General features: G+C 47.3%; 5 protein-coding genes across 6 annotated transcripts in view; 1 reads left to right on the forward strand and 4 right to left on the reverse strand.

Moving 5' to 3' along the window:
- Positions 1–9489, reverse strand: part of LOC105452957 — a 40324-nt gene extending 30835 nt beyond the window's left edge. Inside the window, exons 1-2 of the mRNA XM_011694522.1 lie at positions 9391–9489; positions 1994–2221 (exon numbers count right to left, since the gene is read on the reverse strand). Coding sequence (XP_011692824.1) covers positions 1994–2221; positions 9391–9466 — 304 coding nt within the window. The 5' untranslated portion in view covers positions 9467–9489. The remainder of the gene's footprint in view (positions 1–1993; positions 2222–9390) is intronic.
- A 7245-nt stretch (positions 9490–16734) lies between these two features.
- Positions 16735–18342, reverse strand: LOC105452958 (cytochrome b-c1 complex subunit Rieske, mitochondrial). 2 transcript variants are annotated; one of them, XM_011694524.1, is made up of 4 exons: positions 18160–18342; positions 17595–17747; positions 17337–17514; positions 16735–17239 (listed from the first exon to the last, which is right to left on the reverse strand). In XM_011694524.1, the coding sequence occupies exons 1-4, from the start codon at positions 18251–18253 to the stop codon at positions 16951–16953; spliced, it is 714 nt and encodes a 237-aa protein (XP_011692826.1). In that variant the 5' UTR covers positions 18254–18342; the 3' UTR covers positions 16735–16950. The 2 variants fall into 2 exon arrangements, with proteins under 2 accessions (XP_011692826.1, XP_011692825.1); XM_011694523.1 differs by having other exon boundaries at positions 18046–18342.
- A 765-nt stretch (positions 18343–19107) lies between these two features.
- On the forward strand, positions 19108–21219 carry LOC105452959 (coiled-coil domain-containing protein 43). Its single transcript, XM_011694526.1, has 3 exons — positions 19108–19662; positions 20093–20478; positions 20565–21219. Exons 1-3 carry the CDS (start codon positions 19498–19500, stop codon positions 20635–20637), a joined length of 624 nt encoding a protein of 207 aa, XP_011692828.1. The 5' UTR covers positions 19108–19497; the 3' UTR covers positions 20638–21219.
- A 92-nt stretch (positions 21220–21311) lies between these two features.
- LOC105452961 lies at positions 21312–115405 on the reverse strand. The gene is made up of 10 exons (XM_011694528.1): positions 113768–115405; positions 47965–48120; positions 29284–29428; positions 28579–28795; positions 28027–28125; positions 27636–27794; positions 27413–27551; positions 26989–27304; positions 26717–26846; positions 21312–26487 (listed from the first exon to the last, which is right to left on the reverse strand). The coding sequence occupies exons 1-10, from the start codon at positions 115403–115405 to the stop codon at positions 26004–26006; spliced, it is 3483 nt and encodes a 1160-aa protein (XP_011692830.1). The 3' UTR covers positions 21312–26003.
- LOC105452960 lies at positions 88704–100898 on the reverse strand. Its single transcript, XM_011694527.1, has 2 exons — positions 100102–100898; positions 88704–89441 (listed from the first exon to the last, which is right to left on the reverse strand). The coding sequence occupies exon 2, from the start codon at positions 89022–89024 to the stop codon at positions 88713–88715; it is 312 nt and encodes a 103-aa protein (XP_011692829.1). The 5' UTR covers positions 89025–89441; positions 100102–100898; the 3' UTR covers positions 88704–88712.
- Positions 115406–144179: the final 28774 nt, after the last annotated feature.

The raw sequence follows: 144179 nt of genomic DNA on the forward strand, positions 1-144179 counted from the left end.
ATTCAGCGCGAACGATAAACGAGCGAATATCTAGCTTCACACATGCCGGCGTGTAGCGCCGTTATCGCGCACTTCCACTGATAAGTTCCGAATTTTATTGACGTCGCGCAACATTGATTCGCGCGCCCGTATTCGTCGTAAATAATTGCGCGCGTGCACGCTTACATCAGACGTAAATTGCAATAGCGCGCGCTTACGTCATTGCGAGTTGACAAAAAGTTCCCCGATGATTTCTGCGATCTGTTTACACTTTTAAAAGCATCTCGGCTACGCATCTCGTTTTATCGTACTCCACGCGACAGTAGACCTACGTTATGATTCCCGCGAAAAAGATTCCGACACAAATTGCTTTTCAAAAGCGCCGATCGCGATCGCACGGCATTTGCGAAAATCCGTGCGATCGCAATCCTAAAAGGAGCGCGTTGCACCGCTGCTCCGTGCGAACTGCGGTTTCGCGCGGATGGGTCGCAAGAGTGCCCGCTGCACTCGCTGCGTCGGTGGGGAAGGCGCGCACACGGTGAAAATTCGCGTGTGCATGTGCATGTATACATGCTGCACTCGGACGGCTCGCCACTCTGTGCAACAACCGAGACTCGCGCGTCCGACCGACTCGGCGCGCCCGCCGATTGGGTTTGGTCGTCGAGGGTAGGGAGCCGGCCCAACCGTTTACCCCCTGCACTTCCTATGCAGTCGCGAACTTGTACCACTTGCCGGCGAAGTGGAAACGTGTGAATGCAACGCGCCGCCAGCCGCCCTCTTTCGCGCAAGGAGTCGCGACTCGCGTTTGGTCGGACGCGACTTACTAAAACGTGCAAATAAAGAGCGGAGCGGAACTTTTGATCAATTTTCTATTATGCTGTACAAATTCTTTAAATTATCATCCTGATATTATGCCGGTCAAATAATTTTTCTCCCAATTACCTTCCTTTCGTGAATATTTTTTTTCAGCAAACTTTCACATAAATCACGAGGATTTACATCTCTTCTCTCGTATTATTTTTAGCAACAGATGCTGCATCAGATGTTAATCATTTACTACGTGTTTGTTGATCATCCACTATGTCAATCCTTAAATAAGACGTTCCGTGAATTTATAGAACTTCTAATTAAAATTCCGTTAGCCGTAAAAAAAAGAGAAAGAGAGCGCATTCAATCGTTGCGGCAGCCCGTTAGAAAATAAGTTAAAAATGTGCTGGCTTGACCCGTTTCCTTTAACTTGCTGCACATATGAGACAATTTGCAGTGCTATGACGCAAGAGCTCATGCACCGTGTTTGATTACATCGTTTGTGTAACGCGTGACATTTACATTGGGAAATAATTGAATAATATCGAATTAATTTGCATCACGCGTTAAATTGATGACCACCGATTACACGCTCCGTGCTGCATTAATTGCATCGTACGTCAACACGTTGTGATCACGCGTGTGAACACAGAGAACGAGCGTTCTATCGGGCAAATAACGGGTGAAACCTTCAGCTGCTCCTCGAGCGTTTAAGAGTGATGTCGAAAAAGTGAAAGCCCGAAATTGTCCTATCGCTTGGCGCGAGAAGGCGACGAATTAACTTTCTCGTCGTGCTTAGATCCTACTCGACGTATCGGTAAATGCAGCACGCGCATGCGGCGCCAAAAATATCACGAGCGAATATGCAACGGAGAAGTTTTTTGCGCATCTTTTTGCGTGTTGTCAAGTGTCGACCTTCTCCGCCTGCATAAGTGAGACCGAGAAGTCAAGGTCTTGGAATAGCCCGCCGAATTCTTCAATCTAGCACTTATTCCGATTATCACGTTACGTCTAATAACTCCTGGAAATATTCAACGATTGTTTTACGTCTAATAATTCTGTTCTAATAATTCTATTATCGAGTCGTATTGAAGAATTATTTCGGATTTCGAAGAAATTCATTCGGGTTCGCGTCGCAAAAAGAATTGCGCGTTATAGATTGTAAGAAGGAAGGATAACGTTATTTTTCACGTGTGAAGAAACTTACCCTCGCAGAACAGGGTGACATCGGTGAGACTCTCGCTTTTGAATAAATTCGAGAACGTCGTTGCTAGATTGCTGCCGAAACTGTTCCACTTGAGGCAGAACTGCTGCTGATGAGAGTCCATGATGCCACCCTTAGGCTCAACTCCGTGACCTTCACCGCCCCTCTCGCAGCCACTTTCCAATGGGTATTTACCTTCTTGATCGCGCTCGTGCCCAATTGCTCGTCCAGCTGCGCAGAAAATAATCTCGATTATCGACCGATGTCTTTTCTCTTTTTCTCTCTCTCTCTTTCTCGCCAAAGCATCAGAGATTACATCCGCGGATGTTAAAAAGCAAACTAAATTTCGCAAAAGACATTCAGTTCGAGAAGTTTAATAAGTTTCGTAAATAGACGAGCATGAAGAGAACATTTCGTATTAAAAAATTCATTTTTACGTGAACCACCTTCCTCAATAATTTACTTGTCACTGCACTGTCAAGTCAGTGTACGCTAAATCTCGATCCGTGAATGAACGCGCGATCTGTGAAAGAATATAACAGCTCGCACTACTGTTACGGCCAACGTCATCTGCTTTGAATGTTGGAAGCTGATAACTTCGAAATATGAGATACCTCACAAACGCGACGTACCTCTTACTGGCTCCGTGCGTAATATGTTTATGACAGAGAAACTGTCGAACATGCGCGGGGTCCAGCGACTGCAGTTTCGCGCGCGCGTCTCGGAACGTCGCAATTGCGGAACGTCGGAAACAGTACGAAGCAATTCCAGTTCTCCAGAGTCGCGGTTGCGCGCGCGGAGTGCTTTGCCTCACGAATCGCGATCGCACGATGCCGGCCGCGCCATGTCAAAATTCCACCGCATTTCCGCGACGCCCGCGATAAAAAAAACGTCAAGAGAAGAGATTTTACTGATAGCAGGGGCGTGTCAACGAGTATAAGCGGAACAGCCGCTCCGACTTCATTCGTGAATCTCGAACGGCGTAACGTCAACAACAACGACAACCGGCGACGCTACTCCGAAATGCACTTTAGTCTCTGTTTCGCGTCGCGGATGGGGACATGCCGTCACTACCGGAGGAAGAAAAAAAAAAGAGGAAAGTTACAGAGTTCGGCACCGTGCGCACGTGTCCTCAGTGCAACGCATGATGCGCGCGTGTATCACCGACTGGATGTATCACCAAGGGTGCAGCGTGAAATGCGCGCGAAAGTAGAATTCTCGAATATGTCCCGCCCGAGAGTGTGTCCGGGGACCAATGACGCAGACCCGGTTGCGCGAGCACCAAATAGACGACTGACTATACGCACTCGCCGCCGGCCGAAATCGAGTCACCGGCTTGCATCGCGCATCGGCACATGAACGAATCGCGCGTGACTGTCGTCGTTCGCGGTGCGGCCGGGCCCGGGGTACGCGCGGTCGCCGTGCGGGAGGGTCCACCGCCGCGCGGGAGCCGAAAAATCGCGGGCGCGAGCGAGAGGGAACCAGAGGAGGCGGTAGCGCGAGACGACAGGGGAACGGGAACGGGTCGTTTCGAGAGGGAGCTAGGCAAGAGAGAGAGAGAGAGAGAGAGAGAGAGAGAAAGAGAGAGACAGGGCAGGACGTAACACACTGAGAGGGACCGCTGTCGTTGCTGGTGAATCGCTGAGAAGAGTGTGAATATGGGTCATCGGTGGCGATGCAAATGCGGTTACACGGACGAAGCGTATATGTGGGGGGATTTTCGGTGCTCTCTTCGGGCACCCGGCAAAACACGGAACCACCGGGGGAAACGGGGGGTCACCACCGGGTGGGTGGGCAGGGACGGGGGATTGACGATTTGGCGGCTTCCTCGGAGAGGTAGGGATCGCTGGAACAGCGAGGCGATTGCTTAAGGCTAGAAGTTTCGACTCTCGCGGTTCTCCGCAGTGCTCCCCTCCTGCTTCTTTCTCTCTCTCTTTCTCGCCTTCTGCACCGAAGAACTTTTTTATTCTTTCGCTCTCGCGCGCGCTGCGACGTTCTATCTTGTTCCGTCTCATTTTCGAACATTATCCACTCCCTCCCCGTTCCCTAACGCTTCTAAGGTATCACACATCCCCACTGCGTTCTCATCCGACGTACACCAGGGCCGCATCGCGGGAGTAAAACGTCACATACGGGAATCACGAAGTAGAAAAAGAATCTTCGTACGTGCAGCGACAGCCTTGATAAGCGCATGTGCGCGCAGATGTCCGAGGGTAATTTGCATATTCCGAGTGAGGTTCAACGTGTCTATCTCGGCTGTCTCGAAATTACTTTAGTGCTTTTTAGGTGCTTTCGGCTGACGAAAGCACTAAACTTGATACAGTCATATAGCGTGTTCGAATTCGAATCAAAAATTGGCGGAGCAGCGCGATCGATGCCCATCGCTAGGAACCACCAGCGGCACGAAAAGCGAAGGCAGAGGGGAAATTTAGGCGTTGGAGGCGCCTCGAGAGTTGCGTGGCTCCGGAACCGCGCGAAAGGAGGAGCGCGGGAAGAGACGCAGGAGGAGATGGATGAGGAGGAGGAAGAGGAGGAGGAGGAGAAGGTGGCCGAAAAAAAAGGAGGGGAATGTACGCATCGCGGCAAAATTGGTGGGGCTCGCGGCATTGCGTGGTGGCAAAACGCACGCTATAGAGAGGGATAGAGGGAGTCCCCGAGAGGGAGGCTCAAGGTCGCTGCGGGGCCGCACGCGCGCCTCAGCCACGCACACACGCACGCATGTCCCCGCGTTTGCGCACGCATGCGGTATACATACATCACTGCAACACGGGCGTGTGCACGGATATGCGCGCGCGCGCACGCGCGCGCTGCAGCGTAGGTCGCGGGCGGGTGTGCGTGCGTGTGCGTGTGGGCAATGTGTGTGCGCGCGCGCGTTCGCCAGCGTCGTAATTCGGCGCTCTTATGGCGGCGGTATTATGTCATCGCATTCGTGCGTTGGAAAAACAGAGCTCTGGTCCTCTCGATGCGGTTCTTCTCGAAAATATGTACAGAAGGAGGTGTGTGTGTGTGTGCGTCGGCAATTCTGCTTTGACTCCCCTCCCGGGAAAGATGCAGATATAATAAGTGGCCACGTAACACCCGAACTCGCATTTTTCTCACTCGCAGGCGTCTTTATTCGCGCAGAAATTTCGCAGAAGCCAAGAAAAATCGACAAAGTGGGCAAGGTAGAGACAAAAATAGACGCGGCTCCAATCCTGCATTCACGTAATACGCGTGTAAGCTTCCGTAATCGCGCGATATCGTAACTCGATATACACCGATGGCAGCTGGCTTACGTGGTCGAGCAATCGCGAGGCCATCTCGAGCTTCCGCGAGGAAAGAAAAAATTGGGCAACTCGTAATGAAAAAAGAAAGGAGAGCGATATGGTCGGAGGAAGCGTCGTTTGCCTCCGTCACGGGGGATGGTTGAATACGACGATGAGGCCGACGACGGTATTGCTTGGCGAGTATATGGAAAAGGATGGCTCTGTCGTGATATCAGGTTAACGCAAACGAGGGGATCTCCTATATGAAAAGCGCGAATATCGTGGCTCGACGGGAAAAACACGGAACGGCGCCCGATTCGGCGAATGCTATTTTTTTTTTTCGTGGGGTGTCTTTTAGCAATAAGCGCGATCGCCGTTATACGCGGTATATAGGAGCTAGAAAGTCGTCACCGTCGTTGGTTTCTTCTTTTTTTTCTTTCTCTCTTCCAGGAAGGAAACCGTATTAAAATGCGTTTACGACGAATACGAGCCTATCCCGATTCGATTCGACTATAAGCTGCGCCGCGCGCTTGATACGCTCAATGCGCTTTGAGAACGCGCTAGCGCTTTCATAGGAAGTGCCGCCGTTATTACGGGCAAATTGAAGTCGTGTACGAGGGATATCAACGACAATTTAATCGTAAAAGATAGACGGGAGTTTCTAGTCTTAATTCCCGCAACACAGCTACGCTTGCGGCGAATCGAATGCACCGACGCTGCTACATCCATTTGAAAACGTGCATTTTCATTAAGCTCGTTGATCTAATTAACGAAAATTCACGGCTCATAAAATGTAAATTGACCGAGAAAAATGTAAATAAGAAAAAAGTATTGCCGCGTCTAAAGCCGAGGTTAAAGCTGCCTCGGAAACGGGAAGCAGCAAAATTGTGGAAAATAAATTCGACGGAGGACTGCTTCGGAAAAAAAATATTCGATGCCTGTAGCTGTGCGTTAGAACCAACTGCTACAGCGCGTCCAACGAAAGAGAGAGACGAAGAAGGAAGAGATATCCGCATGAATCTCGACAATAATCGTCCGAGGGGTGGAGGAAGCGCACCCAAAGGGTTGGTTGGCTCGACGAAAATGCCGGAGCGAGAGGCGCAAATATACGTTTGACGACGATAACAGAAACGGTTCAAGTAAAGCGAGGAGGGAGCTGTTCTCTGTTTCCACAGTGAAAGATAGCTCGCGTGGAGACAATACGTAATTTCGCTCTGATTTCATTTCGCCGCACGTCTCAGAAAAGGACATTGAAAGGATTGCACAAATTGAATTGCCGCGCGGGTCCATTATTTTAGGAAAATAAGTAACGCATCCCGTCATTATCTATTCCTGCAGATACTTATACATATTTCCAAAATTAATTGTAGGACGCTAGAAAGGATCTAGTGTAGTATAAAAAATTGCAAGCTCGGAATGTATATACGGATAGAGAAATACAGATAGTTAATATCACCGCGAGCTAATTGAGCCGACGCGCAGCGGAAGCTAATTTTGAGGTCAATGTCTCCGAGACTAGTCTGAGATAACAGGTTGTCGGCGCGTAATAAAATACCGCGGTTTAAAATGAGATCCGGCCGCGGAAGAAAAGGCTGACGCTTTCGCCGTTGGAGGTGAAGTGCGTATGTATGTGTGTGTTAACGCGATGTTTTTCTCGTGGATCGTCGTCATAGATCCATTTCAATCAGGCGCGATGATGTAAGCGCATTTTTGCCGGCGACAATAATCAAGGATCGAGCGTCGATTTTGACGGACGATGTGCGTGCATCAACTTGCAACTGTTGTATCTCGTAAAAATTGTCACGCTTCGGGATAACGGGAAATTTTGCTGGCGAACGAAAGCTCGATGTTGCGTTCGCTGTTTCAACATTTCGATAGTGCAATTTGCAAATAATTCGCAAGTGACAAACAAAATCGTTACGAAACGATCGCGTTTGCGTAGATTATATGCGAAAGCTACTATCAAAGGAAGAAAAAGAAAAAGAAGAAACAACCTCACCGTAACTACAGCCTCACGAATCCTCGATGCAACGCGTCCAGGGATGCGCTCTCGCCGCGATCATGCTTGCGTCCCCCGGAAAGAGAAAATCGCTCGTCGACGCGTACGATTGTCACTGCGACTCATTCACAAGAGCGGTGAATAGAAGATTGCAGGAAAGATTGCGACAGCCGTTAACCGGTGCGGTTACAAAAATCCACGGGATGGCCACAGCGCGTATGCGTGATCAATGTCAATCATCCCGAGGGACAATACTGTTCCTTCGCCAAGTCGTATTAGGATAGGCGCACGGGCGCGAATGAAGCGTGCGCGCCGAAAACGCCCAGCGCGAAGCACGATCTGAATTGGACTGTTCTACGGGTTATGCTCGGCTCGTTCGACTTCCCCTCTCTTTCTCTTTCTTTCGCGGGCACGTTTCCTCCTCCGCCCCGCCGAGTGGCCCTACGTTTTGGGCCGACACTCAACAGTGTGCCCCTATTAGAGTGGATTTGGTTGTCATGAGCGAGCGACGCGATATCCTCCTCCGATGCATATCGTTCCCGATCTCGTAGGTGGAAAGTGGAGCTTCCGGAACGCGTTTCCATGACCGCGAATCCTTATCGTCAGCAACTGAATATCGCTTTTTTTCGACAGACACGGCGCGGCCGCCCGCTTTTCCAATTGTTAAGGGTGGGATACCGCCAAGTCACAAAAGAATGTCACGGGATCCGATAAAGGACCTCCGAGGTTCAACGACTACTCCGTCGAGAATTTTCTTTTAGAAATCTCTCTTTTTTTTTGTGTTGTTTTAATATGGGAAGTATAGCCTTGTTTGAAAGGCTCCGTTCAGTAAGAGTCGTCGAGCAAACGATCTCGAAAATCGTCGCGTACGCGGAAGTCGGCGTTGACTTTTTCGTGCGTCCGGGTCCGCGGAGGAATGGTTTTTCTAGTCGCCGTGTAAAGCGAACGGCAGCGCAATAAATTTCCCGAATGGAGGTCGTTAGCGGGAGGTTCCGCCCCGCGGGAGCTGTGCAGCGTTTTTTCGAAGCCGCAGACGACACCGGGGAGGGAAATTAGGTGGAAGAAGCAGAATGTACGATCCATTTTTATGACGCCACGAAATAAACGCGACTTCCGTCAAGGTACCGCTACGCGCATAATGCACGTACGACGACGTGCTGTCGCTGTTGGTGCTGCTGCAGCACGTGCACGCACTTTACAGAGGCAGAAACAAAGGAGGCGTTGAAATCACGGTATATGCGCGTAATAATGGCCGGTGATTTAATGAGAGCGCGCAAACTGTAATTTCGTCGAAATAGTTATAACGTCATGCAAAGCATTTTTTTAACAGCATAAAATAATTTTATAATTTGAGAATATTGTATCTTAATATAAATTAGTTAGAATTAGCGCGGCGAGTTTCAGTAGCCTGTACTGTAAATTACGATTAGACATATTTTAAGAACAAACCTTTTTTCGGGAGAATACAAATATCAAAATCATACAGTTTATGTACATAGCAATTGTTTTGCTGAATATATAAATGATTATGCGTCAAATATTTCGTATATATTCGATCGCACTAATAATTGTAGCTGTTCTAACAAGTGTCTACACTTATAAGCTGCACAAGGCAGTGCAAAATGTTAAACAAAAATATTTAGAATAATAATTATTAGATATTAAACAATTAATTATTTTAAAAAATGAAATGTTATTAAAATAATTAAAAAATGTTTAGAACAGTTAATGAAAGTAATGTTTAACAAAAATAAAATAAATTAAATGAGAAACTAGCAGAACACATGAAGACAACTTATTTTACATCACGAGTTGACAATTATTTTTTTCCACTGACATATTAAAATCATTTCGATCGTTTCACCAAGAGACGCTATCCAAAAATTCACTATTTCACACCATGTAGTCGCTTTTACGAACAAGCTTTACATCCCTTCTCCTCGTAGTACCGCCGCTGTGCTTCAAGTTCAAAGCCGCCCCTCGCAATCTCCCACGCCCCACGCATCGATCTCCCAAAGCCGCGATCAAAACAAACAAGTACCCGCGAAATATCCGCTTCTCGAAACGGCATCGACATCCGATGCCGGCAACGCGACAGGTGGAGGAGCCACGACACAATAACGACAACAATAACAGCAACAACTGGTCGACCGTACCTGGCGGATGAAGCCACCATGGATTGACCAGGGATGGTCGTTGGTTGCTGGGGCCCTCGCCAACAGGGGCATACATCCTCCTCACGCTACGTCACGCCCGTCACTGCCACCCTGGTGCGCGGCTGCACCCCCGACTGCCTTCGCAAGCCCGCGGCCGGCAGCCACCCCTCCAGTGCGCAGCGGCCGCGGGATTCCAGTTTCTCTCTTCCCCTTCCTTAAGCGCGCGCGTACGCAAGAGGGTTGCAAGGTTACCGGCGTACTCCACCCCTCGCCCCCGCGTCTACCCGCGTCGACCCTCGCGCGCGCGTTCGCTATCGTATCGCCCTTCCTGCCGTTCCTCCGAAGCCGACCTCCCTCGCGGCCGACCAACCCCTCCGTCAACGACGATTCTGCCAACCCCTCCCGCGGCGGAGCTGAGAACACGGAGCGCACACACCGCCGCTGCCACCCCCGCATCGTTCTCCCGGCGCCCTTCCTACGCAGCCACGGCCATCACTTTCGCTGGAAAGTCCTCGGAGGCCGTTAGGGAGCCAGGGCTGACGCTGCAAGGGGTGGTGCGCGGCCACGGCGAACCTTTCTTCCACTTTTTTTCCTCTTCTTCTACTTTCTCTTTCGCTCCCGCGGGAGAAGCGAGATTCTTTCGCGCAATCGATAAAATAATTTAACTACCGGCTATACCGGATAACGAAGAACGGAAGCACCGGACGCGGCGGCGCCGTCGAGGAATCGACAAAATAAGCTCGTTGCTACGTAATGGACGCAGCAGAAAATGCCGAAGAGCATCACGTGGGACGGTAGAATACACCACAGCGATCGCGGCCGATTGGTTCGCCGACGAAGTCGCAATGAAAATAAACAGAGCTTATGCTCGAGGGAAAACTTAAAAAATTCGAGCGTATAAAAATGAAAGAAATAAATAGATGCATTTCTCCTTAGTTGCTTTAACATATCGTGATATATTAGAGAGATTATTGTGTCCGTAGATATAAATCTATTTTAAGCATAATTTTATATGTAATTAAATAAAAGCTGTTCGCCTAAACAAAACAAGAAATTAAAATTTGAGATTTCTTTTATTATTTATACTAAAACTCCGCACGATGCTACAATAATTTGCAGTTATCCTTTTACAGCACAGGGGACTAGCATGAATTTTCATAAACGCGCGATGGTTTTGGTTGAATTAAACATTTATGCGCGGCGGTGGTTACGGCCGGCCGTTCTAACGGCGAAGGGTCGTGCACCTGCATTCGAAATTATCGCATTACATGAACGCGGTCCGAGCTTACGAAATCTTTTCGACGCGCTCGAGGGAAGCGTATCATCAGCCACGTTCTAATCATTAAGATTGGAGACCGGTGTACATATACCATACTGGCACTTGTCCCCTGCATAAAATTTGTTAGTCAGATTAGGCAGGTGACTCTGAATGCGTCCTCTCTCTCGCAGCGTGGAGATGCCGCCAATTTCGGGATCGATATAAGACTCGCTGCTACTTTGTGCAGCGCGCCGACCTACGCCGACGATGTACGTAATAACCACAACCGCGCGATATTTTACTTGGCGTATGATAAGCGTGTAATTTGCATAAACAAGGAGCTTTTAATAGCTCAAGAGTATATTTTAACTGTATTATGCTGCGAGAAACGGTAGTGCTGGGCAATGAAAACAGAAATGTGCCTCGTAGGAAACATCAGGTTCAAAGTTCGTGTTTCAACGCGGATTTATAATGTAAAAGGAAAATACACGTAACATTTGCGCTCGACGATCAATAACGGATCCAATCGAAATAAAAGGCAAAATGTCACGAATGCAGCGACGGGGTGACGTTTCCTTTCGAGCTCGAGAAAATCTCGGACACCGATAAGATTTCTGCCGAAATAGAAACTCTCGAAACGCGTATGTACACATATATACACTTTGCGGCTTCTAGGATGGCTCCATAAATAATCGACACGTTCCTGGGAGCAGCTCGGGGTGGAGGGGAGAACAACCTTGCAAGCCCTCAAACTCCGTCGTGCGTGCGTAGCTTCAGCGATGGTGGTGGGGTCTGAATTTTTGGAGGTTGGCAGAATGGCCGAGAGCACGAAGGGGGTTGAAGAGAATGATAAAGGGACCGAGGGGAAAGGGGAGAGACATCGGCGCGTGAGGGGAAACGCGGAATGGCGGCAGGAAACGGGAAGAGGAGGAGGAGGAGGTGGTGGAGGTGGAGGAGGAGAAAGGAGAAAGGAGGAGAAGAGGAGGATGATGATGAGAAAGGGGAAGGGGAGGAAAGGGCGATCAAGGGGAAGAGCCAAGCAACCTGCACCCGGCAACAGCCCCCGACCTGGGAAGAACTAATCATTAACCTCCTTTCACCCTCCCCGAATGCTACCGCTCTAACTCGACCACCTTCGCTTCACTTTCACCTGCGCCTCTCTCTCGCCTACCACCCTCTTTCGCGCCCCTTCGGCCGCCTTCCCTCCCCTCTTCACTCTCACTCGTCCTTCCTCCCTCCCCTTTCCCTTTCATCCAGAGCTTTCCCTCCATTTTCCCTCTTCTCGCCTCTCCACCCCTCACCTTCGCCCACGCTGCGCCGGGTTGTGTGTGCTTACGTTTACGATTACTCGCGCTCTCGCTTTCACCGCTCTCCCTTCGCGGTCTCGCTTTCGATCTCTCGCCCCCGTCCTATCGACCTCCAAACCTTGTCGCTACTTTCGGTCTACCTAACGCGTACGACGCCCGATGCACGAAAGCGTCGCGGCGCGGCGCTTAAAGTCGAGGGTCTCCTTTCGGCTGGCGAAGACGCGCGGCTACGGAAAGAAGGCAACGGCTGTTATTTGCGGCGCTATTATTTCCTCGAGGGGTGTCCGCTCGTCGTTGCGTAATATCGAGAGACAGTAGATACCACGACGCGGCCTCTCTCTCCCTCGCAAATTATGAAAGGGATGTTCGATCTCCGTCGGGAGCCGAAGACGAACGTCGGAGTGTATGATTTACCGGAGGATAAATTTCAAGAACAGTCCCAGCTTTCGTCTCGGACGATGAATAATTCACTTCCTCGAACGCTCGAACTTTATCTCGATATGAAAAATGTAGCACTATCGCGTGACCAATATTTTAATGTATATTAAATGAAACGAATCAGAAATACCCTTTCGAAAGTATTCGATTTCGTTGAACTTAATAGAGTTTCGGAAGCCGCATATGTATATTCCTTAACTTAACCCTTCCTAATTACATTTGTATCGGCATAAAGTAGGTGACACGGAAAGGTGTGCGCTTTCTTAGCGACAATCGTCGATGTAAATAATTCAGTAGGCGGTCGAAAAGGGCGGCTGACATTCACACAGATATCTTTACGGGCAATCGATGCCGCGGGAAGTTCGACGTCGAAAATACGAGCCGAGCTTACATACCAAATTACACCATTTTCTAGGACTGCGTGGCAATTGGCCTTTATCCGCCACCGTATCTTGATTTATGCGTCAAGTTTCCTAGACGATAGGATCGCGCGCGATCGGTGGAGGTAAAAGGGGTGGCAATATGGCGTATAAAACGCAACGGCACACGGTCGGCGGAACTCGGGTAACGAACGGGTTACGGAAAAGTTAAAAAAACGGGTGAAAGGGTGTAATCGCGGGTCTACGTCGAGGCGCAGCGAAATTACGCGAGAGCATATAGATTAGCTCGCACGAGTAGATTTAGCCGCTGATGAACTTTCGACCTTTCACAGATAACGCCCGTATCGATTCATTGACACGCGCGCGACGATAGAAAAAAAACAACATTCCTCTATCTTGTTTTTCTATACAAACTAAAAACAATTCAATCTCCCCAAAAAAACCGGAAAGAGTACATCGTATTCCTAATTGAAATCTTTTGTTCGTTAAATTTCGTCCGATTGATTTTCCATTCTTACGTGAATTCTCCTCGGATTAATAGCGTTCGCGAATGTAGATCGCCTGCGTGCCTCGTAAATCGTACGCGGCTCGCAAAGTACACGGCGGCGAAGTACGCGCCCGCGTGCGAAGGTCGGAGTCAGTGGCAGAAGGGTGGCAGCCGAAAACGCGTGAAGAGGGGGTTGCGGGGGGACGAGGAGGGGCAAGATGCAACGCACATCTATTGATTCTCCTCCAGCGTGAAGGCCCGCGTGTTGCGGCGGGGTTCCGCTCACTCTCTCTTTCTCTCTCGCTCTGTCTCTCTTTCTTTCTCTCGTTACGAAGCACGCAATTTCGCGTGCGCGCACGCACGCACGCACGCACACGCATAGAAGCGCGCGCGCGCGCAGGAGGGAGAGCCGAGTGCGCTCGGTGGATGCAGGGCACAAAGCAGCAGAGAGTCTCGTCCTGCGCCGTCGGTGGCGAGGAGAGAGGCCGAACGGAAGAAAGAGAGGGAAAAACCGAAAAAGGGAAACTGGATCCTGCGAGAGAAGACAGCAGCCTTCCCTTCTTCCGTGCGCGCGCGCCGCACTCTCGGCCGCGTTTTCTCGCTCGCTGACGCATAAGAATTAGAATGCCAGGAACCCGACGGCATTTGCATTGCAACTCGTGCCCGCTCAGGCCTTTGCACTTGCAACTTTCTTGGAGATCCTCACCCGGGGTGGGTAACGATCGTCTTTGCGAACAACGGGTACAGTCTCGGCCAGAACAAGGTTGCGAGGGGTGGCCGAGAGAAAGGGCGGACGGGAGAGATCGCCGAAAGAGAAGCACGCACTCGGACAATTGATCGATGGGGAAAAAATACCGGTGCACGCGAACGCGCCGTGCCATACATTTGTCACTTCCGTTACATCTCCAACATTTTTCTTATGATAATATCTCGCGTTTGTTTGCTTAATTTCACGAGATTCGAGTATGCTAATATTTCTCGCGAAACGCATTGCTCTCGACGTATGTAACTAGCGAGCCAACATGTTGAAAACACGCGAATTTCATTAATTTATCTTGCTTCATTAATAATACCGATTTAAAAGCAGCTTTCCTCATTTCACTTTAAAATAAAAAAAACTTTGCGATCCTAATTACACGACCGATCAAAGTTTAGATTGATCACCGGTTCGACTGCTCTGTGTGAATATGCATCGACGTGCGCCGCTCGTTGCAACATCGAACGATATTGTCTTTATTTACATAAATAGAAACGTAAAGGTCAGATCGCACACGAAGCCGCAACGAGCCACCGGCAGTGCGGTGGTTGCTTTCGGAGCCGTTACCGAGATGCAAAGGACGGCATACGTGTACGGAAATCATCGAATTATCCAGACGTGCAGATACACAAACACATGCTCGAGCTTGTGCCGATACCCGGTGTTACTAAACAAGGGGTGCGAGGGATAACTATAACTGGTATAACTCGCGGGGCTCATCGAACGGTTATCATCGACCGGGTCGTTCCGTCCTGCATTTAAAATTATGCGATCGGTTTGAACGATTTCCAAATTCAAAGCCTGTGGCGCGCGGGGGGGGGACGTTAAACGTGTGTTCCGTTTCGTGCATGATGCGCATGAAGTAGCATTTTGTCCTTGTTTAACATTCAGTGAACAACAAGAATAAAATGGAACATCATGCACGTCATGCGTAAAACAAAACGCAGCTGAAAATTTTAAAATAATCCCCACACGAAGGGGACTTTTTATTTCGATAGATATTTGCAGAGAAAAGAAACGCGATTGAGATGTATGCGCACGGAGTGCAATGAGATCGGAAAAAAGTTAATTAATAAGGAAACATTATTATTAGTAATTTCAGTTTATTAATATTACTGCAAAAGCGCAAACGAGGGAAGAACAGTCTGTCATCGGTCGTCATTGCCGCGATTATTGTTGTCGAGCAGCAGCGGCATGTCTGCCGGGAAACATGCATTCCATCGTGAAAGAATGTGATATCAATACCGCGGAGCAGTCTAGGCGACGTGATGTCAATCTATAGGTGACGAAGGAAGAAAAAGGAGAAGCGCTCCCTGAACGAATGAAGCGAGAAGTTTATTTCGACGAACTCGCCAAAACTGGAGCAACCGCCTGCTGCGCGCGTGCAGAGGATGTCGCGTCGAATTGAATTAGGGAACGAAGTCCGTGAATGCAAATCGTTTGAAAACTTATCGCGTTTCGAGAAATATATTCGCGCCCGAAAGATACGCGTGAGATGTTTATCGCGCGGCGTGACGCTCGGGTATTCAAAAAACTGATGTTATTCAAACCGCGTTATCCGTTCAAATATCAAAATAAAATCGACATAAAATTTTTGTGATTCATCGACGAGGAATGTATTAAAGGTCTGTTTCCGCGAATCTTTTCTACCGTCGACTCGTCATGTGCCTGTCAATTGCTCGTCAATCATATGATCGCCTCGCACAATTCACGACTTCTCGAATACGGATGAATTCCTCGTTGCCGAGAAATTGCCGTTTCGAGAAAAAAAAAAAAAAGCGATGACCTTCGCTAAATTCGATAAGCGACACAAGAGAATTCGTTCTTAGCAAATACATTGCGATATATGTGTTACTCACCGGCAATTGGGGCGCGCTTCCGCGGGTTTCCTTCTCGCTTGTTCCCGCGATGACGACACCTCTCCTACTCTCGGCTTTCAACCCTTTCGACGGAGCGGCGCGGCTCGCTGACGGCGCGCGACCGGACAATACATCGTCGGCGATGCGTCGCCGGCGGCGGTTCCGAGTGTCAGTTCCGGGAGAAGACAGAGACAGGAGGGACTAGAGAGAAAGAGAGAGAGGACAGAAGAGTGGTGAAGGGTAGGAGAGTCAGCTGGTCGGCGAGGGGGTTAAGGCGTGCGCGTAATATATGTGTTGTATACGTAATATATAACGACGACACGACGACAAGTATACGAGCGGTACAGAAGCGACGCCGCCGCGCGCGCCGGCCGGCTTTAACGCGACTAATCCAAACTCTCTGAACAGCACGAACACGGTAATGAACTATTGAGATCACGCCGCGCGCGATTTCTCTCGTCCGTACGCTGCCAGCAGCGACGAATGCGATCGAGGTGAAACCGGCAGCGATCGCCCGGCGATTGCGATGACGATTGTCGCCGCTTCGCGGCCCCCGGGGCCGGCAAACGAGAATTTCGGCCGCGCCGCCGATCGCTGGCGCCTCCTCGCGGAAGCGCTGGTATCACTCCGTAACCCCCTACCCCCCTCTCCCCGCCCCCCCTCCCCGCCGTGGTATATTGCGCGGGTAGCTGCGACGTAAAGGGATGCGTTTGGACGCGTATTGCGTATAGATTTGCGCGGGGCTTCCGGAGCAATGGCGGATTCGGCGAATCTCGCGCCCGTCGCCCCGTTATCGCAAGCATCCGATATTCCAGATAAATTCTAACGCTGATGTGAGCAATTGAGTTTCAGAGGAAATTTTCGCTTGACGTTTTATTCTAAATCCGATACAGCGATCGCGCTGCATCGACGCGCGATGTTCCAACGAATTGTTCTCCAGTAAATCTCAAGAAATATACAAAACGCATTTTTTTTTCTTCTTCGCGTTGACAGTAACAAGGCGTTCCGCATCACCCGGAGCATCCTATATCATAAATTATTTTATTATTTGACTACAGATATCGCGAATAGTCATTAACCAACAACGAGCACATTGCCCTCGGTGAACTCGTAGGGCGGCACTTCGAGGTTCAGCGGGGCCGGACCCTTTCTAATCCTGCCGCTGGCGTCGTAGTGCGACCCGTGGCACGGGCAATAGTAACCGCCGAAGTCTCCCGCGTTGGCGATGGGCACGCATCCCAGGTGCGTGCAAACGCCCAGGACGACCAGCCACTTGGGGTCCTTCACGCGAACGCTGTCCTCCTCCGGATCGCGGAGGCTCGCAACGTCCACCTGAGTTTCCGTTGTGATTTCTGATTGATTTCTGTAAATTCCAATATGAATTATAATATGTCTGTATGTTAAACACAAGCGTGCTTTGCCGCGCGATAAATCATCAAACTGTTAGTATCCCGAATTACCTGTGTCGTACAAACAGAGGCTTTCCGCGCCATTTGAAGACAGCGCTCTTGCCCTCGGGGATAGAATCGAGCTTTATCTCAATCTTCGACATGGCGAGCACGTCGGCCGATGCGCTTAGCATTCCTACGATACCGTGCACGAATACCTTAGCGCCGTAGACACCTGCCACGGTACCACCTAGAGAGTACAAATAAAACCAAAGAAGATTTAGAATGCAATTCATTTGAAATGCATCAGATATTTTCCATGGTACTTGCCAGCTGCGACAATATAGGAGACGCCCTTTCGGTTCGGCGCACTGTCCCGCGACTTTGAATTTGGATCCTGTACCTCATCTTGGCGATAATGGGAGAAATCTGGCCACTGAATGTCGGTGTGCGCCAAACGTCGCTGATGCACCTGCGTGCTGACTGCAACAACACAAAACCAGATTATATTATCTGCTCCAGGTTTGAGCAGCAGAGTCTATCCAGGATCTTCTATCAATAGATTTTCATCTATATTCATATCTAAAATAACAATCGAGAGTACTCGGGATAGTTTTATACAAGTGCCTGAGCTCAACTGATAGCGCAGCGATCTGCAAAGTGCACGGTTGTGCGCATACCGATTATATAATCGCGAGCATGTCGGCTGGATCTATTCGCGGAGAAACGCGAATTCGCGGAACGCCTCGTGGCGTAGGACGGGCCGATAATGCGGACGCACCTGTGACTCCCGAGCTTATGCACGTAGGTCCGACGAGAAGATCCTGATAGGTGGTCTGCTGGAGTCTCCGTCTGACAGGTTGGGGCACGGCAATCTTTGGCTTCTGAACTTTACCGGTCGCGGCCACGGGTAGCCCCCCGTTCGAGACGACGGTCGCCGTCGCCCGCAGGAACGGCGCGATGGTCGTCGACTTCGCGATCACGTTCATACTTTACGCTAAACACGTTCGTGACAATAAACGGGACGAGACATTCGGGAGCCAGGCAACTGGGAAATGCTATCGTTCTGCGCCGCGGCGGGGCGCTGCGATCGGCGCGAAGCTGATGCGCGCGAGCGCGATCATCTGGTGACAACGCGGGAGCTTCGAAATTGAATCTCGTTTGATTCTTTCTTTTTTATTTATTAAAAACCGAGGATACTTTTTAATAGCGATAGGCAACCTTAATAGCAATTTCAATAGGAGGTTCTTCCTCAAGAGCCATCATACTTTTAACTGATAATAAGTTGGTTTCTAAAATACATTTTTTGTTAAAAAGATTCTTACGCGGCGTTACGTTTTACTGTCGGATCGTCAAAAGTGTCGATCTGTGATCTACTACCAATTTCGAATATCTTGTGGCGAGTATCGTTCGTATCGACACTGTTTTCATTTCCAGACGACTTCGATCAAACTCCAATTTAATTTCATTGACAGAATTGCTTAAAATAAAACTTGTAACTATGCATTCCTAATTTAAGTTTACCTGTCACACAGTGTCAAACAACAGAAAATTAATAATTCCATATATGTCAATAAAATTAATACTGTGGATGTTAAACCTTCCAAGATCTCGGAACAATATTTTAGTATCGTGTGAATACATTAAGTTTTACTCGACAAGCCAATCGAAACGACCTTTTTTTCTACACAATATATGTTACAATTTTAAAGCTTTAACTTATAGGTATTGCAAATTTCTTTCGTGTCGTCTGGCACGGAAAAAATCTACATCTCGCCGTATATGTGTGTACGATATACGACACACACACACACGCGCGCGCGCAGTGTCATGCACGAGTGTCAAGGTGCGCACGCTCCAGGAAATGCGCTCCAGAAACGGTCCGGCGGCATTCGCGCCGTCGTGTGTAGCAGCAACACACACTACGTGTACCTTAACGCGCGCCGTAAAGCTGCAGGTTTGCGTGCCGTAGGAAACTAAAGATAAAGTCCGAGCTCCGGCGACGATGTCCGCGCCGTCGTCGTGGAGATGACCGCGCGAGTCCGGCGTGTCGCGTCCAGTGTGACGAAAGATGTGACTGCTCGGGCAAATCAGGTGTCATCGCGGCGACGCTGCGCGTCCTTCCTACCTTCACTTCCTTCCTTCCTTCCTTCCTACTCTCGCCAGTCGGAGCGCGCGAAGGGGCGACCGGCGAGATCGAGACCGCGTGAACGAGCGCCGCCGGACGAGCGCGATGGCGGTCGCGGCGAACTCCTTCGACGCCTGGCTCAGCACGAAGCTGCAGGCGCTCAACACGGACGAGGGTGTCTTCGGCACGTACATCAAGGGCATCCTCAAGAGCGACGAGTCCGAGGACGAGAAGACCGAGGCGCTCGAGAGCATACTCAATGGCATAACGGTGAGTGGCGGTGGGCGAGGAGCGCGGAGCACAGGTTGAGGTTAGAACACGCGTCGCCGCATCCGTCAGGCGGTCGGAAATAATCGCGAGGTCGTGCCCCGAAAAGTACGCGTCCGTGTCTCCCGTACGCTCTACTCCAGCGAGCTCCAGTCGCGGTCCGCCCCGCGGTGTATTTTCCTCCGCCGTTTTTCGTCCGCCGAGTGCTCCATCAGAGACAGATCCATCCGAGATTGATGGATTATAAGAGAAATCGAGCTTACATTGACTACGATCTTATCAACTTTCGATAAGATCTTTAATTCTTATCCTCACGGCTTTTGGCTCGCTTAGACGCGCCAGGAATGCTCGTCCTTGTCCCTGTAATCTTGCGCCAGATTATGCAATGTCTCTTACGTTATGATAACAGACTTTCCTTTCATTTTCGTTGCAGGATAATATCGGCAAACATGTAGCAGAAATCCTGAGCGCGTGGGCAGAGTGGTTGCCAGCCGAGGAAGTGGCCGTGGCGCCCGCACCGACGGAAGACGTCGACGTCAGGCTGGCGAAGATGCTGGAGTCACAGAGTCTGCCCACGACGACGCAGAAGAGCTACACGGAGGAGGATAGACGAATACGGGAGGCTGTACTAGCGAAATACAGTCAAATGTCTGACGAAGAAAATAGCGAGGGAGACGGGGAGGAGAATGGAGCGAGCGGTGGAGATTGCGGAATCGAAAAGAACCTGAACGCAGCTACTATTGTACAGCAGGAAAGAGAGAAAAGGGAAAAGGCCAAGCTGGAGAGCCAGAAGAAGAAGGAAAAGGATAAAGAAGACAGGTAGGATGATTTCAGGCATCGATGAATTAACACATAACACGTTGGATATGCGATAGATATACTTTTAATTTAATTTTATATTTTAGAGAGAAGCAGAAGCAGCTAAAGGAAGAGAAAAAGGAGAAGAGAAAAACCCAGAAGGGAGAGAGGCGGAGGTAGCATCGAAACAAAAGCGTTGGGAAACTTGCTTTGAGATTATCGACTACATATATGCTGTGGTATTCATATATGTCTATCTAAATATTGTCGTGCATGCAACGATCTCCGACAGTTATTTAAATCGTTATTTAAGTCATCGATCTTATATTTTTCATTAGAGGAATATGTGTGTAGCAATCCATCTGTCTGTTAGAAGATGAATTCACAGATTCAGTCGCGAATCGCATATATCGCCAAGAAGTCAGTACATACATATAATGTTGGATCATCCTGTGCCTTCTGTCTCTATCTCTCTCTCTCTCTCTCAAAACAATTGTCCTTTCCTCCAAAAAGGTTCGTTACTTACCTCATCCTCTTTTCGTCTCTGATCCACTTCTAGCGTTTTAACTTCGTAGTCTGTATTCAGAGCTCGCATCTGGTTCTCACTAATTAAAATTAACGGCGATATAACTCATCGTTTCAATAAGCAATGGTTCTGAATACCGACCTTTTTAACTCATCGGTCTGCTTAGCGCGTTATACATCTCATACATATGATGTATTTAATACGAGTATGTTACAAATAAACTATTTAAATCACTAGCGCTTGGTGTTCAACCGCTACAGGGAATCCTGGGAAGGGGGCAGGGGGGACTGCAGGGGAAGATACGTCAATCAGACGTGTTCTCGTTGCATTTGTGTACATGTTTTTTTTATTAGTTATATATTTACACACAAGATACCGAGTCGAAACCGAGTCATCTTGGTATTGCATTAATAATGAAAGACAAACGCAGTAAGATAAAAACAAACGAACAAATGATACAAAAGATGATGATGCTTCAGTATCGTAATCAGTATATATATATATAGTAAATATATATATACTAATGTCATTATAATAATCATTTATTATTTAGCAATTCTCTCTCGTTTGCTAAAGTTAAGTCTGGGCAGAAATTGACGAACTCGCACTTTTACACGTTTCATAACAAGACATCCGCAATTGAACGCCAGATTACAAATCACTCTCCATGAACTCCCTCGCTCCCACATTTTTATCGGAATCGCTTCTTCCTCCGCCTCCTCCTCCTTCTCCCCCGTGCACGCGAGATACTCTCACTTCCGCGCGGATCCGCGTACCGAGATCTCTCCTCTTGCGGGCCTAGAAAAGGCGAGCGAAGCGCGCGCGCAGCCGCCGTTTAATAATCTAAACGATCCTCCGTCGCGATGCGCGCCCACGGGATCGCTTTACGCATTTTAGCGAGCGTCTTCTCGAACGAGGGGTACTCCCCCCCTCCTCGTATATACGGTCACTCGCGTCTCTATCGTCTAATGAAAACTTACTAGCGCGTCTAACACAAACGCGTAACTTTATGATTGTCCTACTAGGATGATCTACGAGGCTCGGCCGTCGTAACGGTGGCTCCTTCGCAACAAAACGCAGGGTCCTCCTCGTCGGACGCGTTATCCGTCGCGGGAAGGGGAGAGGGGGTCACACACGCACGCGTATTATACTTAATTTAATTCGATAGTGTCTAATCGCGTCGTTAAAATTCGTTAATTAGTTGCACACCGACTTAACGGATATATACGTCGCGCGTAGCATTCCTTCGCTGAAGCCGGAGGGAACTCTTTCCTCTTTCTCTTATTTTTTTTTCCTCTCCCTCGTGTTCAAGTGAGACGTGTGTGTGTGTACGTTCGGAGCACGTTCGTTACATCCTGGACTAGAAAAAGCCACTGTCTCCCTTTTCCGTCCGCGCCGTTGTGGGGAAATCGCGGCGTACGGCGACAACTGTTCCGTTCGCGAACGACGAATCGACCAGGTGCGAAGTCGAATAGCTTTCAGTCGAAGGACATGGACTTTCGCTCGATTTTTTTTTTTTCGCTGTTTCTTGGATGGTATTGAAATAGTACATGCCCTGGCCTCTTTTTTTAATCTTTTTTTTCCTTTCATCGCTTTAGTCCCAGCTTCGTCGGTGTCGGTCTCTAAAATTCGCAGCAGCGAATGTCCGTCTGTCTCTCCCAGAAGACAAACGACTCGGTTTTGAGTCGAGGTAAACCGACGCCGGCCAAGCCGATCACTAGTGTGTTTCTCGCTATTACGAACATGCTTCTCGTTATGTTTCTTTTTAGGCGACACGCGCGTGCCGAGTGTGCACGTGTGTTGGTCTGCATAAGTGATGATGCACGTCACACGTAGATTATACAACCGTCCCGTTTATACAGATACTATAATTTGATCCCGCTGTATACAATAGTGAACACAACTAAAAACTTAAGACTGTACAATTGAACGGCGTTTTGTATTTTTTTTTCTTCTTTTTAGAGGGGGGTTGGGGGGGGGGCGAGAGGCCGGGGACTCCGTAGACGGAGTCGCGCGCGTGTTCTTCGCGAAACGCCCTTCTTCTAATTAGTCCTCTATCGTATCCTAGACTTAACTCGTTTTTGCCCTCGCGCGTTACCGCGCCTCACGTGGTATAATAGTATAATATATTTTAATAATAAGATATATGTGTGTGTGCATAATCATACGCCACACTCTCCCTTTCTTACTCTCACCGAGAGACGACGAGTCTCCCTCGTAGGCAACGCACGCACGCACACGCATACATACACACACATACACAGTCACATCTTTATTCTATACACAATTTGATATATCTCTCGTTCCCTAGAAAGCGTCGCCTCATAGACATTACTCTCGTTGAATTTTCTTTTTCTCTTTCTTTGTTTTTTTTTTTTTCGTTTGGAGTAATCGAACGAAATGCTTACCCGAGACTTCCGTGATGATTCCGTCGCTACGTTGACGCGATTAACTCGAGAGCGACTGCTACGAACCCGCCACAAGTTGTAAGAATCGTGTATCATGTATCATAATATAATATGCGCTACTTCGTCAGTCGTTCGTTCGGGCAGATTCGCCACATACGAATAATATATTTATATATGTAATTCTTAATTATTATAATATACATCCGCTCGCGTTTTATTGGCCATTCACCGATTATGTCGCGCGATACCACTACGATTGGTACGATATTAATTGTCCTAAAAAGAGTTTCTCTTGGGCTAAAGTGGGACCGTTTGTGTGACGGCAAAGTTCAGTTTCATTATTCGTTTTGTTTTCATCGTGAGACGTTCGATAACTTTCCGCGAATCAAACAATATGCTTCAGACAGAGGAACTGAACGAGTTGGCTAAAAGTGTAATAAAAGTAAGGCGACATATCGATTTGCAGAAAACGAACTATTAGGAACAATTTCGCGATGTGTTTTTTCGTTAGCAATATAAAATAATGATTCATTTCAGTCTCTTGTGACGCGATCAGAATTTGCGAGTATATCGATAAATTCATACATCTGCTTCAAATTTTTGGCCGTGGCAATGAAAAACGGATTACAGTTTTTAGTAGGGCCTCCGATGGTTTTCGTACGTGTAATAGGACCTTCAAGAATTAGAGAAACATGGAAAAACGGAAGATTAACGTTCCACGTGGTGGAAGCTCGACAGCAACAAACGGTGGAGCGTGACACGTCTCACGTTTCTAACGTCATAATGATGTAATTATTACGAGCTCGTGCGGAACTTTAGAATGGGTACGGGCACATCGAACAATTACCAAGTCTAAAAGTAGCCTAACATTATAATACTATACAATAGGTTTTGTGTTTCTTTTTTTTGTATCAAATCCTCTGCATGTCGCGAAAATGCTCGTGATAAGTTTTCGAAAGGGCGCGTCAAATCATAAATCGCTAATTAATGCCGGGAAAAATTACGAGCAATGCGTAAATAGGTAGTACTGCGAAGGCGGAGAGGAATCTCACGGGGCGTTAATCAACATTAATTAATTAATTTCGACGTAATAAAGCATGCGTTACGTCGCGCAGACGATTATTGACAACAGAAGAGCGGTGTAGCGGCGGTAATAAAGGGATCACTGAAAATCACTGAAAATTATCAGGTTTCTTTTTTTTTTATGTATCCATAGTAAGCGAACTAGCATGCTGCTGCTGCTGCTTGCTGCTGTTCCGAGACTTCAAAAACGCATTAATTAAAATCTGTACATGCCTACGTATATAAGTAGTGTTAACTCTGTCATTATATCGATGATAAATCCTCGTTACTTGTATGCCGCTATATCTTTGCGGTAATAGTAGCGATATAGCGATTATTACAGATAATAAGAAAATAATGATTAATAGTAAATTGAAATTATTATATTAGCAATCGTTACTTCTTAATATCAGAGAGATCTAAGTAAGACAGTGGTAGTTTAATATCACAATAAGACTACTCAGGCCTCGTTAAACTGGGGCACACGCTTCACGTATTTAATGTTACTCTTGACACTTCGCCTTGGCGCTTCGTTATTAATCGCGCGACCCTGTGTTGGCGACACAGGTCTCGAACGACTCAGGTTCTTCTCGGCACGACCGTAATTCGATGGTAATCCCCGACGTTACGCTGCAATCGTCGGGCGAATCGTTGTTTTCAACCATAACGTGCTCTTTCGCCTCGAGCTCCTCGCTTCTCTATCGTTGCCACGATACGTGCGTCGTATCGCGCCACTTTGCACTGGCGTAGTTATCTAAAGTACGATGCTACTGTACGGTATACTTTCCGATTGCGTTTACGCGTGCGAGCTTCTTTTTTTTTCTTTTTATCGTCGTAACACGCAGCCCGAAGGCGAATCGTCTATCTCACGGTTCGTTGACAGCAAGGCAAACTACGCATTTTATGCAAACTTTCAATTTTAACTTGTAATTTCTTTTTTATATCTACGGCCGAGACTTCGTCACCTGTGTTAATGTCGTGCACTTTATACAGGCGCGAGGTAAACATTCGAACCAGATAGGTACGATGGTCCATGTCGAAATGTGATCGGTATACACTGAAACGATTTGCTAGTATCCTCATCGTAGGCAACAGGTTTACATTTTTCCGCGAATAACTACGATAATGCGCGCGCGCGCGAGTTCGTTACGATTACCTGAGTGATATTGGATCGCCAGAGTCCCCGGGAGCGCGCGGAATCGATCGATCACGCGATCGCTATTTGCTCGTCACGCGCCTGTGCGCGCTCTTCTCCCGTCGTCAGATCGTCATTTTGGCCTCATAGCTCGATACATGCCGAGACTAGCGACTCTGCGTTTTTTTTTCTTTTTTAACTAGCCGTTTGGCATCGAGAAACGGTAACGTCGGACCGCGGCCAGCCAGTTCTACACGCGCCTTCCGTTCAACTGTGCACCCGCTCTTGACGTACATCGGAGTGATACAACATCGACGCACACTTCCCCCCCGCGGCAGTGCAAAGAGTGAGCGTCATGCCGATCGCGTCGGTACGCGAGTTAGCCCGTTTAGAAGTGGCTGGCGCAAACCCGACTTCACAATATCGGCGGCAGGAACGTGCCTGAGTCGTCGAGATTCGGGTCTAGGCTCGCAACGATGTCGCCGGTCGACGCGTGCCTCGATGTCGCTGTCTGCGTGCTGCTCGCCAGGGCGTGACTGCTCGCGCTGCCGTTCAGCTTGCTCTTCACCATCAGGCCGCCGCCGTTGTCGGTGACGTCGGTGCCCGTGGAGACCTTCGGCATGTACTTGCGACCCTTGTACAGCCGGTACATCGTGTACGGCGGGTCCTCCATCGTCGTCGCCCGTTGCCGCGGCGCGCTCACAGTCACGCTCACCGTCTGCGGAGCGTGGGCGGATTCCCGCGGCGTGTCGACGCTCGTCGTCGTCGTGTTCGCACTCGCGTTCACCGTCGACGAGGCTATCGCCGACGTGGAGGAGCTCACGTGCGAAGACGACGACGAAGTTAGCCACTCGTGACGCATCGCCTCGTCGGGGGTCATACGCTTCTTTGGATCCCACCTGGACAAAATCAAGAAACGTTTAAGTATTAGTGTATAAATTCCGCGAACAGCGGAATTCGTAAGAACCAAGATAGAAAAAAAAAACTACGGATTTCCATCGAACAATTTATCAATTGAAAACTTTGAATTTTCAACGATACCTTAATGGGAAAATCGATTTCGTCGATGTATAACGATGACATTTTCGAATAATAAATCTACGCGCGAATAATGCATATTGTACTTACTCGAGGCATCTGCTAACAAAGTTTACGAAGAGCATGTCGGAGCACCGAAGAGCCATTGAGAGGTTCTTGCTACCTGCCCATCTCTTCTTGCCCTTGCTGTTTGTCACGCATCGCGGGCTTCCCTTCTGATCTGCAATTATTTTAAACCCGGTTCTTTGAGTACTACAGTGCGCGGCACGCCCGCTTTTATCTTTTAGTAGGGGGGAAGGAGGGGGGGGGAGGCTCTCCCGCCTCTGCAGAGTTTTCAGTACTCGCGGATATTAATAGCTTACCGAAGAAGAGCCTGCGACGAGTGGCGTGATTGATAATGTGCTCCGGTGGCAGACCGAGGACTTCCATAATGCAGGCAAGTTGCTCTATCTCGTCCTCGCCCGGAAACAGCGGATACCCCGTGTACAGCTCGGCTAAGATACAGCCCAGGCTCCACATATCGATCGGCGTGCCGTAGGGAAGACCGAGAATCACTTCCGGACTCCTGTAGAACCTCGACTGTATGTACGTGTAAACGCGCTGGTGGCTGTAACACGACGAGCCGAAATCGATGACTTTGATCGAGCTGCTCCCCCGTTGTTTCAGCAGCACGTTTTCCTGTAACAATGACGCCAATGTATACATATATATATATATATATATATGAGAACGGCGCACTCGGGATTAACGTGAATAAAGCACGATTGTGCGGGCGGCGTTACCCACCGGTTTCAAGTCGCAGTGAATGATGTTCTCTCGATAGAGCAGTCTCAGGCAACTAATTAGCGAGTTGGCGAAACGGCGGATCAGGCTCAGGCTGAATCCTTGATAATTGTTCTTTTTGATTAGCTCGTACAGATTCAAGCTGCAACAATTTTTCTTTGTTCGTTTAACAAATTCTCACAGGCGAAAACCCAGACTTCTGCTTTCATCTCGCTTGATCGCTCACCTCATTAATTCGAAACTGATGCACAGATGATTCCTGAAGTAAAAATATTCTAGCATGTGTATCACATTGTGCTGCGAGTTCGCCTCCAGGTCCTTCTTTCTGAGATGCTCCAGGATTCTCACCTCGATGAGAGCCTGATGGTGGAATCTCTTCTTGTTCCTGCAAGGACAGGTGAAAGCCGCGCTGTTTAAATGAAGAAAAAGAAAAAGAAAAAAAAACGACGCGCGAAAAGAACGGTGCGCTCGGAAAAGCGAACGCATTCGGAAAAATGCCGGATGTATCTAGGCATTATTCATTGCGGACACGCGTCGCGTTTTTTTTTTCCACATAACTCACGGTCTGAGTCGCGCTGAGTCACTCATCGCGAGATGAGTGTAGCGTTTCCGCGTACCTGATAATCTTGATGGCGATGTGCTGTCCCGTTTTGTGATCCAGCGCTCGGATCACCTGACCGAAACTTCCCTTGCCGATCACCTCCAGGATCTCGTATCTGCGTGCACACAAGTTTACGAATAATTGACACACGTGCGGGCTAAAACGACGTGGACAACGGGACGTGAGGAACGGACGGAAAGAAGAGCCGCAATTACCGGTCCCGTTTGACCGTTAGATCATTCACGCGCGTAAGAAAATTCGTCGTCGACCATTCTTTTTACTTACCGTTTCGCGATTTATCGTGCTGTTTACCGCGCGCGTTTAGACGCACACAAGAGCTGTGTGCACGCGCGGCTCTTAACCGCAATTTCTCCTCTCTCTCTCGAGAGTAACGACGTACGGAATGCAAGTGCGCGCAATTGCGAGAATTCCGTTGCTAGCTATACGATCCTCTAGCCAGTACGCTCGGCGAAACAAACATCGTGCGGCGATAACAATTAGGAGAGAAGAGGGAAAGTCGCGCGCATCGAGAGAGGAGAGAGGCGAAAGAGGATGATCGGACGCTCACCTGTAGGAGATATGATCGTGCAGGACCTTGTTGTAACTGCCGTTCTCGTCGTCGTAACCGCCGTTCTGGGAGGAGACCTCCTCGCCGTGGATCTTGTGGGCCGACAGGCCCAGATACCAGATCTCCGAGTACTTCTCGATCTCGGCGCGCTCGAATTCCGTCAGTCTGGAGCCGTAATACTTCACCGCCTCCTGGGGCGTCATGGGCAGTCTCCCGGCTATTTTTTCCGAGCGAAGAAAAAACACACATCAGGCCGGCTGCGTACTTCGGGGAGTCCGCGTGAGTTACGTAAGTCACCGATGGCTCGTAAACTCTTTTCTCGCTACGGCGGAATCATCTTTGCAACGTATTACGCGAATCCTACGCGTTTCTCTCGATTAATCTTGGCCGCGGAAAGCGCTTAATTTCTATTAAACCGTGTAAAGCTGTAATCATTCGTTCGCCAAGTATAATCCGAGAATCGCCTTTCCGAGGAGTAATGAATAATATCTCTCATATATGCCGTAATCCTATATTGCCGGCAATTCACGTCAGCGTAACGGCGCGTTCCGTATGCTCGGATGCGTATCCGCGCGGCGTCTTAAATACGCAATTCGGTCGACGGTATATTAAATGATAGCGCGGCACGACTGGCGCACGTTTCCCCGCACTCTGCGCCCGTATAAGGTATCGCGATTTTCACGTAATCATAGAGTTCTCACGTACCGTATACTTCGGGGGAAGTAGCGCTGATGGGTTCATGCAGCGGCATATTATGGATGTTGTTGCTCGTGCTGTTAGAATTGTTTGCATTGTTGTTGTCCGTCTTGTCCACTCGCGTCGGCTTGCTGTTGAAGAAAGACGACAGTTTCTGCAAACAGAAAGGATTTTTCTCTTTACACAACGCACGAGAGCAAGCACTACGTGTCGAAAGGCGCGCCACGAAAATTCGCGACGGCGACATATGTGAACAAGACCCCGAGCTCGCGACTCGCAGATTTATATTTACCCACGCGTACGTTGACTCGACTTTTCGAGGGCGCGAGTGTATTTTATAATCTGCGAGTTTCTCTCTCAGGAGAGAACAAGGGAGAGACTATTCACCCATAATTCCCCATAATTCCAGCGCGAGACATATCAACCGAATTGTAAAATTGATTAAATGGCGCGTGGTGAGAAAGTGAACGTTGAAATTTTCAGAAGGATACGGAGAGAGAGCGTATTCAATTAATTTTCACTGAAGGCCCATCCCCGAATTCAAAAAGAAAGTTTAATGCGATGCCTTTTAAGAGATCCCCCCCCTCCCCCCGCGAGATCAATATACATCAAACATATATATCCCCTCCGAGGTACCTTCTGTGCGTTTCTCCGCCGCAATTTTATCGACGTGAGGAAATAACACCGCAATTACCCCGCGTTCGGTTTTCGCATTAAAATTGGCCGAATTGCTTCCGTGGCGATCGAAGCTTTTTTTCGCGTCGTGAAAGTGGCGCGGTGGTATGATCTCTTAAAGAAAGTGGCACGCACGACGAATCTCGCGCATCTCGGCAAGTCCATGTGTTATACGTGCGTGTAAGACTGCGCGATGTTCTGACCCCCGATTTAACAAGTTTAACGACACCGAGAAGTGACCCGGACAATTATTTCTTCACTGTCGACAGAGAGAAAGAGAGAGAGTCATTTAAAACTGTTTCGTCGGCGCAGCGAGCCTTTCCGTATCAACAGCCAAGGGCAGTCACCGGTCGTGAATGCACCTCGAATGACAATCAGACCCGCTGTTGTTGTTCCCAGTTCGCGTCGGAGAACCGTCGTTGCTAGCCGTTCATTAGATTTCCTCGCGCGTCTTTCCGCCGATGTTAAATATTTATAGTCGAACGCCGGCAATCGATTTCGGGTGTCGTTGCCAACTCCGCGAGCGTCCGGCAACCGGAGAGTATAATATATATTTATGGAGAATATCCTGACAACATAAGTCAGCGGAACGTGTTTAATGGCGAAGCGATAAATTATCGCGACAACTTGTGGCGTCTTCTGGCGTAAGGTCAAACACCTCTCGAATCTACTGTATTCTAAAAAGAATCATATTCGAGATAAGAACTTTCCTTTTCCTGCTTTCTCATTCATCCTCGCATTCTCACGCGAGAATAATATATCGAGAACGGTGGCGAGTTTATTTATTCACAAATAAAATTACGCGAGAGAAAGAGAGAATACGCGCGTTTTATTTTCGGTCTTTGAGTATCTTGGAAACAGAGACACCTTGCCGAGTGATGCAGGATACCACGCTCACCTCGCTCCAGATGTAGCACTGTTAACAGTATTTACGCGTGACGTTATGAGAAAGTATCGAAGTAACGAATGCACACTTTGTATATATGAATATTCAATAGCTCTGCATATCGCGCACCGCGTGTGTGTTACCGACGTTTACCTTCGACGTACGGCAACCGTATAATTTTCTGTACGCAAAATACTCACATTGGAATACCAAGTGTTCGCTTCAGCGCATGTCGACGTGACGATCGCCGCATCTTAATTAATGACGATCACCCTAAATAGTTTTCTCTTCGCGCGAGCGTTTGATCTACGTCCTACGGAGGCGCGAGCCTAGCGACAAAGAACGACGCGATTTGGCGCCAATTGATCAAGCTTGGCCGGCAATTAAGGTCAGGCGAATGTTGGCATAAATTCCTATTAAAGGGTCGCCAGACGGTTCACAAGTACTCTCACGGCGTCCTTGTTGCCGTCTAGTTCTACATCGCTTCGCGTCTACGCAATCGCGCCGACCGACCGACTCGCGAGGGGAATCTCGTCAGCCGAAACGATTCAATCGTAACGCGAAATCCCGCGATCGCGCGATTTTCCACGATATTCGAGTGTACCGTCGTACAGACGTGATGTGATCTCTGGCTTCGTTAATTTCGCGCGCGATGAAATCCCAATTAAAATGCGGATCTGAGAATGGATCCGGCGGCTCTCTCGTCTGACCTGGCGCAATGAAAAATTATTATCGCCAGTTGCACGACTTGGACCGGTGATACACGGATACGTTTTACGCGAACGAGAGGGGGGTGGTGGGAGGGCAGCCGCATAAATAAAAAGTCGCGAATGAATAACCGTGCGGACCGGAGATCGCTCGTATAAATTGTAAGTTTACATTTACCTCGCGCCACTCTTACCAATCTCTCTTATCGGCTCTCTCTCTCTCTCTCTCTTCCTCTCTTTTTTTCGATGTACCTGACCGATCGCAAGCCTCTCGCGCTCCTTCGCGTCTCTTTCTTTCTCTCTACCAACAGAGGCAGCTCGTCGCTGAGCCCCGATGCGGCATGCTCAACGCGGCACGCATAAATAACACGCACGAATCGCGCCGCCAAGACTCACGTAATGAATCCGCCACGAGCCAAGCTCCTTTTAACCCTCGGAACTCAGAAAATCCAGAGACAAGAAAGATGACGGGGACAATGCCTCGTACGAGACAAAGATAAATTCGTCGTGAAAAGCCTTGCGCTTTTCAAGCGAGCACAGTATGAAAGCGGCGAACATATAGCAGCGGGGGAGAAATTTTCTCAAGGACGCGCGCTCGGTTTCAGCCGCCGGAGGCCAGTAAACCGTATGCCTATCCGATCGCGCAGATAGCCGCATGCACAATAACTCCCCGTGTATCCCAGTTATGTTATGCGGTTTACCTTGTGACATCTCCCAGTCGCGGCCGCCTTTCTAATGCCGCGTGCGCCAACGCGATGCTGCAGCTGTTCTCGCCGCGATTACGTACCCGCAGCAGCCGCGCGGCCGTAAGTGTACCTACGCGTGTATACTCGGATACGTATGGGATACTCGCAGCAGCGCTTGACACGTGTGGGCGTATCGGTATCTCGGAAGCACGACGCAGTGTGGAAACGTCACTCTGCCATGCTGTACGCACAGAGAGGAGCTCATTAACCCGCGCGAGCGAAGCCTCGATCCCCGGAGCGGCGCGGTGCTCCCTTACGACGTAAGAGCGCCTTGAGAGCGACTTAAATGGACGCGGATACAAACGGGCAGCGCGCATTTTCACCGCGTGTTCGACGGCTAATTGCGATATAAACGTATCGTATGCTTGCGCAGCACTTTCCCCCGAGTGTCACGGATTTTTTAGATTTCTTCTCTGCGAAACGTCTCCGCGCGCGAACAAGTTGCTCAAGAGAGACGCCTCAATGGATTTGAACCTGAGAAATACACACAAATAATAATAATAATAATAAAAGCTTTTCTTCTTCTATTAAATGCCAGGCAGAAATCCAGCGGGATCTACATGATACACCTTGCGTATGTACACAGCGGCAGATTGGATAAACAGGAATATCTCGCGCGGAAGCCACTAGATACGTGTATCAACATATCTCATCCACCCACGAATCGCGCGTAAAAGCATCAGCTGTATGTTTTGTTTAATTCAGCAAATACGCGGGCAAATACTCACGATGGCGTCGGGATTGAAAATCACTTGCAATACGGAGAGAGGAGGAGGATAATGGCATTGCGAATGCGAATTAATGTTCACACGGTGTTTGCCGTTCATCGGCAAACGGCTCGGCGTGCACCGAGTTGACTCTTTCGTTCTACCGTCATAAAGGGGGGCGCGCGCGCGTGCCGTGAACATAACTGCACACTCATGATTGTCGTGAATGCGGCTCATTAAAACTTCCGGGCGAAGACCATTTCGGGTGGCCACGTGCGAAACGAAATTCCCGGTCCCGCTATTCGTAATCCCTCGAGCGGCAAATTGTCAATTAATTCCGATTACACGAAAGCAAGACAGCCCGGAGGGGATCGACGCGAACGATGCAAACGTGCAGCCGTTTATACGGTCGAAAGTGTCACGCGCGACCCAGTTTTGCATTTATTTTGTACGGTTTGATAATTCAGAACAATAGAATTTGTAAAATAAATTCCTCAGCCGAGAACAAAATCTGAAGAACGATGTTTTTTTTTGTTGGTAAATATACTGTTCTACTTCGATTTATAAAATGAATCGCACGTATCGTGATGTAAACGCAATTTCAATCGGAAATTAGTGTCGAGTTTATTTACGCACGAAGAGATATTCTGAGGCGAGGTTTCTCGCCAAAAGGGTAAAGATATTTCTTTTCGATGTTCCGTTATCAAGATTAGCTGCGCCCGTATAAGCGACTGTTCGGATTACTTTTCCGTCGTAATTAGAAAGTGTTTTTGTTATACGAGATACGTGTGCGATCTCTTGTAAAGCGGGAAAGTGAAACCGCCTGCCAGTAAGCGTGATAAATCACCAGCTAATCCGTACTTTAACGACTTAATTTCGCCCGGCTATTAATAGGATCCGAAATGTACGCGTATTCCCGCGGAGAATCTCGGCGTAACCGATTATTTGAACAGATGCGTCTCGTAACTATGATTTGGCGCGGCATCAATTTGCGACCCCTCGGTGATTTATTATCCGCAAATCTAACACCTCGGTCGCGGACAATTATAAAATCAAAGCGCACGAGCCCGCTATTAGGTATGTTCTAAAATTTCGACCGAATCATATACTCGGTTACTGTCTACTTAAATTGCCAAAGTAAATCCCGCGTTCAATGTCCCGTAAACACATTTAGAAATATTTCGAATTAAATCGCAGTTATTAACGCATCAGCGAGTATTTACTGAGAGAAAGTATTCGCAAATAAATTCTCCTGTCAAAATGATGTTTGAGATAAATTTCATCTGTCGAATAAAGAAGCTAAAAAAAGACATGAAACCGCAATATATTCTATATTTATCGTGCAAATTAATCCGGGCTGCGAACGGAAAAATTGAGAATCCTTTTGAGAAGTTAAAGAGCTCTCGCGTTTAACGATCAAACTAAAGTCGGATGTGCTCGAGCGATCCTCGGTTTTACCGTTAGTATTTTAATTAACGAGATCCGTCATGCGTTATTTCTAATGCGCCTATAATGCACCGACCCCCCCCGGCGCAATTACCGATTACCCGGAGGATTTATTAAGCATCGTCTACCATTGCCGGGTTCTGTTGAAATGCGAATGAAAAAGAAAAAAAAACCCGCACCGCATCACATATCCCTTCGTCAAAAAGGTCAGATATGTGAACTCGTGGAAATATTATCTCTATTCTCGTCTGCTATCCGCTCGTCTCTATACCTGTTTTTGTGCTTTCGCCTGTTTAATTCACCTCAGTTTAAATCGTCGAGGCGTAGTTAAATCAGTTCCTCGGGGTCGGGGTTTTACGTTAGTACGGGGTGCGCGAAAGCGCGAAACTTGCAAAGCGTGCCCCCGGATTGAAAATCAGCGAAAGCGAATGATACCATTCGCGCTGCTGTTGTTTCTCTCTCTTTGTCTACAATTTCTCTCCTTCGCTCGGGCACGCGCGGTTCCGGCCTAGAAGCGCCCCGAGGTGGATACCGAATGATATCCTCCAACGTTATCATTGACACACTTGCCAAACCGACCCCAGAGACTCGGCTGCGGTCTCGTCGCGATCGAAAGTTATAGACGCACCTACGCACCTGCACACGCGCGCGCTTGCACATCCTGGCCGGGATTGCGTAAGAGTTACACATAGCACGATCCGCTTCCTTTCCGCACGGCAAAAGGAGCACGAGCGACCAACCGGTATTTTCACCGGTATCCGCCGCGCGTATAATATGCGCGCGCGCGCGCACTCACGCGAATGAGTTCCAGGTAAATTTCATAATTACGTAACGGAGCCGAGCGATAAAAGCGCACGTAGGATGCGATTGGCGGGGATTTCTCCCCGGGATTACCGGAGATTACGCGGGCCGTACGGTCGCCCGAGCCGCGATCGATTGCGGCATTAACGGATGATGTCGGGAGCCTCTAATAATCAATGACTCGTGAAACGAGAGAGTCCGGGGCGGCTTGTAATTGCGCACTCCCGCGGCTTTGCAAATTCGTAAGAAACGCGCGCTGCCGCACGCGCGTACATAGGTGCGCGCTTGGTCCCGCTCTCGTTGCATAACGCCTCTCCGGAGGATATCGCTGCGTGTGTATTGGCGCTTCGTCGGAAGGCAAGATTTCTAAGAAACTATTTTATCTGCTTAGATATATCTCTCTTCTGTGCCAAATCATGTTCGATGCAAGTTATTTATATGTATAGAAGCGTATTTGTCAGAGGCAATCGATAAGAGTCGAATCGTTATCTAGATATAATATCGGAAAGATTATTAAAAATTGTTAATCGTCGAGAAAGAAACGAAAGCGATTCGCAAATTGGGCGCATTTAGGAAAGAAAACGCAAACTGCATACTGGATATTGAGTTACAAGATACTTACATGAATGAGAATCAAACAATGCAACACGCGCGACGGGCAACAATCGTCCTTTTCAAACACGGCGGATTAATAAAGCACGCTTATTGCAATACACCTATTGATATATTAGTTATGCGTGTTACGCTGATCTGCACGCGTTTATGAAACAAACGAGATACGCACGTTTCAATCGCGTATGGATCACGTTCCGCTGAACGTCAACCGCGGCACTGCACTGTGCAAATCCTTCTAATCGAAATTCACGATTTCCGTAGATAAACAGTAACATGATTTATTCATGAAAATCCGATGCGCGGGGGGAGGGGAATGCCACCCGGGACCGGGCGTGAATCGGAACAAAAGCCTGCATGGCGCAGGGTGAGAAAGACAGCGGGAGAAAGAGAGAACTCACCTCGAGTGGCAGGAAACGCGGCCACGGTGCCGATATTTACGCGGCCTATAAACTTATTTATACGGCGCCGTTTTATCATTTTAACCGATTCCGGACGAGCGAGTTCGCCCGAGCTGGCGATTCCGCGTTTATGGACGAAGACCGGCAATTTCTCCAGGAAAATAACAATGGCGCCGGGGAGATCGGCTCGGCGGAGATGATAGCGAGCTCGATGCGCGCCGCATCTCTCTCTCTCTTTCTCTTGTAGGACAAAACTGACCTCAAATAAAACCTGCTAGAAAACATCTCGGACTCGCGAGGCCTCGCTTCTTTTTACGCGCATTCGCGCGACGCGCGTTTCGAATAATAAACTGGTTTCGAAGTTCCGGCTCTCCGTCCTTCTTCTTGGCGAGTTGGACAAGCTGCAGAGGATTGGCGCGAGACAAGACGAGCGACGCGAACGCCTTAATAAGGCAACGAAACCTTTTCATACCTACATGGCGGTGACTAGACCAAGCGGGCGTTTCTTTTTTTTTCGCGTTAACCGCCAAGTGTTCCACCTTGAGCATCTATAAATGATTTACGAGGAATATACATCTTCCGACCGGCCACTGAAACCGGTATTTCGAGAGATATAATTTTAGTATGAGATTTGGAGACTCCGTGCACCCCGTTTCTTCTCGCGTGCTCCACTTTTAATCTCCGTAGTCGATAGCTAGACGAACGATCCGTTCAACGAGAAAACGAATCCTTCGGTCGGTGCGTTCGCGGAACCCGAGAAGAAGGCCTTTATTACGATTTTTCGCGTGCGCTTTACCCGCGGACAATGGAAACTGGAAAGACAATCGAGCGTCAAGCCCGTGGAAGCCTTTCATTGCTTAACAACTTCTGCGTATTGAAATTCAATCGCCCGCCGTGCCGCGTCGAGGATACCTTTGTCGTTCACGTCGTAGGCCGCGGCGACACAATTTCCGCTTCGGAGCAGAGATTCGACCGAATGTTCAAGAACTCCCCGTTCCCCCGTCATCTTCGTGGTCTTCGACGGCAAACGATCGGGAAGCAATTATTTCGTTGAGATTTATTATCCCTCCGACAGTTTGCCTCGTCAAGAATTTTTCATTCGGCGAATCTTCCCGCAATTAAAGAAGAAATGCGTTACCTCATAATATAAAAGAAAAACTCTCTGATAAAAACTTTAGCATTAATTAACACTTTTGTAAAATAGTGAACAGAATCAATAATTAATGCTATTGTGTTGTAAGAGGCTAGCCTTAATTAATTAGCGTATAAGTAATTGAACGAGCGAGCAGATACACTTTCGTGGAATTAGATAGTTGTATTTATTTATTTTTTTCACGCGTCGACTCGAGAAACTTGGGCGGATGTAACCGGATGCGGCTACGATCTCGCGAAGGAAAAGTCGCACACGGCCTTCTTGTACACGTGAGCGCGTCACGTGTTTGGGACGCACACGTGTGATGCTGCGGTTACCGGATTCAGCAGAGTGTCGCCTGTTGTGTTGATGTTGCTACTGACACGTGCAACGGGCGTGTGAGTGGCACACGCACGCGAAGTATCGGACCGCGTTGTGCGGTCCGAAACGAGCTTTCTCTGCTCCGCCACTCTCTTGGCGCCCTTCTGAATTGCCGAAGTCTTGCCGGGGCGTGTGGCTTATGCGAGATCACGAGATCGAGAAGGCACAGCTGCAAGGAGCCAGCTGGAGAACGGACCGGAAAGTTTTATGAACGATCCCGGGCCAGAATTTCTGACCGCGAAAAAAAGAAACGAGCTATCACTCCTCTCTCCTTCGCGCCGACATCTCTCCGAATGTTTTCCTGCGCCTCCTCTTGGCACACCTGCGATTCGCATGACCTTAATGTTTTCCCGAGGTCTGCTCGGAGGTTCTTCCTTGAGGAAATTGTTTACGGTTGTACGCTGGCGGGTAATACGCAGCTCGGAAACGTTTATTGGGTAAAGATTCTTATGCAAATATTCAATTTACATCTTTACACCGCAAACCATTATCGCCAGAAGTGATTCCTTCGGCGTGACTACTGTATTGACCGCGGTAAATCCTAAGAAAACTTCGACTACCGATACTTTTCCCGATATCGATCTTATACGTATAAGTAATGTCTTATTACTTGATATTAATTACTTGATTCTAATCTTGATGGTAGATCGCGATAATTATTCCCAAGGTTTTCTTCAAACGATCGTTTTACACGATAACACTAATTGCGTTTAATCAGCCACGGTAGTTAAATCCGTCTATTCGAAGACGAAAATCTCGATTTACGAGATGATACATTTATGTAACAATTGCAAACAATGACTCGCCCGTGTACGCAAGAAATGTAGAGCCAAGGCTGGTCGCCTTGGCACACAACGGAGCGCACAACCTCAGAAACCGGAAAACACTAATCGCCCGGTGTCGACGATGCGTTTTGCAACGGCAGTATGGAGTTACGCTGAAACTGCAACCGCATCGGGACAATTATTTTTCTCATTAAATACAACAACAGATACACAATCAGTGTCATGAAAACACAACCAATAACCGCTAGGGGGAACAAATTTTTATCGGCTTCTCACTCTACATATTACAAACGACACGACCGTTGCAGCTGCTGCACGATAAAGTTTTATTTATTTTAGGAATAAAAAAACTCGACATAAAATATAAATGTGCGTTTTAAAAAGATCGAAAACACTCATCTATCATCCGCAAATTATTGCCTGTATTATCTACGAATATCTCCCGCAAAAAATCGGAAATGATCTTTCGTAAATATGCGAACAGATATGCGAAGCGAACGATCCTTGAGGCGCGCCGTCCATCACTCATCGTGCAAAGTTTCGAATAGGTGTGACAGAACGAACAAAGAAACACACGCAGCGTGTATCGCACGCACCGTGCGTTAAGCCTACGTCACACTGCGCACTGAACATTAAGAATTGCGAACTAGAGATGAAAATTAACCCGTAAAGGACACCTGGATGCGAATTCGCACCAAGCGTTCTTAAAGTTTTACTTTTTCTAAAAATAAAAAAGCAAAATTAAAGCAAAATGTGTGTTTCTCAATGTAAAATTTTCTGACCAATCGATACTAATTGATTGGTAATATTAAATTTTCGAAAAAAGAACGTAATTGTTTTTAAAACTTCGTATTAAACAAAACCATTCAAAAGAGACGTAAACTTTACGAGTTAAGATTAATTTAGATTTAATCAGAGCAAAACGGATTAAAATTAAAATTATTGTTGGAACTCTAATCTTCAATTCGCAATCCTCAATCTCCCACAGCTGCATAACGTGACACGAGCTTTAAACGTGTATAACGCGTCGATGTATTATAAAATCTATGACGCTCAGCGACGTGTATTTTCGCGAAGGCTTCGAATACCAGCGCGGTCAGCTGTTCCGCAACGATCACCCGCGACAGCGCGGATCGCTTTCGAAAGGTTTCGACGTTTGCGGACGTGCATTGTGGAGGGACCTCGCGATTTCCTCGCGTGAGCATCGCGAGTTATAATGATCGCTCATTTCAAGGAGAAGCGTATTCAAGAAAGGAGCGCGTTGCGCACGTCGAATATCGTCCTTCGAGATAAAGCGACGATATAAAAAGCATAAAAGAATAGAGCATTTAACGCTGCAAAGATATGACGATCGATCGGTTATTCCGTCGAACCGATTGGCCGTTCTCGATGGACCGCAATTTCCGTCGCAAAAATGTGTGTATCGTGTAATAAGACCATAATATGGATTAGTTAAACCGTGCTAATAGCATGTTTTTAAATGTAACTGGTATCCAAACCAGTCTTTATCGTACGATTCATTTAAAGTTTTTCGTCATCACCGAGTTAGAGATTACAGCAAACAAGTTAATTAATCGAAAACTCTATATTGGTCATATTGATACATATCGAACTTGAGTTTCGTCTGTTCTAAAATAAAAACGTGACATTTATTAAAAATCTAGCAGATAAGTGTGGAGCGAAATAAAAATTTCAGTGAGAAATTTCGCGTCTATGAAAACACGTATACAGCGTGCAGAATTATTTTAGGAGTCGCGAGATGCGTCACAGGAGCCTCATTTTTAATTTCGCAAGCGTGCAACGATAATACAATTCTCTTCTCCTCAGGGCGTTCATTGCGCCTACGAAACCCGATTACAGGAATGGATTGACAGTGCCGTGCGTTCGTGAGAGATGATCAGGCACGCGCGCTGTTTCGAGAGACAGAAAGAGAGAGAGAGAGAGAGAGAGAGAGAGAGAGAGAGAGAGACCTCGGAATTCCAAGCGTATTAACCAGCGATTGATGCACGCGCATCTCGTTAACGTTCGCGCGCATATGTTGTCGGTGCTGTCGCATACGACTCGGTGCACACGACGCTTCGCGGATGCACGCCACGTAATATGCCTACGTGCGTATTTATGCGTTACACGCGTTACGCACGACTCTACGGCGACGGCGGAAGTCACGTGACGCACGCTCGCACGGCCCACCGGAAACGGCCGTCGATCGACAGACAAATGTCTGATGCGGGGACCCATTATGTAAGAAAAAGAAACGCGCCGCCGCGTAACGGCGGCCCTGACTTATTATCAGCCTTTAACGATCGGGAATCGGCGGCGAATCGTCAGAACGGTTCCATTAACCCTCGGCGTGATCCCTTCGACGCTAACGGGACACGTGTGACCTGAACGTTTCTTCAGTGCAAGATGGAACGATATTAATACCAACCGGCCATCGGCTAACTTCTGGTTCTCGCAGCGTTCCTCTTGTTCCTCGATACTGGGTAACGATAGCGGTTATCGCGCATGCTACGAAGTACCGTGATCGTGATAAGCGATAATTAACACTACAAGAAGTTATAGTTTCTTTTTTCGGAATACGATACAGTCGAACGTAGCGTCGTGATAAATTCGTCGATCAAAACCATCTCGAGCCGGTTTACGTGAAATCTACGATGACCCAATAAGTTAAACAAACCAATTCCTCTGGAAAACAAAAGATTTTAGTGAAACAGTGCTAATGTAAACGGTTTTAGAAAGTCAGTTCGTAGTTCACGCGCGTGTTAGCATGATCTTCGAGAGCGAGAAAAGAAATCGCATCGCACGATGTTTCTTCACACGAAGTTTCGACAGCTTTTATAAATTATTACAGCATATATTATATATTATAAGTTACAAATATAAAAAACACACGATAAAATATTTAATAAAAATTAAACATTCTTTCATAAAAAATACTCAGCTTAAAAAAAATTTGCATTAAAAATTAGAATATCTGAAATTGTAAGAAAGATATACAAGAAATTAATTTTTTTTCAATTGGCGGGCGTTTCTTTTATTTGCCGGAAAGAGCGGCGGATGCGCGTGGGTGCGCAAGTATTCTTTGCCACTTTGGCGTCGGTTCCACCGTGTTGGTGGGCATGGCCAGGTACATACACACAAGGACAATTTCGCTGATATCCGAAACCGGTTATCTCGCCGCGACCGCCGGGTCGGCCGCTACGACGACGACGCTACTGGTACAGTTCATCGTCCTTTTGTCGCCGTGGCTGACGACGCACACACTCGCAAATGCCCCCGTCGGTTGCGTACGCGGACGCGCAATACGTGTTTAGCACTTGCACACGTCGGCACACCGATAACGCAGCCCGGTAACCCTCGGTGGTCTTATAATTGAACCGACTAATGAATATTTATACTCCTCTCTCTCCCTCTCCCTCGGCCGATTATACGGCCGTCTGCAGAAGCGTGTTCGCACGTTGCGATAGTCGCGCGCGTTGATCGCGGATCATTAGAAATTTAAACGTCGGGAATTAGCCGCGGTCTGTCCTCGTTATGGGCGGACCGGATTTCGTGGCTTGGAGCGATGGAGAGAATAAGGGAGGAGAGGCAATTACCAGAGTCTGGGCTCCTGCCTGGTGTTTCTGAGAAAGATATTTCTAAGCTGTCCGATAGTATTCGCTTCGCACGAAAAGATGCAATTGTTTTTCCCCACCGTTCATTCTCGCATTACGTTTCTTCAGGGACAACGAAATTATTCGACCTCTGAGCGTGCGCATCCAAGCGCGACCTTAAGCTACATCGACATTAATTCCGAAAATTAAAGCGCGGTGATAACATGGCGCAATAGTGGGATTCTAGGTCGCGATCGATGCACAAACCGGTATATATTAATGTCGCTTTCCCGTGCCGGACAATTGCCGTTAATAGTGTCGGCGAAATGCAACTTCTCATTATCATCGTCACCCACATCGATCCAAAGATTGTGTGTGCGCGCGCGCGCCCACGAAACGTTCAGGCTTATAATCGAACGGATAGACGGATATATCTCCATTAGCATAGTAGTAACCACCCGAGACCCACATATGCGCGGAGTCAAAGTGCGTATGGGATAACGGTACATCGCAGCGCGCACGTGTGTGCCGAGAGAAGAAACGCCTGTGCGAGCTATGCGTTTCCGCGTGGTCGCTGATGAGATTCGACAAAGTAACCGATACATGGCTAATCAGACGACCGTTCATTGTTGACAGCGTTGAAAAACACGAAAATCCATCTACCGTAATCTAGCGTGACCTGATTGTATCGGCGAAAAATCTCACGTGCGGACATTCGGCACAAATTTTATTTTCGCGCGAATTGTATGTATGTATAATTATAATTGTTAATTTTAATTTAATTTTAAAATTAAAAGAACGAAATTATATCAATTTCTAAGATATGAGTAAGAAATAATAAGAAATAAAATAACGTTAAATAAATTGCGATTTCAGAGAAGAAAATCTTTACGGCAATCTCTGGAAATCGCCTGTTTTTCGCTCGGCGCATCAACCGAATATATTTTCTATTGCGGCAAATTGCTTCGTAGAAAGCGAGGATATATTTCATGCCTGCTGGCTGCGTGCAAAAGGCTCGCAAGTGAACTATAATGAACACCGATGGCGGTGCCGATTGTTTCGCGGTGACATAAAGGCGTCGCATTGTCTCCCGTTTAGCAAGAAAGATCGCGACGGGGATAATTATCAAATACGGAATCGTGTCTCAATTCCTTGCTTGATTGTGAGTCTTGATATTTATTCGTTCCTCATGTACGAGTGCCACAAGTAAATTACAAGACAGAGATGAGAATATTGTATTAACAATAGGATATAAGTGTCACGTGCGTTACGCAAGAACAGTGCGGAGAGAGGAAGGGACAAGTAAAATAACAGTTTCTCTCGCGGAACATGACACTGGCGTCCCACTCGTAGTTGTATTTAAGCGTGCGATTGTAATTTCGTCAGCACTCGAGTAAAATTGCTTGGGAATGATCTCCTTAGCGACCGTAAACTCAAGCGGCTAATAATCGTGCGGTAAGAGAGAACCGATAATAAGGCCGTTTCTCTTCGGTCGGCCGATATCGATGGTAATTTCTCTCCCCGTTTGTCGCCCTCGGTTTCACACCCCGGCAGAGCCATAAGACAGGGAAGGCGACGTCGACCGGGGCAGACGAGTTACCCCGTAAGTTAAGCGGAGTGCCGCCTTGTAGTGACTCTCGCGCCTGCTAATCCCGGCATTGTGTTACTTTCGCCTAGGATCGTTAACATCGGGGCAGCCCGCACGTAGCATATTTATGCTATCGCGAAATACAATGTGAGGCGATCGGGTTACGCCCGCGCCGCCTTGTGCACGCTTATGTTTCTCGCTAAGGCTTCTTACGGTCGTATGACGTGCGTGCGTTATTGTAGCAAGCAAACCACGGCTTTATCAACTTGCGTACTGAATCCTTGATGTCGGGTTTAACGCAGTCGAATTGCAAACAATCGGCTGTCTGCGACGTCAAAGCGCACGTCGCGTAAGCACTGCGAATTTAATTAACGAGAGAGATAAAGAGAGAAACGCACCATTTGCATTCGCGATTTGCTACGACTTCGTTTTTGGATCGTCGAAATCAAAGGTTTTCATGGCACAAATTACAAATTCACAATATATACACAATATACACGAGACTGCAAAGCGAATCAAAATGGCAAATAAAATTTGCCAACAATTTAATCATCACGGACGTCACAACAATGTAAAAGAATAAAAGTATGCGGAGCATGCGAAACAATGCGTAAAATTTTTGCTCCAAATTAAATCGATTTCTTGGTGAATCGTTCATCAATTCGAATTTGATTTCTGTTATTGCAGGAAAAAAACAACTTCGTCAGTATTCACCTACAATTCGATATTCAGCCTCGAATTAAGAACTGCAACCGATACGAAAATGAGTATGAAATTATTATTTCTGCTTTCTCGTATTATATCATGAGCATGATAGACGTAACGGAGTCACTCCTACATACAGAATAGGACACCCTCTAATTGTGATTAGAGCAATCGGCGGTGCACCGGCGAGGTGTACCGATATGTCAACGAGGAATCCGAAACAATCGTTGATACACAAACATTACCGGCAAACCGCATACGATTACATAACATACATACGCCCAGGCATTCCTCGCTCGATTTTAAAGAGCACACACGCGGCATTTGCACGGATGAGGTAGCTCGGATTCAATTGCATTGACGTTTACGCGCGCGTAAATAATTTAATTTATCTAAATGAAGCTCAAATTAATAATAAATTATCTCTCGCGAACTGCGCGCACCGCCGGCATCCAATGTTCCGATCGAACGATCCACACACATCGAATCGCCCGGTTACGATCACGGTCGATTCCGCGATTCCGCGTGAAGTCCCGCGAGACCTGCAAACCTATCCGACGAGTTACGCATAAATTATCGATTACGAGAGATCGTAGCTCCTTTACGTACATAAGTGCCTATATACTACGCAAGAATATTTGTACACATTAATTAGATTACATCGTAAAATACTTGAATTACCAGTTGTGTAAGACTTCTGTACCGTATTAGCATGTAAAAGCGGCAGAAAATGGAGTTCTTAAACAAAAAGTTAAAGACATTCAATCTGAGATTACAGAGCGGTACGCCTACGAGCCGTTATTTTTCCGATTAGCCAGTATTTATGGCCTTATCTTTGTTACGCCACACCACTCGACGATGTCTCGCGGAGACAGTGAGTCATGTCTTGTTCCGAAAAGGGCACCGATACGCGCGAGCCATTTATGTCGAAGACCATCCCCTGAAGCTTCCTAAAGAAGAGCCTTCATAATCGACGTATCCTTATTGTAAGACTCCGGATCAATATCTATTAGCAATATATTTGATTACTGTACTGATACTATTAATAACATTATTCATCGGAGAACCGCCGATGTGAAAAGCGTATGACACGAACGCGAAAACAGTTTTGACGTTATCAGTAAATCCGAGATATTACTACCGTGACTAGGAGAGCGACCGAAGAAGAAAAAGATGGAAAAAAAAATCGAACGAAGGCAAAACGTAAAGACTACGTAATTACTCTGTCAGGTGAGCGCGCCAATGAAACGAGCGCGTCAATCCGCGCCTCGAGTCGGCTGCGGGCTGGCTAATGAGCGCTTTCGTTTTACAAAATGACGGTAACCGGAGAGGCGAACGTTGGCTTTCGCGCCCGCCGCAGAGTTGCACAAGCGTAATACAACAATTAGCTGCAAATCCCGCGCGCTCGCCGGGACTTTCTAAATTCACGTATACGAATTGGTTCGACAGCACGATAAACCGCGACGCGGTACACGCCGCATCGCGTGCGACGCTCCGTAAAGTAACAGTGCGTGTATGCGCATTTCTTTTTTTCCTGCAGCGTGCAGCTTCATCTCCGAGAGGAGATCTGCATGCAGATGTAAGCGCATTAAAACGCGTGGCAACAATCCGCGCGAGGTAAAAAGTATCCGCTCGCTCCCCTCCCGCGTATACAAACGTGTACTTGTGCACGAACCGTTTCTGAAAAACCGCGACGCGCATGAGAGATCGCGATCGCGTATATAGTTGCGCAAGGAAATCCGATCGTCTCGGTCACGTAATGGACTCGCGAAAAAAGGCGCCGGGCATTAAGGGAGACAAACGACGGTGACGTGGCGATTTGTCCTACGTGCAGGAGAGGCGCAAGAAATAATATAGCGGCCGGAATCGAGGCCGCGACAGGCGCGTAATGACAGTTCGGGTGAACAAATTAACCAAGTGACGGCCATCGGGCACGGCAGCGGGCCGCTAGAAAGGCGACTTTTTGTGAGCCCTTAATGAGCGTTTGGCGAGGCGATTAATACGCGTCGGATGGAGCGATCGACTCTGCGGTCGGTGGCGGCGGCGATATCAATATCGTTGACGCGATACCAACAAATTACGTCTTATGAAGAAAAACGCTGGTTTGTAAATTAAATTAAGAAAAGGAGGTTCACTAAGAGAAAAATGATACGCTATCTCGAGATCATTCGATTCGTTTAAATGAATGTTGGTGTTTGTATTCCTCAAGATATTGATTTCAATTCGGGGAAGACGCGCTTCTAATTGCTTCGCGACCGTCATAGATACGATAGTATGCGGTAATTCTACCCGGTCATTTTGCGCGCCAAATGACGACGAAATCGCGCGCAAGAAATTGAGTACCGTTTCAGCTCGTTCGTGACGGCTTCGTCGAAACGGCAATGGAACAAGACAATCGCTGTGCAGCGTGCGCACGTCAAAGACACAATTTATCGCGACCTAACAGGTAGCCCGACGGCAACAATTTTCAATTAGTTCCATCCGAGTAGTCGTTGCGGGCGAGTCCGCGCGGCGACCGCTTCTCTGTCTGTGGCAGAGAATTTTTGCCTCCCACCCCGTAAATCCTCGATAAAACCGTTAAACAAAAATCGCGACTAGCCGCGCCGCGGGTTTTGCCGCGATCGCCCCACCGATACAGCGCGAGTTCCACTCTATAAATTTATGCGAATACCCGATAAACGCATCGCATACGGTCGCACGTCTCGACGCGCCGAGGCACAATTTTCCTCGTTAACAATGGTCAATAAAATCCTACGTGCGTGTGCCCCGGTGATAACACCGGACGAATCGTGCGATTCCCGATCGCGATTCATCGCGGCGAAGTTTCTTTCATCCCGTCGCGCGCGCAGTTGTTCCGCTTTCGCGGCGCACCGTTTCCCGAACAAAGGCGCGAGCGGAGGCAAGCGGAGGCATGAAGTTTCGCGTTCACGGATGCTGATTAACGATCGCCCGCGATCCATCGTACTTCTTCCTTTCTGTTTACATCACAGATAAATGGCGAGTCTTTGTCAAAAAGTATCGGACTCGTGACGTGTTGATGGGAGGCGCGGGGGACTGAAAAATCTCGAGACACGAGGTGGACTGCACTTTCGTCGATCAGGTTGCTCGTCGTGCGCACGCAGCGCGGACGCGCGACTCTGTTTTCATGCGGCCGGTGCGACAGGGGCAGAAGTAGAACTAAACTGTAAACGGTACTTCATGGCTACGTCCAATAAGTCATGCACTGAATAATGTCATGTGCCTGTGCGAGCGCACACAGGCGTAAAGGCTCGTAAAGGTATTGCAAGGCGGAAAGGCTGGGCCGATTCCACCGCGCGCGCAGCGCGCTGGGCCCACCCGATCGCGAATGCGAGCGGATTAATGGGCAATAAATTCAAGCGCAGGACCGGTTAATTATCCAAGTCATCTACGAAGGCACGGAATGACGTATCGCCCGGCTACGATCAATACGCAAGAATCTCTCTCGCGCTTTCTCTCTTTCTCTCTGTCTCGTCCTATCCGACGATCCGCGTTGTTGTAACTTACCTCGTGAGATACGGGGTTGTTTTTATTACGGCCGGTGTTGGATGCGTTATTAATGGAGGAGAGCGTGGTGAGGGTCGCCGTGCCGACGCCACCGACGGTTTTCTCGCTGACCTTCGTACCAGCACCGCCGACATCCTTGTGTAACGTTCCAGGACTCTGTAATCAGAAGGAACGGGCGTTGGTTATAATGAGCTCTGACATGCAGTTTTTTTTTTTTCTAAATAATGAATTTTTTTACGACACAGTTCGTATTCGATATAATATACGTTACGTAACTTGTTGCACTAGATAACTTTACCATAAATGCTTTATAAAAATTGTAGAACTCGTTAATATGGTCAAACGTCTTTTAACGTGCATCCTCTCACGATATACCTCCCGTTACGAACTTGGTTGAGAAATAATCTATCAGCATTCGCGCTTGAAGAAACAATTATCAATTAACCGACCCACATCTTCGCTGGTACATTAAGGCCAGCCGCGCAGCGGAAATAAAAACTGCAGTCATCTTACGTTTCCTCCCGAAGTTCCGCCCGCTATCTCGACGGCCTTCGTCGCGCTTCGCCACTGAATTACTTCGATATTCCGCCCAGACTACTAATGGCGCGAGATCTCTTTTCGAGACTCGCCCATTTTCGCCTCTACACCGCACAATCCTCGAGTCCACCCGCTTCCCTTTCTTGGCCGCGCAGACCAAACACACGCGATTTAGCAATCGGAGACAAAGCGTTAACGTGGGTGGCTTCGGGCGCAAGCCGAGCCGCGCGTCGGTGTCAGGCGGGACACGTGTGCGGATGCGCATCGCTGCACGTGTGCTTGCCTGTGAGCGTGCGCGTCCGCGATATGCGGCCGATAAATGCACCGAAGAAATGACGCCGCGGGCGATTACGATTCCGACGCTGCGCTCTCATTCATCCTGCGAGCCTCTTCGATAGGATCACGACTCCAGTTGTGTTTGATACCCGGTGATAAATAAATCCTACAGCTTTGTTCCCTCTTGGAAAGCTGTTTTTTTTTAATTGCTCCGCGATTGTTTAAATTACTATACATGTTTAAGAGAGATTCGTCACCATCCCCAATATTTCGAGATTCTTACAGCGCTCGATTCGAGGAGGTAGATATATAGATACTCGTTGCAGATAAATAATGCAGTTTTCGTGGGCGGAACGAAATCAGGCTAGTGGAACGGAGGAGCGAAAAAATATCGATGAGTCGCGTCGCGGCGCGCTTTTCCGCATAAATAACGCGGCGTTCGCGACGAAGTCGGAAAAATCGACGGTCGTCTCGGCGCGACGTAGAACAATCGGACGGCTGGGGACACGGTTTTGCCTTGCAAACAATGTAAGAATAATTAAAGCTCGTCTCGTTAGTGTCGGACAATGGAGCGCGATAGATTCGCCTCGCTGCAAATGTGGCACGGCGCGTGCGTGCAAACGCGCATATCGCCGCAAATGGTGCATCCAACGGCCGCGCCGACGGATCGAAGTCACGTTTTTGTAAAACTTCGAAGGATGGAGAATCATCTGAAAAGTGTGCGGATTCTCGCGTCGTATTTATTCCGAATTGGATCGGCCAAGACGTCTTCCTCGCGACTTGCAAAAAGAGCATCGCCGCTACGTGGCCACGATGAGAATTAACTGTAAGCCCGTAACGGTTCAAAGGCGGCGCACTCATTACAGACGATTTATAATTCGCCATCGGGATCTACGGAACGTTTTATAAACGGTGCAGTGACCCCGCGGCTAATGCGCAGTGACAGAAATCGATGTATTCTTAGGGCCGGCGAGTCCGCCCCTAATTATACGCGAGTCTATAATTATGTATTGATGTTTAATTGGAGGACGACCCTGGATCCCGAGGAAAATAAAAAACAAAAAATCTCCGTTGCATAAGGAACGCGGTCAAGAACCTACGCGATCTCATCAAGTACGTAGATGGGGAGACTCACTTCCATCGGCTCTACTCAACAATGGAAAATAGGTCCAACAGGCCTAGGCTTCCATTTAGGTGGAGCCGAGATTCGTGCCGCTAAAGGAAACTCCAATTAGCGAACTCTCGACTACGCTGTATACCCTTAATATCAAGACGAGTCAATAAGATTTCAAACGTGTGCGCTGAATTAAATTCGTGATAAATTTTTGTATGCAATAAACAATTTACATTGTTACTGATGTTATCGCGTCCGGGGAGGAAAAGGGAAGTAGTGTAGACTAAGCTGGAACTAACACTTGCGTTCACGCGCATGCGACACGCGCGAAATGAGCAAGACCCGTTTATCATGTAACCCAAGCTTTATTTAAACCGAATACAGGGAGCGGTAATCAGAAACCGAAACCGTCACACATCCGTAAGCGGTGACAGCTCCGGTCGAGGCTCTCTTCTGTTGTTTACACCCGGACGGTTGGGACAGAAATCGATTTTCTTTGAAATTGTAGATTTTCTCTGGTCTAGCTGGGGAGACACGAGCAAACGAAACTTCATGAGCGCAACAGTAATTTAAATTCAATAAGTAAAATATATTCAATTATAATGCATATGTATTACATGATTGGCTGACTTTACTTGTAACTGCTAAGTCATTTTAATGCTAAATGTGAGGGTCAGAATACGAATCTATGACATAGGCGGGACAGGAAGTCACGGGGAAACTGTAGGGAGGAGGAAAAGAGCAACGCAGTAAGTTCGTTAGACCTGCCTGTTTCGTTCCATTGTCAATGTCACATCAGCGGACACAACCTTGTGTCACTGTACGGATGGCAGGTCAACGCACGTATCTACGCAACGGTGCGCGTACTTTTTCTACAAAATCAATACTATAGTCAATTGCACGTGGCAACATTCGTTTTAGCCTTTCTCTTCAACGGACGATAGAAATGTGAATAGCGTATATGAAAATACTCGAAAAGAAAATCGTCGAGGAAAGTCATGAACTCCTAAGTTCGCCAATCGATTCCCGTAGCAGAACTTTCTTCCGAATATAGTCGCGATTATCCGTTAATAAAAAACGCTTCCTCACAATGTATTCATAAATGTATTCATAAATTATTGAAGATGTGACAAATCGTGCGAAAAATTACTGTCGAGATATTAAAATATTAACGTGGACTTTTTTCATTATCGCTACTTCACGATTAACTCACTCGACAGATGGCCGAATTTTCAATCTGCACGATTACGGGAAACCGCTGATACCTGAGATGGATTCTCTTTGCCTTAGGTCAACCTTAATGGTTAAGGAGGGGCCGTACAAAGTGAATAGACGAAGTTCGACCCTTCGAGAGGGTCACGAACAGATATATCGGAGCAAAAAGTGCAGGAGAATTGTGTGGGTGAAGAGAAGTGGAGAAACAGGAAGGCGTAAAAGGGGGAAAGCTTAAATTTCAAGTAACTGAATGCGTGAGAAGTACCAGGACCCGCTAGTTCTATTTAGATTATCCACATAATGCATGACTGATGTAGCCCCAGCGGAGTGAGAGACGACGACACAAAACCCCGTAGAGGATCCTTTTGTGACGAACAGAAAGCGTATGAAAGAGGGATAAATTTAGGATTCTATACTGTATCATAACGGAAGATGTAAAATGTCCTACTTTAGATCGCTCGCTAGATGGATAACAGTGAATAAGAATTATATAAAAATTTACAATAGTCATCTGAGAATAAAAAAAAAAAGAAAAACTTATTTAGAAGAAAGAAGAGAAAGAGAGAGAAAGAAGGGAAGCGAGGCTTCTGTGACTAAAAAGAATTGAAAAATTAGTGATTGATCCTGATTTTATCTGGGCAACACATGGGCGAACGTGTCGCAAGGCAAAATTCGTGCGCATATAAATAGTGGTAGGCAGAGAGAAGAGAAGAAAAAGAAGACATACGATAAAGTTGGACACTCTCTCATCCACCCAGCGCGGCACCCTATCATTACGCTCGCTCAGGGGCAAACCTTAATCTCGGGACTTCGTGGCTCTCGATTTTTCTCGGGGCACCTGGCTGCACGCCGTGGCCGGGCCCCGGCGCACCTAGTGATAGCGGGCAGGTGAACAGATTTGCCAAACCTGCATGCATATACACCAAGAGGACCGATCGGCGCTGGCACACACCGGCTCGTCGAGGTTTCGTCGACCTCGCGCGCGCAGGCCAATCCGAACGCGTGGAGAATCATTTTATATGTATACCTGCGCCACGGACGCATGCATGCATGCACGCACGCACGCACGCACACACGGAACACGCGAACACGTGCAGGTCAGCAGATGTATCTCGTATCTGGCACCTGCCAACCTGCATCGGCACAAAGACTTAGACTTAGGGCAGCAGCTGCAGCTGTCCGCGCTGTTTCTCCTGCGAGAGAAAACGAGATTTTCGTAATGAATGCCCCACCTTGCCTGCATGTAATCTTATAACGCGCCGCTCGGCTGGAATATTATCCGCACGAATAAAGATAGCCGCTGTATTATTTACAGCGAGTCCCTTGCCCTAAATAAATTAAAATTGACGATAATGACGTCCGTAACTGCGCATCGCGACGGAGTTCGTAATAAGGTTCGGAATTCCGCAAGCCTCTCACGTGCTCTCGGAATATTCAACCTTGATGACTGTTCATCCCGCGGTAATCGGGATGACGAGCACGACGATGCCCGGAGATGCATTACAATTTCGCGAGTTCTCGCGCCGCGACATTTAGCGGAACGGAATTTTTCCGTCGTTTTTTTTTTCTCCTTCGCATCACCGAGCGCATCACCCTCGGCCCCGCGGAATCCTTAGGAATCCCGAGCGACGCCTCGGCCATATCGAACTCGATAACTCATCCTTCGACAAAAGTCCGCCGTGAGCGGCCGAGATACGAGAAGCACGGGAGCAAATTTCATCAATCTTTTAACATGTCGAAAGCGCGCCAGAAGAATACGACGCGAAAATTACGCCTGAGAGATTACATTTTAAAATTACACTAAATTACACCGCCGCAATTACGCCGCCGATCGCGGTGGCATACTTGTAACGAGAAAGAAAAAAAAACCGTTTATATCGAGCTAACAATGTTAGTGAAACAGTAATTTCAGAGCAGCTTTCCACGGATAGCTTTCCAATTATTAAGCGTTGTCGGTTCGCTTTTACTCGCGAGAGAGAGATGCGAAGTTCGGTCCGTGGAAGCGGCGAGGCAGTCAGTTATTGTCGGCCGGGAGAATTTTTCCCGCGTCGCACAATGGCAAAACGATTACTCGAGTGACGTCCGCACCGCGATATCGATCGTGGGGGCAAAAATCGCGGGTCAAGGACGCTCGAACGAGCAAAACGTGAACCTACTGGCACCGCTGCACGAGGATAAATCGATCGATCAATAAAGCGACGTGAATTACTTTTTCTGCGGTGGTTGATCTGGAGCACCGCAATACTTGTTTTTCCAAACAGATCTGTGCAAAAATCACGTGCACGATCGTGTGAAAATCTATTTCTCGATCGCAAGCTTTGAGAATAGAATAACCCGCGAGAGCTATTATCGAGGCACTTTTACAAGGCACTTATGCAAAAGACACGAGGCACAGGCAGTCGCAACTTTTCAGATGTAGGCCAACTGCCAATTGTCTCACGTGCGCAGCGAGCGGAATACATTTAACGTCTAGTGCAATGCACGCCGTTGAACTAAGAGCTGTCACAATGCATAAAAGTCGCGTAACGCGCTTTGCAGTAAAAATGAGAGTAAAAATCGAAAAATCTTGTAAGTAACATCCGTCGCGTTGAATAAAAATTATTACACGGTAGTGGTATAATACGTGAGTGCGTTTGAATCTCGATCCTTCTGCAGAGTTTCGTATTTACGTCAGGTCGCATATTGCGATCAATTCCCATGCGAAAAGGAATCGGAGAGAGATCGTGCCGTTTTAGTGAAACGAATCGAGAGATTCGAATCGAGCGCGAAGTTACGACGAATCGATTTCTTCGCCGGCGATTATCTATTTTTCCTGAAGAGCGAGTAAAAGTCCTTCTCCGCGTATACACTTGTAACCGCCACCTTTTCACCGGGACGTTTGCCAATCGTCGTCGTCGTCGTACGTGCGCGAACGCGGCCGGGACGTTTTCACAAACGCCAATTAGACGTTGATCATCGATTGGAGAAACCGCTCCCGGCATTAGCGACGTTAGTTAAGTTTCTATTAAGATCCTGACCTATTTGCGAAATCATTCACATGATTTCGAGGCTAAAAAAAAGAGAGAGAAACGTTTGAGATTCTGCTGATGAATGAATCACGTGATTAATACCGATGCGCGATTGACTTGTGATAATCGTAGAGAGACGGGCCGATAAATGCGGGACACACGAGCCCCGTGTGTGTCTCGACCGAGCTTGGAACCGCGGAGCGTGCAGAAGCTCGGCATAAAGCAGTAAGAAGCCTTATGGAGACTTGTAAAACGAGCGTGTACGTAAACGTAGAAAGTGAAAACATCTTGCCCTCGTTGTGGGGGAACGCACGCAGAAGATAATTGGCGCGCGTTTGCATTAGAAGAGAGCCGAGTGCAGCTGCGCCGAGGCATTAATTTACGGAAAAAGACCATCATTCCACGATTCACAACATGTACACACAGACTTTCGACGCGTGACAAATCAGCTGATCGCGGTCTGCGGGCGAGTTCACGCGTGCGCGCGCGCGCGCAGCGCGGGGCACGCACGCCTCGGAGCAGCACGTTATCAAACGTCGCGTGCGGTTAATAAAAACCGCGAGATATGACGTGGAAAGCTAGAGGTCTGCTCATTGCCGGGTATTTCTCGCTTATCTCGGGTATCCTATACAAATCGCCGATAAGTTTCACGCGCGACTTATTAACCTTCTGCCTGTGTGATCGGGCGCGAGACTTCCGGCTAACGGTGAACACATTCGTGAATGTTCCGCAATATCGTATTCTATATCAACCGCGTCGGAGATTTACGGCCGTAACGCACGATACCATTCCGTCCGCAAACTATAGCGTTACGACATCATGCGGATGAGGCCCGCCGCAAAATATTTATCTCCTCTTGCGTCATCAGAACGCATCGGTCATCGATCTTTTTGAGTCTTCGGATTACAGATACATTTATTTCTTTTACGCTCGAAAAATCAGATCGGATTAAAATAATCTCGAGGCTGAATTTTGCGAATCGTAAGACGCGCGCTACATAATGCAACAGCAATGTCGAGACTCCAATGCTCCAACAATGTCGAGAGCGAGATCGCGAGCGTCGATCACGCAATCATTCTTTTCTGCAATTTTCTCGTGAGTCAATCGTTTCTCAGTTGTGCATAACGCATAATGACGCTCTTCTCCGCTCCTAGAAATTCCTCTCACTGTAGATCGGTCAACAATATAGGGTTCAACTCACGTTCGCCGGCTGCGAAGACGAGCGAATCTCAAGAAAGAGTACGCCCCAAGGAAGGGCTGCGATCGTGACAAAGAGAGAGAGAGAGAGAGAGAGAGAGAGAGCTAATATAAAAGAACTCATGGACAAGCAGGCGTCGACGTGCATGCACCAGAATAGAAAAAGGGGTCGTGCTCAAGAGTCGTCGTCGTTGTCGTCTGTTGTACGTGAACTGAGCTGAGTGTTTGCTCGTCGACGAATCGTTTTATCGAACGCGAAATAAGGATCGCATCGATTTTATACACTCGATAAATAATATCGCGAATCTTTGAAACTGCAACAGGGTCGAGACGAAAGTCCGAACACGTTTGTATATATATAAAATTTTTAATAATTACATTTTAAAAGACGTATATATTTTTTCTCTACGCCATTCGAAGTAAACCAACTTCCTACCTCCGCGATGCACTGCGACGTAATAAACACGTTACGCAGCTCGCTTGCTCGCTCGTCGGATAACGCGATCGCATCATGTCGCTTCGCTCGAAAAGACTCGTCATCGCTTTCGAAAATTTCTCCCTTTCCTCGAGCGTACAAGCTCGCTGCCTACAACGTCGGAACCCCTCCGAACGGGGGAGGGGAATCTGTTGCCATCGGAAGGACGTGCCAGCACGGCCGTGATGCCGGGGCTCACGTAGTGAAACAGAGAGAACTTTCACGGCCACGGGCCCGACCTGGTCACTCGGTGCCGCGTGTGTATAGGGTCGGGCAGCGGAGAAAAAAAAAATGGGACCATGGCAAACGTCGATGCGGCAAGGAGGAGCAGCCCGCGTCTGTGCCGTGAGAGCGGAATCGACTATAAAAAGGAAACAGGTTATCGAATTAAACGTTTCTGGCCGTACGAGCGATACCGAACAGCTCGGAGGCACATAATTTCTATCCCGAGGCCAATCGTCGGCGGCGGGTTATATTCGGAAGCAACGGTATTATACTGAACTCACGCGGTCCCATGCCAAAGTTCGCACACTCTCGTACGTCTCGCGAAAAGTAAAACCACACACTTTGTATTCCATCTCTCGCAATTATAAATTACATAAAACACATCCGCAACATTCGTTGGCGTGCATTAAGTCTCATGCCTATAACGAGTCATATATGATTTAACCACACTGCATTGCTCCCGTTATTCTAGGCACCGTCCGAGGTCTCGCTCGTCTCAGCTAGTGACGATGCTCAGTATAAACAAGATCTGTCACGCACGGAGCGCATTCTTTCGTCTCGAGGCGAGGAAAAGTTTCCGCCGCGGCCTGGAAAAACGGCGCGCGCGTGACTGTAACCGACGATCCCGCGCGAAGATTCTCGCCCGTTTTCCATCATCGCGATAAGATCGCGATAATCGTATCGGACTGCAAACGTACAGGCGGCGCCGCGTCGTTACCCGAGATAACGCAACGATACGGCGACACCCGATTTTTTCGATCGGACAATTAATCTGTCTCTTTTTTTTGCACGGAAATAGGGCCAGGGACCACTCGACACATTCGGAGCATCCACGTGGCCACGCGTTAGAGACGTGCACGTGCGCGTGGTGCTCCCCCTCCGCCTCGACCCCGTCGCGCACCGCTGAGAATTTTTGGTCAACTACATTCTCACCGTGTAAAAGATCCTATCTCGCAAACCTGCATTATCTTCTCAATCGATCCGGAGTAAATTCAGTAGAACGGAGATCCAGTGAACCGTCTGATAAATCTGAATACGTTGAATATTCATATCAAGCTCGTATCTGCGATAAAATCTAAACGAATTAGGAGAAAATATTGCGCTCTCTAGAATTCGTCTTAATCTTTAGATTATCGCATTCGGTTTATCTCAACAATAAATTTTGCGCCATTGTAAATATCTTACGATCAAAATGTTAAGATATCCCCGATGCGTCTTTTTAAATTCTGAGAAATTGACGGAGGACGAAAAGCGTGACTTCCACCTTTCGTCACCGGACTCGTGCGAAAGAGCCGCTTGATTTTTCGACCTTCCCGAAGCCCCTCGAGTCTTGCCGTAGTCTTTTTCCCTCCTGCCGAGGGAACGGGCTCGTCTCTTTTATATTTAGAACATAGACGACGCGCGAGGCGAATGTTAATCTTCGTCGAGCAATCCCGTTGTAATCTCATGTGTGTACGTGTGTGTGTATGTGTCTCTTTCTCTCTCCGTCTCTTCCTGTCTGTGTGTACGTCGCGCGAAATCGATCGCATCTAATGGATAATTCATCGTCACAGATTGGATCAAGGCTTCATAATAGATACAATAAAGGTGATACGCTATCAAAGTGCTATCCCGCACTGACAAACGCGGGAGCACTTTTATAAGGACATATAGTATGTGTTTCGTGCTTTAACAAGGTTATCATCGCGCGTGTATATGTAGCTCTATCGTATAGAGATAATTCGAAATGTTACTTTAATTTCGACGAATCGTACACTATCAATTATGGATGTGATATACACGTGTCGCACAGATTACAACAGATTTGTTGTTGCTTTAGATTACACATTATAAATTACATAAATATTATGTGTATATTATGAAAGAAGAGAGAGAGAAAGAGAAACAGAGAGAGGAAGAAAATTATATCTTTCTTGAGGAATACGTGATAATTGTTATAGCGATAATCTCTTAACAATTTATACCGAATGATTCCAACAAACGGAGGATTTTCTCATTGTTGGGAAACCTTTCAGGTTTCCGCATCTTCAGCTTCGGCGAACAATGCGGCGCAGTTTCTCTGCGTTTGCAATGAAAGTCTATTGTCCGTTTGTCAATGCGAGATACACCGTACGACGAGCGGCGTTGCGATTAGCTCACGTTGCACTCCCTGCTGGTGCAGCAACGCGGTGGCACGTTTATATACCTGTTGAAGACTGTGCCGCGGTATTGTGAGAAGAGGATTCTCGCAATAGGGGGTACTCGAAGAAAACGGAGACGATACGCGAAGACGATCCGTTGTATTCATCAGAGTAGAGAGAGAGAGAGAGAAAAAAAATGCGACGATAATAAATTTAATTTTCCTCTCTGAAAAAAAAAAAATACGCCACCTCCCTTTCGCATGCCGACTCTTTCGCAAGTGTATAGCATTCAAGGCAAAAATGCGTATAACTTCGACAATTAAATTTTCCCATGACTTGATAAACTGAAAAAGCCGCCTGTGTCTCTAAACACGCAACACGCAGCGATGTCGAGCGGTGGCACCCACACGCGAGGCTGGCACTCGTCATAGACGACGGGAGAGGAGCCGAGCGTGAGACTGCTGGACGTAACGCGTCTGCTTCGTGAGTGCATCTGCATTCGCGTTGAATGAGGTTAACGTTAATGAGGCGCAAACATTTCCAGACGCGGAGACCTTCTTCCCTTTCATTCTCACCCCGTGTGGCCCCCCCGGTATAGCCCTATGGCCGCAAACGCACGTACAACGTCTGTGCGTGCACACGCATTTTCTTTTCCCCTTCGACTGACCGTCCGCGTCCGGTCGGTCTCGCTCGGTCTGCGACGATGCAACACGCGCGCTTATTCGCGGAAAAAAATGAATATCGCCGCTTCTGAGAAGCTCCGACTGCTCCGAGTGATTCGGCAGAGAGATACACGTCGTCGGACGTCTCGCGAATAACGGCGCAAATATATCGCGTTTCATTTGTAAATTTTTACACGTGCTCGCGTCTGTTTATATGCGTGTATCGAGTGAGTAAAAATCCGTGTAGGACCAGGCAGAGGTCGCGAGATCGACTTTGGCTGTTTACGGCACGAACTGACACCGCAAAAACTTTTAGTCGCCTGACAAAAGAAGTCGGTCAACGGAACTGCGTTTTAGCACCGACGCAATAACATCCGGCTAGGTCATTAGAATTAGAATAAAACGTATGAAACAAGCGTCGAGGTATTGTCATGTATATCGATTCTCCCTCGGTCGGAAGAGAGTCGATTTAAATAAACCGATTAAAAAATTTACAACAAATATCGTGTGCAACACGTGCTGCTTTGCGGAGACCATCGATTGGGGGGCGGGGGGGGGATCCCTATCGCACATGTACCACGAGAGAGAATCTGGGCTCGATCTTCTCACGGCAGTCGCGGCATCGATCTCGCGAGATCAAGCAGATGACGTCGTCCTGACGTACCGTTACGTCCCTTGGGCGAGCCTACCCAATACTCGTAGTACTTACTACATAGAGAGATTTGAGCTTCACGTGGTTGAGCGCGGGCACATCCACCATGGAACACTTGAGCAGGATCGTGGTAGTTTGGCTGGGCATCCTCGCTGTTGCCTTTGCACTTGTGTCACGTGGAATAGACTATTACTGCTGCTAATACTACTACTACTACCGCTCCGACTATCGATCACCGCACTGATAATACGGGAGACGTTCATTGGCACGGACCGCGCGAAAATCACGGTATCCGAACGCGGTAAAAACGCGATTCTACGATACGGATCCACGCGACGAGAAAACACGATGTACCGAGGACGAGGTACGCAAAGGGTATAAAAAAAGGGGCAGTGGACGCAGGGCAGTGAAAAATTGCGGAATCGCGGCGAAGGACCAATCTCTATCTCGCGCTCCCTTTTCGCCGAACACGTTTTCTTTCTTCTTTCCCCGAGTGTATACGCGAAGGGCGAGGAGGAGAGCTCGTGAGCGAGCCACCGCGACGTGCTCGCTCTCCCGCTTGACTGAGTGACTGACTGACTGACTGGTTTTCACTCACTCACAACACGGTACCCCGTGTGCGGGAATCGTGCAGGCCACCGTCCCATCCCACCCGTGCGCATTTCCTTATCCCCACCGTCCAGTCGTCGCGGCGCCGAGCCCGCCAATCGCCGCCGTCGAGAGAGTGCACGCACACGCGTGCCGTGGACCACGCGTGTGAGGAACAGCTGCTGCGCGGGCGCTCGTGTGTGCGTGCGTGGGTCTTACCGTACACGCTTGATTACGTGCGTGCGTGTATTATGCGTGTGCGTGCACATACAAAGGAGAAAATTGAATCGATGAATGGGAAAGGGTGTATCTGCCGAGATAATGTGACCTTTTTTTTTTTTCAGGAAACGTGGGAAAAGACTTTTGCGTAATTTTTTTCTACAAAAGTCGAGAGATAATGAGGGGACGCGATAAATCACGTCGTGGTACACAATGTGGAGGAATCGGTACATATATGAGGAATGACACTTGAGACAACAGACGGCGGTGTTTAACACGTCAAAACAAAGACCGACTATCTCAGGCGGTGTAAACACTATAAACCGAACGTCATAAATTATACGATCGAACGAGGCGCAAAGAAACGTATCGATATCTTCGCCGGTTGCGCGTACAGTTTCCAGCGTTTCTAGTTGCGCCGTGACCTCTCTCGTATGATTTATAACTATCGCGAGGGAGTATCCTTCATGCCACGAGACTATCTCGCCGCGTGAGGAGCACACGGCACAAAATGAATAAATCGACCGAGTTGCACCCAGTCGTGAGCAAAAAGTCGCCTGATTTACTTTCACTCTTATCTGCCGTTACTCCCTGCGAACTGACGTGTGGAAATTGCGGATTTGCGCGGCAACTCACTTCCGCCCAGTTTCCAAGCGTCAATGAAACGCGAGGCGAATGCGCTCGTAAAATCTTGAAAGCCGCGCATTCTTCGGGCAGAAATAATATTTTCGCGATTTATTCCAAAAAATATGTTGGGCAATCTCAAAAATTACGCATGTCAAATGGGTATAATAGTAAAATTATTGCAATATTCAAAAATTATAATTTAAATTTCTTACTCAAATTATAAATTAAAATTACTGCAATAGTTTAAAAATTTTAATTTAAATTTATTATTAAAATTTGCAATAGTTCAAAAATTACAATTTAAATTTATTATTAAGATTATTAAGATATATTTATAAAATAAATTTATTATTAAGATATATTTAAGATAAATTTATTATTAAAATAATTTAAAATTATTGCAATAGTTTAAATATTATAATTTAAGTAAATAGTTTAAAGAACGCGCGCGCGAGTTAGAGGAAGAAGTTGTAGAGTAAATGAAATAAGAATGAAATAAAGTGCAGGAAACCTAGGACGACACTTTAGATGTAGCTACATCGTAACCGTACCACAGCTGCGGCCGGGATCAACTTGTCAAGGTAATGTCCGGCGGCTAAGACGCTCCGCACTACCTCGGCGAGATCGCACCGGATGAAAACCGCAGATTTCTCGATCGCGTGAGGAACAGATCTTCGTTATCTCGCTGTCGCAGCGGTAGCAGGTGAGCAAGTTTTTCGTGTCGGTGCTGCGAGCGCGTGTCTCATGATACCTATCTCGAGATTTCGTGCACCGTCTGTGTTGCCGGCTGGCCAGTTGCGCAAGTGTGCGTTGCCGCGGCCTTTAACCCTCGAGCAGGGTTAAGCCAGCGAATTGGCACCTCATTTAGCGTCTTTCGGGGGATTTCCAGTTAGCCACTTCGTGATAATGAAAAAGCTGTCCGTAAATTCTCGCCGCTCGAGGCAATTAGATTCAGTTCTCTCGGTTCTAGCGTACCATTTCATGAGTAAATTTGGATCCGCCGATACTTATTTCGTGCGGCATTTTATTTATTCGCGTAGCAACAGTCCCGTACATTAACGTCACGCAATCGCCTCTAAGGAAAAGGAAAAAAAAAGACGCAAGAAATTCCGTACGTTCAGACGGCGCATTTGCGTCACGATCGAGAGGAGTATCGTCCCGATAGCAGCGAGGTCGAAGTCAACGAGACGAATGCCCAATACGCCTGTCCGATCACGTAATAGCAACGGTTCATAACGGGCCCGGCGTTGTCGCGCGATGTCGGGGCCCGCCTAGAGTCCCGCCGACATCGTGGTCCCCGCCGTTCGCCAGCCGCAGTCGCCAGCATAATAATCGCATAAATTCGCAGAAGCATAGCGGCCCGATGACCCTGTCGGGTCCCGCGTGTCGCAATACGCGACTTCCTTCTCGTTTTCCCTCGGCAGGGCCCCCTTAGGCCACCTCTCTTCCTCCACGCTTTTATCCGACGGGGCGCCTGCCGCGACGAGAGACTTTAGCCGTAAGTGGACAATGGAAGACCGCGCGCGGGGCCCATTATATACGGCGCGAACGGTGCATTTACGAGGGTGTGCGCTCGCGCTCGCGTGGGTGTTCGTCGTGTATACACGTGACCGCCGGGGTCTTTGTTGTTGCCATCGTAAAGATGGAACAGCGGGGAGAGACGGGAGATCGTGGCCGAGGCCGAGGTATACGCGACAGCTGTCTGACCCGATTCTGCGAAAAGGCTTCTAACCGTAATCGCGCGGTGGGCGAGCGTTTTTTTTTTGCACGACGTTCGTCGTTGTCGTCGTTGTCGTCGAGGAAAGGCGAACGCACGCGAGCCAGATACCTCTGTCCCCTAGATAAAAGTGGCAGTGAGTGACCTCACCTGCGCAATTACGTGCTACCGGCACTGACTCATTATCAGAAACGTGTATGAGTGTATCCGCTTCCACGAACTCCAAATTGCATTCCGAGATTTCTCTTTTATCTCTGCGCGCGCGCTCGCGTACGAATCGATAATGCAAGTGCGTCAGTTCGATTTCAATTGAGTTCGATTTTAACACCGTGATGTAATTTAATTTTCTCTGTCGCTGGCATTATACAGGCAAAACGATATTCTCGACATGGTAGAAAGTCGGATTCCACGTAATTAAAAATTTTCAACGACCTCGCTTCGCGGAATGAATCCGTCGGGACAAATTCAATCCTCGCGCTGTAAATAATTAATTCACCGAGACGAATGCCAATGCAAATGCGCCGAAAGGCACACAGCACTATATAGACTCGCGTCTCGCCGGAGCAATGTGAAAAAGTCGCGTGAGTCATCATCGGAGATCATACCGCGTCACGAAAGTGAGAGGGACAATCGCGCTGACTCAATAACGACGGTGTTTACCTGAAAACGAAATCTCACGCGCGTCAGATTTGCAGGTGCAAAACGTGTATATACGTTCGCTTCGGTCGTGTGACCGCGTTTTGTTAGTGGTATATCTTTCCGGAATTCAGATAACAAAATCCCACGAGGAAGCGCGTCATTATCGCACAGTGCCAGCAGTGTCGAGCGTGTCAGCAGGGATTTCCTAACACTCAGACCTATCTCCGTTTCGGATCGTAACATTACAATACATAAAATGTTATTTTCGTCCATTGCCTGCAGATGCAGAACACGCCACGTGAATCGTGAATATCCCGCAAAAATCATCTCAGCGATTTTACATAAATAAAATTTTTCTTTCTCGGAATATTATCTCAACAAGGAAAACAATATGCACTTGCACATCTTTCGAATCGGCGGAAAAGCCGGAGTGTCACAATTCACAGATCGCCTTCGAATCTATCATATCGTAAAGCGGATGCAGCCGCGCGAATATCCGGGAAAGACTCTCGTGCATTTTTCATTTCTCCGTCGGAATCCGTTTGTCCGAGCATGGACAATGATTAGGTAAAAAAAAAAAAAAAAAAAAAAAAAAAAGAAAGAAAGAAAGAAAGGAGAACAAGCGCGTGTGCTCGTTTCGGGCGATATTCTTTCCGATAATTCCGACCGCGCTCGTAAACAAGAAGGAAAGGGGAGCCGCTTTCTCTCCTGATTTATTTATATCCCATCCATCACTTTCCGGCGCATTGTATTATCATACATTTACGGTAAAACGGATCTATCGTTGTCTACTTACTTGCAGCGCTTCGGGAAGGACGCAACCAGTCGAAAACCGATACGAATTTGAGTCCCGTTTAAATCCTCAACCTCGCTCTCGGGGAGTACTTGACTTGCGTGACAACCGCGATCCCGATAACGCCGCAGGATATATAGAGAGGTATTCCTCGCGCGGTTGACGCGATAATATTCCCTCCATCTCCCTTCGGTCTCTGCGTGCGTTTTATTTAGTAATAGCGGACCGCGTGTTCCATAATAACCGCGACGGTAAACGGGCGGACGTGCCATGTCGGAGTTCGTGAAAAAAATCGAAATTGCACCGTGAGTGCAGTTACGTGCGGAGTATATGGAAATACAATTATGGGCGTACCTACCAACCGTTCCCTCGAAACAATATCATGTACCGTTTTGCATTGTCCTCCGACCTCGGCTTATATTCATAAATCGTTTCCCCGCTTTATTTAATATACATATATACAAACTTTTATAGATTTATACAGATGTATAAATACACCGTCGCGTCCTTCAGCTTCCGAGTCGCAAAGCGCACGCTCACGTGGCAAAGTTGCCGTAATACTTCCTGGAGGCGAGTGTTACTCGTGCTCGCGCAAGTGCTAATTTTCCGCACCGTTCGAGGTGTTGCGGCAACTCGCGGGAGAAAACGAGGCAATTTTTGCTTTCGACACTTGCCTCCGAACTATCGAAAAAGTGCCTAAAAGTCGAAAGTTCGCGCGAACTCTGCCGTGTCCATCGGCGCGCGCGCGCGCCGCGTGTTCTGTCTGACGGAAAAAAAAAAGACTACGATTCCGCGGGCGAGATACGTCCGCGAGGCCTAGAGAGGCTTCGCGAGAGTGCCTGGCACACTTTATGCTTCCGCGAATTCGCGTAAAACAGGTAACGACTGGAATTCCATCATTATTGCCGCGGCGGCGGGCGTGCAACACTCGCGCTGGGCCGCTCTGTCATTCCTTCGCCTCGTTCCGCCGTTGCGTTCGTTCCCGATGCAGAAACGCGACCTGGACGCGGCCGCGGGTGAATAGTACCCGCCGATCTCTCACGTTCGAGCTCTTTGTTGTAACCTCGCTCTAACGACTTAACCGGCGGCGCCCGAGTACCATGATTTTTACGTTAATTCAACTCACGCGTCGCTCGAGTCAGAACGCAACGGGGCTGTAAAGCTCGACGCAAGCCAGAGAGACAATGAATAAAAGAAGCATTCTGGACAAATTAATATCTTCTGACTCATCATCACGAAGTGGAAGAAAAACATTTTCCAGCGAAGTTGAGCCTATTGCTCAAGAAACGTAACGATTATTCACCTGACATTACTCACTCAATTATGTCGCATTATTCACGCAACTCTAGTCATATAGGCAAGTATGAACTGTTTGACAAGAATTAAAAGGCACAGGCACTTGCTTTACTTTAAAATATTCTTTCAACGAAGTACGCAAATCGCGAAACGCATAAAAATGCAGATTGTTCATCAAGCTCGCGTTACTTCCTGATCATTAATAATCTATGCAAGAACCTCGCGATGCTGCATTCCTGTTGTCGTTTGATAATTAACTCGGAAAAATCGTGAGCGTTTTATCAAAAGTGACTTCGCAAACGTCCTTTCCACGTTTCCTTCAAGAAGAACCTTTAAATAACAATTCCAAACCAAACACGGCACTGCCGAGTATCTCGGGAGCTCCGATATTTTCAGACTGCAAATAAAAAATACAGACATAATTCTTATAATGGACATCGAAGAGAGAGTTATCGAAAGATTAATGAATGTTGTAACATGAAGGAAGTTATCCCGACGCAAAATGGTAAACGTAGAATCACGAAGACGCGAAGTGATGTGAAGAAAAATACTCGATCGCCTAATCGGTTCCGTGTGAGATAAGCGCGATCGCGGAACCCGGACACGAGGCGTGTGACTCGGGCTCGAGGAAAAAGACAAGGACCGCTCTCGGACTTCATTAGGACATACACGAGGAAAGAGACTCTGCCGATCCCGATTGCTAAGAGTGTAGCATGAGAGTAGTAGTCCAGTCCGCTCCGCTCCGCTCGCTCGCTCGTGACGCGCGGCAATTGTGCGTTAGGTGCCGCCGACTTCTATCCAGTCAGCGGAGGCAATGACTCACGGTGCGGGTTTAATGCGGGTCGCGCATAAAGAAAGCCTATCTGAATACCGGAATTTTAATTCCGCTCTGAAAGAGCACGCCTGTCGCGTTACACGTCGCGCGCGATCTTTCGCGCGCCGGCTGTCCTTTACGCGAAACACGATTTTATCTCCCACCTCGCCTCTCCCATTCTGTCCGGTTTCCTCCCCCCCCCCCCCATCCGTCTGTCCGCTGTCCGTCCATCGTCGTTACTTTAAGAATCTTTAAGATTATCGTACGGGTAAGATAACGGTAAAGAACGTTCCTGAGGTGCGACGGGAGAAAGTTCGGAGGAAGCTCTTCTCTACCTTTCGCATAACTTTTCCAAAGGGAACGTAAAATGCCCGACGCGATCGCATTAATCTCGAGCGACCTACATTTCGCGGCGATATCCTGGGATATATATATATATATATAATACTTGCCTGGAACAACTTGTCCCGCGCCCTTCCTACTCCCAGCCAAATCTCAGCGCGGTACTGCCACTCGTGGAACTTCATCCGTTCTCTCGCTTGTCCTCCTCTCGCTTTATCGAGTTTAAACCGAGCTTTAAACGTGTCCGATTAATATCGTGTGCCTCGACTAAACGCGTCGTTACGGTCTGACGTAAGCTCGCGATCTCGACGACGATCGACAGTCGACTACTACCCGGCCGCGTGCGCCCGTTCCGTAACACCGGGCGCCGCGTATGACTCACGTGCGTAAGGAATCTCCGGCGTGCGTGAGACACGACGTGTATATGAATGAAAATAACGTCGCGTCGCTACGACAACGGGGAGAGGTGAGAGGTGTGTGGGTGCGTTCGAGGAAGCGCGCTTTCATGAATGAACCGACGCGGACGGGGCCAATGCGCGTCTCTCGTCGGCGACGCGTGCTTGACGCAAAACCGTCCCCTGCACGGGTTATAAACGTACCCTTCCCGGAAAGGATTTAACACTTTGCTGGTCATAAAGGGTGATCAAAGCGGCGCGGCGTCGCCCTTCCGCTGAAGCCTGCATCGACCACAACAAAGCGTCGGCGTGGCGTGGCGTCGCCGTCGTGACCGTTCGCGCCGGCATTAATCGCACGGATGTAAAAATAGCCGCTCAATGACGGGCCTTATCCTTGAAAGGCTTGATTTTGTCGGAAGCGACGCGTGCAGTCCGATTCCGATGATCCCGTCGCGCCGGTCGCTTGAAAGTGATTGATCGTCGCGCGACTCGAGGCGCGGCCGACGAAAGAAAATCGATTAATCAAGAGACCGCGCGCGCAGACCGCGATCTCTTGATGCGATGATCATTTTCCCCGAGAGGAGTCCGCAGCGACGTCTTCTCGTAATGATTATTATTATTAATTCCACGTCGCGAGTAAATGCTCTATCATTATTACCGCTATCATTATTGCCTCGTTACGTGCGTTTCGCGCGGGGAATCTCTATATACGCGAGACGTGGGCAGTACTCCGGTGGGTACTTTGCGAGCGTTGCGCGCGGAAAAAGTCGCGCGGTCGAAGGCCTCGTCCGCGATAAAAAGCCGCGCCGCGCTAAAAACGCGTTCTCCTCGGCTTGCGAAAGTGTGACGACCGGCCGGCGCGGCGGTACCTGCGGACTTCTGCGCACGTACGCGGCCTCGTGTCGGTGCATCGAGTAAGTAAACATGTTTAGCGCCCACTCGAGAGATTCGCGATGGTTCTCAAAACGCGAGACCGGAGCCGCGCGGGACCACCAGAGGAGAATCATTCGGCTGCCGTCGTCGTCGTCTTCTTCTTCTTCTTCCCCTCGGGGGCTCGCTCGGGTCCGATATCGCCGCGCTATACGGTGCTATTGCGATTATTCTGCTTACATAGCCGACAACGGAATATCGTGTCGATTCTCAGGGGTTCTCTCTCACGCTTGTCTCTTTCTCACGAATGCTTTAACGGCTCCGCGCCATAAATTCAACGAAAAACTCAGCTCGATCGAGGACGAGCGTTAATTAACGCGACGTGATGAATTCACTCGTCGCGCGCTCACGAAAAAAAATATCGTTCCTTTTGTTTATTCCTCATTTTATTATCGACCTAACGCGGCACGACGCGTTCTGGGTTTAACGAAGCGTTAAACAGAGCCGCACACATGCTGAACGGAGACGGGAAATGAACTCTGTGTTGAAGCGCGCCGGCACGCGCGGGCGAAGTCGAGCTTAATTCGCGACTGGGATTGTAACAAAACGCGAGCTGCGCGCCGAGCGTTTTCATTTGCGGACGATTAATTTTGCATCCGCGCACGCCCGCGCGCGTTGGGCTCGCAAATCATTGCGCTCGCCCACGTTTCACCAGAGCGCGCCGTCGCGCTGTAGCAGCGCGGTATAATAACGCAACGCGATTCGCGGACTTCGTCCTATTATACGCGTAAAGCCGGCCGGATGATTCATCGCCGATACGTTCCGACAACGGCCTTGTTATCAATGGGCCGCCACTTTTAAGCCATTAACCCCGTGTCGAAGGTTTATCGCTCTCGCTCTCGCGGAGAGTAAATCGCAGTCTTTTTACTCTGTTTTTTTTTTATTCATTCCAGCGATTCGCGCGGTGGAAAACACGTACGTTATGCGTGCCGGGCAAAAATCATCGGGGCAAGAAAATGTGACTCGTCATCGACCTTGAATCCGTCACGGCGCGAACGCGCCCCCTCCCGTGGGGGGGAGGGAGCAAAGAGAGGGCCGCACGTGGAAAAATAATCGAGAAACCATAGTAGCGGTAACAAACAAGGCGGGCACGTGTGGAGAGCCGGTGCATATACGCGACGTCGGTTTGAACTTGTAAATTCCATTAAACTCCAAGGCTGCATAATCCCATTGGACGGTACGTCCAATCAGCGTGAATTTACAACTAACTAAAGGATTTGTATATGAACGGACGGCGAGCGTGCGACTTGCTATTCAGGATGCGGCTTATGTTGTAAAACGCACCGCATGCTCGTTAAATCGTCGACGAACAAGTGCGGCTCGACGGTACGCGAACGTGAGGAAAAATTGCAACGAAATCCCATCGCTATAACCGGAATGAAATTCGAAACAATTTTTCGCGGAAAGAAAGAGAACAAAAAACAAACAAGAATTTTCCCTAGCTCCATTTTTATCCTACCTCTCCGAAATTGATCTCGCCAAATCACTGATTTCCAATAGTCTATCCTTTGGAAGTTTCAGTTGTGTAACAATAATAATAATAATAATTTAATATTCTTAGAACATTCGTATGCGTAAGCGTACTAGTTCCCAGTCGAGTTTCGAAGCATTTCCTCTCTGTTGACCATTGACTCGACAAGTTCTTGTTAGTCGCGCTTGAAGGGAGCTACGAGGCAGGACGAATACATCCAGAGCTTAAGTCGGTCTCCGACCGAGTAATTAATTTGCATTCGCTAGAGGCTAGACCAACAGTCGCGAAATTATTCTCGGTAAGGGCGACCTAGCTGTTTCCACTCTACTATTCCAGGCATACGCGACTTACTCAGGTCACACCATTAGTCCTCGTTAATTAACGATGTTGAGATAACGTCGCGACGATATCCCTACGATTGCCGCTGCCACTTTCCCCTTGACTCCCCTGTCGACGCGTCCCATTATCCGAATCTCCGAGAGTGCGCGACTAACTTGAAGCACTCTCGCCATGTAGAACGAAAAACGAGTCTAATCGCCGTGCCTTCAATTCGAGGAAGTAAAGCAGGATGTATTTTTTTATATCGCTCATCGCTACCACCGAATCATCTCTCGCCTAGATCTGCTTATAGCCGTGAAAGCGCGCCGCCCGTAAACGGATTCGAGGCGACACGTGCGCGATCGCGCGCGTAATTGAAGAAATTTACGCGTACCGTTGTTTAACGGCCGTGACAATTAGAGGTGGAGAAAGTAAGGAAGTGGGTATTAGCGAGTCACCGTATCTCGTCCTTTAACGAGACGTCTTCGACGAGACGGTTTAACGAGACACTCCGCCGCTATCTCGTTGAATCTTAAACACGACTAATCAAACACGTCGTCGCTCAATTAGCAGACTTGTATTTGGAGATACGCGATCGGTCTGTTTGGAGAATTTCGAGACTTTTCACGATCAATAATCACCCGTCTGATACCGCGCCGGAAAGTCCGCCTTCGAAACTGACGTGCGTCACGTACACACATGCACACACGTACGCGTAAATTTGCATTCGCGCACACGAGACTTTCGCAGAAATCTCGTGGTCAACGGACTACGAACTGTACACGGTCTACCGTTCGGTTGTCGGTCCCAAGAGACGGACAACACGGTGAAATCAACTCAATTAGCGTTAAATGTTTTATTCGCCGGGAGAATCTCAAGTTAGAAATGCGCATATTCGTCGCGGGGCGATCAGGAACCGCTCGCACAATCTCGTCTCGGGCGAAATTGACCGTGGATTTTTCTGACCTACTTCCTTATATAATTGATGAAGGCTCCGTGCGGGTCTAGATGCGCCAGTTCCACTTCCGATCCACTCTAAGGACACCGTTTTTACACTATTGTTTGATAAATGTCTGATAAATGCTTTTATGCGCCGTCCGACCGCGAAGATCTTCGAACAGATTTCATCCGCCCTCATTTCTACCGCGACCGTACCACGTGAACTTTAGCGTCGTAAGTCATTTTCACAGAATTTGCATAATCATCATACTTCCGTATATCTTCGGACAATAATATCGCCGTGAAAAGGATCGCCGTGTTGCGCGTGTCGATTAATTTCTTACTTGGTATGAAGTTCTGCAACCCCATCTGCGTTGCAAATTGAAGCGAGATTACTTCAACGAGTTCAAGTTCGCCTTCCAGCAAGAAGAAAAGTTTTATGATTGTTCAACGTTTAAAAAAAGTAATCAACAAGCAAGCGGGAACACCGTGGCGAACACGAAAGTAACTGGAACACGAGAAACTCTCGTTGATTATTTTCTCGAGCGGGGGATAACTTGGGTTAACTTGAAACACTTTTTGTGTTCGTGTGGCGCAAGAATGCAAGCTCGCGGGATAGTGATCTTCAGTAAGGCTGCATTCGGAAAAATGACCCTCGTTTTGTCATTTTAATCCTTTTTGATCACCGAAAATTAAACAAGGATAAAATGATACACGAGGGCACTCGGATGATGTTTCCGAACGCAGCCTATAGGTAGGTCGTCATTTCCGAAGAGGCTTGTTAGTGAAAATACACAGGACACACTTCGAGATTTCTCCCGCGCAATAAGTCCCCGATACAACAAGATTTACGCGTTCGTCAAGTTATAACGTACGTACATACATATGTACACACGTACATACATTAGCATCGACAGTCAGTTTTCTCTTCGTGCATATTCAAATACCGGTAAGGACGCGCGTGTCGTCCGTCGTCGTTTGCGGCCGCGTTGCGAACGGAGTGCATCGCAAAAATATCCACGGTCATATACGCGTATCCGGAGACACCCGAGACGGGACGGATGCGAACCGTTCTCCACTGTGTTGTTAAACCGACCCTTCCTGTTCGATGTAACGTGACATACATGCTAATCGAACGGACCTGTATCGACAAGTTTCCGGTGTCACGTGGGTGGAAACCCGTCGATGGTCAACCGACTCCGCGGGTTAGTGGTTCTCGGGCGCGAATTTCTCACCACGATTAACCCCCGGCCATCGAGTTTGACCGACTCTGATTTCTAACGACAACTCAAATTGACTCACCCTTGCCTTCTCTTCTGTCGCATGTTCTTTGGATCGCCTACTCACCTGCAAATAACAGAATAACACAAGGAGATTAGAATTAAACGTAACCTTTTCGACCTACATATAACTTTATTTATATTTTAAGAAGCGTTCTTCTTTTATGTAAAATAAAAATCGCAATAGAACGCGGAAAATGCAAAGTAAAAAAATTCGGATTTTTGTAAGCAGATTTTGACATTTAACATCCCAAATTGAATTTACGCTTAAAGAGTTCCTGCTCCGTACAAACGCATGTTTTCGATCACGTTTCTTGCACTGGGTGCATTGGACGAGCGGCTTTAATGAAGGAACGCGCCAATAAAGGCGCAAGTGCAACGACTGACAAATTACGTCGATGCATTCTGCGGTGCACTGATAAAGTCCATTGGTCTTTTGTGGCCGCTCGTCGCTCTTTGTCATCCTGTTACGGAGAATTAGCCACCTCGCTTCGTTAAACCTCGCGATGCGCAATCGCGACGCTGAGCGAGAGGAATTACCGCGAGTGCACGAGCGATTAGAATCGCAATATTTATCCAACGAACAATAAGAGCGAAAACGAGCTCCACTCGATTATCACAAGTGTAATATATCTACGAGAAATCCTCTCCGCTTTTTTTTTATCCCTCTCAGATGACTTTCTTGAACTTTTTTCTTAAACAATTAACTGGGTAAATACAAAACTGAACGCTACAGCGCACTTTTATTGCGTTTTGAATACGCAATAAAGGTACTTTCACCCGCCGCCCTGTTTTAAGTAATTAAATACTGCGTTACTGTAATTTGTAATGTGTGTCACATCTGGTCTAAAACGAGTTGTACGCAAATAGATCGAAAAGTGTATATCGCGTATATGCAATCGTGGCCGATAGACCATTAAAGTGTATATACGAGCCGTTCCCATTCTTGATTGGTGATAAAGCTTAGCGTCCACGTACGGTCATAAAAATGTTCGTGTTGGTGAAAACGACGTACTAAACCAGGACGATGCCGTGCGAAACTTTCGTCAAGAGAGTTCCATGCGAAAGGTCGCCGTACGCGCAATTCGCCGAAAAATTCGCATCGTTTTCGTCGAAGTCCCACTTACGAAACTGACTGGGGAAACCGACCCACTAATCACCCGATGAATCTAATTGCCTTGCAATTTTAGCGAATTCGCTAACGCGACGACAGCGTGTCGCGCGTGGCGCAACCGTGTACGTGTTACACAGTTAAAAGTTACACAAGCGAAAACGTCAGCGGAAAGCGGGCGATATCAAACGCACCACTGACACCGATGTAGTTGCGAGCTAACGAACTTCCGAGTTGTTGCTCAACTCCGAAGAGCCACGCGCGTGTGGCATCGACAAACAAATCTTTGACAAATCGCTCTTGTTGTCAATGACAGCGCTCGTGCAGAAGTGATTTGTGATTCCTCGCGCGAGTTTCACCGAGGCAATCGGCATTCGATAATATGCGCATTGTAATGACGATCGTTTCTTGTATTACACTGACTTTGATTCCAAGAGTATTCTTGTCGGCATATCTCGAAGGCTCATCGAAGATGTGTGCCCTCCGACGTTTCTACGGATATTGTGACGGAAATTAATAAGACTTCAGCGTGCTCTCGTTCGCTTCCAATCGACGAGCAGCTTGAACGTCGGTACGTGTGCCCTTCACCTCGCACATGCACGAATCCTTGAAAAATAACAGATCAACGAATGGTTTCTCCTCGGGAGAGAAACACCGATGTGTTTCACTCCGAGGAATATCTCGATAACGTCGCGAAAAAGGTCGTCGAATTTTTCGCGCGATACGTTTCAGAGAAATCCAATTATCGTGGCAACGAATGAGAGCAAAGGGAGAAGCGAGCGAGAGCGTATGATAAATGGCACGATAACGCCGGCTACCGCGGCTGCGCGGCGCGGCAGATGCATTTTGCTTCGCCGCGGCTACTGCAAACCGCGGAATGCGCGCCATAATGCCATTCTTTCATGCGCATATATATACATATCTGAAAGGTCGTCGGATTTCGCGAGCGGTCCATTATCGGGCGCGTGCGCTCGCGACAAGGCGCTTCTTCTCGCGCATGCAATTATCGATAATACCGCGGCCGTCAATCTCCGCAATTTAAATCCAAGGCGAATCATTAGTCTCTTCTTTCTCCGTTCGATAATGGAGCTCCCTGCAGAGGAATCGAGAAAAAATTCCCAAGACGTCAAACAAATGTTAAAAAATGAAGCACATATTAAATCTCTCGATGTTTCATGATACATGCATAAAACCTTGCTCCTGTTCTGAGCGAGTCGTAATAACAAAAACATCGCGTTTTAAACACGTAAAAAATCTCACCGTGGAAAACTTGACGTTCAGAAAGTCGTAGTATTTCACCAGAAACTTCATCGTGCAGCTTCAACGGTCGAAAGTTGACGTACTGCGATACCGTGGCAATCGGCGTTTATCAAGTTTCGCGAACGTGCAGATAATGCAAGCGGTTAAACACGACAGACGTATGTAAGTGAACGAATTGCAGTAAATCGTCTAGCGAGTGTTTAAAAACGTTGCTCTCTCGATAAACTTACTCGCGAGACGTCTAATGTTATCAGCATAAACGCTGCAACATTATACGCGTCCCGTCGGGTTATTCCCGTTTCTCGACTCCGCGACAAGCCAGTAAATTCCAATAATCGCATAATTAGTAATCGCACTTCGCCGGTAAAAAAAACGCGCACGCCGCGCGCGCGCTGATCAATCTTTCGTCCTCTTATCTCACGGGAGAGAGGCGTGCGCGATTTATCACGCGCGCGCGCTAATTACATCGGTGATTCGAGATCAAGTGTTCTAACGAGGTAAGCCCGACCTCAATAAATCTTGTGCTTGATTTGTTTTTTTGGGGGGAACAGGATGTTAATACAACTCAATTGCAGGCTTTTGTCGTGGAACTACAGAGAAGAAGTATATCAAGTGCAACTTGAAAAAAAAAACGCGCCTAGCTCGCGTTATGCAATTGGTCGCGGTACGGTATAATTGACTCGACGTGCATTTACGCGCCTCGGCCAATATGAGGCGATGTGAGGCGCGTGCACACGCGTGAAAACATACGCGTGTTATTCGCTGCCCGTTTCAAACCGCCGCGCCGCTTTCTAATACACCGTGAAATACGTTGCCCGGCGAATTGCATCGTGGCAAATGCGCAGCGTATTTCGCGCGCGAGATATTGCGTGAGAGATTTTCATATCACGTGGATTATCAAATTTTTCCCTGGAAAAGGGAAGCATGCGAGGAATCGTGCGGAAAGTACTGCGACGTACATTCAATACGCTTAGCGGAACACTTTGATTACGTAAGTCTATTTCACGAATTGTTATCGCGCGTGGATTTACATATTTATCTCGGTCGTCATAGAATAAATTCACATTCCCGATGAAATTATCGCGAAAGACCGAGACGGCAGGGTTTAGCCGGCGATTTTTGCAACGCGTACGTCCAAAGATCCGACCTACTTTCCGTTTCGAAGTGTGGCGGTACGCGATCGATCGAGCCCTAGAGAACGTATACATTTATTCACGCAATGTCAATTAACGCGCGACACGTCGCGCCGCGCCGGCATGTGGATCGCGTATATAACAGTGACCCGTTTCTTTGTCAAGGGCCGGAATCGATTCACGGATTAATCACACGGCACTGCACAAATCGGCGCCGGAGTAGCGGAACCCGCGGCGCGCTCGCTCTCGTTGCCCCGATCAGCTGATCGATCCCGGTATAGCGCGACTGTACTTGCTGGTTACGGCACACACCACATCGCGTTACGCAATCGGTCTTCGTTGGCGTTTAACGCCCGTGACGAGGAACCGCACGGCGAATATGTGCACGCACGCATTCCGGTGCGTGCTCAGCGCGCACTTACGCAATCGCAGCGGGCCGCGGTCTTCACTCCGGCGCGGCGCGGCGCGGCACAGCGGTCGACCGTTTATTTGCGGTGAGCGGAGAGTGTGTACGTCTCCTTTCGTGGACCGGCGGTCCTCTGACAAATTGGGATACGGGAACACTCGGCCAAACACCGAATTCCCGGACAATGACAGTTTATCGATGCGATCACGATGACATTCGTACAAAGTGGGAAACATCGGAAGATATAACGAGCGCGGTGAAAAATTGATTTATCAACGATCTGATTAGTTTTGAGAATTCTGTTCCGAGAATAAATTCAAATTTTATTATGCAGAATATTGTTTGAGCAAGTAATAAGTAATTTCTCATATCAAACATTTAAGTTTTAAAATAGAAGACGTCGCGTGGAACACGAAAGTACCACAAATCACGCTAATTTATTTTTGTTCGCGAAAGGATAACATGCAACTCATACCGTAATAAAATATCCCTTTTCCGACAGACATTACCAATTTCTCTAGTAAGCCACGGCCCAATTCGAGAATGTAGTACAGCAGCAATAGCAAAAATTCACTCGACGCATTCGACAACCACGTGCGCACCACCATTGGCTGGCGCGACATCCCCGAAACGATTTCGCGAACGCATGTGACCGAACCACAAAAAGAAAGAAAACAAATACAGTCCAAGCGGGCACAAGATCGCAAGCACTAATCGGGAATTATACCGAGCAGCGTCAATGCGAGATTGGAAATGCCGAAATTACCGATAAGAAAGTACGCACGGAAAACCGAATCGCGCAGGAATTCCGTCCTTGAGAACGCGCTTACGAACGAGTTTGGTTGCCGAAATCGCCAAACAAGCATGGTCGCACGCGACTAAGGGCGCTAAAGTTACGTAACGCGTGCGAATGCAAGCCAGAGCGAGGCCCATGACGTCGCGATGTAGGCCTCAGCGACGTGCCAGAAACGAAAATACACTCTGGACGAGAATTCGCGAGCGGCTGTCGCGGGCGTTCCTCGTCTCGTGCTGAAATCGGGGCTGTCGCCGCAACTCTCGGCTTAGGTCGACGCCGTAAACGGCCAAGAAACGTCCCCCGACCCCGGATGTAGCGCGGCCTCGTCGCGTTTAGGGCAAATTCGTGGGCGCTGCTGGCCTCGAGACGACAATAAAGACGTTTAACTTTAATAGAGTATCGAGACTCGCGCATTTGCGTCGTTAAACGCCGCGAGTGAATAACGTACGATATTCCTGGCGAAAATGAAGTGAGCGAATGTACGAATATAGAAACATGACATCTTCACATATTAATTATATTTTATGATTAATAAATGTAATCGTAAGGTATAATTAATTTTACCGTTTTTCATCCTAATAAGACATCGGATTTCTTGGAATGCGACAAACAGACGCAAAAGACTCGCACGAATCGTCAGAGTATAATGAAATTAAGGTCTCTCGCATTGCATTTACAGCCGATTGGCATAGATCTAATAATTTCAACCGCGGAACTTGTATGGTTTCGCGAGCACGTGCACGCGGAGCACGAGTGATACGTATGTGACCGTACATTTTCGAGGCAACAAAGTAAAGGTCGAGGGGGTGTATTGTTAAAAAAAAATTTTTTTTGGTTGCACACATTCCGAAAAGCTTTTCGAGCTTTTGGGATCAATACATTGGAAATATCGCGTCGCGGAGTGAAAATGCCAGAGCACCCTTACTTTGCGGAAAACAGACACGTACGTATTTTTTTAAGTGTAAAATGTCAAGTGTGAAATGTCGGGAAAAGAGTGAAGATGCGCAATGTATTTCGAAAATATTTCGCACGTGCGTCTCTATCATTTATATTTTTTTTCTGTATTTCATGTTCTCCATATTAAAATTGCAAATGACAAGTACAGTAAAATGTAAAATCAGATGAAATGTAAATTTGTTTCGTGCACGTGTATAAATTTCTTATATATATATATATATATATATCAATATTTAAATATATGGATGTTTTAAATAAAGCGCTGGCGCGATTAGCGAAACATAAAATCATTCCACATTAAATAATTCACGTTTTGAACGATAAATTATGACGAGTTAGTAGATCGGATTAATGCGTGGCAACAAAGCAATATTAATTTTCTATCGAATATCGAAATAATCCCTTCCAATCGCGGAGAAACGTCGAAACAATCATGTGAATGGTTCTGCTTACCGAATAACAATGCTAACGCAGCTTTCACGTGATCGGGGCAAGAAGAGATCCGATTAACCTTTTTTTTTTTTTGCGATATTGTGCGGCCAGTTAAACGTGATGTAACGCGTGTTCGTGAATTTAAGAGCAGCTGCTATCGAATGCGTTCTCTTTTTATGCATCTCTCCCACCCAGCGCCGGACGCGGCGCGGCTATCTCGCCCGCTCCTTTTAGCTTCTTTTCTCGCGAAACCAGTGTAACCGGTTGAGCGTAAGGCCGGTAGGCAACGAGCGCGCGTTCGTAAGTTCAATACGGCCCCCTTGTGCTTTTCTTTCGTTCGCGGAATTTCATTAAACGTTAACATCAATTACCTGGAACCTCGGACGGCGGACAATGAGCACGGCGCGCACATCGTATTCTCGGATACATTATATGTGCTTTGTTAAGCGTGCGTCTCACGGATTCAGACGATTATTTCGAAGAAAGAAAAAGCGAAATTTTTACGCTAAGAGAAGCTTTTTAGGAATAAGTAGGTAAAAGCAAATTGTTCTAAAAGAAATTTAATTTCCAAATCTTTCTCTCTCTCTTCTTTCTCTCTCTCTCTCTCTCTCTCTCTCTCTCTCTGTGTATGTGTATCAGTATTAGATTAAAAACCTATTTTGCCAAGAAACAATGTTTAGTATATTTATTTATAACGTAAGTATATAATAATATAAAAGACGATAATGTACTACGTTGAATTAATACAATGAAACGTATTCTGTGGGAATTGCATTTGAAAACGGCGAAAGAATAATTTACGCGTTAATATTGAATAAAAAAGAACCAAGAACACCGTAACGTCTCTGATTTACCGCTAGTCGCGGTAAACTTTATTATTTTGAAAATTAATATTGAAGTTACTTGCTGTAGCAGTTGTGTTAGTGAATTTTATAGTTCGCATGGCTTTTAAGCGGCCAAGCAGTATTGGAGAAAAGCTTACAGATATTTACCAAAATGTCTTGTAGGGAGACCGGCATCACGGAGCACGTTGACATATCCGCCGGACAAGAATGCTCTCCTTCTCGACACCCGGTGCCCGATCTCTGTGCCTGTCACGCGTTAGAGAACGAATGTTGATTTATCGGTATCAACGATATCAAAGCCAGGCCTCGAAAAGGGATACACACACCGGCGCGAATTTCATTCGGCCGGAGCAATTTCTCGCGCCGGCGAAGCAATTTCTCGCGCGAGCGATTAATCTCCTCGGGGAACCTTCTTAGCAGGGGAAAAATTCTCGCCGGTAAAACACGGCGCAGGTATAAATCGAGTAACCGATATGATATATTCTGTTACACCGTATCAGTGGAATCGAAGCCGCGCGGATTAGAAAAATGGCCGGTTGTAATAAACGAGCGAAATCGCCCGCTCATTGTCAGCACAAAACGATATGCAGCTGATACGCGCGCCGAGGAGATTAAAGTCAATCGCGAAACTCCCGCTTTCCATCGCTATCGCGGACTGTCCGAAAATCAAGGCGAGAGCGAAAGGAGACACTTCGAGACGCGCGCATTCATCCTCGACGCACACACCGTGCACGAGAGCGTTTTCTCATTTACATAAAAAAAAAAAAGAAAGGGGGAAAAAAGGAAATGAAGAACGAGAAGTCGATGGATCAGTTAGACTTACGAACGGCGACGGCAGACAGCGTTTGCAGCACTCAATGAACGAAAAGAGAACCTCAGGCATGAGAGCTGAGCTCTGAGCGGGTTTTAATTAGAGGACCGACTGACTCCTCGGCCTTTCTCAGCGCGCGACACACGCGGCTCGAGGGATGCGTGTGTGGTCCCTTCGCGATGCCCCCTCTGTGTCGCGAAGAACGAACGCTACACGAGGAGGAACCGGACTCGCCTCGCCATCGGAGGAAGGTCGACTCGGCACTGATGCGCCTGGATTCCGTCGAAGACTCTCCCCCGTCGCGTATATTAAATTAAAGACGCGACGCCGGGGCATTGTGTGTAGCCTCGCCGGTCCCCACCGTAATCCAATATCGCGGCATCAGGTAATCTGCGTACGTCGACGATACACGGAGAAAATGAGGCGAGCGTGTATACCATGCGCGACAAAATGACGGGGATCCATTATCTTTCCCGGCGAGTTACTATTTTTCTATCACACGCACTGCCGTGTGTGTGCGTGTTTTAATTTTCCCTTCCCACATTTCTCGACAAAAGCGCTTAAGTGTGTGCGCGCGCGCGCGAGAATGTCAGGAGTTATTCTCGAGCGATGCATTTCTAGATAATGCATTTTTAACCTTTGTTAAGGTTGCTCTCGTGACGGAATATGACATACGAGCATGACGGTGCGCGTTACGTTCGAATTAAAAATAACATACGCAACTTTATATAGTCAACGGAAACATTAATAGACGCGACGGACGTAATTTTAATATAAAAAATGACATTCTCCGTGAGAAAGAAGAGGAAGTATGAAAATAATGGGAGTCGAGTTACGATTTTTCATCGTACATTTCGTCTGTGAGGAGTATAATTCTCCGTCTAGATACGTCGCCTTTGGTCATAAAATACGGGCGCCTATATTTTCACGTGCAGCGCGGATAAAAATAGAAAAAAACGCCGCTTTCCGTGAGGTAACCAGTTTCAAATTAGAAACTGCTGTTTAGATCTTTTTTTTTGCGGCCTCTCGTCGCGCGGCTTTGTCGCATGGGAGCGAAAGAGAGCGAACGATATTCGCTGCGATATCAAGACGGTAATAACTGGCACGACGCCAGAACAAAACGGACGGGCAACACGCGAATCTAGACGGAGAATCCTTCGGAATCGCACGATTTAGATCGGAAAATTAGAGGGACGCGGAGGCCGATTACCCGAAATACGCTGGCCGTTCTCACCTTCTTGAAGCCATAAAACGAGAATGCACCGACGTTCATCCGCATTTTAACGATCCTTCACTTTTGCCTCGAGGGCTTTCCGATCCTCCATGAATGGCGAAGAACAACAGGATGCTTGTTTGATCGCTCTTTTGACCTTTCGTACGCACAGACAGGTCAATTAATAATGATTTTTATATCCGGAGATTTTTAATTCCAAAACTCTTGCAAACAATTTTGGTCAGGAGATTGAGCGATCGGCTAGATCAATGTTTCCCAATCTAATTTGGATTCGATTAAAACTCGTGATATAGTACACTTTTGTATAAAATTATTAAATTATTATTTTTATGTAGTCTTACTGCTTCAGTTTGTAATTTAGCAACTATAAATACTCTGATATTTCCATCAAGAAAACCGATTATACACCTTGATCAAGGCATGTATTAATTTAACGGACGGAAATTTAACTTGACGAAAATTTGCAACGATAATAGATCAGTGTAAGATCACAGAACCCTCTTTCTCTAGCGAAAATCTCAATCTCACGTTGCGAAACACCGAACTCTTCCGGCTCTAAACACTATGCGAGAGGCACTGAACTTGAACGATACCGACGCGAGACGAGCACCGAGAGAATGGTCGACCGGTTCCTCGGCATCCGGTCGGATGACGAGGGAAGAACGCCCGCCGATCGATTTTCGTGGGGCGTACCGCGAGGGTCTTTCAAGACGTCTTTCGGGCAGGATGGTCGGCCGGCCACTGATCAAGATGCGTGCAGGTCCGAATACGAGCGAGCGTGGATCGTAAACGCGTGAGCGTGTGCATCGGGCGAGCGAGCGAGGCGAGCGAGCAAGTGAGCGAGCGAGTGCGTGCTGAAACGCTCTCGCGCTTCTCATCCCAGCGAACACGCGTATTTCTAATTGAATCGCTGGTGGAATGCCATCGTTCGTCGCCGCAGTCTTGTTTTTGTTTTACATCACTCTCGATAAACCGAGGACCTTTAACCTTCCAATTAGCCGCCAACGCTTCGTACTTTAACGCATCTCGCTAATATGCTCATACTGAGCATTAATTCCAGACCACACGCGCAAATGTCATTTATTTCATAATGAATTGCCTGGAATATTCATGACACATTTACGCAGTGACAAAGGATAGATTTTAAAATGCATTCCGTTTTTTTTTTTTTTTTTTCAAGTCGACGATCCTTGGGATCTTGGCTGGTGAAGAAAATTTTGGTTACTGCTTCTCCGTTAAATAAGATAATGGTATTTGCGCACGGGAATAAGTGTACGTATTTAAACGGTATGACGAATTTAAATGGAAGTCAACGAAGAACGTCCGAAACTCACTGCCACGCGTAAAGGCCGTGTCGTATATCTTCCATCTGCAATAAAGCGCTCAGGAAGAGCATCGTTCAAGAACGCCCGCGCGATGATAATACACACGAATAATGCACTGCCGCCGCTGCGTCGGACTTCAACTTTTGTACGAGGAAACGCGCCGTTAAACTACGTCGGATTATTCTCGACATACGTTCGGCATCGAATGCGCTTTCTTTCAAAAGCTTTACGGTTCTAAAGACCGTAAAACTGGAGGTGAACTGCGAGGAGGACGATTAGACGATGAATTGCAAAATTTTAACCCTAAATAAATAAGGTGCCGTCGCATAAAATAAATCTTTCTCTTTTTAATTATTCATCCCAGCCTGCAATTAAATCCCGCACGCATGCCCTTGCCTTTTTTCACCAGCAACTTCGTCGATCTCGTGCGTCCTATTATTAGATTCCCGTGTGAATGTATCCGCCGTGGCGCGTACGACAATGGGGAGAGGATTACCGTGTGCGTTGCACGTGCGCGGGATAAAAGTGGCTCGTTAGCACGGGTGCTTTAATCCCCGGCATAGGGAAAAGATCGTCTTTCGTCCACCAGTCAATTATCGTTTCTATAACAGTGACGGATCGATTCATTCATATAGTCAACGTGACGGTTCGTCGCGACTATATTCGCACGGAGAAGGACCGTAGTAAGTGTTCTCATCGAGATAATAATCAATGCGACAGATACGTTGCGACCACAATGACACGTGTCTGGGTGGCAACGTATCTGGCTTCGCGAAATCCTGTTTGTCTAATCCCCTTTCTTCGACATTCGCGACAAACGAGTGTGACGGCGACCCCGTCTTCCACCGGATGTGTCTTTATCATAAGCGAGAGATACGATCCGATTCTTCCGCTGGATGACGTAGCGCCGTCGCGCTCGGCGCAACGTATTTTACCATTATCATAACTCGAAAGAGTGATTTAAGTTAAACTTACTTAATTTAAATCTCTTCTGTAGCTTATTATGTGAGAATGTTTGTATCACATGATTGCTAATTCGGAAACTTATGATAATCCACGTACGATACAAATGGCTGTTACCAGACGACACTTCGTCTACTGTCTGCGTCCATGCGTCCGTTCCACAGGGAATTTTCATTCGCAGGAACGCGCGCCGATTTGTCTTCCCGTAATTTACGTTGATTGATTCGCATTTCTCGCGCGCCGATTTCGCCATGCGGGTATTAGCGTCAGAATAAATCGGCGGCCGCCACTGTACCTAATCCATCACCATCTTCAACTTCGCGTTCGCACGTGACACGTGAAACGAACGGGCACCGTTATACGCTCGGTGCGATCTCACGGCGGCGCGCGGCGGCGACCGCAATTTGGGGAGGAACGGACTAATCGCGACGCCCCGGGCGATCTCGTTAAATTGTCAAACTCCGCTACGCGACTCGCGATCATCCACCGCGCGCAGGATCGTGTGTCGCGCGAAGGCCAGCCTCGTGCAATTAATATTCATTACGACCCATCCTAACACAACGGGGACTCGATATTCGATTCGCGCGCTTCGCGAATACGCTCCGGAAAATTACGAGACGTCTGAAATTAATGGAAGTTCCTCGCGCGGAGGCGCCATCGCGCGTTGTATCGCCGCGTGTTTCCTCTCGCAACACCGAACCCATCGTACACGAACGCGCGCACACCACCGCCGGATAAATATAACCGAGTGAGACGGACTTTCGGGCCAAGGTCACGGTGATTTTCGAAACTGTCCGGTGTTGTACCAGAGGTAATCACATCGTGAAAAATTGGTACTGCCCAACGGGAATACGCGCGCTAATTGTAATAATCAGCCGATCACGAGTGACACTTTCTATAGACATTTAACGGCCACGTGTAATTTCGACGTCGTCCTGTCAATCGATTCGCGCGATCGGTCGCGATTGTCGCCCTTCTCTCGTGGCACTCATCGAAATTGCGGCGCGAAATTGCGTATTGTGCGTCTTTGTCTTGACGGTTTCATAGCTGGATCACGCACAGCCGACGCGCGCGTCCACGCGTGCGTCCGTCACGCACATTTTGCACAAATTGCAAAACGGCGGATGCAAATATTTTTACCGCTGACTCCGCGCGACTCCGACGGACCCTAATTAGACGTTCTCCGAGACGCGGAGGTATATAAGCTACGGGAAGCCGGTCGGCCGGCCGACTAATTTATTGGAAGCTGGAAAACTGGCCCCTGTCAGACTCGCAACAAAAGAATATTTACTATAAATATATCCCACGCCCACGGAACGACAAAGAAAAAGCGGAATAAAATAAGGGAGAAGTTGGAAATTTGATTATATAAAAGGAGGTAAAAACAGGCTTCTTTAGAAAAGTGAACTTCTCATTGTCACCTGTTACTGTATATTATTTTTCTAGCGCAAACGAGATTTAACGTGATCGACTCTAAATGAAATATGAATAAATGGTCTATATATCTAACTCCACACAACTGTAAAACATTAAAATCGATAAGCCATTACAACGATATATTGTAGTGATACAATACAAATAAATTCGTATCCTTTTTGTTGGCCGTCGATTAGTTTCTCTACATGTGAAAAACCGCTATTTTCGATTACGGCACGCAATTACGTGATTCGGCGTCAATTGCGGTGAAACAAATTAAATATTTTATTGCGCGGAGACGAATCTCATTGCCGGCTTAATGTATCGAATCGCGGCTCGTCGATAAGCTCATCCGCCCGCTACGCTCGCCGCTTGGCGAAATCCCTTAGCCCGTTTTCGCGCTCTCGCGCGAACACGAAATGTGTACATCGACTGATCCCCGATTATACCGGTTACACGTCGTTCGAGTATCACCTCGTGGTCGCAACAGAAGCCCGAAGCGGGCAAGTTCATCCCTTCGACGGACAAACGACGCGAACGGGACGAGCCGGCTTAAGTCTTCGGCATGAGTGTATAAGCACGTGTACGCGCCGATTCTTTTAAGCCTCGTTAAGACCCCGACTTAAACTTTAATTGAAAGTCTGACCCTGGGCGACGCACGACGGTCGGCGGGCCTTTTTTCCGCTGCGCAAACAGAAAGAGAGAGAGAGAGAGAGAGAGAGTCTGTGTGATCAGATAGGATCAAAATGTATGCAGATAAAATAAAGATGCTTAAGCTTGAACTATACAGAAATAAACGATACGCAACGGAATTTACGAATACAATTTTCAATGCTCGTTACCGCGAAGCAATAGTGCGGCGCGATTTAGCTCGCCGTTGTGTAAAACAGCGAACAATTACAATTCCAAGCGTGTTGCGCAAGATAACCATAAATTCGACTATATAAAGTTATCCGCGGCAGGATTTATAGCCATCTCTCCCTGACATATTGTGTGCTACGAGCAAGGTGAAATAAAAGATCGCGAGTACCTACATTCATATATATATATATATATATATATATATGTATGTATAAAATGTATATTATATATCGCCGCGCGCGAGAGATATTCGGGGCGCGACGGAGACCGCCGTCCTAGTTACGTGGCCCAACATTATCGATCTTATCCATCCGATACACATGCCGAGCCGAACCTCCGCCGGAGTTGACGGAGCCCCCGGCGTGTGACTCAGGGGAGGATACGCTATACGTGTATATATATATGTATACGCAGAAACGTATGCCTCCCATATGTGCATATGTACACACGCGTGATGCGCTCGCGGCATTTCCTCCCACTCGAGAATTCAATACCGCGCCGGCGAGCCGCTCGATAGCCGGATACTGGACGATTGTATGTACTTCGAGAGGGAAAGAGTCTCGGCGGCTCTTTCTCTCTCCTATAACGGACCTAACGAAGGGTAGCTCGCGGCGTGCACGATTTACTCCGCTGCGTGGAGTCGGAACGTAATGTGCAATAAAAACGAATATACGCACGAGTGTACGAATATCTAAAGCGCGCCGCGTAATTATATGCGAATTGGGAGAATCAGCGGCGCGGCGCGATGCACGGATGTCGGACGCGCGCGGATGCACGAGTTTATTTTCTCCGATTCGGTATATTTGGAGGTCCTGTCGGTTGGGTTGTTTTTGGTGAAAATCTCACGGCAAGATCAAATATCGAGCGTACAAAGCTGCGCTCTGCCTGCCAGATTGCGGAACAGCGAATGCATCTCAAACGAGGTTGACGTCGTGATCCAAACTCGGGGCACGGCAATTATCTAAAATGAGACGCACTTGGCGAATTGCGGCGCGAGAGATGCGCCATTCACGCACTTCGTAATCTGCGTGGTGTCGCACAGTCCTCGTCGGTCTCCCCCTCGTGGCTCCCGCAAACGCGCCTATTAACGTCGGTCGTCGCGGCCGCGGGCGATGGGTCTGAAGTAGACAAGTGGTTCGCGATAGGCCTATTATGTCCCGCTTAAGTGCAGCTGCGAGTACACGCTTGCCAAGGTGCGTACGCACACGTACGTACGCGCACTCGAGATCGCGATGTACACGTGCACATCCACGCGCGGACGCGCGTCTTCGCGCGAGACGTCAATTCACCCTCGAATGAACCCGTCTGATCGACTCCCTTCACGAAGGTACAATTACGGTGAATCCCTTCGTCACGAATGCGAGTGTCATCCAGCAGCACGAAGCAGTTATTCTCCGGAATAAACAAACTAACATAATTAAAACAGTTTTTCTAAATTTGCAGCGCAAATAAATAGATGTTTTAGTAAAAAAACAAAAAAAAATTGTGTAGAAATTTACGCGCAATTCATGCAATGCTTTAATACAAATAGAAAATTTTAACGTTTCCCTTCTCTTTCTTTCTCTCTGTCTCTCTATTACGAATGCAATTCTCTCATTTCGTATGCCGTCTTCTGCTTGGAAACACGTCCTCAGAAAATGCGTTGCTCCGGCGCACGTAAGCGCAGATCGAAAAGCCCCGTTAAAAAATTAACATGCTAATCTAGTACGCTCGTAGGCGTAGGTACGAGGGACCGCGTTAACGCGCCGCGCGGTCGATTGCTCTTGCGAGCTCGTTAATTATCTCCCAGCGCGAAACTACCGCTAGGAAAATAAAGTGGCTGGCGCGAACGCGGCTTGCTCCTTACGTCGGCCAGACACGAGAGACGCCCGGGTATTATACCGTATGTGTTCCGTCACGGAACACGCGCCCGTCCTCGCGTATCGCGGATACGCGGAGCTGTGCAAACGCGAAGCCAGAGAACAGAACGCCAGCCGGAGCGTGTCGCATTGTCCGCTGACTCGGTGATACACATTCGTCACTGTGAGGAACCGTTGCGCGAGAAAAAATTCATAAAGGAAACGCGCACGGCTCGCTGCATGAGCACGGAACACACAATGAGTATGTTCAATGAATAAAGTGGCGTCCGATACGGCACACGAACGGGCGATGGCCAGGACGATGCGGGAACGGTCGATTCGCAAAATGCTACTGCAAAATGAGCAGCGGCAGCGATATAACGAAGTATATTAATATAACCACGCAAACGTCTACTTAAACATTAACTTTGATGCGCAATTTAGTCGGTTTTAATCTCGATTTTAATTTCCCTCGAAATACGAGTATACAAATTTAATTTGCAATCTCTCGACATGCGTGGAGCATCAATTTTAATTAAACTGTAGACTTCAGCATTTTCAAGCGGCCGCAAAGCAGGTGAATTGTAGTCAATAAAACTTTCGATAATAAATATCGTATTGCGCGAATTTCGGGGTGGATAAGTAAAATAAAATCGAAGAAAAACTGCGTTTCGGAAATTATTTCCGGAACGGTAGGTAAATTTAATCTCTTTATTGGACACATGGCTCGTCCGTCGTTCATCTCGCCGTCATTCGCGTTGCGAGATATTATTTATTCTTTGTATCACGGGAATACGAAGTGTAATATCTTTTCAGATACGTTCGTGTTTTGTAGGGGGAATGTGGTTGAACGAAATACATAATACAAGTGCCCGCGGCGAGTTAAGCTTCTCGAGGGGCTCACGGAAATACGAGTTTACTACGACACGCCTCCATCTCTTATTGAATTCTATAAAAGCCCCCGGATGAGTCTCGTGGAAAGCACGAAGTGCTTTCGTAGCGGTTGGTCACTAGCGCGAAATTGTTGCAGGAAGAATAGAAATTGTTAAACGGCTGCAGTGCGACGTAGAAGAAACTCCTTTTCTCTCGCGGCGTATCGCTTAATTAATTATTTTTCGTTCTATATCGATGCGAAAATCTCTCCGGTAAAAAAACATAAAAGATAATCAATTTTTCTCACTCACCGTTTCCGCATCGCAATTAATAAGGTTAATTTCGAATTCAACGCGTCGTGAAACAATCAAACGACCTTGCGAGTACAGACAATAGGGAATCTCTTCGCACGCTCACGGCGCGACGACAACGTCATCGTCGTCGTCGCCTCTTTGTCCGCGGCAACGCGCGCCTATAACGCGATGACTTACCACGTGAGCTCTGTGATGCTGATGGTGCATAGTGTGATGATGATGGTATCTCTTTTCCTTGGCGTGATGCTTGGCGTGGTGCTTGCTGCCTCGGTGCGGCGGATAAGTGTGGTAAATCATGTTGACGCCGTAGCAAGGTGGCTGGCGTCACCTGACCTCGGCGATGCCGCACTTGGAGACACCCATCTGCTGGCCGCCGCCCTGATGGTGACCCGTCGTCAGGCCGGCCGCGCAGTTACCCGGCGTCTTCCTCGACACCGACGTCGCCGTCTCGGCCGGCGACTTCTCGTCGTCGTTCCGCGTCGAATCCTCCAAAGTCATGTCATCACTCTCGTCGTCGATGTTCACGGTGAATGCGACGCGATGATGGGGCATCAGCTTCACGGTGGTACCGATCGGCGTCACCGTGGTGGCCGGATCGAGCTTCACCAAGGCGGCCTGCAGCTCCAGAGCGTCCATCTTCAGCAAGAGAACGCACGAAGATCTCCTCTCTACCAATCTGCACTAAATGTTACCGCTCGTTCTTATCGATCGTCCCTAGAGTAACCAGTCTTGGTAACAAGTTCACTAAGGTGACATTTCCACGGTTTCTCCGGGTTTCGTAGGACAAATCGAAAACTACATCTGGAGTAATTGGTCCAATGACTCGAATTGACTGGAGATATTTTTATCTCGCCATCGAAATCTCGCGTCTCTTCTTGGACGAGTCAGAGCTCCCTCCTCGAAGTTTCACTCGAGGACGTCGCGAATAATTTTGATCCGTCAAGATTCTTCAGTGTCGTATCACGTCGAATCATCACACACAAATGTTCGTCGCCTTTGCGCGACGAAGAAGGCCGCTGGTCGGGTCTCGATGTACACTCGATTGATTTTGAACTATGTAATAATAATTTATTAAAACTTCAGCAGTTCTCATAAATTATATCTGCACATTTTGGAATTTATCTTAAAATTATCTTAAAATTTTTCCTCAGTGAAACTTAGTGAAAAGAGGATTATAGAATCAAAGTATTATAGTATAAAGTTTCGTCTCAACCTAATTTAGCGGAAGAAGATTATTCAAAGAATTATTATAAGTGTTTCGGAATCACAAAATATTCTGAAGCACGTTGTCAAGATTTATAAACAAAAAACATCAAATCACGTAAAAAAAAAATCTTATGAAAAACATGCAGAGAGATAATGTTAATCGATTTCGAGAACGTCTTGCAAGAAAAACAATGTGAAGTTTTCGCGATTGACTCGATCGCATATCGATCACGCACGCACGTCCGTCCTTATGTGCTACTAATTTTCGCGTAATATCGACCTGATTGCACCTGCGATTTTTTTTTCTTGCGACGGGAGCGCTGCAGAGGAAACGGCAGCTTTCTGCATCGGAAGTGGAGACGTCGTACATTGACGGGGGCAGCTATATGCGGCCTCCGTCACGGTCATTATCCGCGAATCACGAGGTCGCGTGACCGTCTTCGTTACGTGCTGATAAACGGCGGTTTATTCCGTCGCGTCTACTTGCAAGCTACAGTTTGTTTTATTGTGCCATCCGTCGTCGATCGTCACAAAAGATACCACAAATGCAAATTCGCAGCTAATACGCCATTAGGCGTAACTTTAAATACTGTTATTCACAGGCAAATTAGAAGACAATTTGGTGGCTGAGTTCACTGGTATAAAAAAATAAACTGCAAAAAAATTGATCCATAATTGCATCTCTTACGAGTTCAGAGATTTTCCTCGTAATGCAATTATGAAAAGTACATAAAGAATGTATATAATATATAAAACTCCAAAGAAATTTAGAAACTAGATTACGACTACATGTGTAATTCTATATCTTTGCAAGAGAAATAAATATATCGATTCGTTGATATCATATGATCCACCCGCGCGCGCTATAACCTTTCCAATGGAAATGTTTCGCGGACGACTTCCTGGATTGGTATATGAAAGTAAAATGCGAGTTTAAGGCTCCCCGGCAGTCGATTTGGTCATCTCCGAATAGTGACGTCAGTGCCGTGCAAAGTGTCACTGTCGAGATGTCGAGGAAAATATGAACTTGTCCATATCGTTTATTGTTATCTCGGTATTATTTTCGTTTTATAAGCCCGTTTGAATATAGACATATTTCTTTATATATTAAGATACCAAACTTGAGATTGCTTCTTGGGATCAAAGTTTGAGATTACATCTTGAGATTAAGTTTCAGTTATAAAAATTATTAATGACGTGCACAGATCGGAAAGGAGAAGAGGGAAAGGGGACAAGAGTAAGAGAAAGAAACGCTCTTTTACATTATTGAAATTATTAATTAAAATCCTTTTATATAGTCGATATTAATTCCCACGTTTCGAAAAGCCTGAAGGCGCTTTCTTTGCGCGCGTGGGCTGCGGCCGATCGATGAAAAAGCTGAAGGGCAGGATAAAGGGGAATGCATCGGGCTTTGTTTGAATTCGCAGGATCGCGTATGGCGACGGATTTCCTGTTACGAGGCAGCGGCCTCTCATCGCAGCGTGATTCATATTCCCGACGTCTGGCGGTGCTCCGGCTAGGAGGCAAGGAAATTTGCATATAGCGTCTAAGAGGTGGATGTCCGTGTATCCGTGTACCGTTGCTCTTTTTGGGAAAGAGTCGTCTGTAACCTGAGACTCCGAGAGAGAGAGAGATTCGCGCGTATCAGTGGGTGGACGCGGACGATCTATACGTCGTACGAAAGAGGACCACACGAGGTACACGGTATCAAAGACACAACGAGAGATGCGGCAATTGCGTAGCTGGGCTTACGCGTCTCAAAATCCGTAGTGGAAAAGGTCAAAGTGCCCTTTCCAGACTGTCAGAAATTTGAACGACAAAGTGTCATATTGTTTCAGAAAATATACATTGCTTTAAAAAACGCGTATTTTTACAATCTTCTATTTCGTCTTCTATTTGAGTTTCTGTCGTTTGAGTTGAAAAGTTGTTTGATTTTTTTCTCAATTTGACGTTGGACTTTTATAGACTGTGAAGTTGATCATAAAAAATGCAAGGGAGATTCGTAGAAAAATGAAATCCCTTTTCAAACGCGATTCGACGTGACAGTTTCGCAGTAGAGCTGGTTCCGAGCGGAGACAGAGAGGGATGACGATTCGGCCGGTTAAAAAAAACCTAAAGAGAGAAAGAGAGAGAGAAAAAAAATCCGCTTGGTCGCATTCGTGCATTAAAGCATTTCGTAAAACTCTTAAAAAATTCACGCAAATCTAAGCCGCGGAGAGAATTACGGATGCGCGCCGCGTGAAATCGGCAGCAACGCGGCGATTGTCGCTCCAGCCGCGGAGGGGAAAAAAAAAGTTACGCCCGTTTTACAGAGCTTTATCTTACTTTATGCCCGTGCGCGCGGCCGAAAGTTGCAACCGCAGGTATTCGCGGGAGGAATTTCAAGGGCGCTGCCGCCGAGCCAGTCTGAGTCTCGCCACTCGAAAGGACGGTCAGTGCACTGTCGAGATCCTTTGTGCAAAATCAGAAGGAGGGGAGGGAGGAGCCTATAGCGGTGCACACCTAAATCACGTTGGCGGGGCATTAAAAGCTATTAGGACGCCACGACGCCCACGAACTTGCCCGGTCCTTCGATGAGAGAAAGATCAGCGTCCTGGATCGCGACGCGCCTACCTGTCGTCATTGTTTCAACGGCAGTACTACTTTACGCCCCGCCATTGGCTCCTATGCGACGGCTGACATATTATAGTGTACTTAGTTACGATAGATACTGCGAGAAACGGTCGACTGACCGGTTATCGGTCGACCGGCTCGTAAAATCGCGGCGATCCCGCAGCATCCACTCGCGAACAAAGGACCCCCGAGAACGCGTCGTACGAACAGGCTTCTTGTTGGGTCTCACCCGAGATTACTTAAAGCTGGTACTTAATACCACTTTACAGCTAGGGATCTGAGCGAGGCGACGGTTTTATTGCCGCTGATAAAGTAATGGGTCTAGGTGAGGTTGTGCGATAGAATTATCTGCTATTCGAATCTCATCGGAGGAAACTTTGCACAAAGAGTTCGCGACGTCGGACATTCGCATCACAGCAAAATACATATACGCGTATGCCCGAAAGACTTTGGCAGCGTTGGCAATCGCGGGAATATAACCGCCAAGGAGCGATGACTCGGTATCGTGCGTTTCGCAGAACGGATCTTGAACCGGGCGCTGGACAATGACTCTCGCGTTTAAAACGCCACGACCTCTATATCGTCGTGAGAGGTGAAGATGCCGCGAGGGTCACAATAAGAAGAGGAAGAGGAAGAAAAAAAGAAGAGAAGGATAGGAGGAGAAGACGACGGTAAGGAGAAAAGAGGAGAGAGGAGGCACGGTAGCCTCGTTCGCTCTTCGCAGTCATAATGACAACGTTACTATCCGCCGTAACTACTCGGCGTCAAGCTGCGGATAATTAAAGGGCGTGGAACCTATACAGGCGGGTGCGCGTGCACTCGCGCAAAAATACCGGAAGCTACTCCCAGTCCCGAGCATCAGTTAGATCATAGGTAAAGTCATAGCGGGAGAGAGAGAGAGAGAGAGAGAGAGAGAGAGAAAGAGCTCGCGCTTAATAGCGGGAAACTGTTTGCCGATACCGTCGGGATTCGATCTCGCAAACGTTGCCGTTAATCTCCGGGGAATGCGAAGACTCATTGCGAGGGATACGACCCTCCCCCCATTGGAAAATAACTCGAAAGAAGATTAATACGGCCGGCTCGCGCTAGCTAGCTCATGCATTCGACGAGTTAAAAATCGCGAAGCGATATTAAAAGTCTAATTACTCCCCTCTGTAATTCACTCTGCATAACAATCAGGTAGAAATTGCGAACGCGATTCGAACCCTCGCGTGGTTTCGCGCCTTTTCGCGAACGCGCGATTTCACGTTCAAAACAGTGCGTTTACCACGGCGCGGGGAAAAAACGTAAGCGGAGAAAAAATAAATAAATAAAAGGCGGTGCCGGTGGAAGCGGGATTACATTGTGGATTTAATTAACGCGGTTTCATTCGTTTTTCAAGTCCCACTAGACCGAGGTATATACCCCCGTAGGGAACGCCCGCCGTACCCTCGTTTTGCTTGTATACGCAGGACCGTCTCGTAATTTCTCGTTAATCAATTAAGCGCAGCCGGTATAATGAAGTTTATTAACGGACATCTATAAAGTGCCAGGCTATTTAAGATGGTATGCCGCGATGGTGCAGCCCCGTCACATCTCCGGGACTGGTGTACCGCTAAGTTGCTTGCTCGCTCGAGCAATTATGTACAGTGATAATTCGAAGTTATGCGACGTCTCCTTGCTGCCGTATCCTTAATACGTTTCCCAGTACGCCACGCTGCAGCCGCTCCCACGTTGTGCAACAGTTGAAATACTATTAGCGGAGCTTTAAAAGAAAATGCGAATCGTGATGAAATACAAATTTGCCGTGTTTGCTACGCGCCGGCTATTTTTGCCCTTTGCGTTACACAAGAAATTCATCTGTAAATTTCTAATTAACTCTTCGCTAGGGCTTAGGAGTACGAGAGTCGAACGAGTCACGGCAATCGCGCGGCGGTGTCCCATTTACGACCCATCGTGATTTCGCGAAATTGCAATCTCGAGTAAGACACGATTCCACCCCTCTGTCCTCCGTCGAGGAAGTCCTTAAAAGCTGCGCACGTGATCGAATTCGCGTGATACTGTACGTACCGCGTATACTCGAACAGAAGCGGAGGCCCGATTACGCGATTAATGTCGGCATCGCACGAAACATCGATATTAATAAAGGGGGACGCAGGGAGCGTACGATGGTGTATACTTTCTATTAGCCCCGCGGTGTTCACGGTTAAACACGAGGCGGGAGGGAGGAGGAGGATGGAGCGAAGGAGTTAACCGCCCGTTATACCATATGGATACCCCGGTAACGATGGGTGGAGGTCGCGGCGCTCTTTTCATTTTTTTCACCCCCTTTCCTCTCTCCCCCTGTGCCCTTTTCCGATGCGCGGCGCGGCAGCGACTTGGCACTTAAGTGGGGTTACGTGATGGGGGTCGCTCGTTATTGCCACATAATACCAACCGCCACGTAAGTGCTAAGTGCAAAAGCCGTTGCTGCCGCTGTGTTGCTGCGGGGTTGCTGCTGCCGCGGCGAGATTAGTCTGGTAACAGCGATAATCGGACAATAACGAACTCCGCGGGACCGTACCGTTTCTCTCCTATCCCGTTCAGGCTATCTATAAACTGCCGCGGTTCTTCGTACTTTTATCCCTGCAGCGAGCCTCGCGGGCGCACCGTTTTAGATGGCGTGCCGGCAACCTTCGGCGCACCCAACAACCCCCTTCGACATCAGTTTATTTTCGCCGAAGGCTGCAACCCATTTCAGATTTTCTATTTCTCGCGACCGTGACACGCACTAAAGAATAATGAACTTACTACTCCAAGCATTGTTCGAAATAATTGTTACGGTAATATTGCAAAATATTAATTGCATGTTCATTACATGTTATTTTTGAATTGATTACTATACTGTTACCATTCAATTAATTAAGAAGACAATCGACGGGCTCGGTAAAAAGCATCTAAAACGTTTGCTAGACAAGTAGCTAATAAAAGACGATAAAGTTACTTGTCCGAAAAAAAGTCAACTATCGAAACATTTCCTCAAACCTTGGGGAAACGCGTGGGCGCAATTCGATAACATTGATAAGATAAGACGAGTGTTCTCGAATAAGTGGCGGCTACCCAAGGAGTTCGAATGGAAGAAATCAGTGAAATCGAACGAAGAAAACGCGGTAGATATTAAATGGAATTGAAATGACGGAAAAATTGTAAACCGCATCCGCGAAATTCAATTCAATCTTCGATTTATGAGCCACTGTTCGTAATCGTTGGGAAAATCTATCGGCAATAAATCGATTTTTATTGACTGTACGTCGCGTGTTCGACAGACACAGCATATTCAGCGCTTAGATATTGATAGATATTGTTAATCCCAATGATAATGTGACAAAACGATATCGGATTAAGTTGAAGATAACAATATTGAGTTATCGCGAGTAGTTGTAACACGTGTTAACAGCAAACGCGCAACGTCCTCATCGCGCCAATAATGCGCGGCGGAGTATAATTCCATAATACGATTTAGGAAATTTATGCCCCGCGTCCATCAGGAGAAAGGCTTATTTCCGACGTGCTATTTTTCTAGAGGCTCCGATAAAGCGTACCGCAGGAAGTCGGCGAGTTGTGTGGCTGTAAACGCACCGCAGTTTATATCCAGGCGTGAGTTTCACAACCACCGGCGGACATTCGCTTGCGATAACTGCCGCATCCTGATTGCGCGAGACAATTTATCGATTTTCCCCGAGACTCTCCGCGGCCGCGGAAGTGCTTTTCGATCCTTTCGGACGACGCGTCCCGCGATAGTTGCGAGGTGGACTGTTCCGGCCGGGAAACTTAGGTGCCATTCTCGTAGACTCGTCCGTAGCTCTCTCTCTCCCTCTTTCTCTTTATATTAATTAATATAAGCGGAAATAGTCCGAATAAACTCGATATTCGAGAGCTGCTCGCTGCTCGCGAAGTACAATATACAAGAGGAGAACGATAGAATGTCACGATACGGCAAAGACAAACTGCACCCATTTGCGACACGTGAAGGGATTATGGCGGATCCCGCATAAAAGCCCGACGAATTGCGCGCGAGTGAGTGCCGCACGATGGGAAATACCCGGATTGCATTTTTCATCTGAGGTACTCGGGGAGACTGTCCGTGTACGGGCAATGTGACGGGATTAAACGGTCTTGCTTCTGTACCGGCGAACTCAATTAAAATTCATGTTACTTTTATAATACCAAGGAAATAAGAAATAATATAACGCATAATGTGTGCGAATATAGTATAGTTGACGCGAGAGAGATCTAGCTCAAACACATCGCCGTTTCTACGCGCACAGCGTAATATCAAGCGAGAGGGGACCATCGCGTGCACTTTATCGCATACACGTGTCAAGAATGGAGATAGCCTACGACCGTGGCAGTTTACTTCGTGCTGTATATAGAACTTCAATACCGGACGGCGCGGCGGTTCGACCTGATTTACATCGCGTAACCTGTGGAGCTGCGATCGGGAAATGGGACCGGGTGAGAAATTGATGTCTCCGCGTCGCATACTCCTGGCAAACAGCTTTTTTTCCACTTTGCTCTCTTTTCCTTTTTCTTTACACTTAAGCTGTCAGGGTCTCGGCGTAGAGAGGACATCTCTTTCTGACAACGGATAGCTATTCTCTAAACAAAGCGTTGCTCGCCGGCGCGAAGCTCGAACTGGGTTACGAGGTAAAAATACTTGAGATGCTAATTTTAAACATTTGTTTAATTCCTTGCTCTCAACCCCCACGACGACGCGGGCGATATTCGTTTATTATGCATGCTGATCCTTTCTCTATCGCGCTTTTTCACCTCTTCCCACGAAACCGCTAAACGCCCACGCCGATCTCGCACCTAATTCCGTTCCTCCGAGCTTCCGTATCGGACGCCCGGACCCGCCTGTTGCGCCCGATTCGCGAGTCACGACCGATCGATCGCCGGCCGATCGGCATCGGTGCCGGACAATAAATCAACCACCAGCCGGGATTTGCTCGAGCATGGCCAATAAACACGCCCGGTTAATGATTTATCACGGCGGTGTATCCGACATGCATGTGCACTGTTCTCGATCGATGTGTACGTAGACCATTCTCCGATCTCCCTTTCTCTCTCTCTTCTGCGTAGTCGGGGCCGTTCTGGGCCCCATTACAGTCCACCGAATCGCATGTACCGAAATGGACAGCAATAAAATCAGCCAGTCAAGGAACGCGAACAAAATTTAATTCATCCATAATTTCAGCATAAAACGAAAGTTTCTTATATTTCTAAAAGTTTCACACTCACTAAACATTGTTTCGAGGTTTTTATCTCCATATTCTGAATTAATGTTCTCATTAAATGGAATTCAAATGCAATTTTTTAAATCATCCTTTCTCGAACGTGACTTGACAGACGGCACTCAACCTCACTGTGCGGCGGGCAAATTTTAATCGCACAATATTTCTCTACTAATTTTCTCACGGATATTTAATAACTTGTGAAGCTTAACTACAAGCGTGATCCGAAACGTCTGTTCAAATATAACAATGTGGGCACAGATGATTCACTTTACACGAGGCAAGGGTTAACGCTTTAATTGTCGGCCCTTCGGAACTTTCATCAGTCAAAGAAATGTTTCAAGACAGATATTTTTTTCTTACCGACGAGGGAGGGGATTTGTACATGTATAAAAATTTCATTTGATGCCATTTTCGTTTTCTTGCTACTGACGAGTCAATATACGCGAATATCGCATTTAAAATAGAGAAACTATTTACAGTTTACACATTTCATTTTTAATATCTGAAAAATTCTCATGTTCGCAGCATTCATAGATCTCTGGCAGTGCATTTATAGCGCTTAAAGAGATAAAACGATTCTGCATTTGCGGATCGCTTTCTTTCTCGTAATGGATCCGCTTGAGTCATTCCCGAGTCATTCGCATGCATTCGAGCTCGCCACCTGGGCTCCTTCTAACGCGGGCGTCACGACCGGGCCTCCGGACTTTTACGCGTTCCACGGGTGTATTTACGAGCGAGCCTGAGCCCGGGCCTACACGTGGAACAAGATTCCGGGTATTAAGTTGTTGCGAGAGCGAGACGCGGACGACGACGACGACGGCGACACAGGCGATCGATCGATCTCGTCGAGGGCGAAACCCCGACGTCTCGCCAAGGCGAAACGTGTCCCATGTCGATACTACGAGAATGTTCCATTTCGTTCCGGTATTCGTGGAACGATTCCGGAAAATACAGTTCGCACCGTGAATTCATCAACGTGCATATATCTTTGTGCGTTATTTCGATTCGCTGCTCGAATCTATTAGCTCTCTAAATCACTCATAATATAAAATTGCAGAACGTATTGTTGTCAACATTAATGCTAGATATTATACAGATAATATATTAATCATGAGATATATTTCTCTTGATATTTAATTTACGGTGCTAAAAGCACCGATCGATCAAATCACTGGGAAATAGAATTCCGTGTCGCGCTTCTCAATACTTTAATTAACGTGTAAGTCTTCGAATGTAATAATATGATTACTAGTTATATTGATTATGGCAAAGTTCAATCTGCGACATCAACAGATATGTATCCGAGGCAATTTTAATTAAAGACCTATAATCCGTATGTAATTAAATGCGGAGTTAAGCGCGCGATACGCGTTTAATCGGTTTAATTGTTAGAATTGGATTTATATTAGCGCTCACATAAATTTTCGCCCTCGGTCCGACAAAAATGCAGATCTTGCACAAACAATTTACTAGCGGCAGTAAATACGACGATTATAACGCAACGATGAAAGGCTTTATGCGGTCGGCGGAGTACATTTTGCGAAGCGAAGAGCGCTTTGGAGTATCATATCATATTATGGCTCATTAAATCCAACAGACCCTGTAATCCTCGTTTGTATCACATTCGAGACTTACTTTCAGCTTGTTGTCGATGCTCGTGCCAACTTTCCTGAAGGATGTAGAGCAGTTATTCTCTTTACTTTTTCCCTGCCATTTAAAATTTAATTTGCACTTACGTAACTTACATTCTACGTTGAATCAGAAAAAAGTAACGTAATAAATTTATATTTCAACTAATTGTATTTAAATATGCTCGCATTGATTTTTTCTGACCGCCAAACGAGGCCACGGAGATTGTTCCGAGCGTGTTGCGAACCGTCGGTCACGGCTACGACGTGATCGCTATAGAACGTTATGAATCGTTGGTATAGACTATAGATCGTCGCGGATTGTCGACTACGCGAGTCTCCCACACGCGAACGCACGTGCAATCAAGCCGACGTATGCATAGCTGCGTGCATATATTTCCCGAAAAATATTTTCGCGTTCGGAAAAAACTATTCGGGATATCATCCGATGGCAGCGCGACCGCGATAACTAATCTTCTAAACCAATATTAACCGAAAAGTTGCAGCTGTTATTTCATTCATCGAGAACAACCCCCGACGATTATGACGATTACTGGCGGCGTATCGATTATTGGCGAGACGAATTACGAGTCGTTCAAATCTCGTTGACGTATATAATGCCATTTCTCAATAACGGCTATAGTTATCTATAGCTCCAGAACTAATTTGCAGTTACTAGGTCATTCAAGAGACGCATACCATTTGAGTACAAAGCGGCACATGCCTCTTGAACAATTTAATCAGTTAAGCGTGGTCTGTCGCCAAGTGGACGCGGCATAATGTATATGAATTCCTACGAATAGATTTGCATATAGATGCATTCAAAATTGTTAATTTTCAATTTGTAGGACAATATATGCTTTTTATTATTTAACCAAGAGCAATTTCCTTCTCACGTTATAAGCAGCTTCATCAGCGTGATTCGCGCTAGCAAACTAAAACGGTTATATTGCTCGGTGCGAGAACTGGCTCGGCGAACTCGATTACCGAGCCGATTCGCGCGTTACGTACTTTCTCCCGTCAGCCTCGTCTTCGACATAAAATGGTAGTAAAACGGACACAATGGGGAAGAAGAAGAAAAAAAAACGGCGCACGAAGGAGTCTGGTAAATGGTTTCGCACTCGCGCTTTATGCACTTTCCCGCTGGCGATGGCTTCGCGCGAGGCCGTGTCGCGATGCCGATCGTAAATCGAGGCAGCAAAGTCAAGGGTCAGTCTTGGCGTATGAAATTTGCTCGGTGGTATTTCTCGTTCTTCTTCTCTATTTAATAACTTTTAGAGGTTTAAGAATGGAAAGTGAGGGCGAATCTCATTAACTATACACAACTATAGCGATGCTGCTGCAACAACCCGGCCCGCGGTGTACCGAAAAACAACGGTGTCGTCGACCGATCCGCAAACACTCGCCGCACACTTTTGCCGCTCGACTTTCGCCAATTTCCCACGTCGACAACTTCCCCGAAACTTCTTTCCGCTGCACGCGCGCGCGAGAACACGTTTCGAGAACACCAGATCAACGAGTTACACACACGCACACATATACACACACATACACCGGTAGAACGGCGGAAAAACGAGCCGACTCTCCCTCGTAAGGGTATAACGCGACGAGAGCGCGCGACACGACACACACGACAGCAACGACGGCGACGATAGCGACGGCGGACAGCGACGGCGACGGCGAAGACACGTTCGCGAATCCCGATCGGGAAGAGCACGACGACTCCGACGCGCGCTGGACCACCCTCGGAGCGCCTGCGATTCTGCGACTCACCCTTCGGTCTCTCCCGTTCGCTCGCTCGCTCACTTGATCACTCACTCACTCGCACACTCGGTCCGGCGTTATAACGCCGACGAACCACCCTTGCCGGGCCGCCTCCCTGCACCCGTCCTCCCCGCGCGCCTTCCCACCTCCCGCTAGAACGAGGGAGTTCGCTGGGGTGGGATCAATATGAGAGTTGGGCGAACGCGGGAAATTCGCGCGCAGGTCCTTCTCCACCCTCGGCGCGATGGATACACACACCAGCCGCGGCCCACCCCCCCGTGTCGTGTGTCCTCTACCCGTACACTCCTCTCGTCTGTCCTACCGCCTACATCCGCGCCCACCGCGTTCTCTCTTTTTTTTGTCCCTTTTCCTCATCCGTTGTGTTTTCCCTGGTGTTCGTGACCCGACCCGCGTCGTCCTCGCCGCGCGAGAGAAGTCGATGTCGGTCTCGCTGTCGGTCGTCCCGCTTCTTTCGACAACCCTCACCTGATCGTCCACACGCATCTCCGTCGACTTACTCGTATTAGCCACCGGCTCGAGGATATACAGTCGAAGGACTGAGACTGAGTAAATTTTTCCGCCGCCCCTAAATGACAGCAATTTCTATCCCGACACAATATTGGGGAAAGTATATACGCTCTCGCAGCGTGTCCTATATACACTCATAAATATTTGCTCACCCGTAGAATTTCTCACGTAATTTCCTCTAACACTGGTATTCTATTTTTAAATGACTTTCGTATCGCATGTATCTTCAAGGTAAAGGACCTTCTTCAAAATCTTTATCGTTATACCTTCGCGAAATATGAAATGCAAATACTTGCGAGAGTTAGCGTAGCTAGACTCACTACGTTTCTCGTACAACTTGAAACTTCTACTTTACTCCGATTTTCGCGTGCTCCGAAAACTCTATACATTCATATTTCCACCCCAAAAAAAGATACGAAAATTCAAGGATAACTATGCGCGCCGTCCTGCTTGGCAAAAATTCTCAAGTGTTGCGCGCAACAAAGTCGTTTTATACGAGCGAATCGAGCAGTCATGCGAGATGGCCGCGATCGCAATTCGAGAGACGGAGAGTAAGGAGATTTGATGAACTATAAAGTGTCGCATAAGCATATGTTATCATACCAGCCGGTGAGAAAGAAGTACGAGGAGGAAGTTATAGATCGTAAACTCGCGACGCGTTACGCACCGCGCGGTGCTCGCGCAGAGTCATCTCCCTTTTAATCGGCACCGTCATCCGTTCCTAGAAACCGAGCGGGCACTTATTCCGTTTTTCCGTCCGCGGGAACAGGTTTTCGCGATCGGCGAACTTTTTCAGCGGAATCCCGTGGGAACACCTTGGTAAACGCCTCTATGCCTAGCATCAACAAAATCGATAACGTGCCTGCATGTTTCGGGCTGTTGCACAAGACTTTCGAACTCGTGCTACTTATATAGGAAATAAGATACATATACATTTTTAAGGATTAGATCTCGAGTTCTAACACAAAGAACATCCCCCTCCCCTCCCCCCAATGTAACGGTATCAATGTTAATAATAATAACTTCGAGAAAAGCATAAATAGTAGAAGTCCGATTGCTCTAACGTTGTTTCTACAATCACACTAAAATCACCTAAGTCGCTTCATTCGCGCGTCTCTAATTCGTTTCACCGACCCGTCATCGAATCCAACCTTGCCCCATCTCGATACTGACAGCAGGTTTTTCAACGCCGAGCGAATTTTTCCGTAAATTCGTGAGAACATCCGGTGCGACGCTCCGGGTCGTGGAAGCGCGACTTGGGAACGACCGATGTCACTGATATCCGACTTTCGACTCCTGGCGTTACGCTCGGTCGCGTTATACACACTCGGAGATCGATACACGCGATACGAAGTCACCGATGCGGCCCCGCCGTTATTTCTTCCGCTCTGCAGCGGTGGCGATCAATTAAACGTTTGCCTTTATGCAAACGAGTGCGCGACCCGACAGCACGCAAAACAAACGCGAAGATAAATAGATTTCCGATTTTCTGATTACAGTGAATTGGCATTCACCGAACTCCGCAGCGCGGCCCGCGGGAGCAAAATATGAACCTTTGCTCTATTTGTTAGGAAAGTGCTAATTAACGCCGCCTGTATCCGCGCGAGAGAGTTTCCGCGCGCCGTTACTGTGAACTCTCGCTTCAAAATAAAGCGTCGCCCGGGGAAACCCAGGGCGTCCCTCAGGGCGTACAACGCGTGCACAGCGATATTATTAATAAGTGATTCCTACTTTGTTAAGCATATTACAAATGAATAAATTTAAAAGCGTTTTACGGAAACTATTACGAAATGCCATTATCTTCTTATCATCAGTTAAAAAGTTATACAGCCCACGCGCAACTTCGGAAAAACGTCAAGAGCCACTTTCAAGCTTTTCCTCTCTCTTTCTCTCTTTTATTTCATATATTGTCGTGAGATATCTCGAATTTCATTCGCTAAAACGATCGACAGCCCGCGGAAAAGCGGTCGTTACATGAAAAGGGTCGACCCACTCTCACTGCTGTCAAGTCCGTTATCCGATTACACACCGCGTGCAAGATCGTCGCCATGCCCTCTCGCAATCGCATTACGAATTACTCGAAAGAAAGTTCCGCATATCGCACAGCCTCGCAACGGACAGGCGACACGACCGGCGTGGCGCGTCTTGACGTATCGTGATTACCGATGGCATGCGATCGTGTGCGAGTGTCGAGCGCATACACCATGTCCGTAGATACAAAGGGACGCTTCATCGTTGTGCATCAGCGTCGAATTACATCTCATGCTTCGGTACGATCGCACTTCCGCTCCTTGTCGCATAATTATTTCGATCTCGCGAGTGGATGCGGGGTATACAAGCGCGTCGCGATGCGAGCCTGGTATCACGAGCGTACGATTCAAATGCAAGACATAACACAAGCATCTATAAGCTAAGAGAGAGAGAGAGAGAGAGAGAGACGGGACGATTCGAGTAAATCTCGCTAATCGCTAGATCAGGATGGAATTTCGTCCCGTATAATTGCCCTTCTCTTCGTACTTTTAGTTCCGTCCTTTAAAACCTCTTGACAAAAGCTGCCTTAAGAGCAAGAAATTATTGCAATGTAATCTGCTCTTGGAAGAGTCATAATGTTTCTAAATTAAGCCGGCGAAGTTACTTCTGGTTGCGAACGAAGGATATATAGCTACTGCGAGTAACCGCGAGACGGTACGTGCTCGCTGAAATAGCTCTTCAACCCGAAACTCTTATCAAACTGTCGCGTATTAGGCCACATTATGTCGTTACGGCCTACTCGCAAAGTTCCCCCATCCGAGGCACCCGTACTTACGACGCAGTAAAAGCGGAAACTGGAGCGCCAAGCGTCTCAAATGAGTTCCATGAAAATATTAAACTCTAAGCATCCGGAACTTCGCATCCATACACAGAACGGTCCGCAAATACCGGGAGCAACGGCTCCCGTATATCAACGAGATCGCTGATTACGAGTTTATTCGGACAAGTCAAAGGGCTGATTCTAAATATCACTCATGTATGTATTATGATAATCATATTTGTGTTACATAAATTTTGGGACATTTAATGAAATATTAAAATGAACGTAAATCAATATTCAACAAAAACAAAAAAAACATTTTGCGAATCATTCTGTTGGAAAAAAAGTCGAATTATTTTTATTTTGTATTATATATGTCATTTAATATCATAATTACAATTAATTATTATAATCATTGTAATTAATTGTTATATTAATACCTGTCGTATTGACATTCGCGAATTTATTAATTCGCATGTTATTTCGAAAATCAAAGCAAGCGTGACGCGCGTAATTCAGTTAGGTATATTCTATTTACTGAATTGAACAAAAAAAAATTTTTTTTTTTTTTCTATAAATGACTATCGTTAAATATAACATTACGTGCTCAATGAGAACGGAATAATAAAACTATCTAAAAAGATGGCAGAGAAAAAAATACGGTTAATATCTTGTTTAACAAAGTTCTGATTTTAAAACTTGCCTTTGAAAAAATTCCTTGAAGAAGAAACAGGCTTTTTCCCCAACTTTTTATCCAATCAGATAAAAATATTTATGTAACGTATAAATATTTATTATGTGAGTCTATTTAGAGGCACACTATATAAAAAAAGGAACGTAAAATTGCTTGCGTAACAAGCCTGAGATTTATACAATTTATAACAAAACATAAATAGGTGTATCCTTGTCCATTGTAAACATTGTCTCGTACGTTTTATATGTTTCTTTTTACAGTATCATTGTTTACTTGCTGGAGTTGGCTCGAAACGCGTGAAACAAGCGCCAACCGCTGACTTACATACGAGATCGGTGTTTGCCAGAGATATCTTCAGATGCGCGACGGAATCCGTATTACAGTTAAACCGCGGGGAGAGAGAGCATTTAGCATGGCAATGCTAACGGCGATACGGAGAGGAGCAGGAGGGGGAAGGAATACGATGGCCAATTCTACCGGGAATCTAAATCTCGCCGGCCAGCGCGCCCGACGACCAGCGCCGAGAATCGTACACCCGCATTCCCGAAGAGTAGACGGGCTTGACGGCCGGTGATTGAGCATTAAGTCGAAGAAGAGAAGCGGGAGGTTCTTTTCTTTTTTATAAATCTCGTACGTTACCGCGCGAATTACACGGATGAATATTTATGCAATTACATTCATTTACATAATCAGGCATAATGACTCGCATTTATCACCCAGCTTCACATTCGCGCGAATGAATGTGCCCCATTATGCGAACTCGAGATAAAACATCGAGCAATTCGGAAAAATAGACTGAGATTCGTCTATCTTTTACACTATTTTGCAAACGTTATTGTGCAAACAATTACATAATGTTTAAACGTGTCTACACAAATTCACTGGCGAATTATTAATTTACAATTTTCGATTATCAACACTTTCCTAAGGAATATAAATGAAAATAAAATTTATTTCTCGTTTATATTGTTTTATCTGTATTAGACGATATATGTATCTTATTTTAATTTTTTTCCTTTATTAGGTTTCATCTTGCTTCTACTTTCCCGAAATAAAATTTATGAAGTTATTACTTGCAAAAAACGTGGTATACACATACGTGAGTGTCCAGTGATGTTGGAAGTCTGCGGAATTGCTAACAAAGCCTAAATGACTTCGGATCAGTCACCTCTACGAGGAACTTCGACCCAATTGAAAAAAATAATGGTGCTGTCATCTCCACGGCGTTGCCTGTAGACTACATCGCGATTGCCTGCCTCGGTAAAGCAGGATTTGATTCGTCGATAATGAAGTGCACATTGCAGGCACCTACTACACCCACAATGCAATGGTAACAGATCCGCTCTTATCTTATGCAAAAAGTTTGCAGCTATAGGAATAATGCAGAAATAATTTGTTCAACATAGAAATTTGCCTATTAAAAAATTTTCTGTAAGATAAAAATCTTGTCAGTCAGTCAAGATTGAAGAAATTTCTTAAAACTATTAATATCGAGAGCAATTCTCTCAAAGGCTTGGTGCCTTCTATTTCCTCTATTTTTACGAGTCGAGATCGTAAATCGACGCTGCACATGTTTAGTATGCGTTCAACGTAAATGGGATTTGGGATCGGTCGTTTAAACGCGAGCCCATTGTCTTCCGCACCGCAGCGGTCGTTGCGGTTTAATAACCGGAACTCGGAGTAGCCGTCGTTTGTCAGTTCATTAGCGCGCTAACCGCGCTCTGAAAAAAAAAAAAAAAAAAGAAGAAGAGTCTTCGAAGGATCGTTCGCGCGAGACGCTGCGTTTCGATCAACCGGCACGTCCGCTCTCAACGTTGTGCAGTTCTCTCGCTGCCGCGAACGTAATAATCTTATTTGATTGCTCGAAGGGGAGGGCTTGGCAAAAATATGAGAAACATACTGTATCGTCCGCGCAGCGACTCTCAACTCGGGTGTTGCCCCAGGGTGTCACGAACATCGCGCGGAGATGCGATGTATTGAGAGACATCCGTTAAACGCAAACACACATACGTCGCGCGTTATAAATAAATTTCTTCCTGCTGATGCAGGAGGAAACGTTAGCAGTGTTATTTCTCTTCGCGTTTACCGCTAGACGGGAAAAGGGTCATCAGAATTGAAAAATGCGGAATTATATTGTCTGTAACTGATTATTAATTAACGAAAGATGTGTTCTCGCTGAATAGATTGCGATTGAATTTTAGACCGCTGCCGGCGACCATAGAACACCGGCGCAAACCGGAATCCGCTTGTTTGTTCATGGCGTTATCTTCCAGACGTAGAGTAATGCCATGTGCCCGGATCCGGTTTGTACCAAAGTGCATTCGGCCACCATCTGTGTTGACAAAAAGAAATTTCATCTCGAGGGGAAGGTGAGGGACAGCGCGAGGGAGGGACTGAGAAGAGAAGCGCGCGGAAGTGGCACTGTCCCGGGGATTCCGGGAAGATTTTGATCGCGGTTTACATCTTAAGCCTCGTCTCCCCTAATCTAATTCCCGCCGCTTGTATCTCTCAAGCTCTCGCGACTCGGGTGATAAACGATTTCGCCAGCCCGGCCTTTCGTAATCGCGCCGAGACGATGTATTGTAAAAGGCACCGTTACAATTAGCGTTCGCAACGAGCAATTTCAGATCGGCGCGCCCGCGGGACAAAAAGAGAAAGAGTGGGAGAGAAACCGGCGCTCTCTTATCGCAAGCTCCGATCGGCGAGCGAACTCCGCGAGCGGCGCAAGGCGGAGGTAGGTGCAGGCGGATAAATTTCGTTTAACGTAACATCATTAAATCGTGACCGGTCCGCGTCGTTGGGCGCTATCTCAAAAAACTTTTACGCGCGGGCAGGCGCGCGAATGAACGCGAAAGTTGCTGAAGAGAATAAAATTTATGGCGATACGCGTCGCGGGTGCAATCTTTCGGGGCGATGGGCAACGTCCGCCCGCTCGTGCATCGGTTGCGCGTGCAGAGTGAAAGAAAAGAAAAAAAAAACAAGCCGCGCCGCGCGATTGCAAATTTATTCGACTCGCTTCGAGGCGGGCACGCCGTGCGCGGCGATATCACCTTCTCGCGAGATGACACGCGATGATACCGTCAATATGAAAGTGAAATAAATATTCTAAAAATAGCTTTCAATTCGCGGCGCAATATTGCTTCAAACAATATCGCTCTGCGTAACGCAATAATAAATTTTTATAAAAGAAGTGTCGTGAGACGTCTTTATTTCAAATACAAACTTTTATGTATTTTATTATACTTTTTAGATCATTTATTGTTATTAATCATAACAATCGATAGAATGATTAATAAAATAGGATATGTTATTATTCTGGACATCTATTTACCTCGGAAACCGTAATTCCAGTTTGGGTAACTCTATCTCGTTACGGTCGACTTGAATAACTTTCGAGTGGAGAGCAAATGTACGGAGCGCGAAGCGGAGTACAAAAGGGACTCCCGGGCCGGCAGAAGAAACGTCGCATGTCGCGCGCGAGCGGACTACGATGGCTCAAATGGCCCGTATTTCAATAATGATAAATCATCCCGGTTCGACACAACGACGGACACGGCCGGGCTTGAAGATCTCACCGCGAGATATCACCGTCAGGGGTCTATCTCGTGGCTTCTATCTATATAGATGGCCCTGTTCTTACTCGAGACCCTACAGGGCGATTCAAGATGAGAGGCGCCTTTCAAAAGCCACCCGGATGCCTTCCATCACGAACGCGATACATCCTATTGTCACCGACATGTTCCACCCTATAGATGTTCGCCCCTGTCACGGGGATTAAATCCACGGCTTTCTTTTTTATTGCACGCCAGTCACGATGATAAGGTCTGTCCGTTCTTGCGCGACACTACGTGGACGATTCTTATGATAATTCAATATCGGAGGTACGTAAACTTCGTATAATATTTCTTCACGGCGATGTAATACATTCGTATAGTGAGGCGCGCTAAAGAAGATTTCGACGTATCGGGAAGCTTTTAAGAAATATCGACGTATTTGTCGGGACAGAGATTTAGACTCCTGCGCGCGACAGCGAAGACTCGCGGCGCTTCTTGCAACATCATTTGTAATAATTTTCCTCCTATTGCTATTCGCACCCGATCACTCCGAGGGGACCCCATTCGTTTTATCGACCCGTCCTGTACACGCTTCCAACATCGCGCTCATGCCCAGATGCGTGGCACGTAAAGAAATCACGTCGAAGATATAACTCCTACACGGAGATATTATATTGTGATATAACGCCCGGCTGCCGAAGTATTACTCACCCGTCCGCGCCGGGGGACGGGTGTGCGACGTGTACACGTTATACCGCATACGTGTGCGTTCACGGTCTCGTATTCACGAGAGCAATGAATACGGGATGCGGGATCAATTCAGAGACGACGGATTAAACGCATTCGAGATCGGGGTCGTAAGAGGGAAGAGAGGAATTCGATGGTGCACGCGATTGTACACACCTGATCCGGTGGACGATTCGCCGAATATTCGAATTTTCTCACGTAACGCGATAACAGAATTTCTCGAAAGCAACGAAATTCCTACGTATATACCTCGGCCGAAGCTAAGAATTGAAACTTTCAACACTGCCACTGGCGTATACGGCGGCGGCTAATCGTATATATACTCGCGAAGATATATCGCGCGTAATAACGCAGACGAGTGTGTCTTTTCGGCGACCGGTTTCGTCCTATTTCCGACGTGATCTTACACGATTATTTCCTCCCTGCACCTTGCACGTGTCTATACGACATACGGCAGCCGCATACCTGATGATGCGCTCTTTTCTCCCGTCGCACTTTGCAGTCATCGCCACTTCTGTCGCCGCTTCTTTCGCGCGCATCATCGTGAGTCGTCTAACCCGCCGTCAACTCCACGTCTCACGTACGCGATACGTAATTTGCCGCCGCGCGCCGGTCGACGAAACTGCGCGAGGAAAATCGTAGAAATTGTACAGGGGAGGAATTTTAATTTTGAAATTTTTCTGAGAAACTTTTTCTCTCGTCTGAATTTTCCCTCGTATTTCTCGGCGTCTTCGATTATCGCAGCGTGTAGATATCGTGGACGGTTAAACGTTTGCAGATTGAAAAAATGCTTTTACGTCCGTTTCTTTCCGCGACGTGTCGTTACGCCACCAGCTTGTGTAATTCTATGAAATTCTCTTCACGGTCGCGTCCGCGGCTCTCCTCTTTCTCTCTTTCATTTCGTCGTGCGCGAAATCATATAAATTTAACGTTCACATTCTCCGGCCGCGTATAAATATCACTGGTAATTTTCCGTCCGTAGACGGCTGTAATCTGCATGCCTCTTTCAACGACAGCGAAAATGCACACGTCTGACAAGCCGGATGCGTAGGTTACGCGTCCCTGACCTAGGACGTTTCGATTTTATAGAGCTAAGAGTCGACGACGAGTCGGTGTGTCTCGACCGTGACAAATACTAAAGTACCCCACGTGAGAGAATCGTCGATAATTTCACGGTTATCGTAATTTCATGTGTAATGATGATCCTCGCTACACAAGGCGGGAACCCCTGCGGAAAATTTACACAGTAGTGCATTAACGATCTAGTCAAACCTGTAGTTAAAGAAACATTTGGTTCTCAGATGGAGTTGTGCCCTCGTCCTTCCGATGCAATTAACGTCTCCGATAACTCCATATTCATCGATATTCGGAAACACACGGCGATGTGCCGCGGGCACTCTAGCATTCAATAATAACATTCGAGAGGTAATGCACGGATTGAAACAAGCACGAGGAGGCACGCGCGACCGCGAACAAATCTGCGGAGATACGACCGTCGTATTTACATCCCGGATGAAACCATCGTGCGGGGAACGTGCCGTGCGCGGCGCGCTCTGAAAACATTCCGATAAGAGAGGAGAAACAATCGCCGAGGGAAAGAGAAGGAGAGAGAGAAGAGGTGGCGAGAGCCGCCTGGAGGTGCCTCTACGGTTGGATACGCGCCGGTGTTGAAAATCGAACGGAAACCCAGTTAAAACTCCAGTGTACCTCTCCAGCATTCACTAATAATAGAGCAGATACTGGAAGGATAGAAATACGACTTCCTCCCTTCGGCACGCCGCGCGCGCCCCGCGTCCTAAAAATAACGAACGGACATTCGACACGCGCTCGTCGGAGCGGAGGAGAGAAAGGGCGAGGACGAGCCGCGGGGCGGCTCTGTCCAATTCAAACAGTAGATACCCCCCGCGCGCCAGCACGTGCTTCCACTTATCCCCGGTGATAAGCCGTCAGATTTGTGCGTGCGTGTGCGTACGCGACGGTGGGTCGCGACCCGGAAAGCGTGTGAACTCGTAACCCGACTCGTCCTCGAGGCGCGTCGGCCGGCACGACCTCGCGACCGATTCGGAGTCCGAACGAACGGAAGATTGAGAGTCTGGCCGAAATCGTGTTTAGTCTGCGCATATATGTATTTATACGGCGCATTTATCGCTGAATGTAAAAAAGTTACTATCACTAGTTGTAAAAAAAAAAGGGCAATTATTCCATAATTATTCCTCGCGATTAATACAACGAACTTGTCGCTAAATTATCTTGGATTTCGTCACGAACATGCCTTTGAAAGTATGCGAGTGTATGTGCACTTTTTTCCTCTTTGCCCTTCCGCATACGCACGCGAGTGCGTGGAGCTTCGCCGCATATTTGCTTCGGAATCGATCGAGCAAATATATATAGAGAAAGAGAGACGTGGCTCTTAGTCTAGCGCGAGAGGCGTTCCTCGGGTCAAAGGATCGATACCGGTTGCAGGTTTGCGGACGGTACATGTTGTGATCCGCATTACGGTTCTATTCGTAGGAGACCCTACACTATCGATTACGCACAGAAGTGACTACATGTCGATGAACTCGATCAGTACATAGGACGTCGTGCACTTCGAGAGATATATAGTATACCAGCATTATTGCCGTTTCGCATATCTAGCACGACTGAATCGGAGACTTGACTTGACTAGAGAGACTCGCGTCTCGTGTAACTGCGATTACCTCTTTCCGCCGATAAAACGAATTTTATTCTCTGTTCAATTCCACAAATAAATGACTTTAATAAAACTCCAATCTACGGCTTATTAAGACACTTAATACGAAAAATTATGGAACAGTGCACGGCGAGCTGACTCGCGGTTGTACGATTTTAATGCAGCACGATTTAATTTCGTGCATTATTTTTATCGTATGATCGTATCATGCTCGAAATGTTCCTGATTATTCGCAATAAACACGCGATCGCGAGATGTCGAGGATAAATGCGCGCCGTTTCTACATTCATCTATTCCACCTGTCACCGCATAATACGCGACGTGAATTCTTGTCCAACGACCGGCTGATCAATGTAATCGCGTTGACTTTCACGCAAGATAAGATTGAATCTCCCGATCATTTATCGCGCGACATCGCGATCTTGGGTGTCACTTTGCGAATGCTTCGATTTTATCGGTCGAAAGTTCAGTATGTGAATAAAGTAATGTACAAAATTAAAAGTCGCGATAGCCTCTTATCCCGTTACGAGGCCCTCAATTTCTTAAAAAAAAAAAAAAAATTTGCATCTGATAGATAATAACGATATAATAAATTAACATACGTTAATAGCACGGAGGCCGTGCGAGTCTTGCCTCGGGACCATGGAAATTAATTTGCGCAAGACAGATAAGGCGCTACTTTACGAAGCCACCGGCTTCGTAATGTTCGAACTCTTCGTCGGCTTCGTCTCTCACCGATCGGACTCCGCTAACTGCGGCGTGTTCCACGAAGCGAGAATCCCGTCGTCGTCTCTATCGAAACGCGGCGCTACCGATCGCCGTAAAGCGGGATCCTGACAGAGGCGTTTGGGATCGCTCGTTTCGGCGTGGCAAACGGCGCGGAACGGGTTAAAGGCGAGTTAATGGCGAGTCGTCCGCCGAGAAAATACGCTCGACGGACGGACCGCGGGACAGTCGAGAAGAGGATAGCCGATCCTCCTTCTTTCTCCTCGGGAGTGGGAGACTTTTCCGACGACGACGACGACCCGCCGCGAGGACCTTTTCGCGATCGGACGTCTATCTTCGCGCGATCACGGAGTCATGGCGCACGCCGGGGTGAAAGTTACTCGCCGCGACATAAACATCGCGGATAACGATTACGATAAAACCCAACGTGCCGGCCAATTCCCCCGTCCAGGCGAAGTGCCGTGTCGCTTTATTCGGTTTCTCTTTCAGACGTATCGATTTCTTTCGAGCGGGGCGGAGATTCCGCGACGTAGCCGAACAAGTATTTCCATTACTTTATAATCTTTAACGTTAGATATCTCAACGATATTAAGCCGCAAATTAAAGCCCTATTAAAGTCGGATTTGTTTGAGATTGCACAAGGAATAAGATTTTTATTGCTTGTTCGTGTCTTACGATTCATAAATCATAACTGTATATATCGGGATTTTCATTAAAAGAAAATCGGCTATAAATTACACGAAAAAGTTGTAAATAAAATTTCTTGCGTATATAATATGTATGTATATATTTAACTTCATGTACTAATAATATATCTGTCAACGATAGCTGCTGCGCCAGTATCTGTAGATATAACAGGACGCTAGAGTTCAATATCTCATTAAACGATGATTAAAATTGAGCCTAAATTAAAATCTTAATATTTTAATGCTTTACTTCAGAATAAATGTATGTGTGGAAAGAGTATGAACGAGATTGTTCGGAGACACGGATTGCATGTCCGTACACATGAATCGGCCGGACAGGGACGGCGACCTCCGGCGCGATCCTTTGTCAAAGTCCCTTAATCATAGCCTCATTTCTCAAGCGGAATCTCCCGCAGATCTCCGAGCGTGGAGTACGCAGCGTGACGAACGACTCAATTATTGTCCGGCGCGCCCCTCGAGGGGGACTTCACTTACCTCTTCCACAAGGGATCTCTGCATATTGGTCCAGCACAGTTTGCACGGGCACACGTCCTTACTCGCCTCCTTCGGGTTCTCATTCCGCTCACGGTCCCGCGCGTTACCGGCGGCCTGATGCGGCGGCGGCGGCGGCACCGGCGGCGGCAGCGGACTGGTGGCCACCTCGAGGCTGTCCGAGCTCGAGTTGTGGCGTCGCGGCGGCGTGATGTTGCTGCTGACGTTCGCCTGCTGGCAGGTCGCCTGCCTGACCTCGCACGACCTGCCGTGCTCGTTGCCGCACTTGACGGCGTGCGACGGGGACATGTATAGATTCAGCATGCACTTGTTGCTCGGCTGCTGCGGCTGCGGCCGCAGGAAGTCGTCCAGAAGATAAAAGCTCTGCGCGCGGCTCGATCGTGTAATGGAGGTCGTGCCGCGGGCCTCCACGGCGCTCTGCTCCGCGGCTCGGCAGTGCTCGCGTCCTTCTCGGGTGCTCCTGCATTGTTCGGGGTCATCCAGCTGATGTCGGCTACGCTGCGGAACGTGTCTCTCGTCGAGCTCGTTTACCGGTTCGCTATCTTGGTACAACCTACGGCTGACCTTCGACCTGCCGGCAACCTGACCAAACTCTCCATTCTCCCGGTAAACGTCTCTACTGACACGGGACACTCGTGCCGAGTAGGAAGTCGGCTGTTGGTAGCGCGTCTTGCAGCTCGAGCCGCGCGACTCCTCGCGGAAGTGATCGCCCTCGATCATGGATACGCTCATGTTATGCGACAGGGAGTTCTGGCTGGCGTGAGAGCTACCGCTCGCGCCGACAGGAGTCCTTAAAAGTGCGCCGAGGGATCGCCACTTCCGGTCCTGTTGATTCGTCGTTGTAGATGAAACCGAGGACCTGTTCCACTTCCTCTCGTTCGACGGTGACGTCAGTAGGCTGTTACCCACGGACCACTTCCGCTCGTTCGTAGGCGACGTCATCGAGGACGGCCACTTTCTCTCGTTCGAGGGTGACGCCATCGAAGTACCCGACCATTTCCGTTCTGACGACGGTGCGCTGATTGCGCCAGCGGTCCCGCCGGTTGCATTCAGCTGTTCCTCCCGTTGTCGGGCCTTCCACCAGGACGACGTCGAGGTAAAGAGAATCAACGCGCCCCGCAATGGATTCTGGTTCTTGGCCGCTCCCTTCGGCGAGAGGTCGCGGTGATCCTTGACTTTCAACGGGCAGTCCCTGAAGTTGGAGTCGCACTCTCGGTCGCTAAACGCGGCGGCGTCGCGCTGTTCCCTCAGGGCGTTCTTCGCGGCCGCCACCTCCTCCTCGTGATACAAGGTCGCGTTCGTGCTGCGCAACCGTGGTCGGATCCTCACGAAGCCGTAATCGTTGCCGTCCTGAAGGACGGAATCGAACGGTTCGCGGGACTGTTGCTGGTGATGCTGCAGGAGGGAGCAATGCGCGGCCGCCGCGGCCGCAGCTGCCGCCGCCTGGCCGCCGGACGTGTACTGATGATGACCGTTGCTCAGCTGCAGACTCGGCTGTTGCAGCAATGTTGAGGTCCTCGCGCGATGACCCTCGCCGGCGGTGCCGCGTTGCAAGCACGAGAAGCTCGCCGAGTGCCGCAAGCTCGAGGGCGTGTTGCCCGGCTGACTCACGCCCAACATGTCGCCACCTTTTATTTTCAGTCTTTGATCTCTCGAGGGAGAGAACGGGTGTGTGTATATTAATATAAGCGTATACGTGTATACGTGACGAAGGCAGGACTGACACGTAGGGAGGGGCGAGGGGGAAGGCAGGTAAGAGGGGCAGTTAGCGAGGAGCGAAAGCTAAGATCGACCAAGGAACGGTTCAGCGGACGAAGCGGCAATCTAGCTCGTCATTACTCCTGGCAGTGTTTTTATCAGTCTCGCGATAACATCCGGCGTGTTCTCTCGCGAGGAAGCAAAGAGGAATCTCTTCTTCTTTCTTCTACGCTGACCTGTTCTTCCCTCGGTCAATTCCTCTTCCCTGTATCGCGCGCATCATCATCGTCTTGAGTTGAAATTCGTGCGGTTCTCTCTTTCTCTCTTTCTCGTCGAAAAGCCCTGCCACATGGGCTACATCCTCGTCGTTATCGGATGTACGTGGTGCCTATAGATGATATGAGATCTGTAACAGAAAGTAGGAACAGGGTAGGGAGCGGCAACTTAAAAGAAAAAATGGCTACGATGAAACGAAGGCGTCCGTCGGTGGCGCATTCGTGAAAAATCAAAGTGCTCGATGAAGTGAACTGGGCGGCGTTGCAAGGGGGTGGGGGGGGGCGTGGGAGAGAATGATTTTATTGAATGATTATCGTTATGACCCGCGTGAAATGTGCAGGGTGAACGTGACAGTGCGACAATTATTTTTGGAGTTGGCTGTCGAAACTCCGGCGGGTCGCGGCGAGTTGATTTGTCGGCGGGAGTTGAAGGTCGTTCTGCCAGTGTGTTCGAGGCATGGTATATCGGGATATCTACCGCGAGGTGTTTTTCTATACGAAATAGTTCACCGCGGTATTTCTACGACAATGCGCGAACAGCGAGGTGGAACGCTTGCGCGTTTTCTCGGAAATCTAAGCGGAGTTCTGGGCAGAAATACACCGCGCTGGATATGATCGATGTGTAATTAATGCGCGATGGAGAGACAGATAGAGAGATAAATTTAACGTTGATGTAAGGTGTTATTGAAATCGGATAAAGCTTACGAGTAAAATGTTATGCCAAAGACTTGTTAATATTTAAATAAACATCAGATATAAACAGATGCAAACGAGCGTTTCAAATAACTTGCTTAATCTAATCTCTCCGAATTTATACATATATTAATATAAATACGTTTAGCTCAATATTATCTCCCGTATGAACTGTGTGACAAAGTACATTACAAACAACATAGTTCTGCTTCTCGCGGGCACATAAAATATAATACTAGGAAATTAGATTGTAAATGTGTAGATGTGAATAGAAGTACAGAATTAGAGCGTATCGCGTCCGAATGCAAATACAATGTTTGTTGCCGTTTGATTATACACTTTGCGAAGTTGTACGCTGTTGAGATTGCAACGCGTGATGAATGTATAACGAATATAATGATAACAGAATTTTCGCTGAAACATCGTAAGCATGGCGCTAATGAAACGTGACTGATGAAACAAAAACTATGAGTCAAGTCTTGATGCAATTAAGTAAAAATCAATTTATGCATCAGCATGCTCCTCGATGTAGAATTAATGCAACCTATTAGAAAAAGCTGTGGGCAGGGGGAGGGTAGGAGAAAAGGGAGTCGAGAATCGTAGAACTACATATCTCGTGGGCAAAGGATGAAGGGGAGAAGAAGGTTTGCGTCAAAATTGAAGGCATTACGCCATCCTCTTTTAAGTCTGCGGGATTGACACAATTATTTCCTAATTATCGCAGGCCGGACCGTCGTTGACATGATTAACATTCGTAAAGAACGTCTGGCGACTCTGATTAAAAAGATCCGGCGTATTTGACGAGGCAACGAACTGCGCTGCCTGCTTTAAAATCGGTCTGAAAGTAAGGGAAAAAGTGCGCATATACGTATAAGTACAAAGCTTTTGTACTTCGTTATAAACGGGATGATAAGGTTAAATATCACTGGAGGCAAACGTTTAAAAAAGCGCGAGAGGACTGCATCATCGTTATGGCACTTACGCCAATCTCGTATGTTAATTAAGTTTCTTGTTGCGAACGAGACTGTCGTTAGCTTTGTCGACACGTCGTGTCGTCGCCACGAGATATCTGAGAGAAGGCTCGATTCGCTCGCATTGTGAGTTTTAAGCAATTATCCGCATCGCAAACAATAATAACAATGACTTCAACGACACCCTACTCGGCGGCGCGATCGGAATAATCCGCTCGCTCACTCGCGCCGAGCTCCATACGAAACGAGATTTACACACCGCTCCCCAGGATTTCTCTGGCTTTGTAAGCGACGGTCTAACACGGCCGTCTACTAGGCGTCTATACGTATGTGTGTAGGTGCGCAAAACAGTGAAAGGTTTTTCAAGGCGGGAAAGCAAGTGACACCTACACGTCGACACGGCGACGACGACGGGGCGGCCGCGACGTGCGCGCGATGCGAAAAGGCAAGGCCGTTCGCGCGGATAAAAGTTCGCGAGCGCGGCGCGATTCTTGCGAAATCGAACCCGTGTGCCGCCTGTCGCAACAATAATGACGCGTAATAGAATAGTCGCGGATCGCGCGCACAAAGACCGTCAATTTCGCCGTCAATTAGATATCGGACGTTTGCCGGCTCGGCCGATCGCGATCGCTTTTCCGCGCGCGATTACCCATCGGTCTCGAGGCGGCGAGCCTGTTCTCGCGCGCCGCTCGGCTCGCCTCTTTCCTTCACCACGGAATCCTTTCCTTTCGACGCAATCTCTCTGTCCTTGAGATCGACATTTCTCGGGCACCTCACCTATACGGATCGCATCGCGTTTTTCTTCCCCCTCCCCCTCGGGAACGCGTAATGTTAATTTATTCCAACGATTGCGGCGAGTGTACGCAATCGTCACGTAATAAACTGTCGTCTTTATTCGCGCGGGCGCCCCGCGGTACCACGCGGTAGCCGATTCGCAATATTTATATGCGCCGTTACGTTCCTCTGGATACGACGCTCCGGCTTAAGTTTAAATCGCATTTTACGGCCAGCGCTCTTTGGCGGATGCAAAGCGGGTTCGCGCTCTCGTTGCGAACGCGCGAAACGTTCTCGCGGAACACGAATTAAGCGCCAGTCAATTAGCTCGACGATTTGACCGTGTCGTTGCTAAGCAAGCGATATGCATCATCCTAGAAAATTGCGGGCCGAATAGCATTCAGGGCATAAAGTCGACAGTCATTGCGCGCGGGATGGATCTAATTAGAATAAAAGCGATGAGTTTCAATCAATGAAGGTATATACCTGCACATATACAGTACATATAGAAAGATACGTAAATGATTTTCTCTAGAATAATAAAGTTGTAGAGTAATAAAATTGTAATTTAATGACTCATAACGAAATAAAAGTTTTATCTTTTATATTTTGTGTTTCGTTCTTAATGTTAAAAACTTCCGGAATGGCTCGTCAAATTTTCACTGAAAAAATTCGATAGTATAAATCCATTAAAAAATCCATGACAGAAATAATAATAAAACAACGTGTACACGCATATATCGACTGATTGCCGTGTACGCAGATCTCGGCGAAACTCTCACCTGGCATTGTTCGGCGACTTCACGCGCGCAACGCCGCGCCGCAGGAGAACGCAGACGTAACCCGCCGCGCGTATTTGCGCTCTGGATACCGCGAGTCAACCTGGTTAACGTAATTGGCCGGAATCTTCGGCCGTAACTAATTGCGGGCCCGGTATATAATAAGCGCGCTCGGGCGGCGCCGCGGCTTGCCCAAGATTTGTTACGAAAGAAATTTGAAAGCTCTTCCTCTTCAGGGCGCACACCGTCCGGGGTCGCTCGCATTAGTTTTGAAAGGAGGATTGCGCGATTCGCGACAGGAAAAACACGTATGACGGACGGGTTTCGCTGCAGACCCGCAATGATTTGCCCGATTCCGCTTTTCACAGGCGAATCACAGACGCGTCGTGGAAATAAGAACGCGATGCACGTGAGACGTGTAGTTAAACGCGTCAGAACGAAGTGGAAAAGTACAAACGCAGATAAAAGAGAAATTAAATTAGATAGTTATTTATCTTAATCGAGACTTAATCGTTAACAATCAACTTGATATATCTTTAGAATGTATTATCCTTGTAATGGGAGAAAGGGACTGCAGGCGGCCAGTCACGATGCAACAACGCGCTATTAAAATGTATATGTTCACTCCGTTATTCTTTTTCAGCGGGCAATTAAGACGGGATTATCGGTGAGTCAGTTAGCTCTTTAATCGGATGAGGTTTCTCGATCGCGCCACTAACGATTACACTGAGAAAAATGGTTTGTTTGTACCAACAAGATGTATATGGCTGAATGAATTTTGGTGAAACCAAACAGAATTTCGGATTATAATAAGAGGATTTGATATTGTATTACTAGAACGTTTGATAGACTTTACTATACGGATTTAATTAATATTTTCTAGTTAGATCTACAAAATTTCTGGTTATATTAGTACGCTCTATCGCCACAAAATGGGCATGAGACGAATTCAATTCTCGTATTTAAGAATCACTACGGAATAGTATAAAAGATGCAGCATCATGAGATCTTTAAGATCTCTTGAAGTGAGATCAAATTTTGATAGTAATTCTGAATCTTATATTCAGAATCTTATATTTCTGAAAATTAATATATGCTAAAGTATATTAATATGAGAAATTCAGTCACACAATAAAAGAAATTTTAATATATTTAACATGAAAGAATTGTTCGATCGACAAAAATTTCTGATATATTTAACAAGAAAAATGATTCGATCGCCAAGAAATTCTGGTAGATTTAACAAGAAAAAATTAATCATATTCGTCTGGTGAATCGTACAAGAATTCTGATTCGTCGATTTTCAAACAGACATACTAGTTGACTCTAACAGATATCCTCTTAATGCAACCAGATTCTTTTTTCAATGTAGAATTCGATTCGGTCCAATACCATCCGCGTGGTTTCTGACTTACGACAGATTTGACATCGTCGACATTCGTGCTTGCACTGCGGCCGCTCGGCAGGATTGCACAGTCGGATAATTCGCAGCATGATTTATTGAGCGGAAGAGATTTCCGCGTTTCGCGGCAGACTGCAGTCGCAAGATCCACGTATGCGGCACGTGGACGCACCGTTAAAACCACGTTTGTCAATTCCGCGCAGCGTGTTATGACATGTTTCGATTTCGCGCGCACACACATGAGAATTATTGTTTCCTTCCACGTCAATACGATATTATAAGGAGATACGCCTGACTCATTCCTTTTCGTTGCACAATTCGATTCCGTCACACTCCTGTAATTTCTGTAACAATCGCACGGGCTCTCCTCGCCGTTTGTCAAGAAAGCGTTTTTCGCAATAAATAGGATTGTTTATTAGCAATAATCGAAAGGATTTCCGTCAAGAAATAATTTATAACCATAATCAAAACTTTTCGCTATATAACGAATCTCTTCCACTGATTAGTTAGAGATATAAAAACGTCTTGGTCCTCAAAACGATGTGAATTAAGAACGATGTAAAGATGTCGCATATATATATATATATATATATATATACATATATATATATAATATATATACACATATATACACATAGATATATCCGAATATCTTCCGAGCGGTACACGCGAGACTCTCGTTTATAGCGGCGATATTGAAAAAGCGGGACCACTTCGACGAATCGTCGAGCAATCGTTAAAGAAATACGTTTCCGCGTCGTCGAGACACTGACAGGCACATAAAATATGGCAATAAATGTCCGTCCGAATATGGGCTCGATAAGCGGAAGCGCGTCGGCGAAGCCTCGAAGGGCACGAATGAGCGGAAGATGAAGGAGGTCGAATATCGCAACGACGCAGCGCAGCACCGAGTCTTCGACCTCCAAGCCACGCGAACCTGGCAAAGTCGATTCCTCGTTTCATCCGTCAAGTTCCCCTGGCAAGAATTTATCGTTTTTTAAGCGCGATCCGACGCATAAAAAAAAATCAAGTACAACATTTAATTCTAGAATTTTACAATAGCATATACTCCTTGAACTGCCTTGAAGCCATACGCCGCCGTTTCATTCTCATTTCCGCAATTATACGTCGTTGAATTTTGCTCAATAAGCATCTTAATCACATGCTTTACCGTTCATCCTACGGGGCTATAACTCATCGCGTATCAGACATGTATAAAGACACCTCACAAAAATTTTGCGTGGGTTAAAACTTCGGAGCGAGCGGACGATAATTGCATCAGTATACCGGGATAATTAGGAACAATAAAGATAACTAGCACGGAAAGCAGTAATAGGCATCTGCCGCCGGCGAGGTAAAAGACGGAACGGCCGAGCGCACGACACAACGAAAACGACAACGACAACGACGACAATGATGATGGGGAAACGGGCAAAGAAAGAGGAAAACGGGCGGACTTGGTAGCACGTCTACGAGAAATCCATACGCAGGGACAATCCCTTCGTCGTTGGGACAATCGTTACTTTGGTCGTCACGCGACGAGCGGAATTCCCGCGAGCGTGACACACGAGCCCCTTCGCTGCGCCCGCGAGTTTTCTTCGGGAACAGGAGACACTTTCGGGCGAACAATACGGCTATTCAGCCGATAGCTACGTCGAGATGATGATGAGCGCCATAATAGAGGCGCAGGGGTCGGTGTCGCTACCCTTGGATTATCAAGAGGGGAAAAGAAGCCGAAGTAATCCCCTTTCTTTGTCCGATTTCATTAAAATAAATTGCGTACAATTCGTTCGTTAGAATAATTGAACGCAAATTTAAACAATAAAAAAAACTGTATAAGAAGTTAATTAATACGAAAACTAATGTAAAATTGTATGTGTAAAATAGCAATATATTATACGTACGTTGCGCTATATCGTTGTAAGATGTAGGAAAGTAAAATAGAGTTTTCTGTCTGCGTTAGTTTAGAGAAACCGCTTAAAAGATCTACCGACAAAGAGCTATACAATTCCGTAATAGCACTGTGGGAAAGATTCTCGCTCATGAGGCTGAGTGCGCGGCGATGAGTTGGCACACGTTTACCCTAGTAAACGCAATGTAGGCTGTGTACTGCCGGGCGGCATCAAGCTAATTACGTACGGCGAAACGTACGGTAACTTTTAATTCCGGAATTACGTGTGTGGCCGACACCCAATTAGGGGAACGCCGCGTACCGGGCCACGAGGAAGCGCGGCGTATGCGCGCATAATCGCTATTAAGGTTGTTGCAGCGGCAACAACAGTGAGAGTCGCAATATACATGGGATAACGTTAGGCAAGACGTCGCACTTGATAGTTCCGCGGTGAGAAAACTCGAACCTGATTTTCTCAAGAATTTAATTTTTTTAATCTCCCCCCCTCTCCCTCCCCGCTATACCTCTCGCTCATTCAGATCTCTTGCTCGGTCGTCAGGATGATTATCCCGGGGATATTAACGAGCGAGAGAGGAATTAAAGGGCGCTAATGTGATAGATCGTAAAGCGCAATTAGCATATTGCGACGACGCGCGTACAGACAGGCATCGGCTGCAATAATTAACAATCATCGTCGCGAGCAAGAGAGACGGCCGTGTGCTCGCGCGGCGCGCGATCGATAAGCCCGCTCGTTCCACCGCACATCGCGGTGAAAAAAAAAATTAAGGCCGTCCGTCCGATCGCGAATAACGCGATTATCCCGAACGCAACAGATTAGAAGCGGCTGATTACGCAGAGCACACATTCTCTTAATTGGTGCCCGCCCGTCGCGATGTGGACACCTCGCGTCCGTAATTACGCCCGCTCGCGCGCGCGCGCGCACACACACTCTCTATACTCGTCGTCCTGCTCGAACTATGCCGATGGAACGCGCGGTTTGAACTGAGGACGGTTATATTAGACCATCAGTTGCGGTATTCCGTAATATGTCACCGACATATGTCGACAATAATCGCGGAAAAGTATAGTGCAATTTCGGTACATTCGGGATAATCGGAATTACGTGTACAGCGTCGCCTCGATTCGCCGGCTCTCTCCGCGAGCGAGTTTCGAACGTTATCGGCACGTTCCGGGCATCTCTGGCCACGACGATTCTAAATTTCCGTTTCCGTAAATGTCGTCGACATGCGCCAGTGGATTAACTTTACAAATCACCGTGCGCTTGTCAGCGCCCGGGCCCCCCATTCATTCAGACGTCCCGGGAAGGACAGGAGCGCGGTAACGCAATTACGCGGATAATCACGCGAGTCGCCGCGAGTGCATGGCACGCGCGGTAAATACTTTTACAATACCGCGAACGGCCCGCTCTTCGCCTAATGGATTTTCAACCGTGCACATCGCCGTTCTTTGACCTCGTCGGGCAGCGGCCCTGCGCCATCGCGACCGCCACCGCTGCCGCCGCCGCCGAGCTCCCTTTCCGTCCGCAGCCCCCGCGGTGCCAACCACCCACCTCCCTCCCCCGGGAGGCGGCCCGGGGTAGACGTCCTCGGCGCAAGAGGAAAATAATTGGCGCTCGCGAAATCGATACCGCGGCAGCACGTGTGTGCATTCACGTGTACGCATCTCTCCGCGTCGCTCGCCCCTGGAGATTCGGCTGAGTGAATCGCGCGCGGTGTAACGTGTGCGATGATTGTTACATTCGCGATATCGTACCGCGATTCGATATATGCGGCATACGTATGCGCACGGTTGAATGCGTGTGTATACGTAATATCTCCCGCGAACTTTCAGTCGCCCTGACCGAATAACACAATAATCCAAAAATAGCGATAACAAAGAGAAATCTCGGGTCGCGTCGATTACATTTATCAACCAGCGGTGCGTCGAATCAGACAATAATTAAGAATTATCGTCGTAATTATGTACTTCCTGCTCGGAAACATCGCCATCGATTACGTCAAAAATTGCAATAAGACACGCGAAGTTCTCGGCTTACCGATTTAACGACGCCGCTCGTCGGCGCGCTGCCCGTCTTACGAAAATTGTTAATCGACCCTGTAATTTCCCAGGCGCAAAATTACGATGTCCATTACGATGAAACGTTAATGGCGTGCCGATCAAAAATGCAAAAGGCGCTAATTCACCAACGCGGCTTTTCACGCTCATTTCCACGGACGTGCGCATCCCCGGAGCGCGCTTTCTCTCATGAATTGGACGAAATGAAAAAAAAAAAAAAAAAAAAGAAGAGTAACACGCGCGCCGTTAAATACGACTCGGCCATTAAGGCCGTCTCGCGAGCAGCAAGCCGTGATGTTAGAAATCCCCGTAAGCAGAGCGTACACACTACCCGTTATAGACCCGAGCGCGGAAAAAGAAGAGATCCGTGGCGATGTTTCGCGAATGAGGAAACCCCGAGGTGCCACTCAGAGCAAAGGATCAACGTGAAAGTCTAACGATAACGATTTCTGCGCAGTGAAAACGCTAATTATACAATTATAATGATGAAGAAACATTAATTAAAAGAGATATTTATGGAAGCTAATATAAATGCTAACTGAGAACGTACTCGGGGATAGAAATATCGCACGCCCGTTGAACTCGGATAATTAATTCTATTAGATTATAGAGGTTTCATTGTAGAGGCGCCGATTATAGCACCACACGAAATTTTCTGATCTACGAAGCTTAATTACGACAACATGATTAACGCGTCCTTGCTGCGCGTCCCTGTTGCGTGGAAAACGCTTCCTCTCGGGATGCGAGTAACATAATGTTACTATCCCTCTCTCTCTTTCTCTCTCGGGCAGGTAACGTAAGAAGGGCGACGGAACCTCTTGCGACAGCAGCAAGTTAGAACCGACGGTGGCATCGTCGTCTTTTGACACGCCACGCGCGCACGTATTGTTCGCGCACCTACGCGAGCGTAGAATTACGCGACGCGCGGGCGCGTTTTTCTCGCCGCTGCGAGTCGGGAGATCCGGGTGCCTCTATCCTTGCAAACGAAGAGGAGACTTTACGGCTTGTAACAGCGGCCCGTAACGGTCGAATTCAAGGATAAAAAGCGATTCGGTTCGTATATTTACTATACAGATTTCGAAAACGCTCGAGTCGAGATCGCGTGATTTTTGCGTATTTAAATATAAAATATCTGATCCATAATTTAGCATCCCTGGAGTGAAAAGAAGATTTAATTGCGTCGAAGGAGGCAATGATATCTCTAATTGTAAGTGTACAATAATATCTCTAGGTCTATATCTAATAAATGTAAGAAGAAACGATGGAATTATTCTTCATATACAGATGCCAAGTACCGTTACAAATCGCGGCGTTAGAAAACTTCGCGTGAAAACGCAAAATCGTTCGCTGACTCGTGGCGCGAATTTCCCCCTCCCGCGAAACGGCGCGGCGTAGATACGGAATCTCCCTTTCGCTTCGATAATGATGCATCACGATAATATCCTCCGGCTCGGTACTACCAAAGGAGCGCGCACGCAACCGTGGCCGAATATGATACTTGACGGGGCTAATTATGCGTGCAACCACGGGAGAATGATACCGGGCGAATGAAACATGAAAGAGAAGCGGGCGCGGGCGCAGAGAAAGAGAGAGAAAAAAAAGAGAGGAGGGCGGGTAGAACGAGGAGGAGGTGAAGGAGACAAAAACGGAGAGGTCCAGAAGACAAGACGGACGAGGAGGAAAGAAGAGGGGACACGTGCCGCGAGCGAGGAAAGCGTGAACTTTTATATAATTAGCGGCTGTACACGGCCGGACTCATTAATTGCCGGCGCATCGCCGGTCATTAGAGCCGGCGTGCATGCGCGCACCGATCCTTTGTTACTGATTGGCGTGTTAATTATATCGCCGCCGATTTTAAATTCGCACGTTGCGGCTCGCACGAGGCTCGTGACTGCCGCCGTGGCACGAAACCCAGGCGAAAACGGTGCCTGTCAGCGTTGGGAAACGAGCGTAGGAGAATCGCGCACACGGGTATATCGTCCCCGCGCACATTGGGCGTGATCAAACATTAATAATGCATTCTTTTGTAACAAGTTTTGAAGTAATTCTTTTTTTCTTTCGTGAAAGTTTGCTTTGTTTGCGAGAAAGTTACGTGATGCTAATAAAATAGAAAAATTAAGTTGTATTACATACCGAGGCGATTCAATTATTACGGCAAAACGCGAGAAAGAGTGTTTGAAAACAAAAAAATGAGTAAATAATTACGCCGCGCGAGCGAAAGTCTCGAGGTGCGAGAGTTATTTTACGCCTATATTGCGAGTCACTCGCGGGGTGCTAAAGTGCGACGAGCGATGGCACAAGTGCGCTGCGGAAGACACGCCTCAATGAACGCGAGGAGAGGATCGCGAGAACTCTTCGCGCGAAACGTCCGCGGAATCGGCCGCCGTTGCGTATATACGAACGCGTGGGCGACTTGTCAAACTAATATATGTAAAAGGTATAAAGGTGAGCGAAGGGTAAGAGTTTCGCGACGGAGGATCGTTGTAACATTGTGTCGGATGTCGACGCAGGTGTGCGTGCATATAACCGGCGTGGGTAGGCTATAGAGGCGTACACAGAAATTTCTCGCGGATTTTCACTCGTGCGCGTGTTCCGCGTCTAATAAAAAAAAATGACAGAACGTGCGCGCCGCACGCGTGCGAGTATACCGGCTGCAGAAATTCACAGGCTTCGCCCGCTTTCCATCCGCTTCCGCGGGGAGACTTTTCCTCTTGACGTTACGATCTATATACAAGGGCTCCTCCGTATGCGACACTCGACATCAAATCGAAGCGACATCCGCAGAGATTGTAAAATACGGCGAATAAAAGTGACAGCCGGTAGAAACGTGACCCCGCGATTCTAACGTGCAGGACGTGATCCCGGCGCGTAATTTCGGGTAGGCGAGGGCAATCTCGTCTCATCGCGCGTGATCGCGACGAGCCGAAAATAAAAGTCACTTGGATGACGTAACTCGAGCATTCCTCAAAAGAGCATGGCGTGCAACGTGTAAAGTATATTTGCATAATGATCTCGTCGCGCAGCCGCTTAAAGTGTCTCCTTCCGAGACGCGGCCTTCCTCTTGGCCCACGAGCCCCACGTGCGCTTACTTCACGCCTAATTTCGTCACCGTTTAACGCCGATGTAAACGATCTCGTTCGCGTCGATTCGCGATTTGATGGATGCGCGCGCGAGCGTCACATTGCGAGTGAACGGCAGTAACTACGTGCCATTGTTCGCCGGCCCGAGGCGGTAGCTCGCCTACGCTTCCTAAATGACATCGGTGACGAGCACGACTGCAACAATGACACCCGGCAGCGACAGCGAGCGGGAGTAGCCGTTTCAATGAAGCCAGGGTTTGGTAGTCTCTCGACGACCTCGCGCGACGCGAATTACTGACTCGCACGTTCGCGGTCGCCGAGAATTTTGATCGATCAATTTCAATCTGCGCCGCTCGGGGAGACGTCAGACGCTCGTTTACGGCGCACTTACGCATCCCCGAGTGCCTCTCGTCGCTGCGTCGTCGTTGCGTCGCCGTCGTTATCGTCGCTCGTCGCGATACAAAGAAGCATTTTTATCTTTGGCGAGACAGCGCGCGGTCTCGAGTGTCGCTTCACGTCTCGTTACCTTCGAGACCGCAGCGGTATAGGTCTCCTCTAAGTCCTCTCCGATATCGAATCATTGTCCGCGCGCAATTGCGATGGGTCTCCTTCCCCCCCCTCTCCTCTAATGGAAAGGAGAAGTGGCGCAAGGACGTCGATGAATGAAAGCGAGTAGGCCGCGCTCGAATAGTCGTTTCCGAAACCGAAACGTAAGCTGTCCCGCGACATTTACGATCGCTTTTAATAGCATCATCGGTAATAGTTTTGAATCCTAATGTGGCACATAAATTACAAGCGCTTTGAAATTATTATTATCAGATGCTAAATGTAAAAAATATCGCCGGGAGGCGTAAGTCAGGTATACCCGGAAGAGTTGTCTCGCTATTTTTAGCGAGATGGCACATTTCCGAAAATAATTCGAATGTAAAGGTAAAGTAAGAGAGTAAAAAAATATATCTAACTTTGCAGGCTAAAGAAGAGCAGATAGCTACGGCATTTCAACACTCAAGCCGGTCAGAAACCTTCGCTAACAATGCGCTTGCAACTCGCTACTTTCTAATTAGTCTCTTAATTCGACGAAAATTACCGGTTAAGCGATCTCTCCTGCCAACCGACGCACAAAGACAGGTAATTAACGATTACGAATGACACTAAATTTATTCCCGGACAAGCATGTAATATTCATATAAATGTCTGGAGGACGGATATCGCTCTTCTTCAACGAGACGTAATTATTACAAGCAAATCGACATGAAGAAACCGCTTATACAATGAGAGGATATCCCAGTATATGCGTTAATAACTAATCACCTGTCTCTCACGATGGTTTATTATATGAGCTATAAATTAAAATCGGTGTCTGCTTGAACCCGAAGATAGCGGCTCATTTAGTCTTCGGGAAATCACCACGGGTATACACGGTCTTCATTAAATTGTAATTCGCAATATGACGCAAAACGAGGATACCTCGGCATTCATGACTGCTACGTGAAATATCGATCTTGCTATTTATGCCTTCACCTTTCTGTCATTGCTAGACTAATCACATAAAATATTTTTTGCTTCGCCCATATTTTAGAATGCGCATTGTGTTAATGATTTATATCTGAGCGTGAAAAAAAAAAGATTACATAATAAATCTTACAAAGAATTAAAAAGTTCAGAAATAACGTTTTGATAAGAAATAATGTAACGAGTTAGTGAAAATAAAAGGAGATCTCATCTCGTTTTACACGAGGAAATTCTAGCTATGAGCGGCTACGAGATAAAACTGGCAGGATAATTTCAAGAGTAATCGAGCTATCGATGAGCCCGTGGCGGTTACAGGAATACCCTCTCATATTACTAACAGGACAAGAATAACGTACGTTAGAAAACTGATTTTATATAAATCATAATCTTAAATCGCTCTCACGCGGAGGAGCGGGTAACATCACCTGCGAACGTTTAATCGAGCGCCGATGAGAAATCCTGTCTTCCGGGCTCTGCGTGACCTTCGACGGTAGAATTTGCTTCCATCGATAATCGATAACAGACCACTAACTAAAGATGTATCCGTCGACAAACATGGAACGTACGTTGAAAAGTCCGGGCCTCGCTGTAGCGGTAACGTGACAGCCTAATCGAACGCAATTTAGAGAAGCGCGCATTCTAAACGCGCCGGTTAATAATTTCACAGTATTATGGTACACGATATTTCCGACGAAGGTTATTCCAGCGGATAATACGAGTGATGACTTAATCTATGCATGTTCGAGCCATCAATAAAGTGACTATTCCTAAACAATTTAATTTAAGCAATACGAGAACATATTTATCCAAAATCAATTTAAGAAGATCAAGTTTAATCCAGAAATATTTATTAAAATTATTAAAATCCTATTCTCAGCGTATATTTTCTAATTTTAATCACAAATATATATCATTTTTATTTCGAAAGAAACAGAGATACTACGCTGCATTATTACAGAATTAGCGTTTCCTACGTTCGTTATTCATTACGTACGGAGTTACATCCGTTAATCCTACGTACGCATTGCGAGTTCATCGACTGTTCGCCAACTCCTAAAATTATTCCGTACCCCGCTACAAAGACGTGATCGTTTTTAATCGAACGAAAATTTGGCGAAGGCGAAAAGATGAAAGAAACGCGAGGCCAGTCCTGAGTCACTGCCGTCGCTACGCTCGTGGTACGCGTAATATCTATCGCAGCTATACTTGGAGATCGTCCTATTCCTATCTACCGGGTGTGCTATCGACTCGCGGTATCGGAACCGAGAATCTTTTTGCAAGGCGATTTCCTGCTCCGCCAGGGCCGTGTTAACGACTGGGGTGATTAAACCGCTTATACCGCCGCCGCGTCGGTTGCAATAAATGTTTTTAAACGAATGGTACTTAGTCGGTCGGTTTAATAGATCCGTCCGTTACGTTGATTCCGCCACGAGGGTCTTAATTAAACAGGGATGCGGAAAGGACGATTGCGGATGCGCACAAGAACTATCCGAGAGTTTCTTACGATCCTACGTTTTCTCGACGAGCGGAGTTTCTTAGGAAAAGGTAGATCAATGGCCTGATGTCGATTATACTCAGATCTCGATCGTAGGACGCCGCGAGACAAGGGGAAGAAGGGAAGAAAGCAGAAAATCACGATGCGGTCGACGCGAAATTAATGTGTCGCTCGGCCGAGAAACGGCCGAAAAAACAGACTTTGTATTTATCCGCGAGAGAGAGAGAGAGAGAGAGAGACCTTTGAAATTTCCCACAGTTTCCGGACGGCGAAAGTGGAGATAAAGAAAAGCAGAGAGAGAACGCGGGCGCAAGGATAATGTTACTGCATATAAGGCCCACATAAGGCGAACGCACCGAGCGGAGCGTGGGTGTTGGGCGTTGCACGAACTCGTGCCGGCTCTAAGTGGCACCGCGCGAGTATTCGTTTTCGTACCTGAAATAGCGTCTTACTAACGTTATCTCCTCGGTAGGTATGTATATATATATATATATATATATACCACATAGACCCGGGCTTGTTCCGCCTTGTCCGCGTAGGAGTGTCGCTCGGTAGGGCGTACTTTCCTACGCTCTTCTTTCGTTTCCCAACTGTTCTCTCTCCCACGAAGAGGCAACCCTTTTCACAGATTGGAAAGGCTCGAATTTAATAGAACATTGATACTTTCACTCATTTAAATATCAAGTCAGTAAAGAACAGTAAAGAAAAAGATTTCTATACGTTAATAATTCAAATTAATTAATTCATATAATAATAAATATAACCAAAAGCACGTGCCCAATAATTCGGGATTGTTCATCCTGTATAATTCAGATACTCTTCACACGAAATATTCTTCTAGCGGGAGAATTTTATTTAGCGACGAGCTACACGACACACACGCCAATTCGACGTATCTTCCGCGTCTGCGGAATTTCGATACCGACGCGAGATGCTGGACGCGCGGTCTATACTTTGCGCCAATTTACGGACGGTCTAACCGAGGGAGAAAGAGGACCTGGGATAGCCCAGAAATAAAGGGCGGAAACTGATTTCGCGAGTGCTCTCGCGCGCACTCGCCCGCTCGCTCGCGCAGCGTAATTTAATCGCGCGCGTATACGCGCGGCCTAGCCCGCGGGGCTAGGCTTTAGCCATGCTCGTCGATCAAAACTTCTTTTACAGATAGCCCCTGATGATACGTCCCGGGGGCTACACCTGCTCGTGATACGCCACTTTGGTGTAACCTGCCCCGCGCGAGCGAGATCGTCTATGTGTTATATAATACGAGATCGGCGTCCGCACGGCGCGCCCGGTGCCGCGCGTCGGTACCGGTCGTCATGGTGGTTATGCTGGTTACAGGGGTTACGTCTGGAAGAGTGCTGGTTGTAATACGGGTACAGTCCCGGCTAAACATTCGAAATTGCAGCGAGTCCCCCGACTGCCAACCGACTTCCGTGCGATTGCCAATTGATGTCGTTATCGGACTCCGGCAGCAGAAATCTGATTACAAAGACGCGCGCGAATTTACGCGAATATAAATTGCGACTGAGTCAATCTGTATACGAATAGATTTTTCACGAATCAAAATTTTATTAAATTTGAGGGTTGACAAATTAACGTCAGAGAATCGATATTTCATTGTAAAAAATCGTTATTCTAAAATTAAAAATACTTCAATTGAACGACCGATGGATGCCGGTGAAAGGTAATAAGACGTTCAGACGAGAGATAAATTCCTAAGGGTGAAAACTAAAGCAGATAATGAGAGGACGAGACATCTCGGTTGAAAAGTTGCATCTTACAGTTTTCGATCGGTGACGCGGGGATGCTTCCGCGGCGAGAGGCGAGACACGCGGAGACCGGTGCGCATCGCATCGCATCGCATCGCAGCGCGCGTAGGTATACGGTTAAGATTCACTTGTCCGCTCGTTCGCATTACGTATCGAATTACGCGTGATTACGGCGCGCGCGCATTAAAACGAAGAACGATCAATTTACTCGCGATCATCGCGCCCCGGTGGAATCGGTACCGGCGACGACGTCTCTCGAACGCGCGACGATGCTAATATTACTCGTAATAACCGTCCCGCCGCGTGAGCGCGCGCGGGAACCATTAGACCGCGCGAAAAATGCGTTTTCCATTATTGCAGGAACACGCTTCTCGGCAAGACTCTTCTCCCCCACCGCTTAAAGGGACGGCGAGGACGTGCACGACCGTGACACGCGGGTTACAGCGAGTGCGTACGGCGTGCGTCGTGGTAAAGGCTCGTTGCGTCGACCTCAGTTATTATTATTGTTATTATTATTAATACAACAGAATAACCAGATCTCTCGCCTCTACCTATATTTCACGGTACAAAAATAGACGTGTATAAATATGAATAAAAAGATAAGGCATGTTAACAATATAACAGAATAACCGGATCCCTCGCCCCTATATACCTATATTTCACGGTGTAAAAATAGACGTGTATAAATAGATAAAAAGATAAAACGGTAACATGTAAGACACGAAATATTTAATTGGCAATTAAAATGCACGTTCAGCAGGTTCGCAACTGTCTACATCGTGGCTAAAAAAATATTAAGAGAAATTGAGCTGCGTCAGGTGGGGGTTACTTGATCACCGAAATTTCTGTATACGTCACGAGACCGCGGAGATTTCAGCTTTCAAACTCGGAGAAATCGCTCGTACAGCGCCGATGTCTGGCACTGTCCGCACCGGTACGCGGCCGTCCGCTGAGGCGAAATCGCAAGGAGGAGACACGCACGTTGCGTATGCCGTATCTAACGAGCGGCTTTAAACGCAAATCTAATATCAAATCTTTCCCCATCGTCGCCGAACGCGCCCTGTCTTTTTCCGACTTTTCCACGCGGCTTGCTGATTACGTGGGTCGACTCGAAATGAATTTGCGATCCACCGGTGTGTTGCCCGTTTATGGTTGAGCGTTAATATGCGGTCGTGTCCAACTAGTTAGTGGGATGTAATAAAAAAAAAAAACATCTTCTGACGTGTAACGATTTAAATTTTACGACGGCGTTCTAACAAAGATTGTATCGATATACTGTAACATAAAGAACGTGGAAATGCAAATGCGATTGACGGATATTACAGGAAGATGAGGCATAAAAACACGATTAAGTGAAATACAAACACGCGGATACTTGAGAGTATCGGAGAGAAAGAGAGAGAGAAGGAGGAGATGATACAGTAAGATGATCTCAGACGAGGCCGAGTCATAATAAAGAAGATTAAACACGCGTGCCGAGAGGAAGGCAGATATCGCGCGCACGAGAATCGCTTCCTTACGACAGGTCGTAACTTTCTACACATCCTTTTTAATGCCGATCCGCGCGCGCATTTAATCGTTCTCGCGCGGTTGCGCGGAGAATTTCGTACGCGGTGCATACCTGCCTGCGCGTACTTACATCGCAGAAAATGAAGGAGCTACACACACACCGCGGCGGATTCTCTCCGCGGCCTTTCCGCCGCCGCTGTTACTCGCGTTTCTCTTAACGGCGAGAAATTATCGACACGATAGTCATATCCGTGCGTCAGCTTTCGTTTACTAACTTATGCACACTTCCGTTATTTTCGATGCGATTCCGTGCGGCGTGTACGCGCGTGTATGTACCTAAGCGTGTATGTATATATGCGTGCGTGATGATATTCTAACAATCCTTAGGACGTAACTACGTAATTGCGAGTTCAACGACCGTGAACAAGAGTCTCCCCCAGTGGCACTTTTCCTCCGGGCTCCGCTCCGGCCGGAGCGTATCTATTCCCGGTGCACTGCGTGTCTATTCCTGCGCGCGCGACCTTGTGAAAAACGAGAGCGCGGCAGTGCACGAGCGATTGATACCGGCTCTCGTTATCATTATCGTCCAGCTGTGCCATTGCAAGTACGCCTATAATTACGGTGCCCAGGACTCTATGCGGTGTTCCGAACGAACGAAAACGTAACTATTACGTATAGGTGTCACGCCAGCGCACGCATGGATTTCAAACTAGTTTAGACCAACACGCGGCGCGCTGTTTTCACCTCAAGGACGCGCCGCCGAGTCCGCGCGGGGAAAGCCGGGCCACGTCGACAAGAAACGTCCGCCTCGATCTGTCCCCGCGGCGAAGGCGCTTTTCGCGAACGGATCCCACCTCAGGGCGGTGGCAAACAACGATCAACGATCGCGATCATAGCGAGAGAAATATCGCGTGCAACGGGCGATCCTACGGTCGGTATGCGTTTTCGCTGTGATTATGGTTATAATTGGCTCTAACCGCACGGTGTGTGCAAGTCGAGGCGGCTACTGGTCTACGAAAAAAATTCAGCTGCTGCTGTTGCTGCTGCTGCTGCTGCAGCAACGCCAATTACTTTGTAGCGGTATGTAGAGGCAGTGGTGCGCGTTTCGAGCTGACAACATCGATCGATTTTACGGAGTCCGGATATACCTATACATGTATTCTTCGGTCGTCGTCGATAAAGTTTGCGTAGGATAGCGAATATATTTAAAAGTTTTACACCCATCGCATATATTCTGGCTTTTAATACGCGTCGGAATAATTCCGAAACTCAGCCCGCATAAGGCAACACCGAGGAAAAGAAAAGAGTTCGAGGTTATTCACGGTCGAGAGCTTCGCTCCGTAATTTTTGTTGCCGCGTTGCGAACGGAGTGCGACATCGAAAGTCAGAGTCGCGAATGATTCACAAATCATGCTGCCCGGTTCTTCCTCTTTCTCTCTAACAAAGGAATTGAAAATGGAAATTGGCTCGGATACAAAATTACAAACGCGAAACGGATTTCTCACCAGAAAATCACAATGACGAATTCGTCCGCGACGCAGAACCTCCGCGGAGAGGTTTTCAGCGATTACTTTCTATAACAAATTCCACAAAAGTTCCACGTGCAAAAGTCCCTTGAGACTCCTGCCAGTTCACGTACCTGCGCACCGAACTTCCTGCTCTTTCTTTTCCCGCGTAAACGCGAGCTCCCTTCGAGAAGCCTCACGCCCGTCGTTCGGATTCGTGACTGGGAAGTGAGATGCACTGACCCATGACTGGCCCACGAGCGGATAGGATAGTCGTAGACCCGCGTGCTAGGAGGAGACGACGCCCCGTTCTCCCGGCCAACTCCCACGTCCTACAAGCGTAGCGTCTCGGGGCGAGGCGGGCCCCGGGAATTACTATATCAACCGGCAGCGCGCCGTGAGAGAAAGAAAGGACGTTAATGAAACAACGTTGGTCACGTCCGCGCGTTTCATACTCGGTATCACTCGAGGAAGACTCTTACGAAACGCTATTACGGTATCGCCGGGCACCGGGCGAGAGAGTCGTTACGCCGCCGCGCCGCATCGCCCGCGCTGAAAGTCATCTCGCGGGAATTGTAACGCGTGTGCTTATTACGAGCCGAGAGATATGGCACGCGGTGCACCGTCAAACGCGAAAACAAATGCGACGAGGAATCGGACACGCGCGCTGATTTGAGTTAAATAACAGTGGCATTTTTAGAGACGCTTATCTCAAGTCCGTTTTAATCTTCCTCACGATGCTCCTCTTTTTCCCCATTTTGTAAGAAGCTTAGATTCGACAATTTTAATTGCGCCGCTACAGTCTCACGATTTCTCGATCGAATTCCGACGTATACATACGTATACGTACGTATTTCGGATTATTGAACATGAATGCCTCGTCACACGAAACAGATTGAGGAATTCAGATGAATATTCTCTGATTTGAGGCATAAGTCGTGTGGAGTGAAGCGATGAATTCGAAATAATGTTTACCTAAATCCCTTTTAGAGAGCCAAATGGAAAAGAATCTGCCTGAAATATGAATGTATAATGAACAATATATAATGAAATTAGAAATTAAAATCAATATGAGGCAATTCCGTTTGACGTAAGAATATGTAACGCTCAATCTGAATAAGTCTATTGAATTAATATCAGGCTGATTAAAACACAGAAAATAACCATCTGTCACGGGAATTTATATTCTACATTAAGATTCCTTCTATTTCACGCCGCATTTAGCGCCGTGAATACGGGTCAAAGGGCCCTCCTCTCTCCTCACGTTTGAAGTTTCAATTTTTCTATTCCAGGCGCTAATGGGTTCGCAGTTAGCGGTGACGCTCCGCTTTCGGTCGTTACTCCCATTACAAGTCCCATTGTAGGAAGACGGGCGGCGGCGATGAGGAGAGGTGAGAGGCCCGCGGCGCGGCTATAAATAACGTAAATTTCGTAAAAGCTGCATCCACACGCATTCCTCGCGCGGCGATGAGTCAAAAGGCGGAGAGCCCGGCGTCGCTTCTCATTTTTCCCGGCTGTACATCACTGTCGTGTTGCGTTAACGCGACGCTGTCCCATTTGCTCGCACGTCATCGCTCATGAGGCCCTGATTAGTCGGATATACTCTCTCTAGTACCCGATCCCCCCCACCCCTATGCACCTATCCTATACGATCGCCTGCCCTACGGCTGCGTTGGGTCCCCTCCCCCTCGTTCCCTCGGTTCTCCCGAAGTACACGGGCTTGTTACCGTGTCAAAGAAACTCGGCCCGCGTGACTGCACGTGCGCGAATCATGAATTCCCAAACGAGACAAGCGGGCGAAGGGAAGAGGAGAAGAGGAGGGGGGGGAAGATATTTGTTACAGCGTTCCACAACGAGGTTCGCTCTAATAAGAAGTTTACATCGGACAAGTCACTGAACGGGGAGGCACGCACAGAATACGCCATTAACAGCGAGCGTATAAATACAAGGATGGTTTCAATTTGAACGTTCAAGCGCGTATTTCGATTTGTAGCGGATAACGATATAAGCGCGCAATGTGGAGACGACCTAACCCGTATGACTTTCAAACGGTGAATTAAGGCTCGTAACTCGATGCTAAAATTGCTACTTTGTCGATGCGGAGTAATAGAATGCGGCGACCAAGGCGCGACAACTGAGCGTTAAAAATAATTTCCTTAACTACCCCGGCGCGCCTCGTCCAGCGCGCGCCGTCGCGCCGTCGCGGCAGTAATGGAAATCCACATTCGCGAGATAACGCGGCGCGTAAATAAGCGGTCGCGTTAAGAAAGGGAAGTTTACGGGGCGACGCGTCGTCCTCTCGCGCCCACCGCCCCGACAAATCGACCAGCGCGAATATAATATGTAAGTATAACGCGTTACGCACCATCGCCGTCGTTGTTGTCCTCGTCGTCATCGTCGTCGTCGTCGTCGTCGTCGTCGTCGTCGTCGTCGTCGTCGTCGTCGTCCCGGGGAATTCCGCGCGACGCAGCCGTTACTTTCACTCCGGAGATCCGAAAAATCGTCGACCGGAAAAAAGCGGCCGGTTCGGAAGAATCGAACGAGAAGTCCGCGCGCTCCCGCCGCCGCCGCTCGCTCATACTTATGCATGAGTCGTCCATGGTGCGCACGCGGTGTACACCTAATACACCGCCGATGAATGATTTATGGAACGATATCCGCTTTTTATCAAGGGGGGGAGCCCCGCGATTCAGGTTGTCGTGCCCCGAGCGCACCGGTCGTGCCGCCGAGATTGCTCTCGCCGGAGGATGCGAGAGGAGGCTGCCCGGGCTCCGTAATTGCACTCCGGTCAAGAGGAATACGAGGGAAGGGGATAGTCGAGTCGAGGGATCGGTTTAACGAAATTTGTTGTTAGCCGCGACCGAGGGAGAACTTTGCCGTTTATCACTCGAGGATTTAATCCCCCGTGACTCGCGCGTGAGGAATTACGCGCGCAAGGTGGTACGGCGATCATCGCGCGCTCCGGCCACGAGGAGCGGATTTATTGTACGCTTGTTTCAGCCACGTTCTGGAAGCTCGTCGTGGCTTTCCGATTATCCCCGATTCGCCATCGCGAATAAAACCATCGGTACGGCTCTAAATTATACCGGCTGGCAACGCCGCTAAAGCTCGCGCGGTCAATGCGTCGTTACCTAATTTCGTATCACGTGCCAATGCTCCCGTAATCTCATTACGAAAGTCGAAAGCGCTCGCCAAAAAGCAGATCGCGACTCGGATATGGTCGAATTATTGACAAATCTAGAGTACGCGCAAGCGTTACGTAAGTTCGCATCCGCGCGATCGATTTAAATAGAGATCAATTGCGAAATCATTCGCCGTAAATATATCACCTGCTTCTATTCGTCTGTACTATAATTGAACTGTACTAATTTAAACAACCAGCGTACCAATAGAGATCTCGTTCTAGCAGCATCGTTCCCTTGCGGGGAACTCGGTCGATGACCGCGTTTAGGTAATGCAGATGTATATAGTGACCATACTAATAGCCAACCCTTGTGCAACGCTGATCGATTATATCGCTTAGACGTGGCGTTTCACTCGCCGAGTAACAACAATGCTAATCGAACGTCATTATGATTTTGCGTTCCATATTTACAATCCATCACGGTAAATCCGCTTAAAATATAATCCCTCTGCGCAATATGTAATTAATTTTACAATGATCTATGTGTAAGGGACAGAGAAAATGCATCCTGCATTATGCCATTTATTTCCGTTCGTTAATCCTGACATTATCAACGATAAACACAAAAATCTCTTGAATCCAATCAAACCGATTAAAATTTCGTTCTTTTTATTAAAACAATAAAAACTGTAAAGCAATTATGCGTGCGTAAAAGAAAAGATTTTGCAGGACGCATTTGCAGAATTTGCGTAAAAATGCCGAGAATGACGTTTCAATAGGTAACAATACTAAATACGAACACGAGAAGCCCGGTTAAGTGCGGTCATTAAATTTATCACGAACGGGCAGTTAATCTTCCGACGCCGGTTACCAGTACTTTTCATAGCGAACCTGACAGCCGACTCCGGTGATTTTAACCTGCATTCGCGCCCGCGCACCAGTGCGCAGTATGCGAAATATATACGCATAATGCGGCGATATTTCTCCTCGCCGCCGCGCCGACAGTGTAGGAAGCTCGAAACGCATTCCATTAGCATAGCTTAACATTAAGCGCTCACACGTCCCGGCTCCGTGAATTACAGGCATTGAATCTTGAATGATTGCACGATTCAAAGGGCGTACATCAACAATGTCAGCCGGAACGCGCAAGCTCACCTGTTTCCGACTACCGCGCGAAAATTTAACGAAAGCCCCGCGTTCATTAATTTCGAATGAATATCACATAGGCCACATTATCCATAATCCTGCGATCGTCAATTCGCGCGCCTCTCGTGAAATATTGAACGGCCGATCATTAATATATTACATCTTCCATATGATTGTTATCTATTAACTTCACAATCGTCTGGCAAACCTTATTAAATAACGATTACTAATTAATTAAATGCAATTGATAAATCATTATTTTGTAAGGGAGTCTTTTCTTAGTCTTCAGCCCTGAATTCACGGAGGTTTCGGCCGGGGGAGGGGGGGGGTAATACGTACCCCAGACTCCAGACAGCTCGAGGTGTCACAATCACCTCGTTATTCGTTCAGGGTTAACGAAGCCGTGCGATTCTCCCGAGATCGACGAACTCCAGCTGCTTTCTCACACTTTGTCAGCATCCAAGGTTGGCCGTTCGCCGCGTTCACGGATTCGTCACACTTCGATGTCAGTGACCTTCGCCACGTTTTTATTTTTAAACAACCGGTCATTAAGAGAGCTATGGGCTTACCACGGCTCACTTTGCTTAGCACAAAGGCGTAATGGCAATTACAGCCTTGATGCAACATTATCGAAACCTCTAGAGGAGTAATGAACTCCCGCGGATGATATCGGTAAAAGTAGTTCCCGGAAGAAAAAGAGAAAAATTCTTCTCCCTACACGATCTTATGAAAATCTACACATAAATTCTAGCACAGAGAAGCCCTGTTTTAACTTATTAAGGTTGAAAAATAACATCACTGGTTTTACACTATCCTCATATTTAATCAAACTATGAAAATAATTATCAAATTTTCACATCCTAAATTAAATTGAAACAAGTGCAAGGTGAATTATCGACAGACACTTAAGTACGTTCCCATTCCTTGTGTCTATTCCGGTCACGTGGAACGGCAAGCAGCACTCATACGTAATATTTGCTCAAGAAGCGCGCCGCTGGCCATCTCAGGCGAGTGTGTCAACGGCTGGTGAAAGGTATCAATGACTTTTCTCTCACTGACCCACGACAAGGAACTTTCGATCTCTAATATCAACGTGTCTACTTACATAATCGCGGTAATGTTCGTGCACGGAATTGACGATGCGCGTCACTAATTTCACGCGATACTATCTGTGATGTCTTGTTAAAGCCAGACCAAGATAATCCATTAACTTTATATAAGTACAGCAAGTTTATTTCTTTAGCCATAAAATATGGAATATACGTTTAAGAAAGTTTAAAAAATTTAAATAGTTTTAAGATTAAAAAAAAAATTAAAAAAACTAAAAATATTTAACCAACATTATAGCCTTGGCTAAATTTAGCTATCCTCTTTATTATATTTGTTGTACATCCTTGTTTGAAATTATTGTTAAATAGTTTTGTTCTTCTTTCAAAATTAAGTTAGGTATGTCACAATTTCTATCAGTCTAAACGATAATCGTACGAAAAAAAGTATGTAGTCACCGACTTAAGAGACACAACCCGCCAAACAGGCGTCCAACGTTCATTAATCAATAGTGATCACGCAAGACGTATTAGCGATACGCCAAACAAGACAGAGGACCGCGCGAACTTGGCGCAAACACGATCGACCGGTTAATGCATTTAATTATTTAATACCCTTGCGTGACAAGGTTGCTACATCGGCGGCGACAGAACGCGTATACAGAAGGCAAGGAAACCGAGACGAGACGACGCGCCGAACGCGCATCCGCGCGTTACAATGGAGGACGTGCCGATTTATCTCGAAAAGGGAAAAGAATATATCCCGGGGGCGCGTCGTCGAATAACGCGCCGATTTGCGACATCCGGCGAGCACGCCGGCCGATTAAAATAACGCCGTATCCTCGAAACGTACGAAACGGCACGTAATCGTTCGGAGTCACGCAGACGATTCCCCGCGGAGGACGCGGCGAGAAAGGATGGAAATTACGCAGCATCCTGTGTGTTGCCTCGCGTTTTGCACATTTAATACGTTTCGATACGTTCCTCCGACCATCCGGACGCACGACCGCAGGAGCACCGCCCGGATACCGGTGCAGGCACAAACAGGTAACGTCGGGTTACACACTCGCCCACAACGGGAGTCGACCTTCGCTCGCGGTGTAACACAGCCCTCCGGGCCGTCCGCGGACGCGCGCGCGGCGGCACATCCTTCGTGTTCCCAAGCAACGATGGTTATGGATCACCATCCCGGGCCGCGGCAATCCTGGACAATGGGCTGTACTAATAACCCGGACCGACGGGAGCGAGAGCGAGAGAGAGAAAGAGTCGTCCTGACCGGTCCTGGCCCTGGGCCGGACATTAATTGGGACCGGACTGGCGCTTCGTACACAAAATGCCTAACTCCCGAAAAAGCAATCCCTCCAAACTCCCGATAGCAATCGGCCAACGGCGAATAGATAAACGGAAAAGCCGAAGTACGCGCATCGATACGTGCCTCGATTTGTTTTGTTTTTATATCGCTTGCGTAATTATTGAAATCGACTGTGCTCGCAGGGACAAAGAAGCCTCACGATCTCACAAAAAAAGGAGGAGGAGACGCTCGAAAGAAGGAACCGTATGAAATATTTACATAATTATGCATATGCAATAAGTTCGGGCAAAGATGTGCAATTAACCGCCCGAAATGTCCACTACGATTTATGAACAGATAATTAAACCACCGAACAATTCCTTCGGCCGCTTTTAGGAAAAAGCACAATGGTCGTTCTCGTTCTTTGTCAAGTTTTGAAACGACGCATATAAATGCGTGTCATTCCTAAGCCGGTTCCGGATGCGTCCACTCGTAAGATATTCGTCAAGTCGAGACAAATGTGGATGATGCAACGTGTGTCGCGAGGTTCAGTAATTTAAATAAAATTCTAATATGAAATTCGAAGCTGTATAAAGTTGGCCCCCCACTACTAAAACCAACGACCATTATCACTCAAATGATAGTCAAAGTTGTAAGTTCACGCGTGGACGTCTTTTTTTGTAATATTATTTATAATTTTGACTACCAATCATCAATAATACTGCCAAATCAATAAACATGGTCACCAAACGAACTCTTATAGTTATGATTACTTACGCAATTTGGAAAGTCGTATTTTGCGAAAGAAGGGGCTAACTTCGCACGTGTATATCTTTTTTTGCGTATTGTTATTTAAAACTTTGACTATCATTCATCGGGAATACCAAATACTATCAAACGACCACCAATCGAGTGGTAACGGTCATTAGTGGATTTTCAGTAGGGGGCCAACTTCACACAGCTGAGATTCGACCTAGGAAAAAATTCAGTAAATTTAACACACGGATGCGTTTTTTTTTAAATAAAAACGGTTATATATATATATATATATATATCCTAATTTGCATCGATTAATTTATCACGTAATTAAAAAAAAAACTATTTTTTAAAAAACGTATCTACCTTCGCAACTCGCTGCAACTATTCTATTCGATCTATAATCGAAGAAGCTAAGGCCATCGATTTTCTCCATGTGAGAACCCCGTCTTTAAGACGATGGTCAGTCGCTCGGCGGAATAAACCACGGCCAGAAGCCTTTGTGCCGGTCGTTCGTGGCCGAGTGGTCACCGCGCCCGAAGGTATAGAGAGGAAGCCGGGTTCGCTTTACCGGTTCAAACGCTTTAACCACCTGCTTCCGAAATTTGAGCGTCGCGCGTTTGAGCGTGTACACACTTTCATCGACGGCTCTGTCTTTCATCGTCGTCCAAGACGAGGTGCTACGCAATCAGAGAGGCACGCTGATCGTCCGTCATGAGCTAGCTAATATTTGTCGAAGATCTAAATTTTCCAACGCTCGCTTCAAACGTGCCTCAGGAACAATATTGGGTACTATTTAAATACTCGACATTCTTTGGGTTGAAGTCTTTGACACGTTTATAATCGTTACATATCATATGGAAAAGTCCTATGAGATAAAATAAAGTTTCATATCACAAGATACAAACAATTCAATAATTATAGTTTGATTAAAAATCAACTCGATTACGTTAGAGAAACTTGATCTCATTAAAAGAATAAAGATATACGATTACAGAATATTCCGTGATATAGATACACGCGATGAGGTTGTATAATTGGATTACACATTATTATAGCTTCATTTTGAGGCAAATATATAAAGTTAAATTACGAATAAATACAAATAGACTATAAAAATTTATTTGTTAGAAAAATAAATGTAATTATAAATCACTAGCACGTTTTTCCTTATTAAATAAATTATTCCCTATTGCGTTTTACAATGTATATATTATATATATATATATATATATATATATATATATACACACATATATATCTCTATCTCTCGTAAATATACAGAGTACAAAAATATCTTATTTCGATCTTTATGATTCATGAGATGTGAACGTCATAAAAAAACTTCAAAAAAAAAAAACATATATTCTTATAATGCCAGTATATTCTATTTAATATAAAAATTTATAACATAACAATAATCATAAATTTTTAATAAAATTATTAATTATATCTTCACAATATTCTTAATTAAATTTCGTGAAAATGTTTAATAAATTGATAATTACATTAATTCTAAAATTAAATTTTGTACTAATTTGTTCTAGAGCCTATCCATTTTAAGAATAGATCTGTATAAGATGTTACATTTATTTAGATTTT

This window comes from Wasmannia auropunctata, unplaced genomic scaffold, assembly GCF_000956235.1.
Source record: "Wasmannia auropunctata unplaced genomic scaffold, wasmannia.A_1.0 LD336023.1, whole genome shotgun sequence".
Lineage (NCBI taxonomy): Eukaryota > Metazoa > Arthropoda > Insecta > Hymenoptera > Formicidae > Wasmannia > Wasmannia auropunctata.

Excerpts from the sequence above, each read along its gene's own strand:
- LOC105452958 (XM_011694523.1), bottom strand. The coding sequence starts at position 18,253 with ATGAACGTGATCGCGAAGTCGACGACCATCGCGCCGTTCCTGCGGGCG. Across the intron at positions 17,748-18,045 it reads CATAAGCTCGGGAGTCACAG|TCAGCACGCAGGTGCATCAG; the intron begins GTGCGTCCGCAT and ends GTGTTGTTGCAG. Across the intron at positions 17,515-17,594 it reads CTCCTATATTGTCGCAGCTG|GTGGTACCGTGGCAGGTGTC; the intron begins GCAAGTACCATG and ends TGTACTCTCTAG.
- LOC105452959 (XM_011694526.1), top strand. The coding sequence starts at position 19,498 with ATGGCGGTCGCGGCGAACTCCTTCGACGCCTGGCTCAGCACGAAGCTG. Across the intron at positions 19,663-20,092 it reads GCATACTCAATGGCATAACG|GATAATATCGGCAAACATGT; the intron begins GTGAGTGGCGGT and ends TTTTCGTTGCAG. Across the intron at positions 20,479-20,564 it reads GAAAAGGATAAAGAAGACAG|AGAGAAGCAGAAGCAGCTAA; the intron begins GTAGGATGATTT and ends TTTATATTTTAG.
- LOC105452960 (XM_011694527.1), bottom strand. The coding sequence starts at position 89,024 with ATGGACGCTCTGGAGCTGCAGGCCGCCTTGGTGAAGCTCGATCCGGCC.
- LOC105452961 (XM_011694528.1), bottom strand. The coding sequence starts at position 115,405 with ATGTTGGGCGTGAGTCAGCCGGGCAACACGCCCTCGAGCTTGCGGCAC. Across the intron at positions 28,126-28,578 it reads CACGATCATATCTCCTACAG|ATACGAGATCCTGGAGGTGA; the intron begins GTGAGCGTCCGA and ends GTGTGCACGCAG. Across the intron at positions 27,795-28,026 it reads ATCGCCATCAAGATTATCAG|GAACAAGAAGAGATTCCACC; the intron begins GTACGCGGAAAC and ends CTGTCCTTGCAG.